Source organism: Scomber japonicus, chromosome 22 (assembly GCF_027409825.1).
Source record: "Scomber japonicus isolate fScoJap1 chromosome 22, fScoJap1.pri, whole genome shotgun sequence".
Classification (NCBI taxonomy): Eukaryota; Metazoa; Chordata; class Actinopteri; order Scombriformes; family Scombridae; genus Scomber; species Scomber japonicus.
This window is the reverse complement of record NC_070599.1, coordinates 22,303,906-22,448,084: the sequence shown is the minus strand read 5'-3', so window position 1 is coordinate 22,448,084 and position 144,179 is coordinate 22,303,906. Positions and strand designations below refer to the sequence as shown.

Sequence of the window (144,179 nt, the reverse complement as noted above, 5' to 3'; positions counted from 1 at the left end):
GAGCTGTTCACTGATCACAGTGACCCAGTCCTGTATCATGTACATGAGGGTGTTGAGGCCCCAGAGTCTCAGGATGAACAGTTTGCAGGACGAGTTCAGAGTGACAAAGACGCCCTCAGAGAAGGACGAATCAGACTTCATGTGTCCAGACTCAGGAATGAAGACTCAGGTCTGTACGACTGTGAAGTGAAAACAGATGATGGTGTGAGCTCTGACAGATGCCACCTCAATGTCACTGGTAAGATGATTCAGTAAAACTCAGAAAGCCTTTTTAATGCATGTTATCAGTGATGTACAGACTGGACTGATAGACTTTATGAGTGTGGTTGCACTCAGCAGAAAAAATATGCTGTATGTGGACACAAACATCACCAAGATCAACAGTGTGAAGTGTCACAAGTAGAAGGGTTGAATGTTGGGATAATAATTTGTTAAATACAAGTACAATTATTATTATTTTCTGTCCTTTACAGCAGCTGTTGATCAGCCAGAACCTCCGAAACCTACTTTGAGACCACAACCAGAGAGTTGGGGAAGGATGGGCCTCTACGTTGGACTGACAGCAGCTGGACTCGCTGTCTGTGTTGGACTCTGCTTTGCCTTCAAACTTTATTTGATCAAATCTCCTAATAAGACAGACATAGGTCATTTTCCTGTTCAAGTAATTCAATTAAAAGGGAGCAGACCCCAGTGCATATAGATGTTTGAATGTTATGTTTCTCATGCCTGCTTTTCTCTGCACATCCAATCTGACCTCTGACCTTTTCAGCTAAGATCAATATCTGATCAGACCCATCAGAACTAAAAGGACTCTGAAGTACCCCTCTTTTCTACCAGAGTGGGTTAGAGTTTGAAATGAATGACTCTGCTCTCCTTTGTGTAGAGCGAAACATGCACATTGATGCCAACAGCTTTAATTATTGACCACTGAGCTGCTTTTTACTGTTGAGCACTAACATGTTTGAACCTGGGTATTCCTGCACTACAGTTTAATGTTTACACCTTTTTACTGTTACTGTTCATTTAATTTCATTCTCTGAAGTTTACAACTTAAAGTTATGGCAGCTCTTCTTTTTTTTTTTTACAAAATTAAAAAAAAAATTGGTTTAGTTAGTTTGTTTTTATTATTTTATTACGTTTGTCTAAATTCCTCTTCGGGGTTAATAATTAGTATTAAAAAAGACTTTTGGATGGATTTATTGTCATATACAGGATGTAATGATGTCATGAAATAGTCCTCTGGGAACATTGTTTGGTCGGCATGTAACTGATTTTCTTCTGAAGACCAGAATAAAGTCCAGCAGAAAACTAGACAGCAGCTGTTCTTTGTGTCCTTCACACTTCAGACAAACTCAACACAGATTGTAAAGACTAAATCCTACACTTTACCCGCTACTGGCTAAAAATGGGTTTAATTGAATGATATTCGTTCATTTCCAATACTTCAGATCCAATACTTTATCAGCCATTCTTCATTTTGACATTATTTTGTAATGTTGGATGAGACGTTTGGCATTTTTAATAGTCAGTTATTATGGAGGCCTATTCCCTACAGGAGGCTGAGCAGGGCTTCCTCTCTGGGCCAGTCTATCATCAGAGGTAAGAGTAGAGAATTTATTTTTATTTTTTACACAATGCCATAAAATCTTTATCATTATTTACTAATCTTAGTTAATACCTTAATTAAGAAGGGGTACTTTTATTTAATGTAAACTTTTTTAAATGTTACCAATATTTCTGTTAAGACAGTATTGATTATGTTTTCCGTTTACTATTTCAGTGAAGTGGAGACGTTAGATAGACAAGCGACTGAGGAAAGAAGGGAGAGTAATGTAGTGCTGTCCTCTACTTCACAATCTGAGGTTTGAACATTTAAGAGCCAGAAAACGTAAAATGTCAATAACGTGTTATTTCTATTTAGTTTTTTTATTTCAAATGTTTTCCTTAGTGTGTGTGTGTGTGTGTGTGTGTGTGTGTGTGTGTGTGTGTGTGTTTGTGTGTGTGAAAACAATGGTGTGAAAAGTTTATGTTTAATAACATTTCTAATTGTTATATAAGAGACATATATCTCTTGTCTTCTTTCTCTCTGTTCAAATATCTGGTTCAGATCTTGTGACTGCAAAGGGCATGGCATATGATTCCATCTTTATTTTACTTGATAATTAGTTAATTATGCTAATAACACAAACATGTTTGTTGTTTATAGTGTTGTCTCAATTATTTGTGTGTTTTGATACCAATTATGTAAGCTGGTTTTAATGGAATTGTACAAAGTTTGAAGTCACTGTTTTAAAGGGGGTGGGGGCGGGGGGTCACTCTTTTTAGGTATGCATTGATGTTATATTGTAATTGTAATGTAATTGGTTGTATTTATTTTAATATGGACCCCAGGAAGAGTAGCTGTTGCCTGAGTAACAGCTAATGGGGATCCAAATAAACTAAACTAAACTAAACTAAACATGTGGCCTACATCTTAGCAAACAAGTTGAATTGCAAGACTGAAAGTAGTTTTTGGGTGGAGTAAACCTTTAAAACTATAAGTAGTTAGACAGAAAGTTATATTTGGGTGGAATTAACCTTTAAAATGGAGTCCTAGAGAGGCTTTGCCATTATAGAAGAAAGCATGTTGCACATTGACTGGAGGAATGTGCACTAGTCCGCATCTCCTCTATTGGCTGCTAACACTTTCAGAACCTCCCACGGGTTGTTTCAATGTTACAGAGTGAAGATAGTGACTGCAGACTGTAGACTGTTCATATTCGGGACACATGCTGAATGAAAACCTTAGCAGAAGTTCTGTTGTTAACGAGTCACAGACCTGTCAAAACAGATTTTAACCGCATATTAATGAAAGCTCTTCAGGATTAAAAGAAGGACGAGAGGACTTCGGGTTCTGGACTTTCTTCAGTCTCATCAGGGAATGAAACAAACAGCAAAGGTAAGACTTCATATAGATGGTTTAGCTATATAACCCATCATCAGTGGTGGAAGAACTATTCACATCCATCAATGTAAAATATACTCAGTTATAAGTAAAAGTCCTGCATGAAAATCTCATGTTAATGTACTTTACTTTCCTCCACTGTGCATCATCATAGCCTGAAGTCAGAAAGGGTTAGGGTTAGAATCTCATCAAATGTTGGGTGAAATCTCATTTTGTTATGTATTGTACACTAACCTGAGATCGCAAACTGGATTTAAGACTCACTTTGTGAACGTGTCTAGGATTAAAATGAAAGCAAACAGATGTGTGAGTAACTCTGAGTCATCATGTATTTGTTCAAGAGACTTTCTGATGATGCGAATTCAAGAAGACACATCATAAAATGAGCTGTGAACGTTTATACTTACTGCAACATAATTATTTTGTATTACTGGTTAACATTACAGCATGATACACAACGCGGATATGGAGACATAAAGCTCAAGTAAAGGCGTGTTTTTTTTTAATTTCGCCGCGTCTAGTTTCGAATAGTTATTGGATATACGAGCTAAACCCGCCCACACCATCTAATTAAAACTTTGTATGTGAACAATAGTTTACTTCCTACCTCAACCTACGTGCGTTGAAAACAGCGCGTGCACTGAAAGACTAGCCCATATAACTGCAAACTGTAAACTACTAGAGATATTGTAGAGTTAGTAAAGAACAGCAGTACTAAACCTGCTAACAAAGAATAAGAACATTACACTAATCACTGTTCATCAGAAAACATCTGTGGTGATTTACAACATATTCATTTTTAACTTATAATATCTGTAAACACATTGTCTCAAAACATGCTGGGAACTCAGCACAATTATACCCAACGCACTACAATATGTATTCAGAACGTTTTGTGATAATTAAATCAGTTTCTTTTGTTTTACATCATAATTCCTTTCTTTGTGTTTTTATTATTTTCTCATTGTATGATTTCCTGTTCTTGTGTGTTGCTGTCAGCTTCACCTGCAAATGTTTCATTAACAACTTAAGTAGAAACTGCATTGCAAGTTGATTTTATTTGATATATATTAACAGTCCCCATTAAAACATTTCATGTATTAGTATGTTAAATGACTCTGCTCTGCTTTGTGAAGAGTGAAACATGCACATTGCTGCCAACAGCTTTAATTATAGACCACTGAGCTGTTATTCCTGCACTGCACTTTAATGTTTACACCTTTTTACTGTTTTTTCTTCATTTAATTTCATTCTCTTCGGTTTACAACTTAAAGTTATGGCAGTTCTTCTTCTAAAATTTAGTTGAGTTTGTTTTTATTATTTTATTATGTTTTACAGATGTGTAACAGATGTTTTTAGTTTGTCTAAATTCCTCTTCTGGGTTAATAATTAGTATTAAAAAAACTTTTGATAGCTTCAGTGTAGCAGATTCAAATGGATTTGTTTTCATATGCAGGATGTAATAATGTAATGAATCAGTCTTGGTCGACATGTAGAAGACCTGATTTTCTTCTGAAGACCAGAATAAAGTCCAGCAATACAGTAACTAGACATCAGCTGTTCTATGTGTCCTTCACACTTCAGACAAACTCAACACAGATTGTAAAGACTAAATCCTACACTTTACTTATTATTTGAACTTACTTACTTATTTGAACGTGTACTCAGAAATGATATTCAGTCCTTTCCAATACTTCAGATATACTGCACTTATTTTTTCACCAATGTTCATTTTCTATGTCATCCGTCACTTTTCAGTTAAGCCTTTACACATAAAGTTAAAACAAATACAGCCAAACGAACATCTGAGCACATAGACAGTTTGCTTCTCTCCATCAGCAACATTTGTGATTCAAGGCATTAAATAACGTGTACCCAGCCTGACCTTTACCACACTCCCCCTAGTGTTTGAGAGGAGCATTACATGGGACCTTGATGACTCCTTCCAAATCTTTTTTTGTCTTTACATTTTTAAGACGGACAATTGCGTTGCTATTCTCTCAGTCTAAAATACATTAGAAACTGTGGATGAGGAAAGACAAGCCACTCTTTCAGTTTGACATTATTTTGTAATGTTGGATGAAACATATCTCATCTTAAATAATTCTCTCTGGGCCAGTCTATCATCAGAGGAAAGAGTAGAGAATGTGTGTGTGTGTGTGTGTGTGTGTGTGTGTGTGTGTGTGAGTGTGTGTGTGAACAATGAATGGAAAGTTTATGTTTAATAAAATTTCTAATTGTTATATATCTTGTGTCTTCTCTCTCTCTCTCTCCATTCAAATATTTGGTTCAGATCTTGTGACTGCAAATAGCATAGCAGACAATTCCATCTTTATTTTACCTGATAATTAGTTAATTATGATCATTACACAAACATTCACATCTTAGCAAACAAGTTGAATTGCAAGACTGAATATAGTTTTAGTTTGGGTGGAGTAAATCTTTAAAACTGTAAGTAGTTAGACAGAAAGTTATATTTAGGTGGAATGAACCTTAGAAACTAGGGTCCTAGAAATGCTTTACCATTATAGGAGAAGGCATTGACTGAAGGTTTGTGCACTGCACAGTAGTAAAACAAAATCAACTTCATGTGCTGCCAAACTCTCTTCTCTACATTCAACCGGAAGTATGGACGCTCCGACGTGACATACGAAATACTATGACGAGAATACGCCTCTGATTGGCTAGCAGTTGTTTCCTTGTTTTGGGATCGAGGATTCCGATTGGTTAGGGTAAGCCAATCACAGGCAGAGTAGGGCGTGTCTTGTCCCCACATGGTGTCAATATTATAAAGGCGGGCTGGTTTAAGAGATAGACTTAAAGGATCAACAAGAGAACTTTGACTTTGGGACTTTCTTTACTCTCATCAGGGAATGAAACAAACAGCAAAGGTAAGACTTCATATAGACGGTTTATATCACTCATTATCAGTGGTGGAAGAACTATTCACATCCATCAATGTAAAAATACTCAGTTATAAGTAAAAGTCCTGCATGAAAATCTCATGTTAATGTACTTTACTTTCCACCACTGTGCATCATTATAGCTTGAGGTCAGAAACTCACATTTTTAACTTCACTGCTGACTTCAAGTACAACTCTGAGTCATGCCACATGCAGAAGTTTTCTGATACTGCATTAGTGGGATATATTAGAGACGGAAAGGAGGGTGAGTACAGGAGCCTGGTAGAGGACATTGTGAAGTGGTGCAGGACAAACCACCTGCAGCTGAATGCCCCCAGACCAAAGAGATGGTTGTGGACCTCGGGAGGTGGGGTTAATGTGGAGGTAGTCAGGACTTACAAATACCTGGGGCTGCATCTGGATAATAAACTGGACAGGTCAGCAAACACTGATGCACTCTACAGGAGGGGGCAGAGCTGGTCCTATGTCTTTAAGAGGCTGGGGTCCTTCAATATCTGCAGCAAACTCCTGCTGATGTTCTACCTGTCTGTCCTGGCCAGTGTCCTCTTCAATGCTGTGGTGTGCTGGGGAGGCAGCATGAGGAAGGGATGCTGTGCAACTGGGCTCTGTTGTTGGTGTTGTGTCAGTGGTGGAAAAGAGGACCCTGCGCAAGTTGCTGTCAATAATGGACCATGACATTAATCAGAGAGGAGTACGTTCAGCGACAGAAGTCATGCTCAATAGACAGGTTGAGGAGGTCCTCTGTCTCCAGGGCACGTCCAGCTTTTTAACTCCACACTGTAGGAGAAGGCTGACTGACTTTTTTTTATTTTTAGACTGACTGACTGACTGACTGATTTATTTTATCTTAAAAATTAAATCTAATGAAACTTTGGGTGAAATAATATGTATAGCCTGCTCTTTTGTTAATAATTGTACAGCCTGAGATCGTAAACTGGATTGAAGACTCTTTTTTCTTTTTGAACTGCTTGTGAACCGGCAGATAAGTCCACATAACTTCAGCCACAGTGCAACATGCCCTTTTTCTATTATTGCAAACTACTAGAAACATTGTAGAGTTAGTACTAGATAACATCTGTGGTGATTTACAACATGTTTACTTTAACTTATGTCTGTAAACATTGTCTCAAGACATTCTGAGAACTCAGCACAACTATCCCCAACACACTACAATATGTATTCAGAAAGGTTTGTGATAATTAAATCAGTTTCTTTTGGTTTTACATGATTATTCATTTCTTACCATTGTGTGCTTGTTATTTTCTCCTTGTATGATTGACTTTTCTTGTGTTTCTGTCAGTGTCACCTGTAAATCTTTTGTTAACAATAGAAGCAGAAAACTGCATTGTATGCTGTTTTTATTCAATATATATCTACTCATTAAAAGGTTTCATATATTAGTATGTTATGTTTTCATTTTATTCTAACATCCAGATGCAGTAAATATATTTTCATGAGACAGAAATATTTGACTGCATTTGAAACTGAAGATTTTAAAATGTTAAATGTATTCAGAGATAAAATAATTTACAATAGAGATGATTAATGTGTTTGTGGTTGTAGACCACAATGTTTCATGAGAATCGAGGTTTGATGTTGTAGATTTTCCTTCTCACACCTGTGATGACTGAACTTTGACCTCATGTGTTCATGACTCCTCTCCTCTGTCTCCTCTCACAGGGAGAAGATGATCTGCAGGATCCTTCTGCTCATCAGCCTGATCCCCTGTGTCTCTGGTTAGTTTACATCCTCACTTCATCATCCAAAAAGAGAAAAGTCAAAAGATTTGATGACTTTAGTTGTAAAATATATCAGTGAAAACATCAACAGAACTATTAAAGCCAGTAGAAACTCTTCATTACAGTTGGGAAGATGATCTATATTCAATTATTGCTTAGATTGTATTTATTATTGGTATCAAGCATGACCTTTTTAATTGTGTATTTAAACAGTTTCCCTCTCTGTCTCCTCAACAGAAACATTTATAGTGAAAGTGACTCAGACCTCCTATCAGGCAGAGGAGAACCACAACATCACACTGGAATGGACGTTTACAACCAAACCTGACAGTTCCTCCACCTCACTGAACATCTACTGTGAGCTGTTCACTGATCACAATGACCCAGTCCTGTATCATGTACATGAGGGTGTTGAGGTCCCAGAGTCTCAAGATGAACAGTTTGCAGGACGAGTTCAGAGTGACAAAGACGCCCTCAGAGAAGGACGAATCAGACTTCATGTGTCCAGACTCAGGACTGAAGACTCGGGTCTGTACAAGTGTGAAGTTAAAACAGATGATGGTATGAGCTCTGACAGATGCAACCTCAATGTCACTGGTAAGATGATTCAGTAAAAATCAGAAAGCCTTTTTAATGCATGTTATCAGTGATGTACAGACTGGACTGCTAAACTTTATGAGTGTGGTTGCACTCAGCAGACACTGCGTTGTTAAAATATGCTGTATGTGGACACAAACATCACCAAGTTCAAACCCAAACAGTCCAGATTTGAATTTTGGACATGAACAGTGTGAAGTGTCACAAGTAGGACAGTTGAATGTTGGGATAACAGAATTTGTTAAATACAAATACAATTATTATTATTTTCTGTCCTTTACAGCAGCTGTTGATCAGCCAGAACCTCAGAAACCTACTGAGAGACCACAACCAGAGAATCAGGGAAGGATCGGCCTCTACGTTGGACTGTTAGTAGCTGGACTCATTGTCTGTGCTGGACTCTGCTTTGCCTTCAGACTAAATGTCCTGTTAAGACAGTACATCGTTTTAAACCACTTTTCTTCTCATGTAAATCAAGGAAAAGTGAACAGACCCCAATGAATATGGTGGTGTGACAGTTACCTTTCTCATCACTGATTTTCTTTGAACTTCCAACCTGACCTCTGATGTTTTGAGCCTGAGAGAATCAATCAATCAATCAATCAATCAATCAATCAATCAATCAATCAATCTTTATTTGTATAGCGCCAAATCACAACAAAGTTATCTCAAGGCACTTTACACATAGAGCAAGTTCTAAACCGAACTCTTCAGGTTTTAACTTTAAAGAGACCCAACATTCCCACATGAGCAACAGTGGCGAGAAAAAACTCCCTTTTAACAGGAAGAGACCTCAGAACCAGACTCAGAGTGGGAGAACATCTGCCTCGACCGGTTGGGTTGAGAGGAGAGAAAGGAAGGATAGAGGAGAGAAGCACAATGAAAATCAACAATGAAGCTAGAAGGTCCGGGACTGGAATCTGTCATCTGGACGTCTCCAGGCCCAGATTATCTGTGAGACGAGAAAGCACAGAGAACTCCGGGGAAGAAGTTTAGGTTATTGAATGCATTAATAGAACATGAATGTTAATGGATATAGATAGATGGATAGAGAGAGAGAGAGAGGAGGAGAACCAAACACGATGAGAGTGTGAGAAAAGAGATCAACATCCATTTACACCCATCAGGACTAACAGGACTAGTATGACCCTTTTCTATCAAAGTGGATGTAAATAATAAGAGTAAATAATGCTTCAGTGTCAATGACAGTTCTTTGGCACAAAATAGTAACAATCTATTTAATTTGTGAAACATCAAATCGAATTTAATAATGAATTGTCTTTCCTTATGGACAGTTTATAATGTTGACATATTGTAAATGAATTATTGTTTCTATGAGAGATGTTTTTATGACTCGTTTGTGTCTGTTTTTCCATCTTGTTGGTAAGGTTATGATTTCCTTTGAATTGTAAACACGTTATTAACCTGTAAGTGTAATTGTTGTTCAAACAGAACTGTTTTACCTTTAATAGAAAGTGAGAAACAAACACTTCAGTCCATTAAACCACTGTGTTCAGACATATTAATAAGTATAAAATAAAATACTTGTATGTTTCTGTTTTTAAGTCTTACCAGCAGTTTGCATCTTGTGCTGAATCTTCTGAAGTTCTGGTCATGAAGTCTTCTTTTGGTCATTGATGAGAAAACTTGTACGTCTTTATTCTTGACACTACATGGTTATCAAGGTTCCTCTGTCCATCAGCTTGTTTGTCATTTTCTAGTTTTACAGAAAGGACCTGGTTTTTTGTTGTTGTTTTTTTTTAATTTCGAGAATGAGCCCAAACCCGCTACCTTCTTTTTAAAATTGTATGTTTATATACTTCCAATTCTTACTGTTCAATCATCTATTTTGTTTTGTATATGTATATTTGTATATTTGATATGTTTATATTTTTTTTACATTTTATGTAAAGCATATTGAGTTGCCCCTGTGTATGAAGTGCACTATAAATAAAGCTGCTTTGCCCTTTTTATGCTTCATAGTGACAGACATCTTCCCCTGTGAGCTCTTATGTGCTGATCTAATATTGAAATGACACCCAAGAAAGTGTCCATTTACTTTTTAACCCTTAAACTTTAGTGAAAACGGCAAAATCTATCACAGCACTTTCAGTATTGATGTATACCTTCTCAAATTGAAGCTCAGACTGTTCAACTATACATCCCATCTGTGCAGCTGTAGAATCAAACTGTATTTCAACAAGTTCAGGACCCAAAAGCTAAAAACTTTATATTTAATTAAGACTTAATGAGGGAGTTAGTCTTCCAGGATTATTGCACTGTGTCACAGTCAGTTTATAAGTGTGACGGTGAAGGAGGAGAAACTGCTCTTGTGTCTGCTGGTTTTAGTGAACAGGGCTCTGAAGCACCACCTAGTGGGGAGAAGTTGGAACAGGTTGAGTTGAGAGTGTGAAAGGTCCGCTGTGGTTTTCTCTGCCTGTTTTCTGACTCTGGAGATGTACACGTGATAAATATCACCAGTGAATGTTAGACTGTGAGATGTTGATATAAAAATGAAACTTTATCACACATCTCCAAAATGAAAACGAAATATTTAAAAGCAGCTTTGAGTGTTTGTGTGTGTGTTTGTGTGTGTGTTTCAGCAAAAGTGAAATCTGCAGTTAATCATTTAACAAGCTTCAGTGTCAAATGACAGATTCCCACTGAAATGTTTAATGTGAAGACAGACTCACAGATGTTAGTGTACTGTTCTTGCTGCGTGTTATGTGCTTCGTGTACGTTATCACAGTTTAACAGTCAGCCAAACTCAGGTATAACACTTGAGCCAGGATCAGAGTGTCTTGCTCCCTTTATTTCCTTATTTTTTGTTGACATACCACGAGTGAAACTGCAAACAAAAGACAATACAGAACCTTAGCAACACGCTGTGAAGAAAATAATAAACATTAATGATATTTAAAGAATAGCTAAAAAACTACATTGCACAAATTAGCCGTTTACCTTAACAGAAGGCTGATACACATCGTTGCTAAGTAACGCTCACTTTACATCGGCTCTCAAATTACTTTTAACACATCACACGTTACAATACTAAACTTAACATTACATATTATATTATATATTACATCAAATATCAAATTAACAAACTTACAGCATTTGCTTTCGTGAGTATGAGAAAAGATTCACTGACTGAGTGACCAGCCGTCTTTCTTACTGCTGGTTGATGTAAAGCACATTGAGTTGCCATTGTGTATGAAATGCGCTATATAAATAAAACTGCCTTGCCTTGCCTTGGCTTGCTACGTTACTGCAAGTATAAACCGTTATGTAGCCTTCAAAATAAAATTCCAGATCGCTGTACAACTATAACTCAGTGTGTGTGTGTGTGTGTGTGTGTGTGTGTGTGTGTGTGTGTGTGTGTGTGTGTGTGTTTCTTATGCAGAAGTTTAATCTAATACATTCATTAAATCATGTCAAGTACCTTAAATCATAAAAAATATTCGGAGAGCAGAACAATTAGTTACTGTCAGTTATCCTCTTCTCTGCTCAGGTGTGGTTGATTTCATCCTCACAGTCACAGCTTTGATCAGAGAAGTGTCTGTTTGGTGTGTCAGGAGAAAACAAATGATTATAGTATGAGTTCTCATCAGTGTGTTCTCCTAACTCTCACTGATTTCAATAATTTAATGACTTTTTTATTCTTCACGATTTAAAAACTCATACAAGTAAAATACTTGAACACACCTCTTGTCCAGATGTTTTTATATTCCTGTCATTGATGCAGCTTGTAAAGCAGTGACTGTTTTGAGTATCTATAGTTCCTTTCTTGTTGTGTCTGAACATTGTTCTTGTGAAATTTGGTGATTCTGATATCAAAAGACGCACAAAAGAGTCACAACAACTCCTCACATACTTGGAAACCATGTTCAGAGTGATATCTTATTAAGATAGCATGTGTGGTTGTTTACATGTTGGGAGAGAACATAGTCTACATTTGTGTTATAAGAAGTGCAGCTTGGTCATATATGGGACACAGTGAGCAGAAACATCATGTGATTGTGTTATGCTTTTGAAATACCTCAATGTTATGTATGCTGGGTGAAATGAAACTACAGTTGAGGTAAAATTTTAGTATCTGACCATTTCTGTATGAGTGATTTCTTGTGATATTGAAAATACAGGGTATCTAAATGACTGTGCACATAACTTCAGTCATGGTGCAACTTGCCTTCTTCTATAATGGCAATATATAAACTAGTAGAAACATTGTAGAGTTGGGAAGAAACAGAAGCACTGATAACTGTGTATCTGATAACATCTGTGGTGATTTACAACATATTTATTTTAACTTATGTCTGTAAACATATTGTCTCAAGGCATGCTGCTGTTTTTATTATTTTCTTCTTGTATGATTGCCTTTTCTTTGATTCTTCTCAAAACATGTTTAATTAAAGCACTGTAAGCTTGATGCATCTCTGTTTCTCTGTTCAGGATCCTGCTGACCATTATTCTGACTTTCTCTGTCTGTGGTTAGTTTCCACCTTCATTTCCTTAATCATAAAGAGAGGTTTTTTATTTTATCTGACTCCATATTGTTCACTAACTGGATGTAGTTGATCAAACTCCACCAGCAAAGATGTAAAAAACCAAAAGAAGGAACATCACAGAATATTTATTTTGATTTATGATTACTGTCCTTGTTAAGCAATTTAGTGTATCACTATATTATATATTTTGTCTTGTGCTTTATTCTAACATTCAGATTAAATTATTTCCCGTCATTCATGTATACAAATCACACCACGACACACCTGTTTGTTAGATTTCAACTAAACATGTTTTAAGAAGAGAAGTAGCTGTTTATATGCATAAAACAATCTGTCTGTAAAACACAGCTGTTTGGTGAAAGGAGTTACTCCAGAGTTGAGCTTTCAAGATATGAACAAGACTCAGAAAAGATCTTAGGAGTTTGATGTGATTCTAGCTCTCTATTTAGACGTTGATCTTATGACTCATGTATTGCTCTCTCTGATACACACAAACTTGAGGATAACCTCCTCGGTTGGCCCACATAAAAGTTATTTTATCATTGTTGGCGTAGAGACATGAAACATTATTAAAATGCTCAAAGTTCTATTTTATTGTATCAAATATTTGAAGTAAACTTTTTATATTCCTTGTGCTGGAAGTGTGAGACCTCGTGTCATATAAGGTGTAATCTGCATATTTGTAGATATGTTAGTGCTTAGTTATTAATTATGCTTAGTTTCACTTTAATGTTTAGCTTCTGTGACAAACTTTCATTTTGAAAAAAAGAGAGATTTTTGGTGCCATCTTAAGACAAAAATACATGACTGCAATAGAAACTATTTCAAATATTCAATGTATTCAGAGGAAAACTGTACATTTCTGTATTTTATAATAGAAATGACTAATGTGTCTGTGGTTGTAGTCTATATTGTGTCTGACATGAGAATCGATGTTTGATGTTGTAGATTTTCCTTCTCACACCTGTGATGACTGAACTTTGACCTCATGTGTTCATGACTCCTCTCCTCTGTCTCCTCTCACAGGGAGAAGATGATCTGCAGGATCCTTCTGCTCATCAGCCTGACCTCCTGTGTCTCTGGTTAGTTTACATCCTCACTTCATCATCCAAAAAGAGAAAAGTAAAAGATTTGATGACTTTAGTTGTAAAATATATCAGTGAAAACATCAATAGATCTATTGAAGCCAGTAGAAACTCTTCATTACAGTTGGGAAGATGATCTATATTCAGTTGTAAAATGTAAATTTACTTTATTTATACAGCCCTTTACAACAGTCCTTTCGGGGTACCAAAGTGCTTTACAGCAGGTAATAAATAAAGAGAGTAATGAGTAAAAACAATTAAAAACAATAAAATAACAGTGAAAGCAATAAAATACAACAAAATCGAGATAAAATAAGATAAAAGTGTCATACTACTGAGTATTAAAAGCCATCCTATTACATTTACATTTACATTCCTCTTCCTCCTCTTCTTCCTCCTTCTCCTCCTCCTTATTGTTATTGTTAGTTATTGTTTAGATTGTATTTATTATTGGTATCAAACATGACCTTTTTACTGGTGTATTTAAAACAGTTTCCCTCTCTGTCTCCTCAACAGGAACATTTGTAGTGAAAGTGACACAGACCTCCTATCAGGCAGAGGAGAACCACAACATCACACTGGGATGGATGTTTACAACCAAACCTGACAGTTCCTCCTCCTCACTGAAGATCTACTGTGAGCTGTTCACTGATCACAGTGACCCAGTCCTGTATCATGTACATGAGGGTGTTGAGGCCCCAGAGTCTCAGGATGAACAGTTTGCAGGACGAGTTCAGAGTGACAAAGACGCCCTCAGAGAAGGACGAATCAGACTTCATGTGTCCAGACTCAGGAATGAAGACTCAGGTCTGTACGACTGTGAAGTGAAAACAGATGATGGTGTGAGCTCTGACAGATGCCACCTCAATGTCACTGGTAAGATGATTCAGTAAAACTCAGAAAGCCTTTTTAATGCATGTTATCAGTGATGTACAGACTGGACTGATAGACTTTATGAGTGTGGTTGCACTCAGCAGAAAAAATATGCTGTATGTGGACACAAACATCACCAAGATCAACAGTGTGAAGTGTCACAAGTAGAAGGGTTGAATGTTGGGATAATAATTTGTTAAATACAAGTACAATTATTATTATTTTCTGTCCTTTACAGCAGCTGTTGATCAGCCAGAACCTCCGAAACCTACTTTGAGACCACAACCAGAGAGTTGGGGAAGGATGGGCCTCTACGTTGGACTGACAGCAGCTGGACTCGCTGTCTGTGTTGGACTCTGCTTTGCCTTCAAACTTTATTTGATCAAATCTCCTAATAAGACAGACATAGGTCATTTTCCTGTTCAAGTAATTCAATTAAAAGGGAGCAGACCCCAGTGCATATAGATGTTTGAATGTTATGTTTCTCATGCCTGCTTTTCTCTGCACATCCAATCTGACCTCTGACCTTTTCAGCTAAGATCAATATCTGATCAGACCCATCAGAACTAAAAGGACTCTGAAGTACCCCTCTTTTCTACCAGAGTGGGTTAGAGTTTGAAATGAATGACTCTGCTCTCCTTTGTGTAGAGCGAAACATGCACATTGATGCCAACAGCTTTAATTATTGACCACTGAGCTGCTTTTTACTGTTGAGCACTAACATGTTTGAACCTGGGTATTCCTGCACTACAGTTTAATGTTTACACCTTTTTACTGTTACTGTTCATTTAATTTCATTCTCTGAAGTTTACAACTTAAAGTTATGGCAGCTCTTCTTTTTTTTTTTTACAAAATTAAAAAAAAAATTGGTTTAGTTAGTTTGTTTTTATTATTTTATTACGTTTGTCTAAATTCCTCTTCGGGGTTAATAATTAGTATTAAAAAAGACTTTTGGATGGATTTATTGTCATATACAGGATGTAATGATGTCATGAAATAGTCCTCTGGGAACATTGTTTGGTCGGCATGTAACTGATTTTCTTCTGAAGACCAGAATAAAGTCCAGCAGAAAACTAGACAGCAGCTGTTCTTTGTGTCCTTCACACTTCAGACAAACTCAACACAGATTGTAAAGACTAAATCCTACACTTTACCCGCTACTGGCTAAAAATGGGTTTAATTGAATGATATTCGTTCATTTCCAATACTTCAGATCCAATACTTTATCAGCCATTCTTCATTTTGACATTATTTTGTAATGTTGGATGAGACGTTTGGCATTTTTAATAGTCAGTTATTATGGAGGCCTATTCCCTACAGGAGGCTGAGCAGGGCTTCCTCTCTGGGCCAGTCTATCATCAGAGGTAAGAGTAGAGAATTTATTTTTATTTTTTACACAATGCCATAAAATCTTTATCATTATTTACTAATCTTAGTTAATACCTTAATTAAGAAGGGGTACTTTTATTTAATGTAAACTTTTTTAAATGTTACCAATATTTCTGTTAAGACAGTATTGATTATGTTTTCCGTTTACTATTTCAGTGAAGTGGAGACGTTAGATAGACAAGCAACTGAGGAAAGAAGGGAGAGTAATGTAGTGCTGTCCTCTACTTCACAATCTGAGGTTTGAACATTTAAGAGCCAGAAAACGTAAAATGTCAATAACGTGTTATTTCTATTTAGTTTTTTTATTTCAAATGTTTTCCTTAGTGTGTGTGTGTGTGTGTGTGTGTGTGTGTGTGTGTGTGTGTTTGTGTGTGTGAAAACAATGGTGTGAAAAGTTTATGTTTAATAACATTTCTAATTGTTATATAAGAGACATATATCTCTTGTCTTCTTTCTCTCTGTTCAAATATCTGGTTCAGATCTTGTGACTGCAAAGGGCATGGCATATGATTCCATCTTTATTTTACTTGATAATTAGTTAATTATGCTAATAACACAAACATGTTTGTTGTTTATAGTGTTGTCTCAATTATTTGTGTGTTTTGATACCAATTATGTAAGCTGGTTTTAATGGAATTGTACAAAGTTTGAAGTCACTGTTTTAAAGGGGGTGGGGGCGGGGGGTCACTCTTTTTAGGTATGCATTGATGTTATATTGTAATTGTAATGTAATTGGTTGTATTTATTTTAATATGGACCCCAGGAAGAGTAGCTGTTGCCTGAGTAACAGCTAATGGGGATCCAAATAAACTAAACTAAACTAAACTAAACATGTGGCCTACATCTTAGCAAACAAGTTGAATTGCAAGACTGAAAGTAGTTTTTGGGTGGAGTAAACCTTTAAAACTATAAGTAGTTAGACAGAAAGTTATATTTGGGTGGAATTAACCTTTAAAATGGAGTCCTAGAGAGGCTTTGCCATTATAGAAGAAAGCATGTTGCACATTGACTGGAGGAATGTGCACTAGTCCGCATCTCCTCTATTGGCTGCTAACACTTTCAGAACCTCCCACGGGTTGTTTCAATGTTACAGAGTGAAGATAGTGACTGCAGACTGTAGACTGTTCATATTCGGGACACATGCTGAATGAAAACCTTAGCAGAAGTTCTGTTGTTAACGAGTCACAGACCTGTCAAAACAGATTTTAACCGCATATTAATGAAAGCTCTTCAGGATTAAAAGAAGGACGAGAGGACTTCGGGTTCTGGACTTTCTTCAGTCTCATCAGGGAATGAAACAAACAGCAAAGGTAAGACTTCATATAGATGGTTTAGCTATATAACCCATCATCAGTGGTGGAAGAACTATTCACATCCATCAATGTAAAATATACTCAGTTATAAGTAAAAGTCCTGCATGAAAATCTCATGTTAATGTACTTTACTTTCCTCCACTGTGCATCATCATAGCCTGAAGTCAGAAAGGGTTAGGGTTAGAATCTCATCAAATGTTGGGTGAAATCTCATTTTGTTATGTATTGTACACTAACCTGAGATCGCAAACTGGATTTAAGACTCACTTTGTGAACGTGTCTAGGATTAAAATGAAAGCAAACAGATGTGTGAGTAACTCTGAGTCATCATGTATTTGTTCAAGAGACTTTCTGATGATGCGAATTCAAGAAGACACATCATAAAATGAGCTGTGAACGTTTATACTTACTGCAACATAATTATTTTGTATTACTGGTTAACATTACAGCATGATACACAACGCGGATATGGAGACATAAAGCTCAAGTAAAGGCGTGTTTTTTTTTAATTTCGCCGCGTCTAGTTTCGAATAGTTATTGGATATACGAGCTAAACCCGCCCACACCATCTAATTAAAACTTTGTATGTGAACAATAGTTTACTTCCTACCTCAACCTACGTGCGTTGAAAACAGCGCGTGCACTGAAAGACTAGCCCATATAACTGCAAACTGTAAACTACTAGAGATATTGTAGAGTTAGTAAAGAACAGCAGTACTAAACCTGCTAACAAAGAATAAGAACATTACACTAATCACTGTTCATCAGAAAACATCTGTGGTGATTTACAACATATTCATTTTTAACTTATAATATCTGTAAACACATTGTCTCAAAACATGCTGGGAACTCAGCACAATTATACCCAACGCACTACAATATGTATTCAGAACGTTTTGTGATAATTAAATCAGTTTCTTTTGTTTTACATCATAATTCCTTTCTTTGTGTTTTTATTATTTTCTCATTGTATGATTTCCTGTTCTTGTGTGTTGCTGTCAGCTTCACCTGCAAATGTTTCATTAACAACTTAAGTAGAAACTGCATTGTAAGTTGATTTTATTTGATATATATTAACAGTCCCCATTAAAACATTTCATGTATTAGTATGTTAAATGACTCTGCTCTGCTTTGTGAAGAGTGAAACATGCACATTGCTGCCAACAGCTTTAATTATAGACCACTGAGCTGTTATTCCTGCACTGCACTTTAATGTTTACACCTTTTTACTGTTTTTTCTTCATTTAATTTCATTCTCTTCGGTTTACAACTTAAAGTTATGGCAGTTCTTCTTCTAAAATTTAGTTGAGTTTGTTTTTATTATTTTATTATGTTTTACAGATGTGTAACAGATGTTTTTAGTTTGTCTAAATTCCTCTTCTGGGTTAATAATTAGTATTAAAAAAACTTTTGATAGCTTCAGTGTAGCAGATTCAAATGGATTTGTTTTCATATGCAGGATGTAATAATGTAATGAATCAGTCTTGGTCGACATGTAGAAGACCTGATTTTCTTCTGAAGACCAGAATAAAGTCCAGCAATACAGTAACTAGACATCAGCTGTTCTATGTGTCCTTCACACTTCAGACAAACTCAACACAGATTGTAAAGACTAAATCCTACATTTTACTTATTATTTGAACTTACTTACTTATTTGAACGTGTACTCAGAAATGATATTCAGTCCTTTCCAATACTTCAGATATACTGCACTTATTTTTTCACCAATGTTCATTTTCTATGTCATCCGTCACTTTTCAGTTAAGCCTTTACACATAAAGTTAAAACAAATACAGCCAAACGAACATCTGAGCACATAGACAGTTTGCTTCTCTCCATCAGCAACATTTGTGATTCAAGGCATTAAATAACGTGTACCCAGCCTGACCTTTACCACACTCCCCCTAGTGTTTGAGAGGAGCATTACATGGGACCTTGATGACTCCTTCCAAATCTTTTTTTGTCTTTACATTTTTAAGACGGACAATTGCGTTGCTATTCTCTCAGTCTAAAATACATTAGAAACTGTGGATGAGGAAAGACAAGCCACTCTTTCAGTTTGACATTATTTTGTAATGTTGGATGAAACATATCTCATCTTAAATAATTCTCTCTGGGCCAGTCTATCATCAGAGGAAAGAGTAGAGAATGTGTGTGTGTGTGTGTGTGTGTGTGTGTGTGTGTGTGTGAGTGTGTGTGTGAACAATGAATGGAAAGTTTATGTTTAATAAAATTTCTAATTGTTATATATCTTGTGTCTTCTCTCTCTCTCTCTCCATTCAAATATTTGGTTCAGATCTTGTGACTGCAAATAGCATAGCAGACAATTCCATCTTTATTTTACCTGATAATTAGTTAATTATGATCATTACACAAACATTCACATCTTAGCAAACAAGTTGAATTGCAAGACTGAATATAGTTTTAGTTTGGGTGGAGTAAATCTTTAAAACTGTAAGTAGTTAGACAGAAAGTTATATTTAGGTGGAATGAACCTTAGAAACTAGGGTCCTAGAAATGCTTTACCATTATAGGAGAAGGCATTGACTGAAGGTTTGTGCACTGCACAGTAGTAAAACAAAATCAACTTCATGTGCTGCCAAACTCTCTTCTCTACATTCAACCGGAAGTATGGACGCTCCGACGTGACATACGAAATACTATGACGAGAATACGCCTCTGATTGGCTAGCAGTTGTTTCCTTGTTTTGGGATCGAGGATTCCGATTGGTTAGGGTAAGCCAATCACAGGCAGAGTAGGGCGTGTCTTGTCCCCACATGGTGTCAATATTATAAAGGCGGGCTGGTTTAAGAGATAGACTTAAAGGATCAACAAGAGAACTTTGACTTTGGGACTTTCTTTACTCTCATCAGGGAATGAAACAAACAGCAAAGGTAAGACTTCATATAGACGGTTTATATCACTCATTATCAGTGGTGGAAGAACTATTCACATCCATCAATGTAAAAATACTCAGTTATAAGTAAAAGTCCTGCATGAAAATCTCATGTTAATGTACTTTACTTTCCACCACTGTGCATCATTATAGCTTGAGGTCAGAAACTCACATTTTTAACTTCACTGCTGACTTCAAGTACAACTCTGAGTCATGCCACATGCAGAAGTTTTCTGATACTGCATTAGTGGGATATATTAGAGACGGAAAGGAGGGTGAGTACAGGAGCCTGGTAGAGGACATTGTGAAGTGGTGCAGGACAAACCACCTGCAGCTGAATGCCCCCAGACCAAAGAGATGGTTGTGGACCTCGGGAGGTGGGGTTAATGTGGAGGTAGTCAGGACTTACAAATACCTGGGGCTGCATCTGGATAATAAACTGGACAGGTCAGCAAACACTGATGCACTCTACAGGAGGGGGCAGAGCTGGTCCTATGTCTTTAAGAGGCTGGGGTCCTTCAATATCTGCAGCAAACTCCTGCTGATGTTCTACCTGTCTGTCCTGGCCAGTGTCCTCTTCAATGCTGTGGTGTGCTGGGGAGGCAGCATGAGGAAGGGATGCTGTGCAACTGGGCTCTGTTGTTGGTGTTGTGTCAGTGGTGGAAAAGAGGACCCTGCGCAAGTTGCTGTCAATAATGGACCATGACATTAATCAGAGAGGAGTACGTTCAGCGACAGAAGTCATGCTCAATAGACAGGTTGAGGAGGTCCTCTGTCTCCAGGGCACGTCCAGCTTTTTAACTCCACACTGTAGGAGAAGGCTGACTGACTTTTTTTTATTTTTAGACTGACTGACTGACTGACTGATTTATTTTATCTTAAAAATTAAATCTAATGAAACTTTGGGTGAAATAATATGTATAGCCTGCTCTTTTGTTAATAATTGTACAGCCTGAGATCGTAAACTGGATTGAAGACTCTTTTTTCTTTTTGAACTGCTTGTGAACCGGCAGATAAGTCCACATAAGTTCAGTCACAGTGCAACATGCCCTTTTTCTATTATTGCAAACTACTAGAAACATTGTAGAGTTAGTACTAGATAACATCTGTGGTGATTTACAACATGTTTACTTTAACTTATGTCTGTAAACATTGTCTCAAGACATTCTGAGAACTCAGCACAACTATCCCCAACACACTACAATATGTATTCAGAAAGGTTTGTGATAATTAAATCAGTTTCTTTTGGTTTTACATGATTATTCATTTCTTACCATTGTGTGCTTGTTATTTTCTCCTTGTATGATTGACTTTTCTTGTGTTTCTGTCAGTGTCACCTGTAAATCTTTTGTTAACAATAGAAGCAGAAAACTGCATTGTATGCTGTTTTTATTCAATATATATCTACTCATTAAAAGGTTTCATATATTAGTATGTTATGTTTTCATTTTATTCTAACATCCAGATGCAGTAAATATATTTTCATGAGACAGAAATATTTGACTGCATTTGAAACTGAAGATTTTAAAATGTTAAATGTATTCAGAGATAAAATAATTTACAATAGAGATGATTAATGTGTTTGTGGTTGTAGTCCACATTGTTTCATGAGAATCGAGGTTTGATGTTGTAGATTTTCCTTCTCACACCTGTGATGACTGAACTTTGACCTCATGTGTTCATGACTCCTCTCCTCTGTCTCCTCTCACAGGGAGAAGATGATCTGCAGGATCCTTCTGCTCATCAGCCTGATCCCCTGTGTCTCTGGTTAGTTTACATCCTCACTTCATCATCCAAAAAGAGAAAAGTCAAAAGATTTGATGACTTTAGTTGTAAAATATATCAGTGAAAACATCAACAGAACTATTAAAGCCAGTAGAAACTCTTCATTACAGTTGGGAAGATGATCTATATTCAATTATTGCTTAGATTGTATTTATTATTGGTATCAAGCATGACCTTTTTAATTGTGTATTTAAACAGTTTCCCTCTCTGTCTCCTCAACAGAAACATTTATAGTGAAAGTGACTCAGACCTCCTATCAGGCAGAGGAGAACCACAACATCACACTGGAATGGACGTTTACAACCAAACCTGACAGTTCCTCCACCTCACTGAACATCTACTGTGAGCTGTTCACTGATCACAATGACCCAGTCCTGTATCATGTACATGAGGGTGTTGAGGTCCCAGAGTCTCAAGATGAACAGTTTGCAGGACGAGTTCAGAGTGACAAAGACGCCCTCAGAGAAGGACGAATCAGACTTCATGTGTCCAGACTCAGGACTGAAGACTCGGGTCTGTACAAGTGTGAAGTTAAAACAGATGATGGTATGAGCTCTGACAGATGCAACCTCAATGTCACTGGTAAGATGATTCAGTAAAAATCAGAAAGCCTTTTTAATGCATGTTATCAGTGATGTACAGACTGGACTGCTAAACTTTATGAGTGTGGTTGCACTCAGCAGACACTGCGTTGTTAAAAATATGCTGTATGTGGACACAAACATCACCAAGTTCAAACCCAAACAGTCCAGATTTGAATTTTGGACATGAACAGTGTGAAGTGTCACAAGTAGGACAGTTGAATGTTGGGATAACAGAATTTGTTAAATACAAATACAATTATTATTATTTTCTGTCCTTTACAGCAGCTGTTGATCAGCCAGAACCTCAGAAACCTACTGAGAGACCACAACCAGAGAATCAGGGAAGGATCGGCCTCTACGTTGGACTGTTAGTAGCTGGACTCATTGTCTGTGCTGGACTCTGCTTTGCCTTCAGACTAAATGTCCTGTTAAGACAGTACATCGTTTTAAACCACTTTTCTTCTCATGTAAATCAAGGAAAAGTGAACAGACCCCAATGAATATGGTGGTGTGACAGTTACCTTTCTCATCACTGATTTTCTTTGAACTTCCAACCTGACCTCTGATGTTTTGAGCCTGAGAGAATCAATCAATCAATCAATCAATCAATCAATCAATCAATCAATCAATCTTTATTTGTATAGCGCCAAATCACAACAAAGTTATCTCAAGGCACTTTACACATAGAGCAAGTTCTAAACCGAACTCTTCAGGTTTTAACTTTAAAGAGACCCAACATTCCCACATGAGCAACAGTGGCGAGAAAAAACTCCCTTTTAACAGGAAGAGACCTCAGAACCAGACTCAGAGTGGGAGAACATCTGCCTCGACCGGTTGGGTTGAGAGGAGAGAAAGGAAGGATAGAGGAGAGAAGCACAATGAAAATCAACAATGAAGCTAGAAGGTCCGGGACTGGAATCTGTCATCTGGACGTCTCCAGGCCCAGATTATCTGTGAGACGAGAAAGCACAGAGAACTCCGGGGAAGAAGTTTAGGTTATTGAATGCATTAATAGAACATGAATGTTAATGGATATAGATAGATGGATAGAGAGAGAGAGAGAGGAGGAGAACCAAACACGATGAGAGTGTGAGAAAAGAGATCAACATCCATTTACACCCATCAGGACTAACAGGACTAGTATGACCCTTTTCTATCAAAGTGGATGTAAATAATAAGAGTAAATAATGCTTCAGTGTCAATGACAGTTCTTTGGCACAAAATAGTAACAATCTATTTAATTTGTGAAACATCAAATCGAATTTAATAATGAATTGTCTTTCCTTATGGACAGTTTATAATGTTGACATATTGTAAATGAATTATTGTTTCTATGAGAGATGTTTTTATGACTCGTTTGTGTCTGTTTTTCCATCTTGTTGGTAAGGTTATGATTTCCTTTGAATTGTAAACACGTTATTAACCTGTAAGTGTAATTGTTGTTCAAACAGAACTGTTTTACCTTTAATAGAAAGTGAGAAACAAACACTTCAGTCCATTAAACCACTGTGTTCAGACATATTAATAAGTATAAAATAAAATACTTGTATGTTTCTGTTTTTAAGTCTTACCAGCAGTTTGCATCTTGTGCTGAATCTTCTGAAGTTCTGGTCATGAAGTCTTCTCTCCGTCAGCTCTTTTGTCATTTTCTAGTTTTACAGGAAGGACCTGGTTTTTTGTTGTTGTTTCATTTGTTGCCCAAATGTTGATTTAGCCAAACCCGCTTCCTTCTTTTTTAAATTGTATTTTTTTATGTTTCCAATTTTTACTGTTCAATTGTACTTTTTTCTTTTTTATTATAATTGGGTTTTATTTTTATTTGTTAGAATTGTATGTTTTTATACTTCCAATTATTACTGTTAAATCATCTATTTTGTTTTGTATATGTATATTTGTATATTTTATATGTTTATATTTTTAAAATTTTATGTAAAGCATATTGAGTTGCCCCTGTGTATGAAGTGCACTATATAAATAAAGCTGCTTTGCCCTGTTTACGCTTCATATTGACAGACAACTTCCCCTGTGAGCTCTTATGTGCTGATCTTATATTGAAATGACACCCAAGAAAGTGTTCATTTACTTTTTAACCCTTAAGCTTTTGTGAAAAGGGCTAAATCTATCACAGCACTTTCAATATTGATGTATACCTACTCAAATTGAAGCTCAGACCGTTCAACTATACATCCCATCTGTGCAGCTGTAGAATCAAACGGTATTTGAACAAGTTCAGGACCCAAAAGCTAAAAACTTTATATTTAATTAAGACTTAATGAGGGAGTTAGTCTTCCAGGATTGTTGCACTGTGTCACAGTCAGTTTATAAGTGTGACGGTGAAGGAGGAGAAACTGCTCCTGTGTCTACTGGTTTTGGTGAACAGGGCTCTGTGGCACCACCTAGTGGGGAGAAGTTGGAACAGGTTGAGTTGAGATTGTGAAAGGTCCGCTGTGGTTTTCTCTGCCTGTTTTCTGACTCTGGAGATGTACAGGTGATAAATATAACCAATGAATGTTAGACTGTGAGTGATGTTGCTATAAAAGTGAAACTTCATTACACATCTCCAAAATGAAAACGAAATATTTAAAAACAGCTTTGAGTGTTTAAACATGTTTCAGCAAAAGTGAAATCTGCAGTTAATCATTTAACAAGCTTCAGTGTCAAATAACAGATTCCCACTGAAATGTCTTAATGTCACATGTTCTGCCTCCGCTGGTCTTTTAACACAAATCTGTTAGTTGTCTTATTACTCAAAGTATCCAAAACTAAAATTTGTATTGATTTATTTTTCATCTACAAACTTTAATTTAGTTGCAGCCAATATGGATTTATTTACTAAGTGAGCTGATTTAAGTTACACCCCCATCCAAACTGATCCAGTTGTGAATGGACTTTGGCAGCAGAGACAGATTTTCAGGTCTTGGCTCACTTTTTACAATCTGTTGATTTCATCCTCACAGTCACAGCTTTGATCAGAGAAGTGTCTGTTTGATGTGTCAGGAGACAACAAATGGTTATAGTTTGAGTTCGCATCAGTGTGTTCTCCTATCTCTCACTGATTTTACAGCTTGAAGACACTTGAAAGTTGTCATAGATGAATAACCAAAAAGAGAGATCCACAAGATACTGTAAATTTATAGTCTAAACAAACATCTGCAGTATGTGTGTGTAGTTTTTGCCTCCTGAGTTTGATGTTTGTGCTGTTGAGCAGCCGACTCTCAAGTCCAGAGTGTTGAAGCCTCAAAACTGCAAACAGCCGACCTCGAAGACAAGGAAGTGATGTCAGAACATCTCATCACTAAATATGCAATAATACAATTATAATACAATCAAACATTAAACAAACTATTCAACTAGTTTCCTGTAATACACACCACAAATAAGTTACATGTTGATTTCAGTTTTAATCACAAACTTGAGCTCTAACTCTTCTGTAATGTTTTAGAGAAATCATATTACTCCCATCTTGGCTTCACTGCATTGGCTTCCCGTAAAATTCAGAATAGAATTTAAAATCCTTCTCTTCACATTCAAAGCTCTTAATGATCAGTACATGATAGTACCTTATGTACCTACTAGAACATGGCACTCCCAGCATGCAGGCCTACTTGTGGTTCCTAGTGTCTCTAAAAGTAGAATGGGAGGCAGAGCCTTCAGCTATCAGGGTAAATTTGTTTTATTTGTTTGTTTGTTATTAGTTAGTTTTCTTGCATTTGTACTTTTGATTTGTTCTTGTTAACTTATTGTGCGCTAGTATACCGTGTATATAAAGTATATACATGAATAAAAAAGACGGGTGCAAAAAAAATAATTTAATGCGCTAGCACGCCTACTTGGGGTTGATGAAAAGTCACTGTTTTAATAACTTTTCATCTCAAAGGTCTGTAGATGATACTCACTGAATTTGGAGTCAGTGGGGTTAAATCTCTAGATGATGATGATGTTTGTTAAAGGATGAGGCCTGAAAATGGCCAAAATGACATCAAAATCACAAAATGGATGACTTCCTGTATGGCTCAAAGACACTTGTATGTGCGTCTGGTCATGATACATATTCATACCAAATTTCATTTTTCTATATCTATTGCTATGGAGAGGCTCAATTTTAAAAAAATTGCTTAGGAGTCCTGTAGAGCCATTTTGTGACCCATAAAACATCAACTTTTTCACCACTTCTGTGTGTGTGTCAAAGCTTTAATGAGTTATTGGGCATGTTTGTTTGTTAACACACCAAAAATGCGATTTTGCAGAGAAAATGAAAGAGAAAAAACTACTAGAGGGACTTTGCACTTTTGTTGGCCTCAGTACTACCACAGTAGAAAATGTGAGACAATGTCACTAAAAGAGGAAGTGAGAAAAGCACACTAGTTCCACACACTGACTCCAGTTTCTGGAGGGCCCTGGCTGTGGATCCTCCTATTCCTTCCATGCACCTGGCCCTGGACTTGTAGGACCAGGCTGGCTACAGATGGTCCTCTGGGCAAATACTCCCACAAGATTTCCCCATTTTTTGATGTCCGTGGAGAGGTGTCGTCCTCGATTGCCTCTTCCTCCTCTTCCTCCTCCGAGCTAAAGGGCCCCTCTGTACCTGGCAGGAATTCCTCCCCTGATCCCTCCTGGCTCTCAGAATCCTCACTACTGGTAATATCCTCCTCGGTAGCCCCGTTTCCACTGAGAAAATGAGTGATAATAAGTATTTTTGTTGTTGTTGGTTAGTAAATAACAGGATTAAACTAGCAAAGTATGGGTGTGTTCAGGACGGGACTCCTATCAACCCTGAGACATTTGGTGTAGATTGGAATGTGTCTGTTATTGTTACAGCAGCTTCCTGTTTCATTGCAAAACATCAGAGTTTGGCGTGCTGTTCAGGTAAAGGCATTTGATGCAGACTTTTGATAACTTTTCATCACAAAGGTTCACAAAGAGTGAGTTTGGAGATGGTCTGATTTTTCATTGAAATAAAAGGCCTGAAAATGCTGTTCTCTGCTTGCTCATTGAGTAAGGTACTGCTAGTTTTGAAATGTAAGATCCACTAACAACCTCAATCACAATAAAAAGAAAATGTCGGGATTTTTATGATATACTTTCCAAAGGAGGTCATTCATCTTTCTCAAACCTGTTAAAGATCTGGGGAAAAGACTTAGGCATGAAGATAGATGAAACTATCTGACTAAACATTTGTGACAGAATACATTTTCCATTTACAAGAAACAAAATCAAAGAAGTAAATTTTAAATTAATTTATAAATAATATCTTACTCCAATTAATACAATTTTAAAATTCACCACTCTGCTCCGGATGTAAAACAGAAGACGGAACATTTATGCACTTTTGGTTATGTGAATTACAGTTCATCTCTTTACCAAATCATTTTTAGAAGTAGAGTTGGATTTAAATCCCTGTTTTTATTTACTGAACAACATGACTGGTTTTCATATAGACAATAAAAAATGCATACTTTTATTAACTGTATCATATTTTTTAAAAAAGAAAGAAAAGAAAGTATACTTAGTCTCTGAAAAAGTGAATCACTTCCTACTTTTAAGATGTTATAGACCACTTTTTTAAAAATTCCTTTGGAGAGACAGACGTGAGAAATATGGTCATGGAAAGATTTTTATTGGATTGTAGAGGCCTTAGATTATGATTATATTATTATACTTTAATGTACACATTTTGAACTATTGTCAGTATTTGTCACAATAATATATCGAGTTCTTCCGATGATGCAAATTCAAAAAAGGTGTATGCAAGTCTGGCATTAAATGAGATACGGATATAAGGATTCACAGTTGTACGTTTACATTTAAGTCTTTTACCAAAAGTGTTTCACCGGCAGACACAACCCTTTATTTATTGATTGGCTGCAGTTTGACTCTGAAGTGGAGACAGATTACAGAATAAACTCAAGTGTTTCACTCCAAAGTGTTAGCATATATTTTGTTTTCAGATTCACCATCTAGTTAAAAATCTGTTAATTGTTCATCTGATCAACAAAAGAACCATGAACAACTTTCTTCATTTATTTGAAAGATTTTTCTTTTCATCATCTGTTATTTCCTCGCTAATTATTATTATGGATCAAATCGACATAAAGAAGAGTTTGTCTGTCAGCAAGAGACAAATTTTAAACACATTTATATTTTCATGAAACGTAAATACATGACTGCATTTGAGAAACAGATGATTTTAAATGTTAATAATGAGTCATTAGTCACATTAGTTTAATAATTTACAATAGAAATGATTAATATATCTGTGGTTGTAGTCCACATTGTCTCTGACATGAGAATCGAGGTTTGATGTTGTAGATTTTCCTTCTCACACCTGTGATGACTGAACTTTGACCTCATGTGTTCATGACTCCTCTCCTCTGTCTCCTCTCACAGGGAGAAGATGATCTGCAGGATCCTTCTGCTCATCAGCCTGACCTCCTGTGTCTCTGGTTAGTTTACATCCTCACTTCATCATCCAAAAAGAGAAAAGTCAAAAGATTAGATGACTTTAGTTGTAAAATATATCAATGAAAACATCAACAGAACTATTAAAGCTAGTAGAAACTCTTCATTACAGTTGGGAAGATGATCTATATTAAATGATTACTTAGATTGTATTTATTATTGGTATCAATCATGATGTTTTTACTGGTGTATTTTAAACACTTTCCCTCTCTGTCTCCTCAACAGGAACATTTGTAGTGAAAGTGACACAGAGCTCCTATCAGGCAGAGGAGAACCACAACATCACACTGGAATGGACGTTTACAACCAAACCTGACAGTTCCTCCTCCTCGCTGAACATCTACTGTTACATGGTGACTGATAATAACAAGCCCTCAGTCCTGTATGATGTACATAAGGGTGTTGAGGCCCCAGAGTCTCAGAATGAACAGTTTGCAGGACGAGTTCAGAGTGACAAAGACGCCCTCAGAGAAGGACGAATCAGACTTCATGTGTCCAGACTCAGGACTGAAGACTCGGGGTGGTACACATGTGAGGTGCCAACAAATGACGTTGTGAGCTCTGACAGATGCCACCTCAATGTCACTGGTAAGATGATTCAGTAAAACTCAGAAAGTCTTTTTAATGCATGTTATCAGTGATGTACAGACTGGACTGCTAAACATTATGAGTGTTATTGCACTCAGCAGACACTGTGTTGTTAAAAATATGCTGTATGTGGACACAAACATCACCAAGTTCAAACCCAAACAGTCTAGATATGAATTTTGGATATTAACAGTGTGAAGTGTCACAAATAGGAGAGTTGAATGTTGGGATAACAGAATTAGTGGAATACAAATACAATTATTATCATTATTTCTCTCTCCTTTACAGCAGCTGTTGATCATTCCAAAACTCAGAGTCGGGGAAGTCGGGGTCCTCAAAGCAGCTGTATTCTCTGTCTGTGCTGGACTCTGCTTTGTCTTCAGCCTTTGTTCTAATTTTGATGGAAGAGATCAGGAAGTGGAACATGAGACAGAAAACATGGATGCAGCAGTTTTTATATATCTTTTTATTGTATGTTTTTATGCTTCCAATTCTTACTTAAATCATTTGATATTTTGCTTTTATGTAAAGCACATTTAATTGCTCCTGTGTATGAAATACAGTATATAAATAAAGCTGCTTTGTCCTGATTGCCTTCATAGTGACAGACAACTTCACCTGTGAGCTCTTGCTGCTGATCTAACATTGAAACCAAGAAAGTTACTTTTACTTTTGAACCCCTGAACCTTCACCCCGTCACCATGTGTGTAAAGACCGAAATCTCCAACACAGCCTTTTCAATATTGATGTAAACCTCCTCAAATTAAAGCTGTGACTCAGCACCATGCAGCTGTAGAGTCAAAGTGTATTTCAACAAGTTCAGGTCTCAAAAGCTAAAAACTTTTACATGTTGTATTTTGTTTTACTAAGAGAATATTTAATTAAGACTTAACGAGAGAGTTAGTCTTCCAGGATTGTTGCACTGTGCTATAGGCTAGTCAGTTTATAAGTGTGACGGTGAAAGAGAAGAAACTGCTTCTGTGTCTGCTGGTTTTGGTGAACAGGGCTCTGAAGCACCACCTAGTGGGGAGAAGTTGAAAGGGGTGAAAAGGTCCACAGTGAATTTTTCTCTGGCTGTTTTGTGGCTCTGGAGATGAACAGTTACTAAAAGGCGGGCAGATCAGCACCGATGACCTTTGATCACTGATGAACGTCTAAAAATCATGTCATTACACTGTGAGTGATGTTGCTATAAAAAAATGAAACGTTATCACACATCTCCAAAATGAAAACAAAATAATTAAAAGCAGCTTTGAGTGTTTAAACATGTTCTGCCTCCACTGGTCTTAACAATCACAATCTGTCAGTTGCCTTATTGCTCCAAAAAATTGAATTGGTTTTCATGTACAAACCTTAATTTAGCTGCAGCAAATATGTTGTCATTTATAAGTCAATGTGACTTTGAATTATAATGGTATAATTGAGATACTAATTAAACCAACAGTTAATAACGATTTATCAATAACCAGCAAATATTTCATGTCTGAATTCGTCTGAATTATATCAGCAATCCTCATTTTCTTATTTGTCATTTTATCTCAGTTAAAACATGTACTTTAGCCTTTGAAGAAATAACCACACTTTTACACAAATAAGACCCAAATAAAATAAATAAACTAATGTTAAACTGATAGGCCTAGAATACTACTAAAAGAACAAACTTTGGATATAAAAGAGACATAAACGTGTTAAATATGGGGATGAGCATATAAAAATAATAAACAAATAAATCAATGTAATTACAAGAAGCGTAAGTAAACCATTACAACAACATAAACTATAAATTAAATAACATAAAAAATATATAAATAAATAATGACTAAAACATTAAGTAAAACACAATACATACACCATAACTTAAACAATATAGAATAATATAAATACATAATGACAACAAAATTAAGTAAAACACGATACATAAGCCATAAAATAACAATATAAAAAAGGGAATAACGAAAGAAAAGCTCATTGAACTACAAAAAAACCCGAAAAGGACTACAAGAAATCCCAGACTGCTCTCTGCTTCGAACGCGTCCCCCTTTTAAAAAGGTCCGCGCGAGAAACGTTGAGTGACCGTTGGATAGCTGCCTTCTATTTTAACTGTTGCCAAGGAAACGTCGAAACGTTCTTTTTTAAAAGCAGATAAAACACAAGAAAACGTGAGTTTTTATAAATTTTTTATCACGTTTTTATCGTAACTAAATTATAAAAAAAATAGCTGGAATAAAAAACACTCATTGTTCACCTTTTACCGGCGGAGTGTTGACTGTGTGACACCACAGAGAAGCAGTAGCAGGAGCTAGCTTTTTCAATATTGATTTAAACCTCCTCAAATTAAAGCTGAGACTCGGCACTTTAATTTACACTTTCATGTTGCATTTAGTTTCACTAAGAATATTTAATTAAGACTTAACGAGAGAGTTAGTCTTCCAGGATTATTGCACTGTGCTATAGTCAGTTTATAAGTGTGAGGGAGAAGAAACTGCTTCTGTGTCTGCTGGTTTTAGTGAACAGGGCTCTGAAGCACCACCTAGTGGGGAGAAGTTGAAACAGGTTGAGTTCAAGGCAGGAAGGATCTGCAGTGATGTTTCCCTGCCTGTTTTCTGACTCTGAAGGTGTACAGGTGATAAAAGACGGACAGCTCAGCACAGATGACCTTTGATCACAAAATGAATCTATCACACATCTCAAAAACAAAAGCAAAATATTTAAAAGCAGCTTTGAGTGTTTAAACATGTTTCAGCAAAGGTGAAATCTGCAGTTAATCATTTAACAAGCTTCAGTGTCAAATAACAGATTCCCACTGAAATGTCTTAATGTCACATGTTCTGCCTCCGCTGGTCTTTTAACACAAATCTGTTAGTTGTCTTATTGCTCAAAGTATCCAAAACTAAAATTTGTATTGATTTATTTTTTATGTACAAACTTTAATTTATTTGCAGCCAATATGGATTTATTTACTAAGTGAGCTGATTTAAGTTACACCCCATCCAAACTGCTCCAGATGTGAATGGACTTTAGCAGCAGAGACAGATTTTCAGATCCTGACTCACTTCTTACAATCTGGGTCCAAACTGCTGAAAGGAAACAAGATAATTCATGTGAAGACAGACTCACAGATGTTAGCTACTGTCAGTTATCCTCTTCTCTGCTCAGGTGTGGTTGATTTCATCCTCACAGTCACAGCTTTGATCAGAGAAGTATCTGTTTGGTTTTTGTCGTTATACTGTGACTTCTCCTCATCAGTGTGTTCTCCTATCTCTCACTGATTTCAATATTTGAATGACATTTGTATTCTTCACGATTTAAAAACTGATACAAGTAAAATACATGAACACACCTCTTGTCCAGATGTTTTTATATTCCTGTCATTGATGCAGCTTGTAAAGCAGTAACTGTTTTGAGAATCAATAAAGTTTATTATCATTATTTTGTTGTTTCTGAACGTTGTTCTTGAGAACTTTGGTGATTCTGATATCAAAATCGCAAAGAAGAGTCACAACAACTTCTCTCATTCAAATAGATTTATTTACAATACGTACACACAATAATAACAATGATACAGTTTTCTTATAATTCTGATGGATTCTCTGTCAGACTGATGATTGATAACAGCTGAACCAACACAGCAAAGTGTTTGTCATGTCAGGTCATACTTTTGTCAATAATTAATGCTGCAATAGCTTATTTCACTATTTCGATATCAAACAACAACTCTAATGATCCTCTTAGATAAATGAGATTCTCCAGATGGACCTTGTTAATCTTGATGAGTCTGATTAGATGTTGATCTCCTCTCTCACACTCTCATCCTGCTGGTTTCTCTCAGGTGAAAAGGTCAGAGGTCATGTTGGATGTGCAGAAAAAAATCAGCTTCATGGACACAGAAAGTAAAAAGATGCAGTGACAGAAGTCTACTGTCTGCAGTTTGGAAAAGGCCATGCATGATACAAAAAATAGCAAGAATTAAATATAAAATCTACAACTTCAAACCTTAAACCTTAATTCTGATGTCAGAAACAATGTGGACTACAACTACAGACACATTGGTAATTTCTATTGTATATATTTAACATGTTGTTTATTTCCGTCACAAGATGGCGCCAAATATCTCTTTTCAACGGTGAAATTGAAACTAACAAATCCATAGCCTACAAATAAACCCCTTATCATTTTTTGTCAGAGCAGAAGTCCCCCTGTACACCGAATGTCAAATGTTTGTGGTGAGTCAGTTCTAGTTTCTGTGCTTTTTTGATCTGCTGTCAATCAGGTCATCCTTCACCATTTTCCCATTTCAGTCTTTTAAATAATCTAAGAAGAATGCATATGCTCACATGTAAAACCAGGTTTCTAAAATCTACTACATTGATTAGAGAGAATCAGATGTTACAGAGTGATAATAAGTCTCAAAGTTGTTGTGTCTGCAGAATGAGTCGTTTCAGAGTGAATTTTAATACAGGTCGAAGTGATGATCAAGAACAGGCTGTTGTTTAGTATAGTCCACCTTGTTGGTTAATAAATAACATGATTGAATTATAAATATAAAACACACACTCATTACCTTTAATGTCTTCATTCTGAATCAATAGCAGATTCAGAAGACAGCAGCTCTGAGTTGATGAGCTGCAGATAAAGAAGAGAGGTAAGGTAAGTGTCTCAATGCACAAGAGGACAGAAGTCAGCTGTCATAACAAAAGTGTCAGAGCTGCTGAAGCGGAACATGTGAGACGTGTTAAGAATAAACAATGAAGCGGTTGAACATCACGTTGCAGAAAATGTGCAGCTAACGTTGTGGTTTTTTGCAGAGACATGAAACCTACATCAGTTCCCTTCTGTTATATCAGATTAAATGAGCAGCTGCATCCGCCCAGTCTCCTTCCATGCTGTAGCTGTTTCAGAGTCAGTTTATCTCACAGACATCATTATTATTATTATTATTATTACTATTAGGAGTCTCAGCAGCTTTCCAGCTTCAACTGCTACAGACCTCAGTACAGTGAGTTTCTAACTTTGAAGGGCGCAAATGAGAAAGTTGACATGCAGCTCCAGAAAAACCCCACTACCCTTCCACTAACCTGTTACATTTAAACATTAAGCAGAAGAAGACGGAGAGAAATATAGCCAAACAGTGAAAAACGGACCAGTAAAGTTATTCCAACACGAAAGTCACATTAAATCCTTCCACAGCATTGTCACAGTCTTCTTGAAACATATGCAGACATTGATAGGTTTAGATGTTTATATACCGATGTGTCTGTAGTCGGCACCGCCCCCAATTGCGCTCTTTGCCAATCAGAGCAGCGCTGGAGAGTTCCCGCTCACCCTTTAGCCAATTGGAAACACTTGCAGAAACAAAATAAAGAAGTTATAACCCTGTTGCTGTGTGCACTGCTGGCAATAAGGCTATAATTGTTTGTTGTGAACGACTCAAATAAATCCTTCAATGCACAGGCTATTTTGTTGCATATTAATGAGAGCTCTTCATGATTTAAAGATGGATAAGATAACTTTGAGTTCTGGACTTTCTTCAGTCTCATCAGGGAATTAAACAAACAGCAAAGGTAAGACTTCATATAGAGAATTTATATAACCCATCATCAGAGGTGGAAGAAATGTTTATCTTCATGTACATATTTATTTTCTACCACTGCCCATCATCATAGTCTCTTTCTGTCAGAAATAATATGAAATGAAACCATGTTCAGAGTGCTATCTTGTGCTTATTGAAATATCACGTCTGGTTGTTTACATGTTGGGAGAGCACGCAGTCTTACACTTGTGTTATGGGAAGTGCAGCTCGGTCACATCAGGGTCACAGTGGCCGGAAATGTGAGAGAAACATCATGTGACTGTGTTATACTTCAGCAACACTTCTATGTTATGTGTGCTGGGTGAAATGAAGCTACAGTTAAGGAGGTCTATCTTTTGTATCTGACTTTCTGCATGAGTGGTTTTGTGTGATATTTGAAAAATACAGGGTGTCTAAATGACTGTGCACCTTTTTTAGTCATGGTACAACATGCCTTCTTCTATAATGGCAATATGTAAACTAGTAGAAACATTGTAGAGTTAGTAAAGAAACAGAAGCACTAATCACTGTGTATCAGATAACATCTGTGGTGATTTACAACATATTTATTTTAACTTATGTCTGTAAACACATTGTCTCAAGGCATGCTGGGAACTCAGCCCAACATTGATTTATTCTTATCCTTGTTAAGCAATTTAGTGTATCATTATATTTTGTCTTGTGCTTTATTCTAACATTCAGATTAAATTATTTCCCGTCATTCAAGTATACAAATCACACCACGACACACCTGTTTGTTAGATTTCAACTGAACATGTTTTAAGAAGAGAAGTAGCTTTTTATATGCATAAAACAATCTGTCTGTAAAACACAGCTGTTTAGTGAAAGGAGTTACTTCAGAGTTGAGCTTTCAAGATATGAACAAGACTCAGAAAAGATCTTAAGAGTTTGATGTGATTCTAGCTCTCTATTTAGACGTTGATCTTATGACTCATGTATTGCTCTCTCTCATACACACAAACTTGAGGATAACCTACTCTGCTGACCCACATAAAGGTTATTTCATCATTGTTGGCGTAGAGACATGAAATGCATTAAAATGCTCAAAGTTCTATTTTATTGTATCAAATATTTGAAGTATTTTTTTATATTCCTTGTGCTGGAAGTGTGAGACCTCATGGCATATAAGGTGTAATCTGCATTTGTAGACATGTGTTAGTTTCACTTTAATGTTTAGCTGCTGTGACAAACTTTCATTTTGAAAAAAAGAGAGATTTTTGGTGCCATCTTAAGACAAAAATACATGACTGCAATAGAAACTATTTTCAATGTATTCAGAGGAAAACTGTACATTTCTGTAATTTATAATAGAAATGATGAATGTTTCTGTGGTTATAGTCCACATTGTGTCTGATATGAGAATCGAGGTTTGGTGTTTTAGATTTTTCTTTGAATTTTGACCTCATGTGTTCATGACTCCTCTCCTCTCACAGGGAGAAGATGATCTGCAGGATCCTTCTGCTCATCAGCCTGACCTCCTGTGTCTCTGGTTAGTTTACAACTTTACTTTAATATCTGTGAATATAAATAATAAAATACATTTTCAGCCTCACAAACAGATTTTATGAACTTCATCTTGTTGCAATTGGGGTAAGTGTTCTTTATTCAACTACAGCTCATATTTCATTCACTATTGTATCATGCATCAACTTTTCCATACAGCAGCATCTCTGAACTCTTTAGTTTTGCAGCTTCATTTCTCAGTTTGTCTGGTCCTCACTTTCCCTCTCCGTCTCCTCAACAGGAACATTTGAAGTGAAAGTGACACAGAGCTCCTATCAGGCAGAGGAGAACCACAACATCACACTGGAATGGATGTTTACAACCAAACCTGACAGTTCCTCCTCCTCACTGAACATCTACTGTGAGTTGTTCACTGATCACAATGACCCAGTCCTGTATCATGTATATGAGGGTGTTGAGGTCCCAGAGTCTCAGGATGAACAGTTTGCAGGACGAGTTCAGTGTGACAAAGACGCCCTCAGAGAAGGACGAATCAGACTTCATGTGTCCAGACTCAGGACTGATGACTCTGGTCTGTACAGGTGTGAAGTGAAAACAAATGATGGTGTGAGCTCTGACAGATGCAACCTCAATGTCACTGGTAAGATGATTCAGTAAAACTCAGAAAGCCTTTTTAATGCATGTTATCAGTGATGTACAGACTGGACTGCTAAACTTTATGAGTGTGGTTGCACTCAGCAGACACTGTGTTGTTAAAAATATGCTGTATGTGGACACAAACATCACCAAGTTCAAACCCAAACAGTCCAGATAGGAATTTTGGACATCAACAGTGTGAAATGTCACAAGTAGAAGGGTTGAATGTTGGGATAACAGAATTTGTGGAATACAAGTACAATTATTCTTCTTTTTCTGTCCTTTACAGGAGCTGTTGATCAGCCCAAACCTCAGAAACCTACTGAGAGACCACAACCAGAGAATTGGGGAAGTCGGGGTCCTCATAGCAGCTGTATTCTCTGTCTGAGCTGGATTCTGTTTTGCCTTCAGACTTTGTTTTAATCTAATGATCAGACAGAAAACATGCAGCAGTATAGAAGTTGAGTTTCTCAGAGAGCAGGCTTCTGTCATTTCTTCTTTTTTACTTTCTGGGTCCATGAAGCTATTTTTTCTCTGCACATCCAACATGACCTCTGACCTTTTCACCTGAGCAAACCCAGCAGGTTGAGAGTGTGAGAGAGGAGATCAACATCTGATCAGACACATAAAGACTAACAAGATCTGTCTGGAAGATCCCCTTTATCTAAGAGGAGCATTAGAGTTTTTTATTGTTTAATATTAAGAAGATTCAGATTGGCTTCTGCAAATAGCCTCAAATCATTAAAATACTGAACACATTGCGAATAACAAAGTCGCCATAAACACATTCAGTTTTACAATGTTAAATTGCAATACAATGAAACATTAATCAAACCATGTTTTAAAAAATACCACCACAAATAAGCTACAAATCTGCACACTGATTTCCATATTAATTTAACCTGTGCTCCAACACTTTTATATGTTTATCCTTGTAAATAACAGTGTATATCAATGCACATGATTTAGTTTATTAATATAACACGATTTTCTTATTTTTGCATATAAAGCACAGAAGGTATTTTATTTTGTAATTGAGACTTTTATTTTGAAACTACCGGCGGAAGTAAACAATGCATTTTTTGCGCCAATACAGTCTACCTGACCCACCAGAAACGAGTGAGAAACTTATGATAACTGTCATCAAATAAGCTAAAAATGTCGCTGCAATTACTATAGAGATGTCCACACACAAATAAGGATTTAGCACCTCAGTTGGAGAGAGAACAAGGTACATTTTTTATGACTTTCTTTGAAGTTTAAATGTTAAACGGCCGCTAGCATGAATACTACTAATTGTAACAAGGATTCAAGGCCAGTTTGTTTTGTTAACATGTATTATGCACTTTTAGTTCCTACATATGTAAATGTGCTGTCATTGTGATTGTGTATATTAGTGCATAAGAAAGCATTTAAAGGACATTCAAGCTGTTTTCTTTAACAGAATTATCGTTGTAAATGCGTAGTGAATTCATGTTTATTTTTGTTTCACTCAGCTCTTACGGTGTGGAATGGATTTGAATAAATTCACAAAACATCAGTCAAAGAGTCCGACCATCTTCTTTCTGGGGATGCTACAGTAAGAGCTTGGCCCTCATCGTTCCTGCCACCCTGCTGCATCCTGCTGTTCGTGATTTTCTACGGTGCCAGACTGCTCGCCTCTCAACATAGGAGTCGCCAGGCTTGTCTGCATTCTCTACACGGTTCGTGAACAACAGGTCATCAACGGTCTACAGACAGTGGTTGGATGGATTCGATGTGATGGTCAAAGGTCAGAGTTGAATGGACATTGCACATGGAGCTGTGAGCACTGCGCATAAGGTGTAACTGCCATAAGGATTCTCACTATAAATATTCAACTGCCAAGGAACATTTTGGATCAAAGGTCAGAGTTGAATGGACATTGCACATGGAGCTGTGAGCACTGCGCATAAGGTGTAACTGCCATAAGGATTCTCACTACTTACCTAAAAAAGGTGAATTCATCCACATTGAAGGCCACCAAGGTAGAAAGGACATTTTACAGTGGTTGAATACATCTCTAATTCACTGTGTCGAAACTGTGATCTGCTAATGCTGCATTATTTTGAATCACTTTAAAGGTATAGTTCAACATTATTTACAAGGTCAAATTCATTGTTGGTTGTTTAAGTTACTTAAGTTTGGTTTTCAAGTATTTGAATCAGTGATAAGGTAATGCTATTATGCTGCCTCTCTTTGACTAATACCTACTATTGGTTTCCTTTGAGAGATTTAAGCTAACTACTGTCATATGCATTAGCTTGTATGTTACTCACTTGATCATTAACCTAAAATGGAAGAGCCAGCAAGGTTAGCTCTTAATATTGATGAGTCAGATCAACAAACTGAGAGCCCCCATGATGCAACCACATCTCAGAAACAAGTTCCAGAGTATGAAGAGGAGCTTAGACGTTCAGGTCGCCAGCGTAATCCAACAGAAAAAATGATTGCATTCCAAAAGGATGAAGCTGAAAAAAGAGAAAAAAGACTGGCATGTTTGTATGACCAATGGAAGATGCAAGCCCGCAAGGTTCGAAATCAGCTGAAATCAGACATTTCAGTAAGTCAAATAGCATCTCTAGTTGATGCAATACAGAAGGCAAAAGAGAATGTTTTGAAGGTGTATGATGAGATCAGAGGTTGTATCACACCATCACCTGATTTAAGGCGACGGGTTGATGCATGTGAAGCTGTAACAACAGATATTACAAAAATTGCCTATGAAAGAATATCAGGCATTAATGAAGATGTAGATTTTGAAGAAGAGAAACAGCGCCTTCATGAGCTACTTCGGCATGATTACGCTAAATCCATATATGGAGCCTCTGCCTCATACACAAGTATCCACACCAGTCATAGCAAAGACTCACTGGTTACAGCCAAACGTGCGGATGCAGCAGCCGATCTTGCAGCTAAGGAAGCTGAGTATGAAATGCTGCTTGAAGAGGAAAAACAAAAGGAAAAACTGGAAGCTCAAAGGCGTGAGTTAGAGCGTATTCAGGCAGAGAAAGACTTAAGGGCAGCTCGGGCCAGGCTGAAGGTCTATGAACAGGAAGCAGCACGAGAGTCTTACATCCAGCCCATAGGACAACATTTCACCTCTTCGCATGCCACGCCTCCTCCTCCTCCTCTCAGTGTCACAGTGCCCTCTTCACATGCCACACCTCCTCCGCCCCTCAATGTCATGGCACCACATACAGATGTAGCTCTCCTTGCTCAAGCTGTTCAAGACAGTATTGCTGTTAACAGACTACCAACTCCAGAGCCATTTGTATTTAGTGGTAACCCCATTCATTTTATTGAGTGGAAGGCATCGTTCCTATCACTAATTGATAAGAGAAATATTTCCGCTGCTGATAAGCTTTTCTACCTCAAAAAATATGTTGGAGGTATGGCTCGCAGGACTTTAGATGGAGTGTTTTACAGGAACGATGACGAGGCATATCAAGATGCCTGGAACAAACTGAACCACAGGTATGGACAGCCATTTCTCATCCAAAGGGCATATAGAGATAAACTTGCTGGGTGGCCAAAACTTCAGCCAAAGGATGCAGAGGCACTCAGGAATTTCTCAGACTTCTTGAACGCTTGCCAAGAGGCCATACCTCACGTGTCAGGTCTTCAAATTCTCAACGATTGTGAGGAGAATCAAAAATTAGTTCAAAAATTGCCTGATTGGTTAGCTTCTCGCTGGAACCGCCAGGTTACACAAACATTAAATGACAGGAATGAATTCCCTAGTTTTCATGATTTTGCCAACTTTATATCAGTTGAAGCAGATATCGCATGCAACCCTATCACATCCTTCCACGCACTGCACTTGTCTGACACATCCACAGAAAAACGAAATCAAAGAGACATGAAAAGGAACAAGGCCAGTGTTCTCAACACTCAAATAGCCACACACAGTGAGAGTCAAAAATTCACAAAAGGAAATGTAAAGCTTCAATGTGTGCTTTGTCAGAGTAAAAGCCATCAGCTCCACTGCTGTTCTGAGTTCATAGGAAAGCCTCTGGAGGAGCGTCGTCAACTTGTAAAAGAAAAGGGACTGTGCTATGGTTGCATGAAGGTTGGGCACAACGCAAGAGACTGCCGCCATCGCCATTCCTGCAACACTTGCCAAGGGAGACACCCTACATGTCTTCACGATGATAACTATGCAAAAAGGGAAAAACATGTCTCTCAGTTAATGTCACCCCCCGCTAACACAAATGAGTCAACTGCACTTTCACTGAATGTAGCGAGAGATGGACCAGCTGTGAACACATCCATGATCGTGCCAGTATGGGTATCCTCAATTAACAATCCAAGGGCTGAAAAGCTGGTTTATGCGCTGCTGGATAGTCAGAGCGATACTGCTTTCATAGACCAAGAACTGAGCCACTTCCTTCATGCTGACACAGTCCCAGTAAAGCTTAAGCTGACAACTATGATGGCAAAGGACACAGTTGTGCAGAGTCAAAGGGCTTCAGGGATCCGTGTGAGAGGCCATAACTCCGCAGTCTTCATCGACCTCCCTTATGCATACACTAAAGACTGTATCCCTGTGAATCGTGCACATATTCCCACATGTGAAACAGCAAAGCAATGGGCTCACCTCGAGATGATAGCAGATGAAATTCCTCCTCTACAGGACTGTGAGGCTGGCCTTCTGATAGGATACAGCTGTCCAAGGGCCTTGGCACCAAGGCAGGTCATTGCAGGTGGTGACGAAGAGCCTTATGCTATTCGCACTGATCTGGGATGGAGCATAGTAGGGCCCTCCTCATCATGTCTCGATGTTCCCGTCACCACTAGCGTGTGTCACAGAATTGCTGTGAAGGAGCTGCCACCATTAACACCTGCAGATGCTATTCGGGTCCTTGAGTCAGATTTCAAGGATACCAGTGAAGAAGGCAAGAGAGTATCACAGGACGACATCCTCTTCTTAGACAAACTTAAACAAGGTATCAGAACCACATCTAATGGCCACTATGAAATGCCTCTTCCGTTCAAAGAAAGACCCCACCTGCCAGACAACAAACACTGCGCTGTTGTTCGACTCAACCATCTCAAAAGAAAGCTGTTGAGGGATAAAAGGTACAAGGAACAATATACTGAGTTTATGGATGAGGTCATTGGAAAAGGAGATGCAGAAGAGGTTAAGGATGACGGAGGTGAAGGAGAAAAATGGTACATACCTCATCACGGCGTCTTCCATCCACGGAAACCAAATAAACTGCGGGTAGTGTTTGACTGCTCAGCGAGGTATAAAGGAACCAGCCTTAACGATCACCTTCTTTCAGGGCCTGACTTGACCAACAACCTGACAGGTGTCCTGTTAAGATTTCGCCAGCACCCTGTTGCACTGATGTGCGACATCGAAAAGATGTTTCATCAGTTTCAGGTGTGTGAAGGAGACAGGGACTACCTGCGTTTTTTGTGGTGGAAGGATGGGGACCTCAGTGCGCAGCCGCAGGAGTACCATATGAACGTGCATCTCTTTGGGGCTGCATCCTCTCCTGGATGTGCCAACTATGGGTTGCAGCATTTGGCCAAGGAGCACCAGGACACCTACCCACTGGGGTCAAAATTCATAATGAGAGATTTCTATGTTGATGATGGGATCACAAGTGTTGAAGGGGCAGAAAGTGCCATTCAGGTAGCCAAGGAAGCACGCAAACTTTGTGCCAAAGGCGGGCTCCGTCTGCACAAATTCATATCTAACAACAAGGCTGTAATGGAGAGCATACCATCATCAGAGCGTGCAGCTGATGTTAAGGACTACAACCTCACACTTGACGATTCACCATCAGAACGAACACTTGGAATTAAATGGCACATCGAATCTGACTGCTTCAGTTTCAGTATCAATTTGAAAGACAAACCAGTCACACGTCGTACTGTTCTGTCCTCAGTAGCATCATTGTATGATCCACTGGGTCTTGTTGCTCCATTCCTGCTGGTTGGAAAGGGAGTGCTACAAGAAATGTGCAGAAATGGAACTGGCTGGGATGACCCATTACCTGACAGACTAAGGCCACGGTGGGAGCAATGGAAAGAGGATCTCGTCCACTTGGAGAAAGTTAGCATAAAACGCTGTTATGCACCTCCAAGATTTGGAAATATTGTCAAAACGGAATTGCATCACTTCTCTGATGCTAGCATCAATGGATATGGTCAATGTACATACATGAGACTCATAAATGAAAACGGAGACATTCACTGCGCACTAGTCATGGGAAAATCACGTGTCTCTCCCACCAAGGTGACAACAATTCCCAGATTAGAACTAACAGCGGCTGTTGTCTCAGTTTCAGTTAGCAGGATGCTGAGAGCAGAGCTAGGATGTGCCGAGGTTGAAGAATTCTTCTGGACTGACTCCATGGTGGTTCTGGGGTACATTAACAATCAAGCACGACGATTCCACACATTTGTGGCTAATAGGATCCAGAAAATCCATCTCAACACAAATCCCAAACAGTGGAGATACGTCTCAACTGATGAAAACCCAGCAGACCACGCATCAAGGGGCCTGAGGGCAAGTGAGCTGCTGTCATCAAATTGGTTCACAGGACCCAAATTCTTGTGGGCGAAAGACATTGCACCCCCAGCAGAGAATATCCCTCAGTTGTCCATTGGGGACCCAGAAGTAAAAAGGGCCCAAGCACTAAACACTGGAACCTCAAAAAGGTTCAGCCTAGCAGAACGGTTGTCTGCCTTTTCTTCCTGGTCTCTCGCAGTTCGAGCTGTGGCACGCATTCAACGGAGAATTAACAACGACAAGTCAAGTGGCCATACAACAGTAATAGAACGAGAGGAAGCAGAGCGCTTCATAATAAAGGATTTGCAAAGGCACTTTTACAGTGATGATTTGACGGCACTGAGCAGGGGAACCAAACCACAAATCCACAGAGAATTGTGCAAACTTGACGCCTTCATGGATAAGGATGGTGTGCTGAAGGTGGGAGGAAGGCTGTGTGAGTCGTCCTTTCCTTATGCATTCAAGCATCCCACAATAATTCCAAAAAATCAACACATCACTAAATTAATCATTGCACACTTTCATGAGAAGGTTAAGCACCAAGGAAAGGGACTTACCATCAATGAAATACGGTCAAATGGTTACTGGATTCCTGGGATGAACAGAGCAGTGGCATCCTATATTTGGCATTGTGTCACATGTCGAAAGTTGAGGAGACCTACAGAGATGCAAAGAATGTCTGATCTACCACCGGCGCGCGTTGAGCCATCACCACCCTTTGCATACTCTGGAATGGACTGTTTTGGCCCATTTTTCAGTAAACAAGGAAGGAAGGAGCAGAAACGATATGGGCTGCTCTTCACCTGTTTCTGCTCAAGGGCAATCCATATTGAAATGTTGAATGATCTTTCTACAGATTCCTTCATAAATGGTCTAAGGTGTTTCATCGCCATACGTGGTGTAGTCAGACAAATCAAATCAGATCAAGGAACTAATTTTGTCGGAGCAAAAAATGCATTCAACGAAGCTCTAAAAGAAATGGACACAGACCGACTGACTGCCTTTCTTGCTGAGAAACAATGTGACTTCATTATGAATGCCCCACATTCGAGTCATGTTGGTGGAGTATGGGAGAGACAAATAAGAACAGTCAGAAATATTCTCAGCTCCACCCTCTCCCTCTCTTCCAGCAGGTTAGATGATGCTTCTCTGAGAACCTTCTTTTATGAAGCAATGGCAATAGTAAACAGCCGCCCACTGTCTGTGGATAACCTAAATGATCCCAAAAGCCTTCTGCCTCTCACTCCAAACCATTTGCTTACTATGAAGCCTGTCACTGCCCTCCCACCACCTGGCAAGTTCATAAGAGAGGATATGTATGCCCGAAAAAGGTGGCGCCACGTTCAATACCTTGCAGAGCAGTTTTGGAGTCGTTGGCACAAGGAATACCTCTCAAACATAGCCATCAGACAGCGTTGGCATGAAACGAGGAGAAACCTCAAGATTGGTGATATAGTGTTGGAAAGGAGTGATGATCTGCCCAGGAACGAGTGGAAATTAGGAAGAGTCACTGAGACCACTGTTGGCAGAGACGGACTTGTTAGGAAGGTTAAACTGTGTATTGGGGATCGCAACCTTAACGAGAAGGGTAAACGTTGCAACAAGGTTACTGTAATAGAGCGCCCAGTTCAGAAATTGATATTGTTGTTGGAGGCCTGTTAAAGTGATTTGGTCTGTATACAAATACTAATGGTGTACAGTATTAATTCATGCATTTCATAGATTGATTCATGTATACTTGTTATTTCATTGAGTCCAACTCTTAAGTTTTATTCAAGGTGTAGAAATCATTCGTAACTAATAGTATTTTGTTGATAACTCATGATTTGGTGGGAGTGTAAATAACAGTGTATATCAATGCACATGATTTAGTTTATTAATATAACACGATTTTCTTATTTTTGCATATAAAGCACAGAAGGTATTTTATTTTGTAATTGAGACTTTTATTTTGAAACTACCGGCGGAAGTAAACAATGCATTTTTTGCGCCAATACAGTCTACCTGACCCACCAGAAACGAGTGAGAAACTTATGATAACTGTCATCAAATAAGCTAAAAATGTCGCTGCAATTACTATAGAGATGTCCACACACAAATAAGGATTTAGCACCTCAGTTGGAGAGAGAACAAGGTACATTTTTTATGACTTTCTTTGAAGTTTAAATGTTAAACGGCCGCTAGCATGAATACTACTAATTGTAACAAGGATTCAAGGCCAGTTTGTTTTGTTAACATGTATTATGCACTTTTAGTTCCTACATATGTAAATGTGCTGTCATTGTGATTGTGTATATTAGTGCATAAGAAAGCATTTAAAGGACATTCAAGCTGTTTTCTTTAACAGAATTATCGTTGTAAATGCGTAGTGAATTCATGTTTATTTTTGTTTCACTCAGCTCTTACGGTGTGGAATGGATTTGAATAAATTCACAAAACATCAGTCAAAGAGTCCGACCATCTTCTTTCTGGGGATGCTACAATCCTAATCACACATACTTTACTGCTTATTAGTACTTTCAGCATGCTGTCATAGCACACCATTTTGTATGTACATACTTATTTAATATATTATATACAGTATATTTTTATAAAGGTGGTAAAAATTATCCACTGCATTAAGACTAAAAAAGAAACAGAACAAGACAACAATAGACATGAAGCTGTCCATGTTAAGAATACAGACTTAGTGTCAGATTTTAGGAGTTTAGTGGAGCATTAAGCATTAAATGTTCTAGCGTTCATAGACAGAAGCAGTCTGCAGTGGAGATCTAAAGAGTGAAACATGACTTTAACAAGCAATAATGTCCTTCTAAATCCTCAGTAAACTGCATCACTTCATTGGATTTTCATTGTGAAGTAAATGAAACTGGCAGCAGTCTGGGGGTTAAAACAAACATGTTCAACAGTTAAAGTTTAAATTTACTGCTGTTTTAACCTGACGTTCATTTTTTTGTAAAAATATCATTTGTGCAATAATTTGTTAAAAGGTACTTTCTTTTTAGTAATCTCTGCTTTTCAAATGGTTTCTTTGCACTTTTTCATTATTCCATGCACTTTATAGTTAAATGAAAATGTATCTTCCTGGGTTTTTTGTTTAGATGTAATAGATGTTTAATGCTTGGCTCTCTGTTTTGTTCATTTGTTTTTTACCTTTATCTTAATGACCTCTAAATGTTTCTATGATGTAATGAGTCAGTCCTCTGGGAACCTTGTTTAGTAAACATGTAGAAGACCTGATTTTCTTATGAAGACCAGAATAAAGTCCAGCAGATGTCTATACAGCAACTGTTCTTTGTGTTCTTCACACTTTAGACACACTCAGACTGTAGAGACTAAATCCTACACTTTAGCTGCTACTGGCTGATTATGGGTTTAAGATCTTTAAGATATAACACTTTTATTTTCTGACCAATGTCCTTTTTTCTGTCACTTTTCATGAAGTTTTTACAAAGTTAAAACAAATACAGCTAAACATACATCAGAGTACAGTCAGTTTCCTTCTCTCCATCAGCAACACCTACACACCCCCTAGTGTTTGAGAGGAGCATTACATTTAAAACAAATCAAATACATGGCTCCTGGATGGATTCTTAATCTTCTGATCTTCAGCACTAATAGAAACACAGCAACAGATGTGATAAGAAAAGATGAACAGAGACATTATAAGAAAGGACAATGAAAAGTAAAAAATAAAAGAATAAAAGCCTGTTCAGTCATGGCGAAAATGAAACACAATTCACACATATAATGAAATTCGTTTAGAGTTTAATGGACTGTACTTATATAGTGCCTTTCTAGTCTTTACATTATGTCTCATTCACACACTGATGGCAGGAGCTACCACGCAGGGTGCCAACCTGCTCATCAGGTGAAATTTAATCATCATTTATACACCGTTGACGCAACGGGAGCAATTTGAGGTTAAGTGTCTTGCCACACACATCGACATGTGTGTGGACTGGAGGAGCCGGGAATCAAACCACCAATCTTCCAATTGGAGGACGACCGCTCTACCTCTTGAGCCACAGCGAAAGCACATTCAGTTTGTTTAGAAAAACTTATATATCTATATGTAATATATTCCAATATATAAATAAACACAAATCACACTTTAATATATGATGAATGAATAACACACAGTTTGACAGTTTTCATGATGTTAGATGATCAACAATCATCTGCTGCCTGGAGAAGATGATTGTGGATCCACTAACACATGAAGAACGCTGGAAAGATTGTTGTGGTCATTGTATACAGACGTATCACTTCCTGTGTGCCACTACAGTTTGATGAAAGTGAACATAACACATGAGAACCAGCAGCTCTGATGGCTCTTAACACCAGTACTTAATACCTAAAGCTTCTCAGCATTATTTCGATAAAGTGAAAACAGTGCACATCTCAGATCTAACTAAGCTCAACCAGGAGTCCTGATATCAAAATGATGAACGAGGTAAAGATGAAGAACATTGTTTCCTCCATTGAGTCCATTATTGTTGTTTATCAGTTGTTCGTTATGGCCCTGACACCATAGCCACTAACTGGAGAAAATAAAAGCAGGATGTGTTTTAATCATTATTAGAGTTTGTAATTTAAGTGTGTGAAGCATCAAGGTTGTTGATATGGTTACCTGCCAGCCAATGGGAAACTAGTATGTTCTGTGTCTTTGGGATGAACCTAAATTATTACAGTCTTGTTTTGTTTGCGTTGCATATCAAATTGTTTCCTCTGACATTTCTGACGAGTTGTCCGTTTTTTTAAATCCACCACAGGACTGAATAGAAACCTTTTTTAAAGTAAGAAAGCAGAGTCCAGCACAGACAGCAAGTCCAGCTGCTGTCAGTCCAACATAGAGGCCGATCCTTGCCCGACTCTCATGTTGTTGTCTCTCAGTAGGTTTCTGAGGTTTGGGCTGATCAACAGCTGCTGCAAAGGACATAAAAATAATAATAATTGTTCTTTTATTTAAAATTTATAAATTTTGTAATCCCAACATTCAACTCTCCCTACTACTGTGTGACACTTCACACTGTTCATGTCCACAATTCATATATGGACTGTTTGGGTTTGAACTTGGTGATGTTTGTGTCCACATACAGCATATTTTTAACAACACAGTGTCTGCTGAGTGCAACCACACTCATAAAGTTTAGCAGTCCAGTCTGTACATCACTGATAACATGCATTAAAAAGACTTTCTGAGTTTTACTGAATCATCTTACCAGTGACATTGAGGTGGCTTCTGTCAAGGCCCCAAACATCATTTGACATTTGATTTGAGTCTTCAGTCCTGAGTCTGGACACATGAAGTCTGATTCGTCCTTCTCTGAGGGCGTCGTTGTCACTCTGAACTCGTCCTGCAAACTGTTCATCTTGAGACTCTGGGACCTCAACACCCTCATGTACATGATACAGGACTGGGTCACTGTGATCAGTCAACATGTAACAGTAGATGTTCAGTGAGGCGGAGGAACTGTCAGGTTTGGTTGTAAATGTCCATTCCAGTGTGATGTTGTGGTTCTCCTCTGCCTGATAGGAGGTCTGAGTCACTTTCACTACAAATGTTCCTGTTGAGGAGACAGAGAGAGAAAGTGTTTAAAAATACACCAGTAAAAAGGTCATGATTGATACCAATAATAAATGCAATCTAAGCAATAATTGAATATAGATCATCTTCCCAACTGTAATGAAGAGTTTCTACTGGCTTTAATAGTTCTGTCGATGTTTTCACTGATATATTTTACAACTAAAGTCATCAAATCTTTTGACTTTTCTCTTTTTGGATGATGAAGTGAGGATGTAAACTAACCAGAGACACAGGAGGTCAGGCTGATGAGCAGAAGGATCCTGCAGATCATCTTCTCCCTGTGAGAGGAGAGAGAGGAGAGGAGTCATGAACACATGAGGTCAAAGTTCAGTCATCACAGGTGTGAGAAGGAAAATCTACAACATCAAACCTTGATTCTCCTGTCAGACACAATGTGGACTACAATCACAGATATATTAGTAATTTCAACAATAAATGACAACAACATACAATTTTTATCTGAATACATTTAACGTTTAAAAACCTTCAGTGCAGTGATGTATTTCTGTCACAAGATGGCGCCATTATTCGTTTTTTGAACAGTGAAAGTTTGTCATAGCAGCTGCACATCAAAGTGAAACTAACAAATCTATACAAATATGTAGATTCAGTGTATATAGTTTTAAATTTAAGTGTCAAATGTAGAAACTACTCATGATGCAGAATGACTCGTCTGATTTTTAATAAACTGATCGAGGTCAATAACTCTAAATAGAGCGTTTAGTTTACTTTGTTGGTTTCTCTATAACAAGATTAAACGAATCAAAAACAACTTTCTATAAGATCGATCACACACATTAACCTTCATGTCGGTTATCAATAGACTAAATGACGGAGCCAAAGAAGCAGATCAGATCAGCGTGTTGGACGAGCTCCGAGTTCAGGGAAAAAAAACCTAATTCAGACATGTTTCACATTAACAACCGGTCACAGTGAGTTTCATTTCGCACTGACAGAACTGTTGATTGCGTTGAGAGCGTAACGGTGCGCCTTTGAGGTACTCCTTATCCTCAGCAGCACGAACGTTTCCGCATGATGTGCCTCGATGGCCAGTCTTTAGTAGACTATCTGCTGTTACTGTTTTTACATTTATATCATCAGCAGGAGTCTCAGTAGCTTTCCAGCTTCGGCTGCTGCAGACTGCACTTGTGTTTTGAGAATCTGTTGTAACTTCAGCCTACAAACTGTCCATGCTGAGACTGACACCTCATGTGTATGATATAGGACTGCAACATCAACTTTCACTCAAGATAAAAAAGTGTAACTTGTTTGGCATGGAACTTCTCTTACCATATGCATTTAAACTGTCTGTATATGTTTTATGTCTTTTTTTTATATTCCTCTGTTAAACTAAGACGATACAGCACTGGCTTTGCATGTGGAGATAATATACATTAACAGGTTAGTAAAAGGATTAGATATCGAATTTTGGATATTAGAAACATCCTTGAGTTACGAATTGTCATTTCTCTCCAGACCTTCCAAATGAAAGCAATGATAGGTATTTTAATCACTTTACTAAAATAAGCTGTATCACTCCTTCAGGTCAGTTTTTAATTATTCTACCAAACGGTTGATATATTTGTCTTACCCTCTCTCCAAAACTCCTTACTGTCTCCATTGCTATTATAGAAGAAGACATGTTGCATATTGACTCAAGTTGAGTGCACTGTAGTTAAACAAAATCAAGTTCATGTGCAGCATTACGCTCTTCCTCAGAGCCAATAGCCCATACTTCCGCCTCTCCTCTATTGGCTGCACACAGATAAGAGTTTAAAATCCGGAGACACCTCTGATTTGTTAGTACTCGTGTCGTTCAAAAATCAGGATTCCGATTGGTTAGGATTAGGACAACGATAGGATAAGCCAATCACAGGCAGAGTAGGGCGGGTTTTGTCAATATTTTGAATGAAGGCGGGTGTAAGACGGTTATTTGGGAGAAATGCAGAATCAACACTGAAGCAGTAAGTTCTGTTGTGAACATGTTTAACAGATCTGTCAAAACAGATTTTATCCGCATATCAATGAAAACTCTTCAGGATTTAAAGATGGACAAGAGAGCTTTGACTTTGGGACTTGTTTCACTCTCATCAGGAAATTAAACAAACAGCAAAGGTAAGACTTCATATCATGGACGGTTTATATATAACTCATCATCAGTAGTGGAAGAACTATATATATATCTTTACATTTCTTTAATTAAAAGTATCAATGTAAAATATACTCAGTTATAAGTAAAAGTCTTGCATGAAAAATCTCATGTACTACTACTTTATGTTCCACCACTGTGCATCCTTATAGCCTGAGGTCAGAAACTTTCTAGGGGTGTAACGATATACCGATCTACATCGATACGTCGCTTTAATGACCAATTGCATCGATGTAAAATGAAAACATCCATCAGACATCGATCATTTAAGACCCGCTTTTATTTTGAAATTTCCCTGGCAACTCTGTCTCCGCATGAGCGCGCACACCTCCAAACAACAGAAAATCACCAGAAAAAACGTCTTAAGTTATCCTGAGCAGCTTTTTTCCCACAAAAATCGAAGCTTTATAAGCGCAGTTTCAGGAGCAGGAACACACACCAATTAGCCTACACCCTTTCCGGCTCCTATATAAACAGACCTAACAGCTTCCCCTCGTTCACTCCAGGCAGGGAGTTCCTGTCCTCTGAAAAGAAGCCAATGCGGAAGTAACTTAGAGCTGCATTCTATCAAAAGGCCACCAGGGGGGCGATCGTTTTGTGTTCAAAAGACTTCCGGCTCTATACAAGTCAATGGAGAATTCACCAACTTCTCACTTGATTTCTAACCTCAGTAAACGTTTTCAAAATGTGTTTATGGTCTCAATCGCTAGTTTAAAGCCTTCTTCAATGCAGTATGATGTTCATTTGTGAAATTTTGGCCTCTCTGATTTTATATGTGACGATAAAGCAGGGTATGCATTAGGGCGTGGCTACGTCCTGATTGACAGGTTGATTGACCAATGTCCTCGAGATCCAGCCCTCGCAACCAATCACAGCCTCCCCGCTCCGCCGTTGGTCCCGCCCATACGTCCGTCCATGACTCCGCCTCATGCCCATATAAGTAGAATCCGTGTTCATTTTTTCCCAGCATGCACCTGAAAATTTCAAGATGGCGCTGCCTAGATTCGATACTATTGGCTTCCGAGCAGCAGTCCACAAACCAATGTGTGACGTCACGGATGTTACGTCCATTTCTTATATACAGTCTATGGTTCACTCTCGCTTCCGAGTTTCCCTGCCCCCTGCCCCCTAGGCTGTTCTTCTGTTCTTCTCTCCTCTCTTATAGGTTCCTGTGGGTTCGTCACTGCCCGGGTGCAGCGGCGGATCCTTCGTCCGACCTCCCCACACCGCATCAAGAATCACCGTATCAAAAATCACTGTATCAAAAATCGTTCCACATCAAGAATACACAATTCATTCAAATTCTGGAACCTATAAGAGAGGAGAGAAGAACAGAAGAGAGGGCGGGGGGGAGGGAAACTCGACAGCGAGAGTGAAGGAGGGGGACGCTGTTGGGTCTGTTTATATAGGAGCCGGAAGGGGTGTAATTGGTGTGTGTTCCCACTCCTGAAACTGCGCTTATCAAGCTTCGATAAATTGATTAGATCGGAAGTTTATCTGCAGCTTGCGGAAACCAGATCTGACTGATTCTCCATCAAACCCCCGCTAGTCTGCGCTGGTGCCTCTCACAGAGCCCAGCAGACCCTCAGAGCATCAGAGTTTCTGGGGGAATTGGGATTGTTTCTGACATGTGAATGGAGGTTTGATGTTTCAGTTTTTCCTTCTCACACCTGTGATGACTGAACTTTGACCTCATGTGTTCATGACTCCTCTCCTCTGTCTCCTCTCACAGGGAGAAGATGATCTGCAGGATCCTTCTGCTCATCAGCCTGACCTCCTGTGTCTCTGGTTAGTTTACATCCTCACTTCATCATCCAAAAAGAGAAAAGTCAAAAGATTTGATGACTTTAGTTGTAAAATATATCAGTGAAAACATCAACAGAACTATTAAAGCTAGTAGAAACTCTTCATTACAGTTGGGAAGATGATCTATATTCAATTATTGCTTAGATTGTATTTATTATTGGTATCAATCATGACCTTTTTACTGGTGTATTTTAAACACTTTCCCTCTCTGTCTCCTCAACAGGAACATTTGTAGTGAAAGTGACTCAGAGCTCCTATCAGGCAGAGGAGAACCACAACATCACACTGGAATGGATGTTTACAACCAAACCTGACAGTTCCTCCACCTCACTGAACATCTACTGTGAACTGTTCACTGATCACAATGACCCAGTCCTGTATCATGTACATGAGGGTGTTGAGGCCCCAGAGTCTCAGGATGAACAGTTTGCAGGACGAGTTCAGAGTGACAAAGACGCCCTCAGAGAAGGACGAATCAGACTTCATGTGTCCAGACTCAGGACTGATGACTCGGGTCTGTATGTATGTGAAGTGAAAACAGATGATGGTGTGAGTTCTGACAGATGCAACCTCAGTGTCACTGGTAAGATGATTCAGTATGACTCAGAAAGTCTTTTTAATGCATGTTATCAGTGATGTACAGACTGGACTGCTAAACTTTATGAGTGTGGTTGCACTCAGCAGACACTGTGTTGTTAAAAATATGCTGTATGTGGACACAAACATCACCAAGATCAACAGTGTGAAGTGTCACAAGTAGAAGGGTTGAATGTTGGGATAATAATTTGTTAAATAAAAGAACAATTATTATTATTTTTCTGTCCTTTACAGCAGCTGTTGATCAGCCAGAACCTCAGAAACCTACTGAGAGACCACAACCAGAGAGTTGGGGAAGGATCGGCCTCTACGTTGGACTGCCAGCAGCTGGACTCATTGTCTGTGCTGGACTCTGCTTTGCCTTCAGACTTTGTTTAACTAAATATCCTGATAAGACAGGACATTGTTTTAAACCACTTTTATTCTCAAGTAAATCAAGTAAAAGTGAACAGACCACAGTAAACACGATGAGAGTGTGAGAGAAGAGATCAACATCCATTTACACCCATCAGGACTAACAGGACTAGTATGACCCTTTTCTATCAAAGTGGATGTAAATAATAAGAGTAAATAATGCTTCAGTGTCAATGACAGTTCTTTATGTTTGGCACAAAATAGTAACACAATCTATTTAATTTGTAAAATATCAAATCAAATTTAATAATGAATTGTATTTCCTTTTGTACAGTTTATAATGTTTACATATTGTAAATGAATTATTCTGTATGCTGATGTGGCATCTCTGGCAATGTTTTTTTTATCACCTAACTTCATCAGTGTATCAAGTGTTACCTTTCAAGAAAATAAAGTTAATAAATCTGTTCTCTCTCTTTATCCTCTCTGCTTGTCCCCAGGCCAGCTTTGTGTCTTGGGATAAAGTTAGACTCTGATGACAAAGATGTAATATAAAGCAGTATAGATAAGATTAAGACAAGATAAGATGTTAAACGTGTTTCATGTTACTGGAATTTGTGTTCACACAGAACAAGTTGATATGGGGGAAGAAGCCAGTTTCTCTTTTCTTATCTTATCTAACTGTTCTAACTGTTAAAGGGTGTTTCAAAGGTTATATCCGGTTTAATGATAGTTTCAGATTGACACTGTTACAGTAAACAGAAATTAAAAGTGAAATATGTGCATGTGTTTTAGTGTGTGCTAATCAGTCACCCAGAATCACATATATCCCCTGCCTCAACGAGAATAAATGTGAGGAAAACCGGACAAGCCCTCAACCCATGTTCTGACCCTTCATTTCTTTCTTAATTGTCTGAGTTTTGTCCTCCTTGATTAATTGCAGCAAGGACATACTGAGGAACATGGTTATATATGTACAATAATAATCAGCTACACACTCATAAAAACAAACACTCAAAAAAATCATTCATTTCAACTGCCATCATCATCAATAAGTCATGATATTTTCTAACAATGTTTTTAATCTTCCTATGTGCTGTCTCATATTGTGTGTGGTTTTATGTCTTCTTTTACTTGTGTGTTTTTGTACTATGTCAATTGAGTGCAAAGTCAAAGATTAAACATAATTAATTATAATTTAAAAGCAGTAGACACAGGACATATAAACACTGGAAACATCTTAATGGAGGTTTGAAATATCATGTTTTATTTTCTGATGAAAATTGACTTATTTATTTAAAAGAGACATTGCACATTAATGGACACAGGTATCAATAAATGCACATGTAAATGCGCCAGAGTTAGCACAACTGCTAATTTGCTTCTGTTGTCCCTGGCAGGTCACGCACACACACACACACACACACACAGACACACACACACACACACACACACAAAACAAGGCAGGAACACATAACACAATCGTAAGACAAGTATAAAGAGTTTCCTTTATGGAGGAGACTCATTTCAGCCACTTGTATCCACAATCTCATTCTGTCAGTCACTACCCAAAGCTTTTGACCATAGGCAGAGACATTATAATAAGAGCCTTAGAAGGACTTTGCCATAGGTGAGTGTTGGAACAGATTGAATGGAACATTGAGAGCTTTGTCCTCTGGTTCAGCTCTTTCTCTGGCTTCTCTGGCACTGTCTCTTTTTGTATCTTTATTTTTGTGTTAGTAATAGAATAGTTCATACATCTTTTCAAGGCCGTAGCCTAGCCAAGGCTGTGCATGGTCATTTTTGTACTCCAGTTCTTTCTTATCACTTCCAATTTTGCAACTTAAATCAACTCCTATTTCAGTATTCTACAACTTCCATGTTTATATATTTAAAAATTATAACTGCAATATATTGTTTTCTTCGTTTGTTCTTAAAATGTGGACTGGAGCAAGGCATGCTGGGAAAGGGAGAAAAGGGCTCATCCAATGAATGAACAGTTTGCAAAATTGGGTCAAGTCTAATTCACAAATGTAGACAGACTTAACATATTTCTGGCGATTTTCAAGTCGCAGTTCAACATCTACTGCAGCGAATATGTTTACTGGAAGTGAGCACTCCAGTAAACCTCCAGTAATATGCTGTTATGTATATTTGTGAATCTGACGAATCTGCTGATGGAAGCGCAACACAGCTGGAGCTGTTCGGTAAGGAAACCAGTTAAATTGGAAACCAGTTGGGACAAAACACCGGGGCCGGTAAAAAGATTCCCGGTGGATTTCAAGGCCTCACTCCGCCGCTTGCTATAGCCGACTACTTTAGTTTTCACATAGCAGCCTATATCTGCAAGTATGTGTCGAAACTTCAAGAAACACATACAGAGAACATGAACTCAGTGTCCTCAATCGTAGCTACGGCCATGCATCTTTTATCTCTGATTGGCTGTCCTCACTGCTTATCACCAGGTCAGCTGTATGTCTCGAAATGAAGTGACTCTACAAGCAAAAGCAGTAGCCTATAGATAAGATACAAAAGAACTGTGGCTTATTAAACTGTAAAAATGGTATTTCAAAGGTCATATCTGTTATCTCTTTCAGATTGACACTCAGTGTGAAAGTGAAAGTAAATGTGTGTGTGATGCAACTGCTAATCGTTTAACTATTCATGCCCCTATATTATACAGTTGGTTTCATACTGTCAATTACTTTTTGGACTGGAGAGGTGTCACTCAGGTCAAACTTTAACTAGTTAGTGTCATACTTTCAGTTTTTATTTGACGCACACACCCACACACCCGCACACACATTTATAGAGCCCCAGTAGATGAACTCCAGCAATTGCATCAACTTCATACCTCATCTGATACCAACCAAGCAACTTCATTCAGGTAAGTCCTCAATCCAGTGTTTTTCATTCAAACAGAACTTTAGACAGGGCTTAAAGTATTAAATGCTGCAGAATTTATCAGTAGAGGCTCAACAGTCAACTGTCAGCTCTAAGTTTAAAGGATCACTACTGTTTTTATTACATCTCAGTATCATGACAGAAAAGTAAAATATTTATGGAATCTTGTGTTTTGTTTCAATGTTGCAAATCAATCAATGATTGAGGATTTTAATTCATCAACATAATTATGCATTTATGTAATATACATTGATTTTTTCTTTCAGACTGAACTATCGGGATTGAAGATGTCAGGTAGGCAAACTCCATGTAGAAGAATAAAGTCCTGCTGCATATTTTCCTCAAATATAGTATATTATATATATATATATAGTCCTAGAAAACAGTTAAACTTTTAGTAAATTGCTCACTTCATTGACTAAATGTGAAACCAAGAGCCTCCAGATCTGATTGAGGAAAATGAAACAAGAATGTCAAGAAAATATTGTAATGGGTGGAGGTGGTAGGACCCAGTTGCAGCACAGAACACCAGTGAGCAGTTTTAAATGATCTTTATTATATGTCCAAACATAATACAGTTTAAAAAGAGGTATAAAGACATTTTTATGGAGGTGTTTAACTGACTCAGGTGCCGGTTGTTTGTATGTGTGGATATATGTATAGCTATTTTGATGGAAAAATGTAGCGTATGACAACATTGTGCACTCTTTTTTTTTTTATATGTTATGTTTTTTCTTCTTTCACACATTCGAAATAAAATAATCTGCACGGTAACAGAACAGGTATAGACAGAATGTGTAGAGCAACAGGCAGGGCTCAGGGTCACCAAAGACAGAGTTGGCAGCAGGTAAGATAATGCCAGTTGCGCTTACAGACATGAGGTTGACCAAGCTGGAAGTTCTGGGCTCTCCTGACAGGATCGAAGTCAGAGGATGCCACACAGCCACAGGCAAACGGGAACAGGCGATACTCGAGGTCAGGGACAGAAGGCTGGAGGTCAAAAGCAAGCAGAGTTGAAACCAGGGCATCAGTCCATGAATAATTGCTGGAAGGTCTGGCATGTAGAAATTGCAAATGACGAACTGGCAAAGAGTGAGTGGACAACAGGAGTATATATATACAGGCTTGATTACAGATGGGGTGCAGCTGAGAGTCCAGGTGATTGCTGTTGAAGCCCAGGTGAACAGAGTTAACTGATGAGGTGGGTGTGGCTGATTAGCAGGAGTAGAGCAGGCCTGAGGCCTGTACTACGAAGCTGGATTTTCTCTTATCGAGGTAACTTCAGGGTTAACCCTGGGTTTTCCGTACTACGACGCTGGTTCACTTCTTACCAGGGTAAATCACCATGGTAACTTATGCTGAACGGCTAACCTGCTCCGGAGCAGGTTATGTTCTGGATAAGAGATCAATGAGTACAAAGGCACCACCTCCTGACCAATCAGCTCTCTTAGAAAATGACCTGCCCATTCTTAAAAGATCCTGGCTGTCGACATTGGTGCGGATCGTGAGAGGAGCGCTTAGGAGAGAATGAGTTTTTAGTGATCGATGCAATTTTTTAATTGACCAAAATATATATTTAAAAAATAATCCTTGAGGCACATGAGGGATATTAGTCTGTATGTTATACAGTTGGTTTGACATCCTGAGATCAAAGTGTCAGGGAGCATAATAACTGTATTTATTTATTGTAATTGTAAAAAATTGACGAAGAGATATATTTGTAAAATAATCCTTGAGGCACATGAGGGATATTATTCTGTATGTTATACAGTTGGTTTGACATCATTCACTCAAATGGTTGAAGTGCATAGGTTTGTATTTTGAATGTTGAATATTAAATTAACTTAATGTCTCTTATGAGAGGAAGGGCACTGAGGAAGCACTCTGCCCGAAACGTCTGTGCCGTAATAAAGTGACATTGTGTGATCAGAGTGCTGTCCGTTTATATTGTCCAATTAATTAATATTGTATGATCTCATGAATTTACACATTAACAGAGTCGGCAATTTTCTGCCAGCATTCCGTCCTGGCTTTTGCTGCAGCAACAGTGTTGCTTTTGGCCTGGATGATGTGTTTGAATTCTTCATATTGTTGAAGAATAATTGTCTGCTCCTCCATGGTAAAGTAGTCTGCTCTGCAGGGTTTCTGCATGTTTGTGATTGGTCAGACGCTGCAAACACATCCCCTTTATGTGAACGTGCAGAGGTCCAGATTGGAAAACCCTGGGTTCAATTACTGAGTTGATAACCAGCTTCGTAGTACCGCTTATCCAGATTGCGAATGTAAGTCAACCCAGGTAACGTAGAGATATCCTGGGTTTGTTAATCCAGCTTCGTAGTACAGGCCTCAGGTGTGGTGAATGGAAAGTTACTAGCAGCAGGAGAAGAGCAGAACAGCTTTTGCACCAAAAGATAAATCAATATAAACACATTGTCTCAAGGCATGCTGGGAACTCAGTCCAACTATACCCAACACACTACAATATGTATTCAAAAAGTTTTGTGATGATTAAATCAGTTTCTTTTGGTTTTACATTTTCATTCCTTTATTATCATTGTTTTTTTTGTTTTTTTTATTTTCTCATTGTATTATTGAATTTTCTTGCTGTTTCTTTCAGCTTCACCTGCAAAGGTTTCATTAATAATAGAAGTAGAAAACGGCATTATATGTAGATTTTGATATTTACAGTCCCCATTAAAATGTTTCATGTATTAGTATGTTATGTTTTGCATTATACTCTAACATCCGGATACAGTATATTTTCATGAGACAATAATACTAGATTTTTAAATGTTAAATGTATTCGGGGATAAAATAATTAACAATAGAGATGACTAATGTGTCCATATTGTTTCTGACAAGAGAATTGAGGTTTGATGTTGTAGATTTTCCTTCTCACACCTGTGATGACTGAACTTTGACCTCATGTGTTCATGACTCCTCTCCTCTGTCTCCTCTCACAGGGAGAAGATGATCTGCAGGATCCTTCTGCTCATCAGCCTGACCTCCTGTGTCTCTGGTTAGTTTACATCCTCACTTCATCATCCAAAAAGAGAAAAGTCAAAAGATTTGATGACTTTAGTTGTAAAATATATCAATGAAAACATCAACAGAACTATTAAAGCCAGTAGAAACTCTTCATTACAGTTGGGAAGATGATCTATATTCAATTAATATTTAGATTGTATTTATTGTTGGTATCAAGCATGATGTTTTTTACTGGTGTATTTTTAAACACTTTCCCTCTCTGTCTCCTCAACAGGAACATTTGAAGTGAAAGTGACACAGAGCTCCTATCAGGCAGAGGAGAACCACGACATCACACTGGAATGGATGTTTACAACCAAACCTGACAGTTCCTCCTCCTCACTGAACATCTACTGTGAGCTGTTCACTGATCACAGTGACCCAGTCCTGTATCATGTACATGAGGGTGTTGAGGCCCCAGAGTCTCAAGATGAACAGTTTGCAGGACGAGTTCAGAGTGACAAAGACGCCCTCAGAGAAGGACGAATCAGACTTCATGTGTCCAGACTCAGGACTGAAGACTCGGGTCTGTACATATGTGAAGTTAAAACAGATGATGGTGTGAGCTCTGACAGATGCAACCTCAATGTCACTGGTAAGATGATTCAGTAAAACTCAGAAAGTCTTTTTAATGCATGTTATCAGTGATGTACAGACTGGACTGATAAACTTTATGAGTGTGGTTGCACTCAGCAGACACTGTGTTGTTTAAAATATGCTGTATGTGGACACAAACATCACCAAGTTCAAACCTAAACACGCCAGATTTGAATTTTGGACATGAACAGTGTGAAGTGTCACAAGTAGGAGAGTTGAATGTTGGGATAACAGAAATTGTGGAATAAAAGTACAATTATTATTATGTTTTTGTCTTTTACAGCAGCTGTTGATCAGCCAGAACCTCAGAAATCTACTGAGAGACCACAACATGAGAGTCGGGGAAGGATCGGCCTCTATGTTGGACTGACAGCAGCTGGACTCGCTGTCTGTGTTGGACTCTGCTTTGCCTTCAGACTTTATTCTAATTCTGATGAAATAATGACAGTTATAGTCGGGGGTCATAAACCTATAGGACTTTGTTTTACTAAATGCTCTGACAAGGTAACATTTTATTCTGGATGCTCCATGTTTGGCACAAAAGAGTAACAAACAATGATAATTTTAGAAACATTACTTAATAAGACATCTCGACAGTCACCTTCTGAGTGGTGTGTCTGCCTTGATTTCTTGTCATGTGACTCGTCCTGTTGCTTCGTTAAAAGCTACATTAACCAGTTTTATCTGAGTGAGGTCCTAACCTGTCTGATAGTCTCAGTTTCAGCTGTTTGTGTCTTATTGAAAGCTTTGAGAGACCACTGAGCTTCATGCTGCTAACCCGAATGATGAAGTTCAGACTGAGCTGTTGAAGACTGTTTCCAAACAACACAACCGTCTGACAGTCAGAACTCATGAGGACTGTCCCTGCTGCTATGTGTTAATGATCAGCTCCAACTCCTGTTAGAAATAACATGTCTCATGTGTTTAAGGTGAACATTTTTTTTAAATAATCATTTTGTATGACAGAAGTTGTTTTGAATATTTTATGTCTTTTTGTCCATCTTGTTGGCAAGGTTACACTAAAACACACTAACATTTATAAGCATGTTATTAACCTGTAAGTGTAGCTGTTATTCAAACTGAACTGTTTTACCTTTCAACAAGTTTTTAATACTTACCAGCAGCTTGTATCTTGAGCCGAATCCTATGAAGTTCTGGTCATGAAGTCTTCTCTTGATCACTGATGAGGAAATTTGCACACCTTTATTCTTGACTCACTACATGGTCATAAAGACTCCTCAGTCCATCAGCTTGTTTGTCATTTTCAAGTATTACAATTACCTGATTTATTTTTTTTTAAATAGCCAAAATGTTGATTTAGCCAAACCAGCTATCTCTGATATGCAATGGATGTTTGCTGTTTTGGCCTCATTATTATCTTTTTCACATGTACATGTACAGTCCCCTGTTCACTCTTCTCTTGGGTTCTTTTTTAATTGTATGTTTTCATGTTTCAGATTCTTACTGTTAAATCATGTGATATTTTGTTTTTATGTAAAGCATATTGACTTGCCCCTGTGTATGAAGTGCACTATGTAAATAAAGCTGTCCATTTACTTTTGAACCCCTGAACCTTCGTCACCATGTTTGTAAAGACCGAAATCTCCCACATAGCTTTTTCAACGGTGAAAGTGAAACTAACAAATCCATACAAATAACCCCCTTTTTTGTCAGAGCAGAAGTCCCCCTGTACATTGAATGTCAAATGTCTGTGGTGTGTCAGTTCTAGTTTATTTGCTTTTTTGATCTGCTGTCAATCAGGTCATCCTTCACCATTTTCCCATTTCAGTCTTTTAAATAATCTAAGAAGACTGCATATGCTCACATGTAAAACCAGGTTAGAGAGACTCAGATGTTACAGAGTGATAATAAGTCTCAAAGTTGTTGAATCTGTATAAACTAGCCATGATGCAGAATGACTCGTTTCAGAGTGAATTTTAATAAACAGGTCGAAGTGATGATCAAGAACAGGCTGTTTAGTATAGTCCACCTTGTTGTTTAATAAATAACATGATTGAATTATAAATATAAAACACACACTCATTACCTTTAATGTCTTCATTCTGAATCAAAAGCAGATTCAGAAGACAGCAGCTCTGAGTTGATGAGCTGCAGATAAAGAAGAGAGGTAAGTGTCTCAATGCACAAGAGGACAGAAGTCAGCTGTCATAACAAAAAGTGTCAGAGCTGCTGAAGCGGAACATGTGAGACGTGTTAAGAATAAACAGAGTGGTTGAACATAACGTTGCAGTAAAGATGCAGCTAACATGGTGGTTTTTGCGGGAAACCTCCACTAGTTCCGTTCTCTTGTGGCTGTGAGAATAGCTTCATCGCAGGCTTTCTTCTTCTGCTGATTGGTGAGAGCGATAGCTACAACATGCTTTCTATATCATCAGATTTTAGCAGCTGCATCCACCCAGTCTTCTTCCGTGTTGTAGCTGTTTCAGAGTCAGTTTATATCACAGACATACACTCAACTGTTATTTACAGTTTTATGTCATCAGCAGGAGTCTCTGCAGCTTTCCAGCTGCAACTGCTGCAGATCTCAGTACAGTGAGTTTCTAACTTTGAAAGTTTCAAATGAGAAAGTTGACATGCAGCTCCAGAAAACACCCACTCCCTTCCACTAACCTTTTACATTTAAACATTAAGCAGAAGAAGTGAAACAGTGAAAAACGGACCAGTAAAGTTATTCCAACACGAAAGTAACATTAAGTCCTTCCAAGGCGAAGTCGTAGTCTTCTTGAAACATACGCGGACATTGATAGGTTTATAGGTTTATATACCAATGTGTCTGTGGTCGGCACCGCCCCTAATTGCGCTCTTTGCCAATCAGAGCAGCGCTGGAGAGTTCCCTCTCACCCTTTAGCCAATTGGAAACACTTACAGAAACAAAATAAACAAGTTATAACCCTGTTGCTGTGTGCACTGCTGGCAATAAGGCTATAATTGTTTGTTGTGTTGTGAACGACTCAAATAAATCCTTCAATGCAAAGACTATTTTGTTGCATATTAATGAAAGCTCTTCAGTATTTAAGCATGGACAAGAGAACTTTGAGTTCTGGACTTTCTTCAGTCTCATCAGGGAATTAAACAAACAGCAAAGGTAAGACTTCATATAGAGGATTTATATAATCCATCAGAGGTAGAAGAAATGTTTATCTTAATGTATATATTTACTTTCTACCACTGTCCATCATTATAGTCAGAAGTCACTGACAGATTTGCTAGACTCTTTCCTTCAAAATAATATGAAATGATACATGTTCAGAGTGCTATGCTTATTAAGACAGCATGTGTGGTTGTTTACATGTTGAGAGAACACGTAGTCTTACACTTGTGTTATAGGAAGTGCAGCTGTCAGGAACACAGTGGCCAGAAATGTGAGAGTAAACATCACGTGACTGTGGTTATACGTCAGTAACACCTCAATGTTGTGTGTGCTGGGTGAAATAGAGCTATAGTTAAGGGGGTATAATTTTTTGTATCTGGCTTTTACTGTGTGGTTTCATGTGATATAGAAAAATACAGGGTGTCTAAATGACTGTGCACCTTTTTTAGTCATGGTGCAACTTGCCTTTTTCTATAATGGCAATATGTAAACTACTAGAAACATTGTAGAGTTAGTGAAGAACAGCAGCACTAATCACTGTGTATCAGATAACATCTGTGGTGATTTACAACATATTTATTTTAACTTATGTCTGTAAACACATTGTCTCAAGGCATGCTGGGAACTCAGCACAACATTGATTTATTCTTATCCTTGTTAAGCAATTTAGTGTATCATTATATTTTGTCTTGTGCTTTATTCTAACATTCAGATTCAATTATTTCCTGTCATTCAAGTATACAAATCACACCACGACACACCTGTTTGTTAGATTTCAACTGAACATGTTTTAAGAAGATAAGTAGCTGTTTATATGCATAAAACACAGCTGTTTGGTGAAAGGAGTTACTTCAGAGTTGAGCTTTCAAGATATGAACAAGACTCAGAAAAGATCTTAGGAGTTTGATGTGATTCTAGCTCTCTATTTAGACGTTGATCATATGACTCATGTATTGCTCTCTCTGATACACACAAACTTGAGGATAACCTACTCTGCTGACCCACATAAAGGTTATTTCATCATTGTTGGCGTAGAGACATGAAACATTATTAAAATGCTCAAAGTTCTATTTTATTGTATCAAATATTTGAAGTATTTTTTTATATTCCTTGTGCTGGTAGTGTGAGACCTCATGTCATATAAGGTGTAATCTGCATATTTGTAGACATGTGTTAGTTTCACTTTAATGTTTAGCTTCTGTGACAAACTTTCATTTTGAAAAAAAGAGAGATTTTTGGCGCCATCTTAAGACAAAAATACATGACTGCAATAGAAACTATTTTCAATGTATTCAGAGGAAAACTGTACATTTCTGTAATTTATAATAGAGATAACTAATGTGTCTGTGGTTGTAGTCCACATTGTTTCTGACATGAGAATCGAGGTTTGATGTTGTAGTTTTTCCTTCTCACACCTGTGATGACTGAACTTTGACCTCATGTGTTCATGACTCCTCTCCTCTGTCTCCTCTCACAGGGAGAAGATGATCTGCAGGATCCTTCTGCTCATCAGCCTGACCTCCTGTGTCTCTGGTTAGTTTACATCCTCACTTCATCATCCAAAAAGAGAAAAGTCAAAAGATTTGATGACTTTAGTTGTAAAATATATCAGTGAAAACATCAACAGAACTATTAAAGCCAGTAGAAACTCTTCATTACAGCTGAGAAGATGATCTATATTCAGTTATTGCTTAGATTGTATTTATTATTGGTATCAATCATGACCTTTTTACTGGTGTATTTTTAAACACTTTCCCTCTCTGTCTCCTCAACAGGAACATTTGTAGTGAAAGTGACTCAGAGCTCCTATCAGGCAGAGGAGAACCACAACATCACACTGGAATGGATGTTTACAACCAAACCTGACAGTTCCTCCACCTCACTGAACATCTTCTGTCAACTGTTGACTGATCACAAAGACCCAGTCCTGTATCATGTACATGAGGGTGTTGAGGTCCCAGAGTCTCAGGATGAACAATTTGCAGGACGAGTTCAGAGTGACAAAGACGCCCTCAGAGAAGGACGAATCACACTTCATGTGTCCAGACTCAGGACTAATGACTCGGGTCTGTACAAGTGTGAAGTGTTCACAGATTATGGTGTGAGCTCTGACAGATGCCACCTCAATGTCACTGGTAAGATGATTCAGTAAAACTCAGAAAGCTTTTTAATGCATGTTATCAGTGATGTACAGACTGGACTGATAAACTTTATGAGTGTGGTTGCACTCAGCAGACATTGTGTTGTTAAAATATGCTGTATGTGGACACAAACATCACCAAGATCAAACCCAAACAGTCCAGATTTGAATGTTGGACATGAACAGTGTGAAGTGTCACAAGTAGGAGAGTTGAATGTTGAGATAACAGAATTTGTGGAATACAAGTACAATTATTGTTATTATTTCTCTCTCCTTTGCAGCAGCTGTTGATCAGCCCAAAACTCAGAGTCGGGGAAGTTGGGGTCCTCAAAGCAGCTGTATCCTCTGTCTGTGCTGGACTCTGCCTTGTCTTCAGACTTTGTTCTAATCATGATGGAAGAGATCAGGAAGTGGAACATGAGACAGAAAACATGGATGCAGCAGTATATGTTTTATTGTTGCTTCGTTAAAAGCTACATTAACCAGTTTTATCAGAGTGAGGTCCTAACCTGTCTGATAGTCACAGATTCTGCTGTTTGTGTCTTATTGAGAGTTTTGAGAGACCACTGAGCTTCATGCTGCCAGCTGACCTGCATGATGAAGTTCAGTCTGAGCTGTTGAAGACTGTTTCCAGACGACACAGCCATCTGACGGTCAGCACTCATGAGGACTGTCCCTGCTGCTTATTGTGTTAGTGAACAGCTCCAACTCCTGTTAGAAAAGAGTATTTCACATCCATTTAAGGTGAACATTTTTTAAATAATCATTATGTATATACAGAAGTTATTGTCTTTTTGTCCATCTTGTTGGCAAGGTTTTTTTAAATTATTAATTGTCCCTGCAGCTTATTGTGCTGGTGACCAGGTACAAGGTCCTGTTGGAAATAATATGTCTCATCTGTTTAGTTTTTAAAGTATCAAATCTGAATTAATAATATACTTAAAAATACTCGTTTGTCATTTTCTAGTTTTACAGTTAGCACCTGCTTTTTTATTGTTGTTTTTTGTTTGTTTTTTTAGAATGAGCCCAAATGTTGATTTAACTAAACCAGCTATCTCCAATATCTAATAGATGTTGCTTTTTTCCAGCTCATTATCTTTTTCACATGTACAGTCTCCTGTTTACTCTTCTTTTGGTTTCTTTTTTATATTGTATGTTTTCATGTTTCCAATTCTTACTGTTAAATCATGTGATATTTTGTTTTTATGTAAAGCACATTGAGTTGCCCCTGTGTATGGAATGCAATATATAAATAAAGCTGCTTTGCCCTGATTGCCTTCATATTGACAGACAACTTAACTTGTGAGCTCTTTTGTGATGATCTAATATTGAAACAACACTCAAGAAAGTGTCCACTTACATTTGAACCCCTGAACTTTTGTCAGCATGTGTGAAAAGACCGAAATCTCAGACACAGCTCTTTCACTATTGATGTAAACCTTCTCAAATTAAAGCTGAGACTCTGCACTTTAATGTAGTGTACGTGTAACAGTCCAAATACTTCCTGTTTGAACAAAACATCCCAGCTGTGCAGCTGTAGAGTCAAAGTGTATTTCAACAAGTTCAGGTCTCAAAAGCTAAAACCTTTCATTTTATTTCACTCACTTATTTCAAGAGAATATTTAATGCAGACGTAGTGAGATGTGACGGTGAGGAAAGAGAAACTGCTCCTATGTCTGCTGTTTTTGGTGAACAGGGCTCTGAAGCACTACCTAGTGGGGAAAAGTTGGAACAAGTTATGTTCAAGGCATGAAGGGTCCACAGTGATTTTTCTCTGCCTGTTTTCTGACTGTAGAGATGAACAGGTGCTGAAAGATGAGCAGGTCAACAACGATAATCCTTCACTGATGAACGTCTAGATATCACCAGTGAATGTGATTAGACTGTGAGTGATGTTGCTAAAATGAAACTTTATCACACATCTCAAAAACGAAAACAAAATATTTAAAATCAGTTTTGAGTGTTTAAACATGTTTCAGCAAAAGTTAAATCTGCAGTTAATCATTTAACAAGCGTCAAATGACAGATTCCCACTGACATGTCTTATTGTCACGTACATGTTCTGCCTCCAATGCTTTTTAAAGTCTGTGTAAAGTCAATTCATTGATTTACTTCTAAACATATTATACATGTTGGAAAATGGTTACAGAAAACATGTGAAAAACTTTAATTCAGTTGTAGCCAGTATGGTATCATTTATAGGTCTAGGTAACTTTTAATTATAAATATATAATTGAGATTGAATTAAACCAATAGTTAATAACGATTTATCAATAACCAGCACATTTTCATCTAAAGTCTGAATAATATCAGCAAACCTCATTTTCTTATTTGTCACATTATCTCAGTTAAAAATAACCACACTTTTACACAAATAAGACCCAAAAAAAATTAATAAACTAATGTTAAACCCATGGAATACTATAGTAAAAGAACAAACTTTGGATATAAAAGAGATATAAAAGTGTTAAATATGTAGCCTAGATGAGCATATAAAAATAAATAAGTGAATAAACAAATAAATGATGACAATGACAACAAAATTAAGTAAAACACCATAGATACACCATAAAATAACAATATAAAATAAATATCTATTGCTGTTGCTTTCTGTTTGTGGTGAAGATCACAATAAAACAAATTGTGAATCCTTTTTGTGTTAATAAAGATTGAGACTGTCCAGAATCTGTCCAGGAGCCATGAGTTTGATTGTGTGTGGTAAAGGTCAGGATGGGTATTAGGATATTTAAGTTAAAGCCTTTAACCACAGGTGTTGCTGATGGAGAGAAGCAAACAGTTTTTGACTGTATTTGTTTCAACTTAATGTGAAAAAGCTCAATGAAAATTATTTTTTGGTGAGAAAATAAGTGCAGTATATCTGAAGTATTGGAAAGGATTGAATATCATTTCTGAGTACAGGTTCAAACAGTTAAACCCATTATCAGCCAGTAAGCGGGTAAAGTGTAGGATTTAGTCTCTACAGTCTGTGTTGAGTTAGTTTGAAGTGTGAAGGAAACAAAGAACAGCTGCTGTCTGGTTATCTGCTGGACTTTATTCTCGTCTTCATAAGAAACTCAAGTCTTCTACATTTTATTTTTATTTTTATTTATTTTTTACATCAGGGACCATGTACAGAAAAAAACATTCTCAAGAAAAAAGAGAAAAAGAAGCTCTGCATCAGATTTAGCCAACAGCTATCATGTTGATCAAACAAGGTTCCCAGAGGACTGATTCATTGCACCATTGAAATATTTAGAGGTCATGTATATAAAAATAAATCCCTTTAAATCTGCAGCCCCGCTGAACATTTAGAGGTATATGAAAATAAAAGTTTAAAATAAATACAAAATATAACCAAATAATACCTGTTAAGACACCTGTTACACATCAAAACACAAAAAGTAGTAAAAACAGGATGTTATATTTACATTTTGTAGAAATTAATAAGTTAGATTTTATGTTTTAATTAAAAAGTGCTTTGAAGAACAATTCGACAATTTGAAAAACAGAAATAACAAAAAAAAAAACAACCAATTATTGCACAAATTATATTTTTCTTCAACAAATCAACAGTCAGCAGTAAATTTATGCTTTAACTGATGAACGTGTTTGTTTTAATCCTGGTTTCATTGACTTCGCAATGAAAATCCACTCACATTGACTTGAAACACTGATTTTCTATCACAGAAAACTTTTCTTAAAGTTGGTACTGGTCTGAAGTGATGCAGTGTAATGAAGATTTAGAAAGTCTTTACTGCTTCTTAAAGTCATGTTTCACTCTTTAGATCTCCACCACAGACTGTTTGTGTCTATGAGTGTTGGAAAAAAGTTTGTTCCAACACTCATAGACAATGTTCAACAAACACTAAAAGGTAAAGTGCTTAATGCCCCATTTAACTCTCCTTAAATCTGACACAGAGTCTGTATTCTTAAGACATTGACAGCTTCATGTCTATTGTTGTCTTGTTTTGTTTTTATATTTAGTCTTAATGCAGTAGATCATTTTTAATTGAATCTACACTCTGAACTCTGAGTCAAATTTCAAGGGATTGCAGGAAATAAGAAACTATTTACCATGACAGCATGTGCAGACTTGTAGCTTATTTGTGGTGGTATTTTTTAAAAATAGTTTGGTTAATGTTTCATTGTATTACAGTTTTACATGATAAAACCTGACTACATCTATGACCACTTTATTATTTGAAATGTGTTCGGTATTTTAGTGACTTATGGCTATTTGCAGAAACTGATAATCAGAATCTTCTTAATATTAAAAAATAAACAAAACTCTAATGCTCCTCTTAGATAAAGGGGATCTTCCAGGTAGACCTTGTTGGTCCTGATGGGTCTGATCAGATGTTGATCTCTTCTCTCACACTCTCATCCTGCTGGGTTCGCTCAGGTGAAAATGTCGGAGGTCAGATTGGATGTGCAGAGAAAAAAAAAGATGCCGTGACAAGTGCTGCTCTCTGAGAAACACAACTCATACACTGCTGCATCCACGTTTTCTGTCTGATCAGGAGATCAAGGGAGAGGAGCAAAGTGTAGTATAGATGAATACAGTTGCTATCAGTGCCATTACCAAGTAGATAATGTAGAGACCGATCCTTCCCCGACTCTTTGGTTGTGGTCTCACAGTAGGTTTCTGAGGTTCTGGCTGATCAACAGCTGCTGTAAAGGACAGAAAATAATAATAATAATAATAATAATTGTACTTGTATTCCACAAATTCAACATTCCACAGTCTTCAACAGCTCAGACTGAACTTCATCAAGCAGGTCAGCTGGCAGCATGAAGCTCAGTGGTCTCTGAAAGCTCTCAATAAGACACAAACAGCAGAATCTGTGACTATCAGACAGGTTAGGACCTCACTCAGATAAAACTGGTTAATGTAGCTTTTAACGAAGCAACAATAATATATATATATATAATGCATCCATGTTTTCTGTCTCATGTTCCACTTTCTGATCTCTTCCATCATGATTAGAACAAATTCTGAAGACAAAGCAGAGTCCAGCACAGACAGAGAATACAGCTGCTTCGAGGACCCCAACTTCCCCGACTCTGAAGTTCTGGTTGATCAACAGCTGCTGCAAAGGAGAGAGAAATAATAACAATAATTGTACTTGTATTCCACAAATTCTGTTATCCCAACATTAAACTCTCCTACTTGTGACACTTCACACTGTTCATGTCCAAAATTCAAATCTGGACTGTTTGGGTTTGATCTTGGTGATGTTTGTGTCTACATACAGCATATTTTAACAACACAATGTCTGCTGAGTGCAACCACACTCATAAAGTTTAGCAGTCCAGTCTGTACATCACTGATAACATGCATTAAAAAGGCTTTCTGAGTTTTACTGAATCATCTTACCATTGACATTGAGGTGGCATCTGTCAGAACTCACACCATAATCTGTGAACACGTCACATATGTACAGACCCGAGTCTTCAGTCGTGAGTCTGGACACATGAAGTCTGATTCGTCCTTCTCTGAGGGCGTCTTTGTCACTCACAACTCGTCCTGCAAACTCCTCATCCTGAGACTCTGGGGCCTCAACACCCTCATATACAAGATACAGGACTGAGAGCTTGTGATCCCTGAACATTTGACAAATGATGCTCAGTGAGGTGGAGGAACTGTCAGGTTTGGTTGTAAACATCCATTCCAGTGTGATGTTGTGGTTCTCCTCTGCCTGATAGGAGGTCTGAGTCACTTTCACTACAAATGTTTCTGTTGAGGAGACAGAGAGGGAAAGTGAAGACTAGACAAACTGAGAAGTAAGACTGCAAAACTGAAGAGTTCAGAGATACTACAGTACAGAAAAGGTGATGCACGATAATATAATGAATAAAAAGGGAGAAACTGTTGAACAGAACACTTTCTCAAATTGCAACAAGGCATTTTTACCACCTTTAATCAATTCTGCCAATGTTGTCACTCACAGATTTTGGATGAAGGTCATAAAATCTTTTACTGAGGCTGAAAATGTATTTTGTTATTCATATTATGGATATTGTAGTAAAGATGTAAACTAACCAAGATACAAAAGTCAAACTGTAAACTAACCAGAGACACAGGAGGTCAGGCTGATGAGCAGAAGGATCCTGTAGATCATCTTCTCCTTGTGAGAGGAGACAGAGGAGAGGAGTCATGAACACATGAGGTCAAAGTTCAGTCATCACAGGTGTGAGAAGATAAGTCAGATTTCATTCACGTGTAGCTCAGTCAAAAATGTTTCACTATAGACAAATATATACAAAAATAACTGCATATGAATAAATTATCTTAAATGTCTTTAAAAAGTATTCTAGTAAAACAGTTAAGTGGAAATTGTATTACCATTCATGGAGAGTTAAAAGCACTACAGGTAGGCAACTAGTGCAACTTTGCTATTGTGATGTTGAAGTTCATGGAAATTCAAGTAGTTTGCTGTACACATTAGAGTAGCGTTTTTAGCACACAACCTAGTCTCAGAGGGCATAAGATTGTCTGTCTTAATGTAACCAGTAGTGTCTGACGTTATGTGGGTTGCATTGACTAGGGACTCAGACCAGAATACCTTTGGAGGCGATCTCTGTTTATTCTGACAACAGAAGTAAATATGAAAATCCTCCAGTCAATTTACATATCCTCTACACAAATGTAATGACACAAAATCATGTTAGCATACTGCTCAAGAAGTTTACAAACAAACAGAAAAGACAACGAAGTTGCTTACCTCTACTGTGGATTACAGTGACAAAAGGGGAGAGCTTGAGGCAGGAGATATCACTTAGAACAGGAACCCACGGAGAGTGGCAGATTTGGATATGGGTAGCATGGAAGGCCAAGTCAGAGATATAAGTCAGAGATATAATGTCACCATGTGGGTCACTAACCTTGTTGCAGCGGGTGCCCTTGTTGTATTTTGTGGACTAACAGTTTCTACCTGCTGAGAACAGTCAGAGGTGGGAAAGGGGCAGGGTTAGATTGACCTCATGTCTCTCCACTGAAACCCTGAGTTAGAAGCAGCGGGGGAATCTAGAGTGTCTAATAAGTTTATGGTAGCCTACTGATGCAAAAAGTAAAATCAGTCACACTACCAAACAATAATTCACACTGTGAATCTGTAGTGTCACAGATACATAATTGTATTTTTTCTGGGTTGTGAGTGAAATCATTAAGAATAATATAAAACCAATTTTCACACCACCAAGGTTAACTGGTTTAGTCCTGACTCTTGGTTTACGCCGCTTGTATGTGTTGCTCTAGTTAATAATATCTCACTATTCTGTACACAAAATGGGGCTTACAAGTGTTGCTCATCAATGCCAGAGATTATGTTCTGTCTCTGCTGCATGAATGACTCTGAATAGGTAAAGTTTTATACTGCCGTACAGATGCATCCAGTTTATAGGAATGTTCACATCATGAAAGAAAGAACTGAGACACAATGAGATGCATGATATACTGTATAGTGAACTTAAATGAAAGAAAAAATCAATATGTCTCACCTGAAGTGTTTTCCTCACGTTTCTGTGCAAATAATCCATCACTTCATTAAAATCAAGAAATTGATTCAATCATGTATTATAATCAATATATAATAAATGATTGGTTGATATTTCCTTTTTCATTCCCTTTGCCCTTCACAGCTGAACCTGCTCCTCTCCTCACTGGTCTGTCACTGATGAAGTATCCCTGTGTTTTTTCACTTTTGTTTTGACACCTGTTTGGATCAATGCCACCTTCAGCGTTGTCCTTTTGTCCTGAATTATTCTCAGCATGTTGTTTTCATAATAAACTGTAATAAAATGAAACCAGCATCAGCCTGGAGGACATTTAAAGTTCAAACCTTAAATAATGTTCTGCCATTTTAACCTGTCAGAGTATTATTTTTATTATTTTTAAAACCTTTACATTCTCCACTTTAAGAAATAATCCAAGTTTTTATTGGCTTAATGTATTTTTGTTGTTTTAATTTCTGCTTTTTAAATTTGTTTACTATTTTTATCCTTCTCCAGAGAACTTTTTAAAAATCTTTTTCAACAACTTTTTAACTCTAAATATTTGACTCTATTATTTTCTACAAAGTGAAAACTAATTCAGTTTCTTTTGTTTGTGTTTTATAGATGTTTAACTAATGTTTGGTGTTCCTCTTTTCTTTCTGCAGATTTAAAGGGGATTTATTTTCTTATATACATTGCCTCTAAATATTTCAATGATGTAATGAATCGGTCCTGTGGTAACCTTGTTTGGTCCACATGTAGAAGACCTGAGTTTCTTATAAAGCTCAGAACCGATAGCAGCTGTTCTTTGTGTTCTTCACATTCAAAACTAAAGGGCATAAACTTAAATAACCTGTACCCAGTCTGACCCCCCCCCCCCCCCCCCGCACAAATCACGTCCACCCGATGTTACCCACCCTGGCCATTAAAATCAAGTCATTATTTTGCAGTAAAATTGACATGTCAAATCGCACACCTGTTGGTCAATAGATGAATAAGTTGTTGGGCTAGGAGCAGGTCTGCCTGTACAGCTCAGTACTGTGATTTCATTCACAAATCAGTGTATGGCTCAAGATGACGGTGTTCTCTGAAAACCACCCAACCAGATTGCCCGTATTTATCTTCTGTTGAAACAACAGTGTCTTGGTTATTGTAATATTCAACAACTCATTATTCAATGACTCTATTCAACTGCATATACAGTGCAGTGTGCACGCCCCTTCACTTCCCTCACATTTGGTTATGTTGCAGCCTTATTCCAAAATGGATTAAATTCCCTTTTTTCCCTCATCAATCTTCACACAATACCCGATAATGACAAAGCAAAAAAGGTTGTTTCTGACTACTTCATACGAGACGTGTTGTCGTGTTGGGAACATTTTCAAGAAGGAGATGCCGTTAAACAACATAAAAGGTAATGTGTGTGACCGATCTTATGAGAAGTTGTTTTCGCTTCCTTTAATTCTGTTATGGAGAAACCAACAAAGTAAACTTTAAAGTTATTATCAGTTTACTAAAAATCTTAAATCGGTCGATCGATCGAGTCATTCTGCGTCATGAGTATGCAAATTTATAAAGTATTCAATATATTTGAAACTTCAGTACAATTTCATTTAATATAATATAATGTGCATATATACATATATATATATATATATATATATATATATATATATATATGAGGTTACAGTCTATTAATCTGGAAACATTTATAATTAATGTCAAAACCTCTAAATGCGTTATTTCTGTTAGTGTAGGATTAAACTTAATGTAAAGTGCAATGTTCATATTTATAGAGATGTATTAGTTTTACTTTAATGTTTAGCTGTTGTGAGAAACTTCAACTGTTGAAAAGGTTTTTGGCGCCATCTTGTGAAAGAAATACATGACTGCATTTGAGAAACATGATTTTTAAAAGTTAAATATACTCAGAGAAAAACTGTATTTCTGGTTGTAGTTCACATTGTTTCTGACATGTGAATCAAGGTTTGATGTTGTAGATTTTCCTTCTCACACCTGTGATGACTGAACTTTGACCTCATGTGTTCATGACTCCTCTCCTCTGTCTCCTCTCACAGGGAGAAGATGATCTGCAGGATCCTTCTGCTCATCAGCCTGACCTCCTGTGTCTCTGGTTAGTTTACAGTTTGACTTTTGTATCTTTAATATAAATAGCCTCAGTAACTGATAACATTGGCAGAAACTATTATTGGTGTCCAAAATACAGTGTTGCAATTGTGTTCTTTATTCAGTCATTGCTCATTTTTATTTATTGTTGTATCATGCATCAACATTTTTATAATGTAGCATCTTTGGACTATTAAGTTTCACAGCCTTCAGTTCTCACTTTGTCTGGTCCTCACTTTCCCTCTCTGTCTCCTCAACAGGAACATTTGAACTGAAAGTGACTCAGACCTCCTATCAGGCAGAGGAGAACCACAACATCACACTGGGATGGACGTTTCCAACCAAACCTGACAGTTCCTCCTCCTCTCTGAGCATCTACTGTTACATGGTGACTGATAATAACAGGGTCTCAGTCCTGTATCTTGTAGATGGGGGTGTTGAGGTCCCAGAGTCTCAAGATGAAGAGTTTGCAGGACGAGTTCAGTGTGACAAAGACGCCCTCAGAGAAGGACGAATCAGACTCCATGTGTCCAGACTCAGGACTAATGACTCGGGTTGGTACATGTGTTCAGTGAAAACAAATGATGGTTTGGGCTCTGACAGATGCCTCCTCAATGTCACTGGTAAGATGATTCAGTAAAACTCAGAAAGTCTTTTTAATGCATGTTATCAGTGATGTACAGACTGGACTGATAAACTTTATGAGTGTGGTTGCACTCAGCAGACACTGTATTGTTAAAAATATGCTGTATGTGGACACAAACATCACCAAGTTCAAACCCAAACAGTCTAGATTTGAATTTTGGACATGAACAGTGTGAAGTGTCACAAGTAGTTAGGATAACATAATTTATGGAATATTTTTTCTGTCCTTTACAGCAGCTGTTGATCAGCCAGAACCTCAGAAACCTACTGTGAGACCACAAACAGAGAATCGGGACAGGATCGGCCTCTATGTTGGACTGACAGTAGCTGTACTCATTGTCTGTGCTGGACTCTACTTTGCCTTCAAACTTTGTTCTAATGGAAGAGATCCAGCAGAGGAACATGAGTTAGAAAACATGAATGTAGCAGAATAGAAGTTACTGTATCTTTTTGCCTGACCTGATTGTGCTTAAATTATGTTATACATGTTCATATTACTGTGGATTTGTGTTCAATCACTACAGTAGTAAGTAATCACTATAATAACTAGTCAGTGTGAATAATACTATCACTGTCTCAGATATGCCTCATATAATGTAAAAAATAGCATAAATAATCAGGTTTTTGGGAAAACAAACTTTTAAATTACTTTGAGTTTTTATACAAAGACATCAAGCAGTCACCTTCTGAGCGGTGTGTCTGCCTTGATTTCTTGTCATGTGACTCGTCCTGCTGCTTCGTTAAAAGCTACACTAACCAGTTTTATCTGAGTGAAGACCTCACCTGTTTGATAGTCTCAGTTTCAGCTGTTTGTGTCTTATTGAGAGCTCTCAGAGACCACTGAGCTTCATGCTGCTAGCTGACCTGCATGATGAAGTTCAGTCTGAGCTGTTGAAGACTGTTTCCAGACAACACAATCGTCTGACAGACAGCCCTAATGAGGACTGTACCTGCTGCTATGTGTTAGTGAACAGCCCCAACTCCTGTTAGGAATAATATGTCTCATCTATTTAAGGTGAAATGTTATCAAAATCTAATTTATGCTTTGAATGGTCTTTCCTCATATACAGTTTGTAAATGCTATGTTTATATATTGTAAATAAATTGTTATTTATATGAGAGAAGTTCTTATGACTCTTTTGTGTCTTTTTGTCCATCTTGGAAGGAGTTGAAAAGGTTACAATTTCTTTTTGATTATAAACACAAATATATATTATAAACATGTAAGTGTAGCTGTTGAATTGTTTTACCTTTCAGCAGAAAGTGAGCAACAAACACTCCAGTTCATTAAACGACTGTGTTCACACATATTAATAAATATATTGTTTATACTGTTTTTAACCCTTACCAGCAGTTTGAATCTTGAGTCGAATCCTCTGAAGTTCTGGTCATGAAGTCTTCTGTTGATCATTGAAGAGGAAAGTTGCACACCTTTATTCTTGACTCACTACATGATCATAAAGACTCCTCAGTCCACAAACTCATTTACCAATTTCTAGTTTTATAGTTAGCGCCTGCTTGTTTTTAGAATGAGCCCAAATGTTGATTTTGCATTGTTGTTGAATTACACAAACATGCACATCTTAGCAAACAAGTTGAATTGCAAGACTGAAAATAGTTTTAGTTTGGGTGGAGTAAATCTTTAAAACTGTAAGTAGTTAGACAGAAAGTTATATTTGGGTGGAATGAACCTTTGAAACTAGGGTCCTAGAAAGGCTTTGCCATTATAGAAGAAGGCATTGACTGAAGTTTGTCTACAGTAGTAAAACAAAACCAACTTCATGTGCTGCCAAACTCTCTTCTCTACATTCAACCGGAAGTATGGACGCGCCGACGTGACATACGAAATACTATGACGAGAATACGCCTCTGATTGGCTAGACTGTTGCAGTTGTTGTCTTGTTGTGGGATAGAGGATTCTGATTGGTTAGGGTAAGCCAATCACAGGCAGAGTAGGGCGGGTCTTATCACCACATGGTGTCAATATTATAAAGGCGGGCTGGTTTAAAAGATAGACTTAAAGGATCAACAAGAGAACTTTGACTTTGGGACTTTCTTCACTCTCATCAGGGAATTAAACAAACAGCAAAGGTAAGACTTCATATAGACGGTTTATACCACTCATCATCAGTGGTGGAAGAACTATTCACATCCATCAATGTAAAATATACTCAGTTATAAGTGAAAGTCCTGCATGAAAATCTCATGTTAATGTACTGTAGCGACCAGAAGGGGGAGTAGTCACTCTGATTGGGACAATTTGAGCTGGTTCTCTGGTTTGAGCTCAAAGGCTCATGGGACTGTTAATGTTTGAAATGAAAGCCATGTTTTGGTGATGTAGTGTGCATGTTTAATTGTGTTATGTGAGTTTCCAGGTTATATGGCCATACATAGTGTTAAGTTTGATGTTAACTGTGATTAGCAGTGTAGCCACCGCGACTGAGTCTCCTGGTGTGTTTAATTACGTCTGGCCAATATTCCTGTATTCAGTCTGTTAATTCTGATGTTAAATAAATAGCACTTTCTGTGGTCGTGCGGTGTAAGGGTTGCAGGAGTTGTAAAAAGCAGAAATCTGTCTCAGTTCACCTTCTTCCACGTGAGTTCGCCACGGTACTTTAGTATCCAGTGGATATGTAAGTACTGTGCAACATTATAGCCTGAGGTCAGAAATGTGTTTAAAAACTCACATTTTGAACTTCACTGCTGACTTCAAGTACAACTCTGATTCAAGGCACATGCAGAAGTTTTCTGACGATACTGCATTAGTGGGATATATTAGAGACGGATAGGAGGGTGAGTACAGGAACCTGGTAGAGGACATTGTGAAGTGGTGCAGGGCAAACCATCTGCAGCTGAATGCCCCCCAGACCAAAGAGATGGTTGTGGACCTCGGGAGGTGGGGTTAATGTGGAGGTAGTCAGGACTTACAAATACCTGGGGCTGCATCTGGATAATAAACTGGACAGGTCAGCAAACACTGATGCACTCTACAGGAGGGGGCAGAGCTGGTCCTATGTCTTTAAGAGGCTGAGGTCTTTCAATATCTGCAGTTAACTCCTGCTCTGCTCTACCTGTCTGTCCTGGCCAGTGTCCTCTTCCATACTGTGGTGTGCTGGGGAGGCAGCACGAGGAAGAGGGACGCTGTGCAACTGGACAGGCTGGTGAGGAAAGCTGGCTCTGTTGTTGGTGTTGAGCTAGAGTCCCAGACATCAGTGGTGGAAAAGAGGACCCTGCGCAAGTTGCTGTCAATAATGGACTATGACCACCACCACCTGCACCGCACATTAACCAGACAGAGGAGTACGTTCAGCGACAGAAGTCATGCTCAATAGACAGGTTGAGGAGGTCCTCTGTCTCCAGGGCACGTCCAGCTTTTTAACTCCACACTGTAGGAGAAGGCTAAATCTAATGAAACTTTGGTTGAAACAATATGTATAGCCTGCTCTTTTGTTAATAATTGTACAGCCTGAGATCGTAAACTGGATTGAAGACTCTTTTTTCTTTTTGAACTGGTCCAGGATTAAAAATGAAAATGAAAGCATAAAGATGTGTGAGTGCAAGAAGGTTGTGTACACGACACTATCACAAAATGAGCTATGGAAATGAGGATTCACGGCTGAAAGTTTGCGACAACGTAATTATTTAGTACTGATTCACTTCACAGCTTGTGAGCCGTTACTGGCACGCAGGCGCAATGCTCACGTGGACGCAATGTTTGTTTGTTTTCAAAAGTAGTTGGAGGAAGTCGTGTGACACCTCCCACATTTTAAAGCCACGGTGTAGCATGTGATCAAGTTTAATGGTTTTGAAAGTTTGTGTGTTGACAACAGCTTGTGAACCGGCAGATTAGTCCACATAACTTCAGCCACAGTGCAACATGCCCTTTTTCTATTATGGCAAAATACTAGAAACATTGTAGAGTTAGCATCAGGTAACATCTGTGGTGATTTACAACATGTTTACTTTAACTTATGTCTGTAAACATTGTCTCAAGGCATGCTGAGAACTCAGCACAACTATCCCCAACACACTACAATATGTATTCAGAAAGGTTTGTGATAATTAAATCAGTTTCTTTTGGTTTTACATGATTATTCCTTTCTTACCATTGTGTGCTTGTTATTTTCTCCTTGTATGATTGACTTTTCTTGTGTTTCTGTCAGCTTCACCTGCAAATCTTTTGTTAACAATAGAAGCAGAAAATTGCATTGTATGCTGTTTTTATTTAATATATATCTACCCATTAAAACGTTTCATATAATATTTTTTGAAATATTTGACTGCATTTGAAACTGAAGATTTTAAAATGTTAAATGTATTCAGAGATAAAATAATTTACAACCTTTCATTGAAGACAGAAATTCGTGTAAAACAGGTTATAAATAATGTTAAAAATAGCATACGTATCGGTGACCCCCCTGAAAATATCTGTTGTACCCCCTGTGTCCCCCCACCTTAAATTAATCTGGATCCATCCCTGATTCAGGGATAAAATAATTTACAGTAGAGATGACTAATGTGTGTGTGGTTGTAGTCCACATTGTTTCTGACATGAGAATCGAGGTTTGATGTTGTAGATTTTCCTTCTCACACCTGTGATGACTGAACTTTGACCTCATGTGTTCATGACTCCTCTCCTCTTTCTCCTCACACAGGGAGAAGATGATCTGCAGGATCCTTCTGCTCATCAGCCTGACCTCCTGTGTCTCTGGTTAGTTTACATCCTCACTTCATCATCCAAAAAGAGAAAAGTCAAAAGATTTGATGACTTTAGTTGTAAAATATATCAGTGAAAACATCAACAGAACTATTAATGCCAGTAGAAACTCTTCATTACAGTTGGGAAGATGATCGATATTCAGTTATTGCTTAGATTGTATTTATTATTGGTATCAAGCATAATGTTTTTACTGGTGTATTTTAAACACTTTCCCTCTCTGTCTCCTCAACAGGAACATTTGTAGTGAAAGTTACTCAGAGCTCCTATCAGGCAGAGGAGAACCACAACATCACACTGGAGTGGATGTTTACAACCAAACCTGACAGTTCCTCCTCCTCACTGAACATCTACTGTGAACTGTTCACTGATCACAGTGACCCAGTCCTGTATCATGTACATGAGGGTGTTGAGGTCTCAGAGTCTCAGGATGAAGAGTTTGCAGGACGAGTTCAGAGTGACAAAGACGCCCTCAGAGAAGGACGAATCAGACTTCATGTGTCCAGACTCAGGACTGAAGACTCGGGTCTTTACATATGTGAAGTGAAAACAGATGATGGTGTGAGCTCTGATAGATGCAACCTCAATGTCACTGGTAAGATGATTCAGTAAAACTCAGAAAGCCTTTTTAATGTTATCAGTGATGTACAGACTGGACTGCTAAACTTTATGAGTGTGGTTGCACTCAGCAGACACTGTGTTGTTGTATGTGGACACAAACATCACCAAGATCAACAGTGTGAAGTGTCACAAGTAGAAGAGTTGAATGTTGGGATAATAATTTGTTAAATACAAGTACAATTATTATTATTTTTCTGTCCTTTACAGCAGCTGTTGGTCAGCCAGATCCTCAGAAATCTATTGAGAGACCACAACCAGAGAGTCAGTTAAGGACCGGCCTCCATGTTGGACTGACAGCAGCTGTACTCATTGTCTGTGCTGGACTCTGCTTTGTCTTCATACTTTGTTTAACTAAATGTCCTGATAAGGCAGGACATCGTTTTAAACCACTTTTCTCCTCAAGTAAATCAAGTAAAAGTGAACAGGCCCCAGTGAATACGGTGGTGTGACAGTTACCTTTCTCATCACTGATTTTCTCTGCACATCCAACATGACCTCTGATGTTTTGAGCCTGAGAAAACCAAACACGATGAGAGTGTGAGAGAGGAGATCAACATCCATTTACACCCATCAGGACTAACAGGACTCTGTCTGAAGCATCACCCTTTTCTATCAAAGTGGATGTAAATAATAAGAGTAAATAATGCTTCAGTGTCAATGACAGTTCTTAATGTTTGGCACAGAATAGTAACAATCTATTTATTTGTATATATAATTATTATAAGATTATAATGTTTACATATTGTAAATGAATTATTGTTTCTATTAGAGATGTTTTTATGACTCTTTTGTGTCTTTTAGTCCATCTTGTTGCCAAGGTTACGATTTCTTTTTAATTGTAACCACGTTATTAACCTGTAAGTGTAGCTGTTGTTTAAACAGAACTGTTTTACCTTTCAACAAGAAGTGAGAAACAAACACTTCAGTCCATTAAACCACTGTGTTCAGACATATTAATAAGTATAAAATAAAATACTTGTATGTTTCTGTTTTTAAGTATTACCAGCCGTTTGCATCTTGAGCTGAATCCTCAGAAGTTCTGGTCATGAAGTCTTCTCTTTGTCATTGATGAGAAAACTTGCACATCTTTATTCTTGACACTACATGGTCATCAAGGTTCCTCAGTCCATCAGCTCTTTTGTCATTTTCTAGTTTTACAGAAAGGACCTGTGTTTTTGTTGTTGTTTTTTTTTTTTAATTTTTCAGAATGAGCCCAAATGTTGATTTAGCCAAACCCGCTACCTTCTTTTTTAAATTGTATTTTTTCATGTTTCCAATTTTTACTGTTCAATTGTACTTTTTTCTTTTTTATTATAATTGGGTTTTATTTTTATTTGTTTGAATTGTATGTTTGTATACTTCCAATTATTACTGTTAAATCATCTATTTTGTTTTGTATATGTATATTTGTATATTTTATATGTTTATATTTTTTTACATTTTATGTAAAGCATATTGAGTTTCCCCCGTGTATGAAGTGCACTATAAATAAAGCTGCTTTGCCCTGTTTACGCTTCATATTGACAGACAACTTCACCTGTGAGCTCTTATGTGCTGATCTTATATTGAAATGACACCCAAGAAAGTGTTCATTTACTTTTTAACCCTTAAACTTTAGTGAAAATGGCAAAATCTATCACAGCACTTTCAATATTGATGTGATGTATTGATATCTACTCAAATTGAAGCTCAGACCGTTCAACTATACATCCCATCTGTGCAGCTGTAGAATCAAACGGTATTTCAACAAGTTCAGGATTCAAAAGCTAAAAACTTTATATTTAATTAAGACTTAATGAGGGAGTTAGTCTTCCAGGATTATTGCACTGTGTCACAGTCAGTTTATAAGTGTGATGGTGAGGGAGAAGAAACTGCTCCTGTGTCTGCTGGTTTTAGTGAACAGGACTCTGAAGCACCACCTAGTGGGGAGAAGTTGGAACAGGTTGAGTTGAGAGTGTGAAAGGTCCGCTGTGGTTTTCTCTGCCTGTTTTCTGACTCTGAAGGTGTACAGGTGATAAAAGATGGGCAGATCAGCACAGATAAAATTGATCACAGATGAACATCTAAATATCACCAGTGAATGTGGTTAGACTGTGAGATGTTGCTATAAAAGTGAAACGTTATCACACATCTCAACAAAATATTTAAAAGCAGCTTTGAGTGTTTAAACATGTCACATTTAGCCACAAATGGCATATCCACAAATGTAGATACACTCTAAAAACACTCCTTTCCATCTTTGAAAATGAGGCCAAACAATATATTAAAACTATTATACATTTAACTAATATGAAAACCATTAAGACTTTCGATTTATGTCCTCTTTTTAATGTATTTGTGTAATTGTAATATGATAATCTGAAATATTGCTTTTGAAGGTTTGTAGCCCTCTTGCGGTTGTCATTACACTGTGTATTGTATTGCACTGTACTGCATTGTATTTCTTAATAAAGATTTGAAAAAAAAAATAAAGACATGCGCCCGGTTGCACCTTGACAGAAGCTGTGTTCACAGTCTGCCTCGCCCCTACTGGCTGCGAGCACTTGCAGTTCCGTGTTGTTTCCAGTCTATGGTTGTTTCAATATGACAGAGTTAAGCTGTGAAACAGATGTTCAAATTCGGGACACATGCCGAACTAAAACCGAAGCAGAAGTTCTGTAATGAACGAGTTTAACAGATCTGTCACAACAGATTTTACCCGCATATTAATGAGAGCTCTTCAGGATGTAAAGATGGACGAGAGGACTTCGGGTTCTGGACTTTCTTCAGTCTCATCAGGAAGTTATAGCAAAGGTAAGACTTCATATAGACGGTTTATATAACCCATCATCAGTGGTGGAAGAACTATTCACATCCATCAGTGTTAAATATACTCAGTTATAAGTTAAAGTCTTGCATGGTAAATCTTGAGTTAATGTACTACTCTACTTTTCACCACTGTCATTATAGCCAGAGGACAGAAACTTGTTTAAAACTCACATTTTAACTTGACTGATATTAAAAAATGAAATCTACTCATTTGTTATTTATTGTACACTAGTCTGAGATCGTAAACTGGATTGAAAATTCACTTTTGATCCACTCCAGGATTAAAAATGAAAGCATACAGGTGTATAAGTGTAACACTATTGTCGCTATTTATCGTAATATTCTTCCGAGGATGCGAAGTCAAGAAGAGTGTGTTTACAACTCTGGCATAAAATGAACTATGGACATAGAGATTTACAGTTCAGTGTTTCCTGTATTGTTACTGTGTATAATGCTTTACCTTCAAACGCTACATGTCGTTTTTAGTTTAGTGATTTGTTGATATTCTGGAAGTGGTGCTGCTGACACTCAGTCATGGTGCAACTTGCCTTTTTCTCTGTTAAGGTGTTTCTAGTAGTTTACAGTGTATTATAACAAACTGTAAACTACGAGAAACATTGTTTGTTAGTGAAGAACAGTAGCACTAATCACTGTGTGTCAGATAACATCTGTGGTGATTTACAACATATTTATTTTAACATAGGCCAACATTGGCCCAAGGCATGCTGGGAACTCAGCCCAACTTTCCCCAACATGATTAATTATGGTCGCTACTCTTAATTGATGTCTCCTCGCTCCTCACCTTAGCTAGAGGTTAATACAAAATACAAACGCTATTGTGAAAGACGTACCAATTCTCTTATTTCGGCTCAGAGGATTAAGGAGGGATCCAGGCCGACACACCCTTTATTTATTTATTGATTGGCTGCTGTAACTGACCAGACTAATCTGATATATCACTGCAGTTTGACTCTGAAGTGGAGACAGATTACAGAATAAACTCAAGTGTTTCACTCCAATGTGTTAGCCTATATTTTGTTTTCAGATTCCCCATCTAGTTAAAAATCTGTTAATTGTTCATCTGATCAGGAAAAGAAACATAAACAACTTTCTTTATTAATCAGAAAGATTTATTCTTTTCATCATCTATTATTTCCCCCATTAACTATTATTATGGTTAAAATTAACATGAGGAAGAGTCTGTCTGTTAGCAAGAGACACATTTTAAACACATTTATATTTTACATAATTTGTCGTCATTTTCATGTGAGGCTGAAAATTCCTGAGCATCGGGTTTGATATGAGTTTACTGAGTTACATTATATCAGTTTTTCCTGAAACATTCAGCCTAATAAATAATGTCAGTGTTTATAAACACACAGATCGTATGCTATTGCATTCTGCCAGCAGGAATGGTTAACAGGTAATACATAATATGTAATCAGTGTTGGGGAAGCTACTTTGCAAGCGTAGCTTGGTGTGTTTGAAACAAAATATAATAGCCTGCAACTACGGATGCAACGGTACTCTGTAAAATATTGAACCGTTTGGTCCGCTCTGCACGGAACAATACGACCTCTTGGACCGCAGATTTTCGGTTTTGCAATTAATTTTGCATTGATGCTTTACAGGCCACTGTGTGTGTGTGTGTGTGTGTGTGTATGTGTGTGTGTGTGTGTCTGTCCAGGCAGGTGAAAAGCCTTCCCCGCAAGTTAATGTCCAATCACTGTTGTGCCTCCATCCACTCACCCCCTCTCGCACTGTTGTAACTGGAGGGTTCAAAGTGCAGCTCACACACAGAAGCGTAAAAAATAAAACAAAGAAGCATGGCCACTCACACCTGTGATGACTGAACTTTGACCTCATGTGTTCATGACTCCTCTCCTCTGTCTCCTCTCACAGGGAGAAGATGATCTGCAGGATCCTTCTGCTCATCAGCCTGACCTCCTGTGTCTCTGGTTAGTTTACATCCTCACTTCATCATCCAAAAAGAGAAAAGTCAAAGATTTGATGACTTTAGTTGTAAAATATATCAATGAAAACATCAACAGAACTATTAAAGCTAGTAGAAACTCTTCATTACAGCTGGGAAGATGATCTATATTCAATTATTGCTTAGATTGTATTTATTATTGGTATCAAGCATGACCTTTTTACTGGTGTATTTTTAAACACTTTCCCTCTCTGTCTCCTCAGCAGGAAAATTTGTAGTGAAAGTGCCTCAGAGCTCCTATCAGGCAGAGGAGAACCACAACATCACACTGGAATGGATGTTTACAACCAAACCTGACAGTTCCTCCACCTCACTGAACATCTACTGTGAACTGTTCACTGATCACAGTGACCCAGTCCTGTATCATGTACATGAGGGTGTTGAGGTCTCAGAGTCTCAGGATGAAGAGTTTGCAGGACGAGTTCAGTGTGACAAAGACGCCCTCAGAGAAGGACGAATCAGACTTCATGTGTCCAGACTCAGGACTGATGACTCGGGTCTATACATATGTGAAGTGAAAACAGATGATGGTGTGAGCTCTGACAGATGCCACCTCAATGTCACTGGTAAGAAACTCAGAAAGCCTTTTTAATGCATGTTATCAGTGATGTACAGACTGGACTGATACACTTTATGAGTGTGGTTGCACTCAGCAGACACTGTGTTGTTAATAATATGCTGTATGTGGACACAAACATCACCAAGTTCAAACCCAAACAGTCCAGATATGAATTTTGGACATGAACAGTGTGAAGTGTCACAGGTAGAAGTGTTGAATGTTGGGATAACAGAATTTGTTAAATACAAGTACAATTATTATTATTTTCTGTCCTTTACAGCAGCTGTTGATCAGCCAGAACCTCAGAAACCTACTGAGAGACCACAACCAGAGAGTTGGAGAAGGATCGGCCTCTATGTTGGACTGACAGCAGCTGTACGAGTTGTCTGTGCTGGACTCTACTTTGCCTTCAGACTGAGTTCTTCTCATGTAAATCAAGTAAAAGTGAACAGATCCCAATGAATATGGTGGTGTGACAGTTACCTTTCTCATCACTGATTTTCTTTGAACTTCCAACCTGACCTCTGATGTTTTGAGCCTGAGAGAATCAATCAATCAATCAATCAATCAATCAATCAATCAATCTTTATTTGTATAGCGCCAAATCACAACAAAGTTATCTCAAGGCACTTTCCACATAGAGCAGGTTCTAAACCAAACTCTTCAGGTTTTAACTTTAAAGAGACCCAACATTCCCACATGAGCAACAGTGGCGAGAAAAAACTCCCTTTTAACAGGAAGTAACCTCAGAACCAGACTCAGAGTGGGAGAACATCTATTAACAGGAAGGACCCTCAGAACCAGACTCAGAGTGGGAGAACATCTGCCTCGACTGGTTGGGGTTGAGAGGAGAGAAAGGAAGGATAGAGGAGAGAGAGGACGGAGAGGAAGGAGAGGAGAGAAAGGAAGGATAGAGGAGAGAGGCACAATGAAAATCACAATGGAGCCAGATGGTCCGGGACTGGAATCTGTCATCCGGACGTCTACAGGCCCAGATTACCTGTGAGACCAGAAAGCACAGACAACTCCGGGGAAGAAGTTTAGCTTATTGAATGCGTTAATAGTACATGAATGTTAATGGATATAGATGGATGGATAGAGAGAGAGAGGGAGGAGGAGAACCAAACACGATGAGAGTGTGAGAGAAGAGATCAACATCCATTTACACCCATCAGGACTAACAGGACTAGTGTGACCCTTTTCTATCAAAGTGGATGTAAATAATAAGAGTAAATAATGCTTCAGTGTCAATGACAGTTCTTTATGTTTGGCACAAAATAGTAACAATCTATTTAATTTGTAAAATATCAAATCTAATTTAATAATGAATTGTCTTTCCTTATGTACAGTTTATAATGTGTACATATTGTAAATGAATTATTGTTTCTATGAGAGATGTTTTTATGACTCTTTTGTGTCTTTTAGTCCATCTTGTTGGTAAGGTTACGATTTCTTTTGAATTGTAACCACGTTATTAACCTGTAAGTGTAGTTGTTGTTTAAACAGAACTGTTTTAGCTTTAATAGAAAGTGAGAAACAAACACTTCAGTCCATTAAACCACTGTGTTCAGACATATTAATAGTATAAAATAAAATACTTGTATGTTTCTGTTTTTCAGTCTTACCAGCAGTTTGCATCTTGAGCTGAATCATCTGAAGTTCTGGTCATGAAGTCTTCTCTTGGTCATTGAAGAGAAAACTTGTACATCTTTATTCTTGACACTACACAGTCCTAAAGGTTCCTCTGTCCATCAGCTTGTTTGTCATTTTCTAGTTTTACAGGAAGGACCAGATTTATTATTATTTTTTAAAATTTTTAAGAATGAGCCCAAATGTTGATTTAGCCAAACCCGCTACCTTTTTTTTTTAAATTGTATGTTTTCATGTTTCCAATTTTTACTGTTCAATTGTACTTTTTTCTTTTTTATTATAATTGTTTTTTATTTTTATTTGTTTAAATTGTATGTTTTTATGCTTCCAATTCTTACTGCTAAATCATCTATTTTGTTTTGTATATGTATATTTGTATATTTTATATGTTTATATTTTTTAAATTTTATGTAAAGCATATTGAGTTGCCCCTGTGTATGAAGTGCACTATAAATAAAGCTACTTTGCCCTGTTCACTCTTCATATTGACAGACAATTTCCCCTGTGAGCTCTTATGTGCTGATAATGTTGAAATTACACCCAAGAGTCCAAGTGTCCATTTATTTTTTAACCCTTAAACTTTAAAAAATCTATCACAGCACTTTCAATATTGATGTATACTTACTCAAATTGAAGCTCAGACCGTTCAACTATACATCCCATCTGTGCAGCTGTAGAATCAAACTGTATTTCAACAAGTTCAGGACCCAAAAGCTAAAAAATGTATATTTAATTAAGACTTATTGAGGGAGTTAGTCTTCCAGGATTATTGCACTGTGCCACAGTCAGTTTATAAGTGTGACGGTGAAGGAGAAGAAACTGCTTCTGTGTCTGCTGGTTTTAGTGAACAGGGCTCTGAAGCACCACCTAGTGGGGAGAAGTTGGAACAGGTTGAGTTGAGAGTGTGAAAGGTCCGCTGTGGTTTTCTCTGCCTGTTTTCTGATTCTGGAGATGTACAGGTGATAAATATCACCAGTGAATGTTGTTAGACTGTGAGATGTTGCTATAAAAATGAAACTTTATCACACATCTCCAAAATGAAAACGAAATATTTAAAAGCAGCTTTGAGTGTTTAAACATGTTTCAGCAAAAGTGAAATCTGCAGTTAATCATTTAACAAGCTTCAGTGTCAAATGACAGATTCCCACTGAAATATCTTAATGTCACATGTTCTGCCTCCGCTGGTCTTTAACAATCACAATATGTTAGTTGTCTTATTGCTCAAAGTAACTAAAACTAAAATTTGTATTGATTTATTTTTTATGTACAAACTTTAATTTAGTTGCAGCCAATATGGATTTATTTACTAAGTGAGCTGATTTAAGTTACACCCCCATCCAAACTGCTCCAGATGTGAATGGATTTTGGCAGCAGAGACAGATTTTCACATCCTGACTCACTTCTTACAATCTGTTGATTTCATCCTCACAGTCACAGCTTCGATCAGAGAAGTGTCTGCTTGGTGTGTCAGGAGACAACAAATGGTTACAGTTTGAGTTCTCCTCATCAATGTGTTCTCCTACCTCTCACTGATTTTACAGCTTGAAGACACTTGAAACTTGTCATAGATGAGTAATCAATAAGAGAGATCAACAAGATACTGTAAAGTTATAGTCTAAACAAACATCTGCAGTATGTGTGTGTAGTTTTTGCCTCTTGAGGTTGATGTTTGTGTTGTTGAGCAGCCGATTCTCAAGTCCAGAGTGTTGAAGCCTTGAATGTCAGAACAGTCTCATCAATAAATATGCAACAATTTAAATAAGCTATTCAAGTAGTTTCATGTGATACACACCACAAATAAGTTACATGTTTCTGCAAGTTGATTTCAGTTTTAACCACAACCTTGAGCTCCAACGCGTCTGTATGTTTTAGCCAAGTTACAACAAATCACACAGACTTTACTGCTTATTATTACTCTCAGTTTGCTGGAGTGGTACATACAGTATTAGATTTACATGTTTTATCATATTTAATACATTAAACACAATATATGTTTATGAAGGGATGGACATGAGGAGAATTTTCTCACAAGGAGTCTCAGTAAAAACAGCAGCTACATGTTTGTGAGCTTTCTTTACTTCATGTAAGATAATGAGCAGCCAACCAGCTAATGTTACCACTGAGTTTAAAGACTTTTCACTATTTTCTTGTTTAACATAACTGTTAATAATTAAAGCAGATAATTACTGATAACAATATGAACACTTATTAAAATGGCTTCTATTTCTGACACATGGTTGAATCTTTGCAGCAGGAAGTAAAAGGACCAATTTAAAAATTTTGAATGGCACCTTCATAAAATTGGGCAGCAGTGATCCACCCAGGCCCAGCCACCTGCACCTCCACTAACACACACCTGTAAGTAAAGGATGTGAATACCTCTGACTACAGCTGAGTTTTGTGCCTCATTGCATGACTCTCTGGTCTCAGTGCTGCTTCTGTCACAAGAAACAAGTTCAATTAACAGCAGTGACTCTAAAGTTTTTGACTCAGTCATTCATGAAAAACTTTCCTAAACTGACATGAGAACCTAAATATCACCAAGTTCTTCTAATGTCAGTTATTAGTTTCTGATTTGTTATTTTCAATGCTTTCAATATTTTAATGACTTTTTTAAATTCTTTGTGATTTAAAAAAAACAAATATACTTGAACACACCTCTTGTCCAGATCTTTCTATATTCCTGTCATTTATGCAGCTTGTAAAGCAGTAACTGCTCGAGTATCAATAAAGTTTCTTATCAATATTTTGTTGTTGCTTAACGTTGTTCTTGAGAACTATGGTGCAAAAAAAGACGCACAGAAGTGTCACAACAACTTCTCTCATATGAATAGATTTATTTACAATATGTACACATAATAATACCAATGATACAGTTTTCTTATAATTCTGACGGATTCTCTGTCAGACTGATGATTGATAACAGTTGAAGTCTTAATGTTTGGTAATACTGATGTAAGTGATTGATGCTTCAGTCACTTATTTCACTATTTCAAAATAAAACACACAAAACTCTGACAACTTCTTTTCTACTGCATCCATGTCTTGTGTCTTATCAGGAGAACAAAGTCTGCAATATAGAAAAGATGACACATGATACAATAATGAATAAAAATGTGCAAGAATTAAATATAAAATTTACAACATCAAACCTTGATTCTCATGTCAGAAACAATGTGGACTACAAGCACAGACGCATGAAACATTTCCATTGTAGCTTAGTTTAAAATGTCTTAGTGCAGTTGTTTATTTCTGTCACAAGATGGCGCCAAACACCTCTCTTCAATAGTGAAACTAACAAATCACCACAGATATGCACATTAAATCCAATATGAAGTTTGATCCCAAGAGCAGGAACTGTTTCTATAACACACACACACACACACACACACACAGTCTTCATTCTCAATCAATAACAGATTCAGAGGACAACAGTTCAGAGGCCTGTACTACGAAGCTGGATTTTCTCTTATCGAGGTAACTTCAGGGTTAACCCTGGGTTTTCCGTACTACGAAGCTGGTTCACTTCTTACCGGGGTAAATCACCATGGTAACTTATGAACTTATTAAGAACCTGTCAACATTGGTGCGCGGATCGCGAGAGGAGCGTGTAACAGTCGAATATATAAAATGTGCCTTTAACGTGTGTCGCTCAACAGTGATGTCATCAAGCAGTGTCTATTGGTTATTGAGCTAGTTGAGAGCGCGCACTACGCTGGTCGGATTGTGTATATGCGAGTTCCTGCTTTCTTCTCTATCTCTCAACTCAAGTGACGATAATAAGTCCGTGTGGTAACTATTTTTGTTCATGTATGAAGATATAGTGGCCGTACAACCGGGCTTGGTAAGGTTGGAGTGTTTTAAGTTTGTGTATGAATAAACGACGAACATTTGTGAAATCCCACACACGTGAGTCCCTCTCACTCCAAGCTACACACAGACCCAAAATCGTCACAAGTGGCGCCCGAACATCTTTTTCCTGGACCTTTCATCGACGACCAGTTAAGTTATACGAAGCAGGTCGAGTTTCATCGAGTTTTTCAAACTTTTTGGACTTAACTACGTTGCCGGCGGCGACATCAAAGGCGTGGACGAGCCAGCGCGGCGCGCTGCAACGCGGACGGAGAGGGAGACGCTGCTCTCATCTGAACTTGGAAGCTGGAAGCGACGGTTCGCGGGGTTTCTTCGGGAGGCTGCTGCGGGTGTTTCGGCCGAGACGACTGCGGCTCCTGGTATGTTCAGCTTCGGCTTGCGGCTCCCATGAACTGTGTGTGACGGCTTCTCCGGTTCTTCATAAGGGACTCTCCTCGTCTCTCCTTCTCCCGTCGCCTGCTGCTCTCTCCGCCCGCGGTTTTCTTCACGTGCCTGGACTGTCTTTGCTGGAGCAATGTCAAGTGCGCAGACCGTGAGATTTGACGAAGTTATTAAAGAAAGGAAAAAAAAAACTGAACTGTACTACTGCTACGGACCCCTCAGGGTTGCAACAAAAAAACAAAAACATGCAGACTGTTAGTGGTATGATGTGTTTGTGATTTGCACCTTTTTGTGGCTTTATTCATCACCTACAATTTGAGTAACAGTATTTGGTTGCAAGGGAAGTTATATTGATGCTAATGTTGTTTTTCATTTTCTTCTTGCATTAACTGTAGTGGGTGTTTTGAATTTCAGGTTTCTCCTTTTGCATAGGATTATTTTTAAAGGAGTAGGCTACTGCTTAGTTGTGCCTCATCACATTATACTACTAGTCTAGGTGGTTATGTAAACCCAAGTTACAGTTATTGATTTACGACAAAAAGTGTTAAATGCCGCCCTTCTGTGGTTAGGGTTTTGCAGTATTCTGCTCAACAAAAGCAGTTGTCTTATTTCATGAGACGTTAATTTTATTACTATGTTCTTTAAAAGAAATTTTAAATAAGGGAATTTCATAAGGTACTTTTCTTTAAAACCTGAGTTTAGTTTTTGACTAACTGTGGCCTTTCATTTTACTTGGTACTGACATGTATGCCAGTTATCTAAATGATTCACTGTATCTCACTCTGGTCCCGACAACTTAGTTGCATTGTCATGTATGACAAGTATACTTAGTCCAGACTGTATCTCAGTACGTACGGCTGGGGACAGCCTTTGTCTTACCAGGGGGGAATATGTAACAGTCGAATATATGAAATGTGCCTTTAACGTGTGTCGCTCAACAGTGATGTCATCAAGCAGTGTCTATTGGTTATTGAGCTAGTTGAGAGCGCGCACTACGCTGGTCGGATTGTGTATATGCGAGTTCCTGCTTTCTTCTCTGTCTCTCAACTCAAGTGACGATAATAAGTCTGTGAGGTAACTATTTTTGTTCATGTATGAAGATATAGTAGCCGTACAACCGGGCTTGGTAAGGTTGGAGTGTTTTAAGTTTGTGTATGAATAAACGACGAACATTTGTGAAATCCCACACACGTGAGTCCCTCTCACTCCAAGCTACACACAGACCCAAAATCGTCACAAGCGCTTAGGAGAGAATGAGCTTTTAGGGATAGATGCAATTTTTTAATTGGCCAAAATATATATTTAAAAAATAATCATTGAGGCACATGAGGGATATTATTCTGTAGGTTTGACATCCTGAGATCAAAGTGTCAGGGAGCATAATAACTGTATTTATTTATTGTAACTGTAAAAAAATTGACGAAAATATATATTTGTAAAATAAGCCTTGAGGCACATGAGGGATATTATTCTGTATGTTATACAGTTGGTTTGAAATCATTCACTCAAATGGTTGAAGTGCATAGGTTTGTATTTTGAATGTTGAATATTAAACTAACTTAATGAAAGGAAGGGCACTGAGGAAGCGCTCTGTCCCAAACGTCTGTGCCGAAGTGGCATTGTGTGATCAGAGTGCTGTCCGTTTATATTGTCTGATAAATTAATATTGTATGATCTCGTGAATTTACGCATTAACAGAGTCGGCAATTTTCTGCCAGCATTCCTTCCTGGCTTTTGCTGCTGCATCATCAGTGTTGCTTTTGGACTGGATGATGTGATTGAATTCTTCATATTTATGAAGAATAATTGTCTGCTCCTCCATGGTAAAGTAGCTCTGCAGGGTTTCTGCATGTTTGTGATTGGTCAGACGCTGCAAACACCTCCCCTTTATGTGAGCGCGCAGAGATCCAGATTGGAAAACCCTGGGTTGATTTACCGAGTTGATAACCAGCTTCGTAGTACCGCTTATCCTAGACTGCGAAGATCTGGTTAAGTCAACCCAGGTAATCCAGCTTCGTAGTACAGGCCTCTGATCTCTGAGTTGATACCTGCAGATAAAGAACAGAGGTAAGATAAGTGACAGAGCTCAAGAGGATACAACTATACTAAAAAAATAAACAAAATTAAAGCTACAAGCTTTGTGCATCTGGACAAACATACTAGGAGTAGTTAGAAAAAGAATGACATTACTTCCTGTTGCCAGTAGGTGGCGCTATGACTGTCACTAAATATGGACCTGTATACATGTCTTCAGACCGGGACTCTAAACAAGCATATTACGTTTTGAAATGATATAACTTTTCATCTCAATGGTCTTTAGATGATGCTGACTGAATTTGGAGACAGTGGGGTTAAATCTCTAGGAGGTGGAGGAAATGGCCAAAACTGCGTCAAAATCTGAAATTAAAATCAAAATGTCCGACTTCCTGTTGGGTTTACGTTAAGGCTGATTAATGCTTTTAACCCTAACCCTCAAAGAGATTTTTTCATGCGTCTGGTCATGATACCTATGCATACCGAATTGCATTCGGTTGGTATGGAGGGGCTCAACGTTTGACATTTTTTTGGGGGGCTGGCGATCCATATAATATCAAAATTTTGACCACTTCCGTAGTGGGTGTAAAATTTCATGAGTTTTCGGTCATGTTTGACACGCTTAAGTTTCTGTTTTGTGGAGAGAAGACGAAGCACAAGAAAAAGAAAAAAAAACAACTCCTTTGGATACAAGAGGGCCTTCACACTGCTGTCAGTGCGTGGGCCCTAAAAACAAAAACATGTCAAAACTGCCACAGAAAATGTGAAATACTAAAAGAAATTCAACACAATGTTACATCTGTGGTTTTGTGCAGGAAACATCGCTTCCTGCTCTGATGCAGCGTCTCACAGTCGCTTTAACTGAAGAGAACTTGACTTCAGTGAAGTCAGTTAATTCATTATTTACCAGTCGTATTTTTTAATGCGTGAAAAAGTGTGGACTCTTACTTTTACATATGTATAGGCTACAATACGTTTTAAATATTTATTCAACTTTAATTTTCTGGGGACAAAATACAGAAATGAAGATAAAAATACCTATAGCTAGTCGAAAATGAAGAGCTTATAGAGAAATAAAACAGATGTTACATAGAGACGTGAAGCTCTTTTTCAAGAACTGAACTCGACTCAGCCCGATTAAACAGACTCACAGTTCTCACTAAACACACTTTCTGAAGTTAAACTCCAGTCAACTGTTCGGCAGTGAAGATTTCTACAGAATGCTTTGTCTTGATTTTAGTTTTCAGTGAGTTTCTAACTGAGAAGGTTGACATGCAGCTCCAGAAAAAAAACCCACTCCCCTCTTCTTACCGTTTATATTTAAACTGCAGCGGAAGACGGACAAGAAGACAATGTGTGTTGCCTTCTGCAACAGGGCTTGAGGTTTCAGGTTCACAATGTTGACGCTGTCTTTTTATAAGACACCGCATGATGGGCGGTACCGCTCATCATGTCCATGCATGGGCGGTACCGCTCATCATGTCCATGCATGGGCGGTACCGCTCATCATGCCCATGCATGGGCGGTACCGCTCATCATGCCCATGCATGGGCGGTACCGCCCATCATGCCCATGCATGGGCGGTACCGCCCATCATGCCCGTCATGCGGTACCGCCCATCATGCGGTGTCTTATAAAAGGACAGCGTCAACATTGTGAACTTGAAACCTCAAGCCCTGTTGCAGAAGGCAACACACTTCATTTGAACGACAGATTTTAGCCGCATATTAATGGGAGCTCTTCAGGATTAAAAGCTGGACAAGAGAACTTCACGCTCTGGACTTTCTTCAGTCTCGTCAGGGAATGAAACAAACAGCAAAGGTAAGACTTCATATAGACGGTTTACAGAGGTGGAAAGTAACGAATTACATTTACTCGCGTTACTGTAATTGAGTAGGTGACATCAGCTAAATTGGGCCACTTTTTGGTTAATGGCATGGGAAACTAACAAAAGAACAATGTATGACATTTATTTGTATTCTTATGATTAAAAGGGTTTGTTATCAATATTTTTGTGTGGAATATATGTAAGAAAATATAATTGTTTAATATTATATTGTTATAGTGCATAGATGTGTTTTGAAATTAAAGCTTATTAGATTGTTTTATTAGAAATTACTCTGTTTTCCTTTGCAATTTTAGTGGTCCATTTTTACTGATCAGCCGGCCCATTTTACCTTAACACTGCCGATCCAAAAAATGTGGGGTAACCCATCTTTCAACAGCTGTAGAGCTTAAAGTTAAATTGCATCAAAACAACTATTTCATAAGAAATATTCCATGCTCTTGCAAGAGAGTGTGTGATCACTTTTTTGACTTTTCTGGATTGTCATCCTATAATAACCTCATGCTCCCCTCTTCCTCTCCTTTACCAACTGATTGTATTTACAGATTCTTCCCTCATTGACATCCTTTATTTTCCTTTCTGTTTCTTTCTTAACCTCATCTCTACTCCCTGTTTTTTTGTTTTATTTGACATATTGTCTGTAATCATAAGTTTAATGTTACTTTCCTTAAACATCTGTTACTTCTTTATTTACATGCCTCTTTCACTTTTTCCCTTTTAAGTTTGTGTGGTTTATGTGCACAAATCATGCTGGCACACACAGTGAGTGAGTGTGTATGTGTGCATGCACGTCAAGAATGCACACACACACACACACACACTCATATGCACAGACGAACATAGTTGTGTACACACAAACACACACCTAGAGGGGAAAATGGGAAACAGGCATATCATACATGCATAATATAATAATATATTAACAATATAAATATTTCTTAATAAGAGAAACCATTAAAATATCTGCTAAAACTCAATTCAGAGGGCGGCCCGTTTTACCTTAAAAGAGTGGCCCATTTTACCTAACACGTTAAGGTAAATTGGGCCACTAACTAAAAATGCTTTTTCATAAAAAATTAGTATATTTTGCAAAAGATCAGCATTTTATCTGATAGAGGTCATCAAAATATTGATAATGAATCACTACTTCTAGATGTTTGTTTCTTAATTATTGAGTTATCAACCTTATCATTGACAAGTAAGATTTGGTTTGCCAGGCACCTAAACACGCTGTTTTCTTCAACAGTCTTGACATGAGGCATTGTCCTGCCCACCATAGCAACCTCAGACCAGTCAAATCAATTGTTACATATCAAGTACAGTTGTGGCAAGAATTTGAAAACATTTGTAGTCATTGGCTGTCAATGTTTAAAGAGCTAAGATGCTCAGACCTTAAATGGCCCATTTTACCTGATGGCCCAATTTTGCTGATGTCACCCTAGCTTTTTTGTGTACTTGTACTTTTTAAAGTAGTTTTAAAAATCTGTACTTTTACTTTTACTTAAGTATGTTTTGTGTGAAGTATTGTACTTCGCTACATTTTAAATCACACCCGTTACTGAGTAAAAAATGTTGGCCGAATGTTTTTTTAAAGCAAAGAGTATCGTACAGAATCATTAACCAGCATGATACAATAACTTAACACTCATGCAGCCTGTTACACCTGGCAGCTAGCTCTCATAGCGACATATAAACTCTAACACAACACAACAAACTATAAAAGAAATGTCCATTAGACGTTGTGCTGTCATCTGTCTCACTCTTCGAATAGGACGAGGCATTGAGCATGATGTGTTCACGTTAAAAAAAGGACAGCGTCGGAAATGAATATTAAGCGAAAGCTGCACAGGGGCACAGCCTTTTACACATGGATACTTAAAAGTTTGGTCTTCTTTGGGTAATTTAAAGAAAAGTTATTGCTCTTGTGACTTTGACCCGTAGTGATTCATAGATTTGCAGTATGACTGTTGGTTTACAACAGGGTGATTGTAGGACTAGGATCAGAACTTTAGAGGGGCTCAGCTCCTAATGAGGATTTGACATTCAATGCCCTGCAAGTGTTTTAAAAAACCCTAATAATCATTCATTGTTTCCCACACAATATTTAGAGACTATGGAGGGTTTATCATTTATTTTTAGGGGTGCTAAGATCAAATTTAGGGTTGTTAGAAAATCCACAAAAAAAAGTCTAAAATCGCTCCGGGTTTACAGAATCCACAATTATGCCACCTTCAATTTAATGGTTGTGTTATTTGAAAATGTTTTATGGGATGGTCTTCACTAAATGACACATATCTCCATAAATGTTTTAAATGTTATGTGTCGACGTATTTTGTCATTGAAGCTGAATTTGTAAATGTATACCTTTTATCTTTAATTAAAACAACTAGTTAGAGATTTATGAGCCATCACTTTGTCCTACAGCCGCCGCCACCCCACCCACCCATAAAAGTAACTAAGTAACTTTTGCTCAAAGTATTTTTTTAACAAGTTACTTTTACTTGAGTATATTTTTAGACCAGTACTTTTACTTGTACTCAAGTAAAATTTCATCAAAGTAGTGGTATTTTTACTTGAGTCAAATATTTCAGTACTCTTTCCACCTCTGACGGTTTATATAACCCATCATCAGTGGTGGAAGAACTATTCACATCCATCAATGTAAAATATACTCAGTTATACTTAAAAGTGTTGCATGAAAAATCTACTTTGTACTACTTGACTTATGGGGTGCTGATTGTCAAATTTTGGTTTCAGTATTATAGCTGATATATTTTGAATATGTAGCTCTGGTATATTTCATTGAAGACAGAAATGTGTGTAAAACAGGTTATAAATAATGTTAAAAATAGCATACGTATCAGTGATACCCCCCCGTGGTTGTAGTCCATATTGTTTCTGACATGAGAATCGAGGTTTGATGTTGTAGATTTTCCTTCTCACGCCTGTGATGACTGAACTTTGACCTCATGTGTTCATGACTCCTCTCCTCTGTCTCCTCTCACAGTGAGAAGATGATCTGCAGGATCCTTCTGCTCATCAGCCTGACCTCCTGTGTCTCTGGTTAGTTTAAATCCTCACTTCATCATCCAAAAAGAGAAAAGTCAAAAGATTTGATGACTTTAGTTGTAAAATATATCAATGAAAACATCAACAGAACTATTAAAGCCAGTAGAAACTCTTCATTACAATTGGGAAGATGATCTTTATTCAATTATTGCTTAGATTGTATTTATTATTGGTATCAAGCATGATGTTTTTACTGGTGTATTTTAAACACTTTCCCTTTCTGTCTCCTCAACAGGAACATTTGTAGTGAACGTGACACAGAGCTCCTATCAGGCAGAGGAGAACCACGACATCACACTGGAATGGACATTTACAACCAAACCTGACAGCTCCTCCACCTCACTGAAAATCTACTGTCAACTGCTCACTGATCACAGTGACCGATACCTGTATCATGTATATGAGGGTGTTGAGGTCCCAGAGTCTCAGGATGAACAGTTTGCAGGACGAGTTCAGAGTGACAAAGACGCACTCAGAGAAGGACTAATCAGACTCCATGTGTCCAGACTCAGGACTGAAGACTTGGGTTGGTACATATGTGAGGTGTTCACAGATGATGATGTGAGCTCTGACAGATGCCACCTCAATGTCACTGGTAAGATGATTCAGTAAAACTCAGAAAGCCTTTTTAAAGATGCAGTTGGTAACTTTGAGGAGAGAGAGGACTTAGCATCAAATTTGAAGAAGTACAACTTTCAGATCCCTCCCCCTCCCTCTCCGCTGCACTCCTGCCCTGCCTCCAAAGTCCCTCCCCCAGAGGAGGCTGATGTGTGCGTGACGGCATGCGACCATGGATGTGCATGCGACCACGTGCACGTGATCGCTAACACATGAGCTACACTCCACACAGCTCGATATAAAACGCTTTACAATTACTTTCACATGGCTATACCTTACCTAGAAACTCAGAGATATGAGCTTGACCGAGCTGAGGAGGAAGGGAGGGGCTGTGACGAGGAAGGGGGAGGAGTCTGTGAGGAGGAAGGGGAGGAGTCTGAGGAGGAAGGAGGAGGGGCCTGTGTGCGTGAGCAGTGATCGACAGCTGTCAGACACTCGATCAGACACAATCCTGGCTCTGATTGGGTCTTCTTGTCCGGTCATGGTGGATTCTGGCAATTTGCAGTAGGAGCAGTAGGCGGGGCTAAATGAGCATGTTTTTTTACAGATTAATAGTTTCATGTAATGCTGTCTTTACATAGTGACAGTCTGAGCAAATATGACAAAAAGTTACTTTTGTAAGACTTACCAACTGCAGCTTTAATTCATGTTATCAGTGATGTACAGACTGAACTGCTAAACTTTATGAGTGTGGTTGCACTCAGCAGACACTGTGTTGTTAAAATATGATGTATGTGGACGCAAACATCACCAAGATCAAACCCAAACAGTCCAGATGTGAATTTTGGACATAAACAATGTGAAGTGTCACAAGTAGGAGAGTTGAATGTTGGGATAACAGAATTTGTGGAATACAAGTACAATTATTATTATGTTTCTGTCCTTTACAGCAGCCGTTGATCAGCCAGAACCTCAGAAACCTACTGAGAGACCACAACCAGAGAGTCGGGGAAGGATCGGCCTCTATGTTGGACTGACAGCAGCTGGACTCATTGTCTGTGCTGGACTCTGCTTTGCCTTCAGACTTTGTTTAACTAAATGTCCTGATAAGACAGGACATCATTTTAAACCACTTCTCTCCTCATGTAAATCAAGTAAAAGTGAACAGACCGCAGTGAATATGGTGGTGTGACAGTTACCTTTCTCATCACTGATTTTCTCTGCACATCCAACCTGACCTCTGATGTTTTGAGCCTGAGAAAACCAAACACGATGAGAGTGTGAGAGAAGAGATCAACATCCATTTACACCCATCAGGACTAACAGGACTCTGTCTGAAGCATCACCCTTTTCTATCAAAGTGGATGTAAATAATAAGAGTAAATAATGCACCAGTGTCAATGATTGTTCTTTATGTTTGGCACAAAATAGTAACATAAACAATTTAATTTGTAAAATATCAAATTGAATTTAATAATGAATTGTCTTTCCTTATGTACAGTTTCCATGTACAGTTTATAATGTGTACATATTGTAAATGAATTATTGTTTCTATGAGAGATGTTTTTATGACTCTTTTGTGTCTTTTAGTCCATCTTGTTGCCAAGGTTACGATTTCTTTTTAATTGTAACCACGTTATTAACCTGTAAGTGTAGCTGTTGTTCAAACAGAACTGTTTTACCTTTCAACAAGAAGTGAGAAACAAACACTTCAGTCCATTAAACCACTGTGTTCAGACATATTAATAAGTATAAAATAAAATACTTGTATGTTTCTGTTTTTAAGTATTACCAGCCGTTTGCATCTTGAGCTGAATCCTCAGAAGTTCTGGTCATGAAGTCTTCTCTTTGTCATTGATGAGAAAACTTGCACATCTTTATTCTTGACACTGCACGGTCATAAAGGCTCCTCTGTCCATCAGCTTGTTTGTCATTTTCTAGTTTTACAGGAAGGACCTGGTTTTTTGTTGTTTTTTTAAAAAAATTTCAGAATGAGCCCAAATGTTGATTTAGCCAAACCTGCTACCTTCTTTTTAAATTGTATGTTTTCATGTTTCCAATTTTTACTGTTCAATTTTACTTTTTTTCTTTTAATTAGAATTGGGTTTTATATTTATTTGTTTGAATTGTATGTTTTTATGCTTCCAATTCTTACTGTTAAAAAATGTGTTATAAAGGGTGTCTATTTTATATATTTTTTTAATTTTATGTAAAGCACATTGAGTTGCCCCTGTGTATGAAGTGCACTATATAAATAAAGCTGCTTTGCCATATTTACGCTTCATATTGACAGACAACTTCACCTGTGAGCTCTTATGTGCTGATCTAATATTGAAATGACACCCAAGAAAGTGTTCATTTACTTTTTAACCCTTACGCTTTTGTGAAAAGGGAAAAATCTATCACAGCACTTTCAGTATTGATGTATACCTACTCAAATTGAAGCTCAGACCGTTCAACTATACATCCCATCTGTGCAGCTGTAGAATCAAACTGTATTTGAACAAGTTCAGGACCCAAAAGCTAAAAACTTTATATTTAATTAAGACTTAATGAGGGAGTTAGTCTTCCAGGATTATTGCACTGTGCCACAGTCAGTTTATAAGTGTGATGGTGAGGGAGAAGAAACTGCTCCTGTGTCTGCTGGTTTTAGTGAACAGGGCTCTGAAGCACCACCTAGTGGGGAGAAGTTGGAACAGGTTGAGTTGAGAGTGTGAAAGGTCCGCTGTGGTTTTCTCTGCCTGTTTTCTGACTCTGGAGATGTACACGTGATAAATATCACCAGTGAATGTTAGACTGTGAGATGTTGATATAAAAATGAAACTTTATCACACATCTCCAAAATGAAAACGAAATATTTAAAAGCAGCTTTGAGTGTTTGTGTGTGTGTTTGTGTGTGTGTTTCAGCAAAAGTGAAATCTGCAGTTAATCATTTAACAAGCTTCAGTGTCAAATGACAGATTCCCACTGAAATGTTTAATGTGAAGACAGACTCACAGATGTTAGTGTACTGTTCTTGCTGCGTGTTATGTGCTTCGTGTACGTTATCACAGTTTAACAGTCAGTCAAACTCAGGTATCACACTTGAGCCAGGATCAGAGTGTCTTGCTCCCTTTATTTCCTTATTTTTTGTTGGCATACCACGAGTGAAACTGCAAACAAAAGACAATACAGAACCTTAGCAACACGCTGTAAAGAAAACTAATAAACAGTAATGATATTTAAAGAATAGCTAAAAAACTACATGGCACAAATTAGCCGTTTACCTTAACAGAAGCATAGACATATATACGTAGACGCCGCATTGACTGCTGCTGACGATTGGAGTGACGTGCCTACACGGCGGCCATCTTGGTACGGGGCCACTCGCTCCTGCAGCGCATTATGTCTATAGAGGAATGACTGTTTGCACCATGGTTTGCACTATTAAAAAGTGCTCATACATCGCTGAATGGTAATAAAAATAAATAAATAAAATTGCTGAATTGTCAAGACAGACAGACAGACAGATAAAGACATAAGTAGAACAAAAGGAACCCAGAAAACGTTTAGATGTGTTCAAGTCTTTATTTAGGAAATACTTGTAGGGTTACATTTCATTTGATTATTATTTTTATTATTATGTTGCTATTATCATTATATTATTATTATTACTATTATTATAATTTTGTTGCTATTATCATTATATTATTATTATCATCACTATTATAATTATATTGCTATTATCATATTTTCATTATCATTATAATTATATTACTATCATCATTGAATTAGTCCCAGATAGCAGAGTCATTGAAACAATGTTAAATCAACATTGTTTTGTCAATGTTAAGTCATTGAAACAACGTTGAACTCTGATGTTGATTCATCATTTTTGCACCCACAATTAATATTGAAACAATATTGATTTTCTAACTGAAGATCAACAGAATTTCAATGGTATTTCAACTAACACAAATGTTGAAACGTTGAAATTTCAACCTAACCATAGATCAACGTGCTTTCAATGATATTTCAATATTAAATATAATAATATTAAACTATAATAATTACTAAATATGCCTTTATAAAAATAGGCCAATAATACAAATCCTGCTTTATCTACAGTCAGGGTGTTATAGACATAGGCCTAAATATGATGGGCCTTATTAAACAGGTTTTTATCTAATAGCAAATGACAAATCCACACATTTTATTTTAAACAGTCATTTATTTAATCAATAAATTTCACAGCTTCTAAGGGCATCCAATCCCTCCTGACTGGTCTGGGGTGTAATGCAGCCTCTTCTGATCTGCCTGAGAAAAGGTTAATTCGTTTGCAGTCCCCATTTGTAGTGTCAGGGCATCTAAAACAGAAAACACAAGCAAAACACAAACTGTCAGTTAAATAGCTGTTACTGTATATGTCATTGTGCAAGTGGTGTGCAGATTCAGATATTAAAAAGAATCAAAAATAAGGCATAAAGTACTTTAAAGACTTGCTTACTTGATAAATGATGTGGATCAATGATCTGTAAAAAGGACAAAAAAGGTTAAGTAAACAGCAATTTAACATTAACAACCAACCACAGTCCTGATAACTCTACAGCAAGTGTTTTTGTGACCATGGAAACACACAGTGTATATGCTAACTTCAGACAGAAGAAAAGTGAACGTATCTTTTCAAATATCTCTTTAATTAATAAAATGGCTGCAAATTGGTCATATTGCTTTTAAATTGAGCGATAATATGGACTGTGTGTATCCTCGATCGCTGATCCTAGATAACATTGTCCTCATACAGTTAAAAAGATAAGCTATCTTAGCGAGCTACGCTAATGCTAACGCTAATCCTAACGCTAATGCTAACGCTATGTATACACTTCATCGATAATTTCACATCCTGTTTATTTAAAGCCAGCATTTCCACGAAATAAACCGGTAGGCCTACATAAATGCTTGCTTTATAACTTCTGAGTGTTTATGAAGCGCTTGAATGAACTTGCTGTGGTGCTGCATGAATGTGTGTATTAGTATATTATACTTATAAATTATAACTTATAAATTAATGGTAATGGTAAATTCTGACAGCATACGAATGACTGCATATAATGCTGCACTACCGTTTGGAGATTGGTCGACATTTCAGTGAATAATTCTACTTTTAGACTGTGGAGCACCTCTTACCTCCGTAGACATACATGTAGTACTGTCTCTGCTAACCCCGTACCAAGATGGCGGCGCTGTAGGCACGCCTCTCAACAGTCAATGCGGCGTCTACGTATATATGTCTATGAACAGAAGGCTGATACACATCGTTGCTAAGTAACGCTCACTTTACATCGGCTCTCAAATTACTTTTAACACATCACACGTTACAATACTAAACTTAACATTACATATTATATTATATATTACATCAAATATCAAATTAACAAACTTACAGCCATTGCTTTCGTGAGTATGAGAAAAGAAGATTCACTGACTGAGTGACCAGCCGTCTTTCTTACTGCTGGTTGATGTAAAGCACATTGAGTTGCCATTGTGTATGAAATGCGCTATATAAATAAAACTGCCTTGCCTTGCCTTGGCTTGCTACGTTTCTGCAAGTATAAACCGTTATGTAGCCTTCAAAATAAAATTCCAGATCGCTGTACTATAACTGAGCGTGTGTGTGTGTGTGTGTTTCTTATGCAGAATTTCTTACCATAAGTTTAATCTAATACATTCATTAAATCATGTCAAGTACCTTAAATCTTAAAATTTATTCTGAGAGCAGAACCATTAGTTACTGTCAGTTATCCTCCTCTCTGCTCAGGTGTGGTTGATTTCATCCTCACAGTCACAGCTCTGATCAGAGAAGTGTCTGTTTGATGTGTCAGGAGACACCAAATGGTTATAGTACGAGTTCTCCTCATCAATGTGTTCTCCTATCTCTCACTGATTTCAATATTTGAATGACTTTTTTATTCTTCACGATTAAAAAACTGATACAAGTAAAATACATGAACACACCTCTTGTCCAGATGTTTTTATATTCTTGTCATTGATGCAGCTTGTAAAGCAGTAACTGTTTTAAGTATCAATAAAGTTTGTTGTCATTATTTTGTTGTTTCTGAATGTTGTTCTTGAGAACTTTTGTGATTCTGATATCAAAAGATGCACAAAAGAGTCATAACAACTCCTCTCATATAAATAGATTTATTTACAATACGTACACATAATAATAAAAATGATATAGTTTTCTTATAATTCTGATGGATTCTCTGTCAGACTGATGATTGATAACAGTTGAACCAACTCAGCAAAGTCTTCATCCAGTGATGATGTTTGATACAGTGATACCTGACTAATATAATAGATCTTATTTCTGACAGCTATAATCAGTCCTGTGAGGACCCCGTTAGCACCACATGATGATGTGAGGACAGGTGTGTCTGTAGGTCCTCAGTCAGACAGTTGGTGGAGGAAGGTTTAAATGGACAGAATGAGACACATCACACAGATATGAAGGAGACTAAACCTGTTAGATGGAGACTGTTTAGACATCTTGACACAGAATGTAAGATGATTATAAAACCTTAAACATCATAATTGATGCTCCTGTTTGACATTAAACATAGTTTGTTTAGGACGATGGAAGCAGAAATAATAATGATGTGAACAATTAGTGCTGCAATAGCTTATTTCACTATTTCAATATATATATATAATATAAATAAAACTCTAATGACCCTCTTAGAAGGGGATCCTCCAGACAGACCTTGTTAGTCTGATTAGATGTTGATCTCCTCTCTCACACTCTCATCCTGCTGGGTTCTCTCAGGTGAAAAGGTCAGAGGTCATGTTGGATGTGCAGGAAAAAATCAGCTTCATGGACACAGAAAGTAAAAAGATGCAGTGACAGAAGTCTGCTCTCTGAGAAACACAACTTCTATACTGCTGCATGCATGTTTTCTGTCTCATGTTCTACTATCAGAATTAGAACAAAGTCTGAAGGCAAAGAAGATTCCAGCACAGACAATGAGTCCAGCTGCTGGCAGTCCAACGTAGAGGCCGATCCTTCCCTGACTCTCTGGTTGTGGTCTCTCAGTAGGTTTCTGAGGTTCTGGTTGATCAACAGCTGCTGTAAAGGACAGAAAAATAAGAATAATTGTACTTGTATTTAACAAATTATTATCCCAACATTCAACTCTCCTACTTGTGACACTTCACACTGTTGAACTTGGTGATGTTTGTGTCCACATACAGCAGATTTTTAACAACACAGTGTCTGCTGAGTGCAACCACACTCATAAAGTTTAGCAGTCCAGTCTGTACATCACTGATAACATGCATTAAAAAGGCTTTCTGAGTTTTAATTAATCATCTTACCAGTGACATTGAGGAGGCATCTGTCAGAACTCGTACCATCATTTGTGAACATGTCACACAGGTACAGACCCGAGTCATCAGTCCTGAGTCTGGACACATGAAGTCTGATTCGTCCTTCTCTGAGGGCGTCTTTGTCACTCTGAACTCGTCCTGCAAACTGTTCATCCTGAGACTCTGGGACCTCAACACCCTCATGTACATGATACAGGGCTGGGTCATTGTGATCAGTGATCAGTTGACAGTAGATACTCAGTGAGGTGGAGGAACTGTCAGGTTTGGTTGTAAACGTCCATTCCAGTGTGATGTTGTGGTTCTCCTCTGCCTGATAGAAGGTCTGAGGCACTTTCACTTCAAATGTTCCTGTTGAGGAGACAGAGAGGGAAACTGTTTAAATACACCAGTAAAAAGGTCATGCTTGATACCAATAATAAATACAATCTAAGCAATAATTGAATATAGATCATCTTCTCAACTGTAATGAAGAGTTTCTACTGGCTTTAATAGTTCTGTTGATGTTTTCACTGATATATTTTACAACTAAAGTCATCAAATCTTTTGACTTTTCTCTTTTTGGATGATGAAGTGAGGATGTAAACTAACCAGAGACACAGGAGGTCAGGCTGATGAGCAGAAGGATCCTGCAGATCATCTTCTCCCTGTGAGAGGAGACAGAGGAGAGGAGTCATGAACACATGAGGTCAAAGTTCAGTCATCACAGGTGTGAGAAGGAAAATCTAAAATATCAAACCTCCATTCTCATGTCAGAAACAATGTGGACTACAACCATAGACACATTAGTCATCTCTATTGTAGATTATTTTATCTTTGAATACATTTAACATTTTAAAATCTTCAGTTTCAAATGCAGTCAAATATTTCTGCCTCATGAAATTATATTTACTGCATCTGGATGTTAGAATAAAATGCAAACATAACATACTAATACATAATATGTTATAATGAGGACTGTAAATATATGTTCAATTAAATAAACATACAAAGCAGTTTTCTATTTCTATTGTTATCGAAAGATTTGAAGTTGACGAAGAAAAGGAAAAGGAAATCATACAATGAGAAAATAATAAAAACAAAGAATGGTAAAAAAAAGAATAAAAATGTAAAACTAAAAGAAACGGATTATCACAAAACTCTCTGAACACTCTTCTCAGTGATGCAATTAAAGATAATTGCATCCACGTTTCCCTCACTTGCGTCTTTTCCTCGAGGAGAGAGGAGACAAGGAGAGATGATTTTAGAGAAATGAGACGTCATTTCTTCCAAAGTGTCACTTGAAGCAACGTCTGTTTTTAATGACGGATCAGCTGTCAGTTGGCTTCAGTAGCTTTAACAACCTTTGACGGAGTTCGTTTCTACACACATGAACTGTGCCATGACTAATAAAAGTATGCAGTTATCACTGACAGGGCAGCAGTGTTTTCTCTTTGAAGGATGTTATATTATATATCTGACAGAATCTGAATGCATTGTTTAAAAACCCAGCATACTGACTGTGTTTTTCAACACTGACAGTATTTATCAGGCTAAATGTTTCAGGAAAAACTGATGATGTAACTCAATAAACTCATATCAAAGCCGACGCTCAGGAATGTTCAGCCTCGCATGAAAATGACGACAAATCATGAAAAATATAAATGTTGTTAAAAATGTGTCTCTTGCTGACAGACAGACTCTTCCTCATGTTAATTTTAACCATAACAATAGTTAACAGGGGAAATAACTATTTCTAATAAATGCGTTGTTCATGGTTATTTTGTTGATCAGATGAACAATTAACAGATTTTACCTAGATGGTGACTCAGAAAACAAAATATACTTTGTGAGTGACACACTTGAGTTTAATCTGTAATCTGTCTCCACTTCAGAATCAAACTGCACTGATGTATCTGATTAGTCTGATCAGCTGCAGCAGCCAATCAATAAATAAAGGAGTGTGCCGGTGTCGTGCCAAAAAGTGATCGGCCGGCTAAAGACTTCCGTGTTGACTGTTCTTATGTTTCCTCGCTCATAGCTCCTTAAACATCCTCCTCGATCCTCGGAGCCGAAATAAGAGAATTGGGACGTCCGTCCTTATGGCGTTTCGGATCAACCTCTGGTTCAAACGAGTATTGAGGAGCGAGGAGACATCAATTAAGAGAATTGAAAAGCACCCATCGTACAACGTGTTGGGGATAATTGTTCTGAGTTCCCAGCATGCCATGAGACAATGTGTTTACAGACATAAGTTAAAATAAATATGTTGTAAATCACCACAGATGTTATCTGATACTCAGTGATTAGTGCTACTGTTCTTTACTTACTCCACAAATATTTCTAGTAGTTTACAGTTTGTTACAATAGAAGAAGACATGTTGCACCGTCACTTAAGTTATGGCGTCTTATCATCCTGTGCACGAATTGTTATACCGCTACAGCGCGCAGGTGACAATGCAGAACAATCACGTACGCCTCTTTTCCTGCACGTGTATAAATAACTGCGCTGCAGTACACCTCAAACGTCCTGTCGGACGTGGCGCTGACAAAAAGACAAATTGTACCAAATAACATTGCTGCAGATGTTAAAATGAAAATATCACATACACAGCTCATCTAATGCCAGAGTTGTGTTCACACTGACATCATCGGAAGAACTCGATCAATTATAACAACAAATACGCACAATAATGTCTCATTCACATCTGTATGCTTTCATTTTGTAATTATGGACATGTTCAAAAAGTGAGTCTTCAGTACAGTTTACGATCTCAGACTAGTGTTCAATAACTAACAAAAGTTAGTCCCAGTGAAGTTAAATATGTGAGTTTTTAAACAAGTTTCTGACCTCAGGATATGATGATGTGCAGTGGAGGAAAGTAAACAAGTAGGCTACATTAACATGAGATTTTTCATGCAAGACTTTCACTTATAACTGAGCTGTTGTTGTTTTTTTTTTTTTTTTTTACATTGATGGATGTGAATAGTTCTTCCACCACTGTGGGTTATAAACCGTCCATATGAAGTCTTACCTTTGCTGTTTGTTTAATTCTTGATGAGAGTGAAAAAAGTGCAGAACTCAAAGTTCCCTTGTCCAGCTTTAAATCCTGAAGAGCTTTCATTAATATGCAGCTAAAATCTATGTTGATAGATCTGTTAAACTCGTTCACAACAGAATTGATTCTTGCTTCTGCGCTGGTTCTGCGCCGGTCCCAAACCCCCAACACTCTCTATACAAACCAGCTGGCACGAGATCCGCCCTACTTTGTCTGTGATTGGCTTACCCTGATATATTTACACCAATCGGAGCAAAGCACTCTACTATACGTACCATGCTACGTACTCTACCAAACCACGCAATCAAACTTAGAGATAGCCAATCAGAGGGAAGGGAAGGAAAAGGGTCACCACAAGTCACAACGCAACCTGTAAACGAGAAGGAAGGATAGAATAGAAAATACTTGATGGGCTGTTGGTTTTAAAGAAGAGCGTCTAGCAGCACATGAAGTTGATTTTGTTTCACTACTGTGCACACAACTTCAGTCAAGGCACAACATGCTTTCTTCTATAATGTCAAAGCCTTTCTAGGACTCCAGTTGTAAAGGTTTATTCCACCCAAATATTACTTTTGTCTAACTACTTACAGTTTTAAAGATTTACTCCACCCAAATACTCCTTTCAGTCTTGCAATTCAACTTTGTGGCTAAGATATGCATGTTTGTAGTTTGCATAATTAACATATTATCAGGTCAAATAAAGATGAAATAGCTCTTTTCAGTCACAAAATCTCAACCAGATATTTGAAAGGAGAGAGAGAGAAGACATAAGATATAGTCTATAGAAAATTGTTGGGGAGTGATGGTGCGCTCCGAGCAGTGCACAGGAAGTGAAGTGGCACCTCTCTCCCCTCTACAGTTTCCTATTCTGAGACTAAAAAACTAAATAGATATAACATGACTTTTCATGTTCAAACCCCAGATTGTGAAGTAGACAATAGCACTACCTACCCTTCTTTACTCAGTTGCTTGTCTATCCCTCTGCAAAATTTCTCCATTTCACTGAAATAGTGCCATGAATAGTGGCAGAATAATGCCATGAACAACTTCAGTCCACTGAGTTCACAGTGTTTATGTTTGTGTTGAAAATTACAATAAAGAATATGTTTTCTTTTTTATCAATAAAGATTGAGTCTGTTTGAGAGCAGCCTCACATGAACTCTGACTGCATAATCCGTCCAGGAGAGGTCATGTATATGAAAATTAATCGGATATCAAAAGTAAAAAAAAAAAAATAATACAAATTGTTAACACAGATGAGGAATTTAGACAAACACTAAAAATCTGCTACACAGCTGTGAAACACGATAAAATAGTAAAAACAAACAAAACAAGTTTTTCATTTTGTAAAAAAAACCAAAAATTCTAAGTAAGAAGAGCTTCCATAACTATCAATTGTAGACCGAAGAGAATGAAATTAGATGGACAACAGTTTAATCTGGAATGTGCAAATGTGTAAACATTACATTCAGTGTAGGAATACCCAATTTTGGTGAAATTCTGTCCACCAAGCAGAGTCCAGCACAGACAGAGAATACAGCTGCTGTCAGTCAGTCTGGTTGTGGTCCCTCAGTAGGTTTCTGAGGTTCTGGCTGATCAACAGCTGCTGTAAAGGACAGAAAAATAATAATAATTGTACTTGTATTCCAACATTCAACTTTCCTATTGTGACACTTCACACTGTTCATGTCCAAAATTCAAATGTGGACTGTTTGGGTTTGAACTTGGTGATGTTTGTGTCCACATACAGCATATTTTTAACAACACAGTGTCTGCTGAGTGCAAACCAAGTCATTAGTCCTGAGTCTGGACACATGAAGTCTGATTCGTCCTTCTTTGATGGCGTCTTTGTCACTCTGAACTCGTCCTGCAAACTCCTCATCCTGAGACTCTGGGACCTCAACACTCTTTTCTACATGATACAAGACTGAGACCCTGTTATTAACAGTCACCATGTAACAGTAGATGTTCAGTGAGGCGGAGGAACTGTCAGGTTTGCTTGTAAACGTCCATTCCAGTGTGATGTTGTGGTTCTCCTCTGCCTGATAGGAGCTCTGAGTCACTTTCACTTCAAATGTTCCTGTTGAGGAGACAGAGAGGGAAAGTGTTTAAAATACACCAGTAAAAAGGTCATGATTGATACCAATAATAAATACAATCTAAGCAATAAATGAATATAGATCATCTTCCCAACTGTAATGAAGAGTTTCTACTGACTTTAATAGTTCTGTTGATGTTTTCACTGATATATTTTACAACTAAAGTCATCAAATCTTTTGACTTTTCTCTTTTTGGATGATGAAGTGAGGATGTAAACTAACCAGAGGCACAGGAGGTCAGGCTGATGAGCAGAAGGATCCTGCAGATCATCTTCTCCCTGTGAGAGGAGACAGAGGAGAGGAGTCATGAACACATGAGGTCAAAGTTCAGTCATCACAGGTGTGAGAAGGAAAATCTACAACATCAAACCTTGATTCTCATGAAACAATATGGACTACAACCACAGATATATTAGTAATTTCAACAATAAATGACAACAACATACAATTTTTCTATGAACACATTTAACGTTTAAAAACCTTCAGTGCAGTGATGTATTTCTGTCACAAGATGGCGCCATTATTCTTTTTTGAACAGTGAAAGTTTGTCATAGCAGCTGCACATCAAAGTGAAACTAACTAATCTATACAAATATGTAGATACACTGTATATAGTTTTAAATTTAAGTGTCAAATGTAGAAACTACTCATGATGCAGAATGACTCGTCTGATTTTTAATAAACTGATCGAGGTCAATAACTCTAAATACGGCGTTTAGTTTACTTTGTTGGTTTCTCTCTAACAGGATTAAATGAATCAAAAACAACTTTCTGTAAGATCGATCACACACATTAACCTTCATGTCGGTTATCAATAGACTAAATGACGGAGCCAAAGGAGCAGATCAGATCAGCATGTTGGACGAGCTGAAAAAATAATTCAGACATGTTTCACATTAACAACCGGTCACAGTGAGTTTCATTATGCACTGACAAAACCTTTGATTGAGTTGAGAGCGTAACGGTGAGTCTCTGAGGTACTCCTCATCCTCAGCAGCACGAACGTTTCCGCATGATATGCCTCGATGACCAGTCTTTAGTAGACTATCTGCTATTCCTGTTTTTACATTTATATCATCAGCAGGAGTCTCGGTAGCTTTCCAGCTTCGGCTGCTGCAGACTGCACTTGTGTTTTGAGAATCTGTTGTAACTTCAACCTGCAAACTGTCCATGCTAAGACTGAGACCTCAACACCCTCATGTATATTGTGGTGAGACTTGGTGGGAGGCGGAGCAAGGACTCCTTAATTACTGATCTCATGCAGGTGTGGCAGGGAGGGGACAGAGAGAGGAGCAGTGAAGAGACTCACAGATGCGGCAGGTGGGGGTTGGAGCAACAGTCACGGCAGCACGGCACTCTGTCAGGAGGGTCTGGGCCGGGAGGGTGTCGTTCGCAGTGATTTAGAGCTGCCGGCGATGAAGACAGGTAGCCAGGGGAGTTAACCCTATAGACTAGGAGGGGAGGCTGAGTGCCTCCTGTAGCCAGACTTAGGGTCCACATTAGAGAGTGCTGGGCTGCCACAGCTCCCTGTGTAACACTGATTCTGCTGCTTACTGCTGCTTGCTGCTTCTGCTGTAACACTGACTCTGCTGCTTACTGCTGCTTGCTGCTTCTGCTGCAGCACTGACTCTGCTGCTTGCTGCTGCTTCTGCTGCAGCATTGACTCTGCTGCTCGCTGTGCTTGCTGCAACACTGCATCCAGTGCCTGCCTTCGCCGTCCAGCGAAGCCGTTGCCCCGGGGAGTTGGACGGCGACATAAACTCAGACCCCGGGGGAGGGTCTCGCCTAGAGGGCGAGTTAAGTGACATCACACTTACACCACACATGTTCATTTTATATTGTGTAATGTGTTGTCTTATCATTGTATGATTTTAATAGTGTGAGGGAGAAGTTATTGGGGGGTAGTGGCAAGCTGTGGGCGGGACATTTTATGGTTCTCCTTGGTGTGTGTTTGCAGTGCCTTAAGAGGGTGTAGCATGCCTTTTGCCTTATGCTAAAAGTTTAGCCGTGTGTAGTGATTCTTCAACTTAGCGTGCCGTGTTCCCCGGTGGGCCTTAAAGTAGTGACTAGCCTTGTGTGTAGTGGTTCTTCAATTGTGTGCTGAGATCCAACTTAAAGGGAGCCTATGTGTTTCCCCTTGACTGTCATCCTGACCTTGCCGTAACTCTCCACTCCTTTTTATGAATTATTCTTGCTGTTAATAAAGATTGTCCTTTTTGTACGCCACTCTCTCCACGGTGTGTTTGTTCAAGGTTCTGACATTCCTGGCATTCGTTGCCAAAGGTAACACCCATTTATATTACACTGGTGGCAGCGGTGGGATCTAAAAATGTCAGAACCTGAGAACGACGCAGCCCACCCTGAACTAGTCAGGAATCAAAATGCCCCCACACCATCAGCTACTAATAGGGCAATGTCTCGCCCAATCTTTATGCCTGAGACGTTTACTGGCATTGGGCGGGATTGGGAAGATTGGGCTGAGCAATTTGAAATGGCTGCTGATGTAAATAACTGGGATGAACCATTGAGACTAAAATTCATGGGTCTTTTACTATCAGGTCGAGCCCGTGAGGTTTACAGTGGGTTATCAGCAGCAGATAAAACTAGTTACACTTCACTGAAAAATGCTATGGGGAGGTGTCTGGACCCCAGTGATAGTGACGATTGGAACCGAGTTAACTTTTCCTCACGAAAGAGGCTTCACAATGAAAGTGTTCGTGATTTTGGTATCGCCCTGCGCCGATTGGTTGCTAGGGCTTACCCATTTGCAGACCCTAACACACAGGATTTACTGGCAAAAGACCATTTTATCAGTCACGTGGGCAGTGGCGATCTGCGCATTAGCCTTCGCAGTGCTAAACCTGCAACCTTAGAGGCTGCAATTAATTTGGCTTCAGAACTTGAGCTCATTAGGGGGCTGGAAAATAGCCACTTAGCCCAAGATGCTAAAGTCCGGGGGGTCTCAGAACAAAAAACTAAAGACAATGAACAGGTAGAAACTTTGCTTGGGGTGGTGGAAGGGCTGAGACAGGAGGTTAAATCCCTGCAGGCTGCTGTACAGGTGCTCAAAATAAATCCAACACACCCTGCTTCTACCCCGCTGGCTGCGTCAGCTCCTTTCCCCCAGCCAGCTAATGCACACAGCAGTGCAGTAGCTAAACAGGAGGTTATGCAGCGGGGGGGAGGATGTTGGGAGTGTGGCTGTAACCGGCACATACGACGCAACTGCCCATACCTACAGGGAAACTAGAGGGGGCGCGCACAGAGGGCCCAATGCCCGCCCCCCTTTCGTCAATGTCCACCTGGGCCCCTGAGAAGGCTAAGACCGGCTCTGGCTACCTTGCAGCCAAGATAGGTGGGTCAAGTTGCCATGTGTTGGTTGACACCGGAGCCACACGCTCTATTATACCTAAACAAACATGGCTGTCTTTCACAAAGGGAGGGTCTGATTTACAGGAGTATGCTGGGGATGCAAGAGCAGCAAATGGGGGGGCAATGCAGATCCTTGGGAGTTGGCAGGCAGTGTGTCAGTTCGATTCTTTGGCCTTGGTTACTGAATTTTTGGTGTCAGACATACCATCAGAAGAAATTCTGCTAGGTTTTGATTTCTTGTCCAGGTATGGCGCGGTGGTTGATCTTGGTAATAAGACTTGCCGGATAATGGGAAAAACATTTTCCCTTGTAGATCCCAATCCAACATCAGAACCCCAGACTGTTGTTGTCCATTCAGATACAGTCGTACCACCACGCAGTGAAGCTATAATTTCAGGTATGGTTCGAAGTGCTTGGGGGGATTACGCAGAGGGGATGTTGGAGCCCTTGCCAGCTCTGTCGAAACACTGTGATTTACTTGTAGCCCGGGTGGTCTGTAAAGTAGAGAAGGGAACATTACCGATCCGGGTTATTAATGTGACTAATGATGCTTTGACATTAAAAAAGGGCATGAAAGTGGGTACGCTTTTCACTGACATAGAAATAGATGGTGTGGGAGGGTGTATGGGGGAGGGGGAAGACATTGTGCAGCCATGGACAGTGGATAGTCTCATGAGTCAGTTTGGGGTGGAAAGTAAGGGTCTCTCACCCGAACAAACCCAGGCAGCAAAACAGTTGTTGCACAGGCATCTTCCTGTCTTTAGCCAGGGTGAGACCGACCTGGGCAGGACCCATTTGACAATGCATGAAATTGAGACAGGTGATGCTAGGCCCCTTAAATTACCCCCACGAAGAATCCCTCTCCATTTGCAACAGGAGGTAACTGATAACCTGAAACAAATGCTTGACAGTGGCATCATTAGACCTTCATGCAGCCCTTGGGCAGCACCTGTAGTCTTGGTGCGAAAGAAGGGGGGTGGGCTCCGATTTTGTGTCGACTATAGGAAGCTTAATGATGTTACTTGTAAGGATGCATATCCCCTCCCAAGAATAGATGATGCCCTAGACAGTTTAAGCCATGCCTGCTGGTTCTCCACTCTCGATTTAGCTAGTGGATACTGGCAGGTAGAGGTTGACCCCAAGGATCGTCACAAAACTGCCTTTATAACACGGCAGGGGCTGTTTGAGTTTAATGTTTTGAGTTTCGGCCTCTGCAATGCACCCAGCACATTTCAAAGGCTTATGGATTTAATCTTAGCAGACCTACAGTGGACGACATGTTTGGTGTATTTGGACGACATTATTGTGTTTGGGCGCACATTTCAGGAACATCTAGCTCGTTTGGATGAGGTGCTTGTGAAACTTAAACAGGCTAATCTGAAAATTAAACCTTCTAAATGCAATCTGTTTTCCACTCAGGTTCACTACTTGGGACATGTCATTTCTGCTGAGGGGGTGATGGCAGATCCTGCCAAGGTTGCTGCAGTAAGGGAGTGGCCTGTCCCAAGGAACCAAACTGAAGTTCAGAGTTTTGTAGGGTTGGCCTCCTATTACAGGCGTTTTGTGAAGGGTTTTGCAGATATTGCTCGACCTTTACACCAGCTTGGGGAAAAGGGGAAGCGCTTTCAGTGGACTGAAGATTGTCAGTGGGCATTTGAACAACTTAAAACCAGCCTTATTACTGCCCCTGTGTTGTCATATCCAGACCCCAGCAAAACATTCATTTTAGATACTGACGCCAGTGACGTGGGGATTGGGGCGGTCCTGTCGCAGGAAGAGGGGGGTTACGAACGAGTGGTTGCATATGCCAGCAGGGCACTTACCAAACAGGAGCGTAAATATGCTACCACAAAGAAGGAACTTTTGAGCATGGTCGCATTCACTAAACATTTCAAACATTATCTGCTAGGTAAGGAATTTGTTCTACGCACCGACCACAACTCCTTACGGTGGCTCCACAATTTTCAGGGGCTTGAAGGGCAGTTGGCTCGCTGGATTGAACAGCTCGCTAATTTTCAATACAAAATTGTGCATCGGCCAGGAAAGCTTCATAAAAATGCTGATGCTCTTTCGAGGTTGCCAATCTTAAGTAATGGGGAGGGGCTGGGTCCCGAGACCCTAGATAACGCAGTGTTAAAGGGTATTTCAAGAGTGTGTGCTGTGCAGGAAATCCCCCATGTTCCCCCTGGTGAAAGCATTGAAATAGATGAGCTAGCCCAAGCACAAATGGATGACAGTGATTTGCGACAAATAATTGACTGTAAAACACAGGGAGAGCACTGTCACGTACCAGATGACCCCAACTTACAGAAGTACGCCCCTGTTTGGGATCAGCTACATGTGAGGGGCTCTAGGTTAGTGAGGGTTCCCCCAGCACATTCTGACGCTGCGTCTCAGGTACAGGTAGTTCTCCCTTACTCCCTGGTATCAAAAGTTTTGACACAGCTACACGGTGACACTACAGGAGGTCATTTAGGAGTGCAGAAGTTACAGGGGAAAATTAAAGACCGTTTTTACTGGCCAGGGTGGTTTGGAGATGTGAAGCAGTGGGTGAAAGACTGTGTAGATTGCTCCTCTCGTAAGACCCATGGTAAACCCCCCTGTGCCCCTTTGCAACCTTCTGTTACATCCAGACCCTTTGAACGGGTGGCATTGGATATATTGGGCCCCCTCCCAGAAACCCCCAGTAAGCATAAGTATATTCTGGTGGTAGGAGACTATTTCTCAAAATGGACTGAAGCCTTTCCCCTCCCTAACCAGGAAGCTAGCAGCATTGCTAAAGTGCTAACAGAGGAGTGGGTGTGCCGTTTTGGAGTTCCCCGCAGCATTCATTCAGATCAAGGTCGTAATTTTGAATCCACCTTATTTAGGGAATTGTGCAGGCTTTTGAAAATTCACAAGACGCGTACATCCCCTTATCATGCCCAGTCTGATGGTCTCATAGAGCGCTTTAACCGCACACTGTTGTCCATGCTTTCATTATTTGTAGAGGATAATCAGTTAAACTGGGACACCTTGCTACCTTATGTGATGCTGGCATACCGGAGTAGTGTTCATGCTAGCACTGAGTTTACCCCTTACAAAGTTTTGTTTGGGCGGGAGATTGTGCTTCCTATTGACATCATGCTGAACCTGGAGTCTGAGGAACCATTTTCTTCTGTTCATGATTATGTTACCAGGCTCAGTGAGACATTATCTACGGTTGTAGCTGCAGTTAAAAGACATCAGGCCAGGGCCTCAGAGAGACAGAAAAAGTCTTATGACTTCAGGGTCAGTTTTCAGTACTACTCTGAGGGAGAGTTAGTCTGGGTACATAACAAGGCTAGAAAGCGAGGACTTTGCCCCAAATTACAGAGGAGGTATAAAGGCCCTTTTAGGGTGATAGAGAGAGTGACAGATGTGCTCTATAGGCTAATGCTGGTGGAGGGAGGCTCAGAGTGTGTGGTGCATTTCAACAGACTTAAGCCCTATACTTCTCCTTTAGTAACAGGTGATCCAGTGTCCCAGAGGGCTGACCGATCCATCCCCCCGCCAGCCAGACTCCAGAGGCAACGGCGCCCAGAGGTGCAGCTTGGTGCCAGTTGGGTCCACCATCGCCATCCAAGCCAGGACGGCCGGACAGCAGTGGGACCGTCAGGAGGACAGGCGGGTGGGAGCCGCGCTTTGAGGGATGCTGGAGGCACACAGGAGGGGCCATCAGGGGACTCATCGGCCTCTGGACCAGCGCCATCCTCCAGCGTGACTGCACCCTGTCCGGGTCAACAGGAGCGAGGACCTCCGGGAGGCTCATCATTAACTGAGGAGGGACGTCCAGCACGCCAGCGGAGACCACCAGTTTGGTCTCGAGATTATCGGATGTCATCATAGGGACTCGAGGACGAGTCTTTTACGTCAAGGGGGGGGGGAGTGTGGTGAGACTTGGTGGGAGGCGGAGCAAGGACTCCTTAATTACTGATCTCATGCAGGTGTGGCAGGGAGGGGACAGAGAGAGGAGCAGTGAAGAGACTCACAGATGCGGCAGGTGGGGGTTGGAGCAACAGTCACGGCAGCACGGCACTCTGTCAGGAGGGTCTGGGCCGGGAGGGTGTCGTTCGCAGTGATTTAGAGCTGCCGGCGATGAAGACAGGTAGCCAGGGGAGTTAACCCTATAGACTAGGAGGGGAGGCTGAGTGCCTCCTGTAGCCAGACTTAGGGTCCACATTAGAGAGTGCTGGGCTGCCACAGCTCCCTGTGTAACACTGATTCTGCTGCTTACTGCTGCTTGCTGCTTCTGCTGTAACACTGACTCTGCTGCTTACTGCTGCTTGCTGCTTCTGCTGCAGCACTGACTCTGCTGCTTGCTGCTGCTTCTGCTGCAGCATTGACTCTGCTGCTCGCTGTGCTTGCTGCAACACTGCATCCAGTGCCTGCCTTCGCCGTCCAGCGAAGCCGTTGCCCCGGGGAGTTGGACGGCGACATAAACTCAGACCCCGGGGGAGGGTCTCGCCTAGAGGGCGAGTTAAGTGACATCACACTTACACCACACATGTTCATTTTATATTGTGTAATGTGTTGTCTTATCATTGTATGATTTTAATAGTGTGAGGGAGAAGTTATTGGGGGGTAGTGGCAAGCTGTGGGCGGGACATTTTATGGTTCTCCTTGGTGTGTGTTTGCAGTGCCTTAAGAGGGTGTAGCATGCCTTTTGCCTTATGCTAAAAGTTTAGCCGTGTGTAGTGATTCTTCAACTTAGCGTGCCGTGTTCCCCGGTGGGCCTTAAAGTAGTGACTAGCCTTGTGTGTAGTGGTTCTTCAATTGTGTGCTGAGATCCAACTTAAAGGGAGCCTATGTGTTTCCCCTTGACTGTCATCCTGACCTTGCCGTAACTCTCCACTCCTTTTTATGAATTATTCTTGCTGTTAATAAAGATTGTCCTTTTTGTACGCCACTCTCTCCACGGTGTGTTTGTTCAAGGTTCTGACATTCCTGGCATTCGTTGCCAAAGGTAACACCCATTTATATTACAATATGATAGAGGACTGAGACATCAACTTTCACTCAAGATAAAAAGTGTAACTTGTTTGGCATGGAACTTCTCTTACTATATGCATTTAAACTGTCTGTATGTTTTATGTCTTTCTTTATATTCCTCTGTTAAACTAAGACGATACAGCACTGGCTTTGCATATGGAGATAATATACATTAAAAGGTTAGTAAAAGGATTAGATATAGAATTTTGGATATTAGAAACATGCTTGAGTTACGAATTGTCATTTCTCTCCGGACCTTCCAAATGAAAACAATGTTAGGTATTTTAATCACTTTACTAAAATAAGCTGTATCACTCCTTCAGGTCAGTTTTTAACTATTCTACCAAACGGTTGATATATTTGTCTTACCCTCTCTCCAAAACTCCTTACTGTCTCCATTGCTATTATAGAAGAAGACATGTTGCACATTGACTCAAGTTGAGTGCACTGTAGTTAAACAAAATCAAGTTCATGTGAAGCAAGACGCTCCAAGAGCCAATAGACCATACCTCCGCCTCTCCTCTATTGGCTGCGAACGCACATATGAGATTCAAATCCTATTATGGAGACGCCTCTGATGTGTTAGAGGCGTCTCCATTGGTTAGGATTAGAACAACAATAGGATAAGCCAATCACAGGCAGAGTAGGGCGGGTTTTGTCAATATTTTGAATGAGGGCAGGTGTGAGAGACGGTTATTTAGGAGAAATGCAGAATCAACACTGAAGCAGTAAGTTCTGTTTTGAACGAGTTTAACAGATCTGTCAAAACAGATTTTATCCGCATATCAATGAAAGCTCTTCAGGATTTAAAGATGGACAAGAGAACTTTGACTTTGGGACTTGTTTCACTCTCATCAGGAAATTAAACAAACAGCAAAGGTAAGACTTCATATCATGGATGGCTTATATATAACTAATCATCAGTAGTGGAAGAACTATACTATATCTTTACATTTATTTAATTAAAAGTATCAATGTAAAATATACTCAGTTATAAGTAAAAGTCGTGCATGAAAAATCTCATGTACTACTTTACGTTCCACCACTGTGCATCCTTATAGCCTGAGGTCAGAAACTTTCTAGGGGTGTAACGATATACCGATCTACAGCGATACGTCGCTTTAATGACCAATTGCATCGATGTAAAATGAAAACATCCATCAGACATCGATCATTTAAGACCCGCTTTTATTTTGAAATTTCCCTGGCAACTCTGTCTCCGCATGAGCGCGCACACCTCCAAACAACAGAAAATCACCAGAAAAAACGTCTTAAGTTATCCTGAGCAGCTTTTTTCCCACAAAAATCGAAGCTTGATAAGCGCAGTTTCAGGAGCAGGAACACACACCAATTAGCCTACACCCTTTCCGGCTCCTATATAAACAGACCTAACAGCTTCCCCTCGTTCACTCCAGGCAGGGAGTTCCTGTCCTCTGAAAAGAAGCCAATGCGGAAGTAACTTAGAGCTGCATTCTATCAAAAGGCCACCAGGGGGCGATCGTTTTGTGTTCAAAAGACTTCCGGCTCTATACAAGTCAATGGAGAATTCACCAACTTCTCACTTGATTTCTAACCTCAGTAAACGTTTTCAAAATGTGTTTATGGTCTCAATCGCTAGTTTAAAGCCTTCTTCAATGCAGTATGATGTTCATTTGTGAAATTTTGGCCTCTCTGATTTTATATTTGACGATAAAGCAGGGTATGCATTAGGGCGTGGCTACGTCCTGATTGACAGGTTGATTGACCAATGTCCTCGAGATCCAGCCCTCGCAACCAATCACAGCCTCCCCGCTCCGCCGTTGGTCCCGCCCATACGTCCGTCCATGACTCCGCCTCATGCCCATATAAGTAGAATCCGTGTTCATTTTTTCCCAGCATGCACCTGAAAATTTCAAGATGGCGCTGCCTAGATTCGATACTATTGGCTTCCGAGCAGCAGTCCACAAACCAATGTGTGACGTCACGGATGTTACGTCCATTTCTTATATACAGTCTATGGTTCACTCTCGCTTCCGAGTTTCCCTGCCCCCTGCCCCCTAGGCTGTTCTTCTGTTCTTCTCTCCTCTCTTATAGGTTCCTGTGGGTTCGTCACTGCCCGGGTGCAGCGGCGGATCCTTCGTCCGACCTCCCCACACCGCATCAAGAATCACCGTATCAAAAATCACTGTATCAAAAATCGTTCCACATCAAGAATACACAATTCATTCAAATTCTGGAACCTATAAGAGAGGAGAGAAGAACAGAAGAGAGGGCGGGGGGGAGGGAAACTCGACAGCGAGAGTGAAGGAGGGGGACGCTGTTGGGTCTGTTTATATAGGAGCCGGAAGGGGTGTAATTGGTGTGTGTTCCCACTCCTGAAACTGCGCTTATCAAGCTTCGATAAATTGATTAGATCGGAAGTTTATCTGCAGCTTGCGGAAACCAGATCTGACTGATTCTCCATCAAACCCCCGCTAGTCTGCGCTGGTGCCTCTCACAGAGCCCAGCAGACCCTCAGAGCATCAGAGTTTCTGGGGGAATTGGGATTGTTTCTGACATGTGAATGGAGGTTTGATGTTTCAGTTTTTCCTTCTCACACCTGTGATGACTGAACTTTGACCTCATGTGTTCATGACTCCTCTCCTCTGTCTCCTCTCACAGGGAGAAGATGATCTGCAGGATCCTTCTGCTCATCAGCCTGACCTCCTGTGTCTCTGGTTAGTTTACATCCTCACTTCATCATCCAAAAAGAGAAGAGTCAAAAGATTAGATGACTTTAGTTGTAAAATATATCAGTGAAAACATCAACAGAACTATTAAAGCTAGTAGAAACTCTTCATTACAGTTGGGAAGATGATCTATATTCAATTATTGCTTAGATTGTATTTATTATTGGTATCAATCATGACCTTTTTACTGGTGTATTTTAAACACTTTCCCTCTCTGTCTCCTCAAAAGGAGCATTTGTAGTGAAAGTGACACAGAGCTCCTATCAGGCAGAGGAGAACCACAACATCACACTGGAATGGACGTTTACAACCAAACCTGACAGTTCCTCCTCCTCACTGAACATCTTCTGTGACATGTTGACTGATCACAATGACCCAGTCCTGTATCATGTACATGAGGGTGTTGAGGTCCCAGAGTCTCAGGATGAACAGTTTGCAGGACGAGTTCAGAATGACAAAGACGCCCTCAGAGAAGGACGAATCAGACTTCAGGTGTCCAGACTCAGGACTGATGACTCTGGTCTGTACATATGTGAAGTGAAAACAGATGACGGTGTGAGCTCTGACAGATGCAACCTCAATGTCACTGGTAAGATGATTCAGTAAAACTCAGAAAGCTTTTTAATGCATGTTATCAGTGATGTACAGACTGGACTGATACACTTTATAAGTGTGGTTGGACTCAGCAGACACTGTATTGTTAAAAATATGCTGTATGTGGACACAAACATCACCAAGATCAACAGTGTGAAGTGTCACAAGTAGAAGGGTTGAATGTTGGGATAATAATTTGTTAAATAAAAGAACAATTATTATTATTTTGTGTCCTTTACAGAAGCTGTTGGTCAGCCAGATCTTCAGAAATCTATTGAGAGACCACAACCAGAGAGTCAGTTAAGGACCGGCCTCCATGTTGGACTGACAGCAGCTGTACTCGTTGTCTGTGCTGGACTCTGCTTTGCCTTCATACTTTGTTTAACTAAATGTCCTGATAAGACAGGACATCGTTTTAAACCACTTCTCTCCTCAAGTAAATCAAGTAAACGTGAACAGACCGCAGTGAATATGGCGGTGTGACAGTTACCTTTCTCATCACTGATTTTCTCTGCACATCCAACCTGACCTCTGATGTTTTGAGCCTGAGAGAACACAGACGATGAGAGTGTGAGAGAGGAGATCAACATCCATTTACACCCATCAGGACTAACAGGACTACTATGACCCTTTTCTATCAAAGTGGATGTAAATAATAAGAGTAAATAATGCACCAGTGTCAATGACAGTTCTTTATGTTTGGCACAAATTGTAACATAATCTATTTAATTTGTAAAATATCAAATCGAATTTAATAATGAATTCTTTCCTTGTACAGTTTATAATGCTTACATATTGTAAATGAATTATTGTTTCTATGAGAGATGTTGTTATGACTCTTTTGTGTCTTTTAGTCCATCTTGTTGCCAAGGTTACGATTTCCTTTTTAATTGTAACCACGTTATTAACCTTAAGTGTAGTTGTTTTTCAAACAGAACTGTTTTAGCTTTAATAGAAAGTGAGAAACAAACACTTCAGTCCATTAAACCACTGTGTTCAGACATTAATAAATATAAAACAAAATACTTGCATGTTTCTGTTTTTAAGTATTACCAGCAGCATATATCTTGTACTGAATCCTCTGAAGTTCTGGTCATGAAGTCTTCTTTTGGTCATTGATGAGAAAACTTGTACGTCTTTATTCTTGACACTGCACGGTCATAAAGGTTCCTCTGTCCATCAGCTTGTTTGTCATTTTCTAGTTTTACAGGAAGGACCTGGTTTTTTGTTGTTTTTTTTGAAATTTTTCAGAATGAGCCCAAATGTTGATTTAGCCAAACCCGCTACCTTCTTTTTTAAATTGTATGTTTTTATGTTTCCAATTTTTACTGTGCAATTGTACTTTTTTCTTTTTTATTATAATTGGGTTTTACATTTATTTGTTTGAATTGTATTTTTTATGCTTCCAATTCTTACTGTTAAATAATCTATTTTGTTTTGTATATGTATATTTGTATATTTTATATGTATATATTTTTTAAATTTTATGTAAAGCATATTGAGTTGCCCCTGTGTATGAAGTGCACTATATAAATAAAGCTGCTTTGCCCTGTTTACGCTTCATATTGACAGACAACTGAGCTGTTATGTGCTGATCTAATATTGAAATGACACCCAAGAAAGTGTCCATTTACTTTTTAACCCTTAAGCTTTAGTGAAAAGGGCAAAATCTATCACAGCACTTTCAATATTGATGTATACCTACTCAAATTGAAGCTCAGACCGTTCAACTATACATCCCATCTGTGCAGCTGTAGAATCAAACTGTATTTCAACAAGTTCAGGACCCAAAAGCTAAAAACTTTATATTTAATTAAGACTTAATGAGGGAGTTAGTCTTCCAGGATTATTGCACTGTATCACAGTCAGTTTATAAGTGTGATGGTGAAGGAGAAGAAACTGCTCCTGTGTCTGCTGGTTTTAGTGAACAGGGCTCTGAAGCACCACCTAGTGGGGAGAAGTTGGAATAGGTTGAGTTGAGGGTGTGAAGCATACATAGACGCCGCATTGACTGTGGAGAGGCGTGCCTAAAGCGCCACCATTTTGGTACAGGGCTAGCAGAGGCAGTAGTGCATGTATATCTACGGAGGTTAGAGGTGCTCCACAGTTTCAACGTAGAATTATTCACTGAAATCTCGACCGACTTCCAAACTGTCTGTCTACGTCTACCTGTCTGACATTTGTACCAAACAACCCGTGCTGACAATTGAGCAATTTTATGTATTTATTTTTATTACAATTGAGCGATGTATGATCACTTTTTAATAGTGCAAACACGTCATTCCTCTATAGACATAATGCGCTGCAGGAGAGAGTGGCCCTGTACCAAGATGGCCGCCGTGTAGACACTACGCTCCAATCTTTTTATTTTTTTTATTTTTTTATTTTTTATTAAGACAATAAGACAAACAACACATACAACACAACAGACAAAAACAAAAAAACAAAACACAAACATAAAACAGTCAGAGGTTTTTACAAATCATTGGCACAAAATTTCTCCATAATAAAGTATGTTTTGGCAGCTACGCTCCAATCGGCAGCAGCAGTCAATGCGGCGTGTACGTATATATGTCTATGGTGTGAAAGGTCCACAGTGATTTTTCTCTGCCTGTTTTCTGACTCTGAATGTGTACAGATGATTAAAGGCGGGCAGGTCAGCACCGAGGACCTTTGATCACTGATGAACATCTAAATATCACCAATGAATGTGGTTAGACTGTGAGTGATGTTGCTATAAAAGTGAAACTTTATCACACATCTCCAAAATGAAAGCAATATATTTAAAAGCAGCTTTGAGTGTTTAAACATGTTTCAGCACAAGTGAAATCTGCAGTTAATCATTTAACAAGCTTCAGTGTCAAATGACAGATTCCCACTGAAATGTCTTAATGTCACATGTTCTGCCTCCGCTGGTCTTTAACACAAATCTGTTAGTTGTCTTATTACTCAAAGTATCTAAAACTAAAAATTGTATTGATTTATTTTTTATGTACAAACTTTAATTTATTTGCAGCCAATATGGATGTATTTACTAAGTGAGCTGATTTAAGTTACACCCCCATCCAAACTGCTCCAGATGTGAATGGACTTTGGCAGCAGAGACAGATTTTCAGGTCTTGGCTCACTTCTTACAATCTGTTGATTTCATCCTCACAGTCACAGCTTCGATCACAGAAGTGTCTGTTTGATGTGTCAGGAGACAACAAATGGTTACAGTTTGAGTTCTTCTCATCAGTGTGTTTTCCTATCTCTCACTGATTTTACAGCTTGAAGACACTTGAAACTTGTCATAGATGAGTAATCAATAAGAGAGATCAGCAAGATACTGTAAAGTTATAGTCTAAACAAACATCTGCAGTATGTGTGTGTAGTTTTTGTCTCCTGAGTTTGATGTTTGTGTTGTTGAGCAGCCGATTCTCAAGTCCAGAGTGTTGAAGCCTTGAATGTCAGAACAGTCTCATCAATAAATATGCAATAATAAAATCATAATACTATAACAAATTAAATAAGCTATTCAAGTAATTTCATGTGATACACACCACAAATAAGTTACATGTTTCTGCAAGTTGATCTCAGTTTTAACCACAACCTTGAGCTCCAACGCGTCTGTATGTTTTAGCCAAGTTACAACAAATCACACAGACTTTACTGCTTATTATTACTCTCAGTTTGCTGGAGTGGTACATACAGTATTAGATTTACATGTTTTATCATATTTATTTAATACATTAAACACAAGATATGTTTATGAAGGGATGGACATGAGGAGAATTTTCTCACAAGGTGTCTCAGTAAAAACAGCAGCTACATGTTTGTGAGCTTTCTTTACTTCATGTAAGATAATGAGCAGCCAACCAGCTAATGTTAGCACTGAGTTTAAAGACTTTTCACTATTTTCTTGTTTAACATTGCTGTTAATAATTAAAGCAGATAATTACTGATAACAATATGAACACTTATGAAAAATGGCTTCTATTTCTGACACATGGTTGAATCTTTGCAGCAGGAAGGAAAAGGACAGATTTAAACATTTTGAATGGCACCTTCATAAAATTGGGCAGCAGTGATCCACCCAGGCCCAGCCACCTGCACCTCCACTAACACACACCTGTAAGTAAAGGATGTGAATACCTCTGACTACAGCTGAGTTTTGTGCCTCATTGCATGACTCTCTGGTCTCAGTGCTGCTTCTGTCACAAGAAACAAGTTCAATTAACAGCAGTGACTCTAAAGTTTTTGACTCAGTCATTCATGAAAAACTTTCCTAAACTGACATGAGAACCTAAATATCACCAAGTTCTTCTAATGTCAGTTATTAGTTTCTGATTTGTTATTTTCAATGCTTTCAATATTTTAATGACTTTTCAAAATTCTTTGTGATTTAAAAAAAACAAATATACTTGAACACACCTCTTGTCCAGATCTTTCTATATTCCTGTCATTTATGCAGCTTGTAAAGCAGTAACTGCTCGAGTATCAATAAAGTTTCTTATCAATATTTTGTTGTTGCTTAACGTTGTTCTTGAGAACTATGGTGCAAAAAAAGACGCACAGAAGTGTCACAACAACTTCTCTCATATGAATAGATTTATTTACAATATGTACACATAATAATACCAATGATACAGTTTTCTTATAATTCTGACGGATTCTCTGTCAGACTGATGATTGATAACAGTTGAAGTCTTAATGTTTGGTAATACTGATGTAAGTGATTGATGCTTCAGTCACTTATTTCACCATTTCAAAATAAAACACACAAAACTCTGACAACTTCTTTTCTACTGCATCCATGTCTTGTGTCTTATCAGGAGAACAAAGTCTGCAATATAGAAAAGATGACACATGATACAATAATGAATAAAAATGTGCAAGAATTAAATATAAAATTTACAACATCAAACCTTGATTCTCATGTCAGAAACAATGTGGACTACAAGCACAGACGCATGAAACATTTCCATTGTAGCTTAGTTTAAAATGTCTTAGTGCAGTTGTTTATTTCTGTCACAAGATGGCGCCAAACACCTCTCTTCAATAGTGAAACTAACAAATCACCACAGATATGCACATTAAATCCAATATGAAGTTTGATCCCAAGAGCAGGAACTGTTTCTATAACACACACACACACACACACACACACACACACACACACACACACACACACAGTCTTCATTCTCAATCAATAACAGATTCAGAGGACAACAGTTCAGAGGCCTGTACTACGAAGCTGGATTTTCTCTTATCGAGGTAACTTCAGGGTTAACCCTGGGTTTTCCGTACTACGAAGCTGGTTCACTTCTTACCGGGGTAAATCACCATGGTAACTTATGAACTTATTAAGAACCTGTCAACATTGGTGCGCGGATCGCGAGAGGAGCGTGTAACAGTCGAATATATGAAATGTGCCTTTAACGTGTGTCGCTCAACAGTGATGTCATCAAGCAGTGTCTATTGGTTATTGAGCTAGTTGAGAGCGCGCACTACGCTGGTCGGATTGTGTATATGCGAGTTCCTGCTTTCTTCTCTATCTCTCAACTCAAGTGACGATAATAAGTCCGTGTGGTAACTATTTTTGTTCATGTATGAAGATATAGTGGCCGTACAACCGGGCTTGGTAAGGTTGGAGTGTTTTAAGTTTGTGTATGAATAAACGACGAACATTTGTGAAATCCCACACACGTGAGTCCCTCTCACTCCAAGCTACACACAGACCCAAAATCGTCACAAGTGGCGCCCGAACATCTTTTTCCTGGACCTTTCATCGACGACCAGTTAAGTTATACGAAGCAGGTCGAGTTTCATCGAGTTTTTCAAACTTTTTGGACTGAACTACGTTGCCGGCGGCGACATCAAAGGCGTGGACGAGCCAGCGCGGCGCGCTGCAACGCGGACGGAGATGGAGACGCTGCTCTCATCTGAACTTGGAAGCTGGAAGCGACGGTTCGCGGGGTTTCTTCGGGAGGCTGCTGCGGGTGTTTCGGCCGAGACGACTGCGGCTCCTGGTATGTTCAGCTTCGGCTTGCGGCTCCCATGAACTGTGTGTGACGGCTTCTCCGGTTCTTCATAAGGGACTCTCCTCGTCTCTCCTTCTCCCGTCGCCTGCTGCTCTCTCCGCCCGCGGTTTTCTTCACGTGCCTGGACTGTCTTTGCTGGAGCAATGTCAAGTGCGCAGACCGTGAGATTTGACGAAGTTATTAAAGAAAGGAAAAAAAAAACTGAACTGTACTACTGCTACGGACCCCTCAGGGTTGCAACAAAAAAACAAAAACATGCAGACTGTTAGTGGTATGATGTGTTTGTGATTTGCACCTTTTTGTGGCTTTATTCATCACCTACAATTTGAGTAACAGTATTTGGTTGCAAGGGAAGTTATATTGATGCTAATGTTGTTTTTCATTTTCTTCTTGCATTAACTGTAGTGGGTGTTTTGAATTTCAGGTTTCTCCTTTTGCATAGGATTATTTTTAAAGGAGTAGGCTACTGCTTAGTTGTGCCTCATCACATTATACTACTAGTCTAGGTGGTTATGTAAACCCAAGTTACAGTTATTGATTTACGACAAAAAGTGTTAAATGCCGCCCTTCTGTGGTTAGGGTTTTGCAGTATTCTGCTCAACAAAAGCAGTTGTCTTATTTCATGAGACGTTAATTTTATTACTATGTTCTTTAAAAGAAATTTTAAATAAGGGAATTTCATAAGGTACTTTTCTTTAAAACCTGAGTTTAGTTTTTGACTAACTGTGGCCTTTCATTTTACTTGGTACTGACATGTATGCCAGTTATCTAAATGATTCACTGTATCTCACTCTGGTCCCGACAACTTAGTTGCATTGTCATGTATGACAAGTATACTTAGTCCAGACTGTATCTCAGTACGTACGGCTGGGGACAGCCTTTGTCTTACCAGGGGGGAATATGTAACAGTCGAATATATGAAATGTGCCTTTAACGTGTGTCGCTCAACAGTGATGTCATCAAGCAGTGTCTATTGGTTATTGAGCTAGTTGAGAGCGCGCACTACGCTGGTCGGATTGTGTATATGCGAGTTCCTGCTTTCTTCTCTGTCTCTCAACTCAAGTGACGATAATAAGTCCGTGTGGTAACTATTTTTGTTCATGTATGAAGATATAGTGGCCGTACAACCGGGCTTGGTAAGGTTGGAGTGTTTTAAGTTTGTATGAATAAACGACGAACATTTGTGAAATCCCACACACGTGAGTCCCTCTCACTCCAAGCTACACACAGACCCAAAATCGTCACAAGCGCTTAGGAGAGAATGAGCTTTTAGGGATAGATGCAATTTTTTAATTGGCCAAAATATATATTTAAAAAATAATCATTGAGGCACATGAGGGATATTATTCTGTAGGTTTGACATCCTGAGATCAAAGTGTCAGGGAGCATAATAACTGTATTTATTTATTGTAACTGTAAAAAAATTGACGAAAATATATATTTGTAAAATAAGCCTTGAGGCACATGAGGGATATTATTCTGTATGTTATACAGTTGGTTTGAAATCATTCACTCAAATGGTTGAAGCGCATAATAGGTTTGTATTTTGAATGTTGAATATTAAACTAACTTAATGTCGCTATGAAAGGAAGGGCACTGAGGAAGCGATCTGCCCCAAACGTCTGTGCCGTAATAAAGTGGCATTGTGTGATCAGAGTGCTGTCCGTTTATATTGTCTGATAAATTAATATTGTATGATCTCATGAATTTACACATTAACAGAGTCGGCAATTTTCTGCCAGCATTCCTTCCTGACTTTTGCTGCATCAACAGTGTTGCTTTTGGCCTGGATGATGTGTTTGAATTCTTCATATTTATAAAGAATAACTGTCTGCTCCTCCATGGTAAAGTAGTCTGCTCTGCAGGGTTTCTGCATGTTTGTGATTGGTCAGACGCTGCAAACACCTCCTCTTTATGTGAACGCGCAGAGATCCAGATTGGAAAACCCTGGGTTGATTTACCGAGTTGATAACCAGCTTCGTAGTACCGCTTATCCTGGACTGCGAAGATCTGGTTAAGTCAACCCAGGTAATCCAGCTTCGTAGTACAGGCCTCTGATCTCTGAGTTGATACCTGCAGATAAAGAACAGAGGTAAGATAAGTGACAGAGCTCAAGAGGATACAACTATACTAAAAAATAAACAAAATTAAAGCTACAAGCTTTGTGCATCTGGACAAACATACTAGGAGTAGTTAGAAAAAGAATGACACATTACTTCCTGTTGCCAGTAGGTGGCGCTATGACTGTCACTAAATATGGACCTGTATACATGTCTTCAGACCGGGACTCTAAACAAGCATATTACGTTTTGAAATGATATAACTTTTCATCTCAATGGTCTTTAGATGATGCTGACTGAATTTGGAGACACTGGGGTTAAATCTCTAGGAGGTGTTTGTTAAAGTACGAGACCTGGAAATGGCCAAAACTGCGTCAAAATCTGAAATTAAAATCAAAATGTCCGACTTCCTGTTGGGTTTACGTTAAGGCTGATTAATGCTTTTAACCCTAACCCTCAAAGAGATTTTTTCATGCGTCTGGTCATGATACCTATGCATACCGAATTGCATTCGGTTGGTATGGAGGGGCTCAACGTTTGACATTTTTTTGGGGGGCTGGCGATCCATATAATATCAAAATTTTGACCACGTCCGTAGTGGGTGTAAAATTTCATGAGTTTTCGGTCATGTTTGACACGCTTAAGTTTCTGTTTTGTGGAGAGAAGACGAAGCACAAGAAAAAGAAAAAAACCCAACTCCTTTGGATACAAGAGGGCCTTCACACTGCTGTCAGTGCGTGGGCCCTAAAAACAAAAACATGTCAAAACTGCCACAGAAAATGTGAAATACTAAAAGAAACTCAACACAATGTTACATCTGTGGTTTTGTGCAGGAAACATCGCTTCCTGCTCTGATGCAGCGTCTCACAGTCGCTTTAACTGAACAGAACTTGACTTCAGTGAAGTCAGTTAATTCATTATTTACCAGTCGTATTTTTTAATGCGTGAAAAAGTGTGGACTCTTACTTTTACATATGTATAGGCTACAATACGTTTTAAATATTTATTCAACTTTAATTTTCTGGGGACAAAATACAGAAATGAAGATAAAAATACCTATAGCTAGTCGAAAATGAAGAGCTTATAGAGAAATAAAGCAGATGTTACATAGAGACGTGAAGCTCTTTTTCAAGAACTGAACTCGACTCAGCCCGATTAAACAGACTCACAGGTCTCACTAAACACACTTCCTGAAGTTAAACTCCAGTCAACTGTTCGGCAGTGAAGATTTCTACAGAATGCTTTGTCTTAATTTTAGTTTTCAGTGAGTTTCTAACTGAGAAGGTTGACATGCAGCTCCAGAAAAAAAACCCACTCCCCTCTTCTTACCGTTTATATTTAAACTGCAGCGGAAGACGGACAAGAAGACAATGTGTGTTGCCTTCTGCAACAGGGCTTGAGGTTTCAGGTTCACAATGTTGACGCTGTCTTTTTATAAGACACCGCATGATGGGCGGTACCGCTCATCATGCCCATGCATGGGCGGTACCGCCCATCATGCCCATGCATGAGCGGTACCGCTCATCATGCCCATGCATGGGCGGTACCGCCCATCATGCCCATGCATGGGCGGTACCGCCCATCATGCCCGTCATGCGGTACCGCCCATCATGCCCATGCATGAGCGGTACCGCCCATCATGCCCATGCATGGGCGGTACCGCCCATCATGCCCATGCATGGGCGGTACCGCCCATCATGCCCGTCATGCGGTACCGCCCATCATGCGGTGTCTTATAAAAGACGGCGTCAACATTGTGAACCTGAAACCTCAAGCCCTGTTGCAGAAGGCAACACACTTCATTTGAACGACAGATTTTAGCCGCATATTAATGGGAGCTCTTCAGGATTAAAAGCTGGACAAGAGAACTTCACGCTCTGGACTTTCTTCAGTCTCGTCAGGGAATGAAACAAACAGCAAAGGTAAGACTTCATATAGACGGTTTACAGAGGTGGAAAGTAACGAATTACATTTACTCGCGTCACTGTAATTGAGTAGGTGACAGCTAAATTGGGCCACTTTTTGGTTAATGGCATGGGAAACTAACAAAAGAACAATGTATGACATTTATTTGTATTCTTATGATTAACAGGGTTTGTTATCAATATTTTTGTGTGGAATATATGTAAGAAAATATAATTGTTTAATATTATATTGTTATAGTGCATAGATGTGTTTTGAAATTAAAGCTTATTAGATTGTTTTATTAGAAATTACTTTGCAATTTTAGTGGTCCATTTTTACTGATCAGCCGGCCCATTTTACCTTAACACTGCCGATCTAAAAAATTTGGGGTAACCCATCTTTCAACAGCTGTAGAGCTTAAAGTTAAATTGCATCAAAACAACTATTTCATAAGAAATATTCCATGCTCTTGCAAGAGAGTGTGTGATCACTTTTTTGGCTTCTCTGGACTGTCTTCCTATAATAACCTCATGCTCCCCTCTTCCTCTCCTTTACCAACTGATTGTATTTACAGATTCTTCCCTCATTGACATCCTTTATTTTCCTTTCTGTTTCTTTCTTAACCTCATCTCTACTCCCTGTTTTTTTGTTTTATTTGACATATTGTCTGTAATCATAAGTTTAATGTTACTTTCCTTAAACATCTGTTACTTCTTTATTTACATGCCTCTTTCACTTTTTCCCTTTTAAGTTTGTGTGGTTTATGTGCACAAATCATGCTGGCACACACAGTGAGTGAGTGTGTATGTGTGCATGCACGTCAAGAATGCACACACACACACACACACACACTCATATGCACAGACGAACATAGTTGTGTACACACAAACACACACCTAGAGGGGAAAATGGGAAACAGGCATATCATACATGCATAATATAATAATATATTAACAATATAAATATTTCTTAATAAGAGAAACCATTAAAATATCTGCTAAAACTCAATTCAGAGGGCGGCCCATTTTACCTAACACGTTAAGGTAAATTGGGCCACTAACTAAAAATGCTTTTTCATAAAAAATTAGTATATTTTGCAAAAGATCAGCATTTTATCTGATAGAGGTCATCAAAATATTGATAATGAATCACTACTTCTAGATGTTTGTTTCTTAATTATTGAGTTATCAACCTTATCATTGACAAGTAAGATTTGGTTTGCCAGGCACCTAAACACGCTGTTTTCTTCAACAGTCTTGACATGAGGCATTGTCCTGCCCACCATAGCAACCTCAGACCAGTCAAATCAATTGTTACATATCAAGTACAGTTGTGGCAAGAATTTGAAAACATTTGTAGTCATTGGCTGTCAATGTTTAAAGAGCTAAGATGCTCAGACCTTAAATGGCCCATTTTACCTGATGGCCCAATTTTGCTGATGTCACCCTAGCTTTTTTGTGTACTTGTACTTTTTAAAGTAGTTTTAAAAATATGTACTTTTACTTTTACTTAAGTATGTTTTGTGTGAAGTATTGTACTTCGCTACATTTTAAATCACACCCGTTACTGAGTAAAAAATGTTGGCCGAATGTTTTTTTAAAGCAAAGAGTATCGTACAGAATCATTAACCAGCATGATACAATAACTTAACACTCATGCAGCCTGTTACACCGGGCAGCTAGCTCTCATAGCGACATATAAACTCTAACACAACACAACAAACTATAAAAGAAATGTCCATTAGACGTTGTGCTGTCATCGGTCTCACTCTTCGAATAGGACGAGGCATTGAGCATGATGTGTTCACGTTAAAAAAAGGACAGCGTCGGAAATGAATATTAAGCGAAAGCTGCACAGGGGCACAGCCTTTTACACATGGGTGCTTAAAAGTTTGGTCTTCTTTGGGTAATTTAAAGAAAAGTTATTGCTCTTGTGACTTTGACCCGTAGTGATTCATAGATTTGCAGTATGACTGTTGGTTTACAACGGGGTGATTGTAGGACTAGGATCAGAACTTTAGAGGGGCTCAGCTCCTAATGAGAATTTGACATTCAATGCCCTGCAAGTGTTTTAAAAATCCCTAATAATCATTCAGTGTTTCCCACACAATATTTAGAGACTATGGAGGGTTTATCATTTATTTTTAGGGGTGCTAAGATCAAATTTAGGGTTGTTAGAAAATCCACAAAAGAAAGTCTAAAATCGCTCCGGGTTTACAGAATCCACAATTATGCCACCTTCAATTTAATGGTTGTGTTATTTGAAAATGTTTTATGGGATGGTCTTCACTAAAATGACACATATCTCCATAAATGTTTTAAATGTTGTGTGTCGACGTATTTTGTCATTGAAGCTGAATTTGTAAATGTATACCTTTATCTTTAATTAAAACAACTAGTTAGAGATTTATGAGCCATCACTTTGTCCTACAGCCGCCGCCACCCCACCCACCCATAAAAGTAACTAAGTAACTTTTGCTCAAAGTATTTTTTTAACAAGCTACTTTTTACTTTTACTTGAGTATATTTTTAGACCAGTACTTTTACTTGTACTCAAGTAAAATTTCATCAAAGTAGTGGTATTTTTACTTGAGTCAAATATTTCAGTACTCTTTCCACCTCTGACGGTTTATATAACCCATCATCAGTGGTGGAAGAACTATTCACATCCATCAATGTAAAATATACACAGTTATACTTAAAAGTGTTGCATGAAAAATCTACTTTGTACTACTTGACTTATGGGGTGCTGATTGTCAAATTTTGGTTTCAGTATTATAGCTGATATATTTTGAATATGTAGCTCTGGTATCTTTCAATGAAGACAGAAATGTGTGTAAAACAGGTTATAAATAATGTTAAAAATAGCATACGTATCAGTGATACCCCCCCGTGGTTGTAGTCCACATTGTGTCTGACATGAGAATCGAGGTTTGATGTTGTAGATTTTCCTTCTCACGCCTGTGATGACTGAACTTTGACCTCATGTGTTCATGACTCCTCTCCTCTGTCTCCTCTCACAGTGAGAAGATGATCTGCAGGATCCTTCTGCTCATCAGCCTGACCTCCTGTGTCTCTGGTTAGTTTACATCCTCACTTCATCATCCAAAAAGAGAAAAGTCAAAAGATTTGATGACTTTAGTTGTAAAATATATCAATGAAAACATCAACAGAACTATTAAAGCCAGTAGAAACTCTTCATTACAGTTGGGAAGATGATCTTTATTCAATTATTGCTTAGATTGTATTTATTGTTGGTATCAATCATGACCTTTTTACTGGTGTATTTTAAACACTTTCCCTCTCTGTCTCCTCAACAGGAACATTTGTAGTGAATGTGACTCAGAGCTCCTATCAGGCAGAGGAGAACCACAACATCACACTGGAATGGACGTTTACAACCAAACCTGACAGTTCCTCCACCTCACTGAAAATCTACTGTCAACTGCTCACTGATCACAGTGGCCGATACCTGTATCATGTATATGAGGGTGTTGAGGTCCCAGAGTCTCAGGATGAACAGTTTGCAGGACGAGTTCAGAGTGACAAAGACGCCCTCAGAGAAGGACGAATCAGACTTCATGTGTCCAGACTCAGGACTGAAGACTTGGGTTGGTACATATGTGAGGTGTTCACAGATGATGATGTGAGCTCTGACAGATGCCACCTCAATGTCACTGGTAAGATGATTCAGTAAAACTCAGAAAGCCTTTTTAAAGCTGCAGTTGGTAACTTTGAGGAGAGAGAGGACTTAGCATCAAATTTGAAGAAGTACAACTTTCAGATCCCTCCCCCTCCCTCTCCGCTGCACTCCTGCCCTGCCTCCAAAGTCCCTCCCCCAGAGGAGGCTGATGTGTGCGTGACGGCATGCGACCATGGATGTGCATGCGACCACGTGCACGTGATCGCTAACACATGAGCTACACTCCACACAGCTCGATATAAAACGCTTTACAATTACTTTCACATGGCTATACCTTACCTAGAAACTCAGAGATATGAGCTTGACCGAGCTGAGGAGGAAGGGAGGGGCTGTGACGCGGAAGGGGGAAGGGCCTGTGAGGAGGAAGGGGAGGAGTCTGAGGAGGAAGGAGGAGGGGCCTGTGTGCGTGAGCAGTGATCGACAGCTGTCAGACACTCGATCAGACACAATCCTGGCTCTGATTGGGTCTTCTTGTCCGGTCATGGTGGATTCTGGCAATTTGCAGTAGGAGCAGTAGGCGGGGCTAAATGAGCCTGTTTTTTTTTCTTTTTTTACAGATTAATAGTTTCATGTAATGCTGTCTTTACATAGTGACAGTCTGAGCAAATATGACAAAAAGTTACTTTTGTAAGACTTACCAACTGCAGCTTTAATTCATGTTATCAGTGATGTACAGACTGAACTGCTAAACTTTATGAGTGTGGTTGCACTCAGCAGACACTGTGTTGTTAAAATATGATGTATGTGGACGCAAACATCACCAAGATCAAACCCAAACAGTCCAGATGTGAATTTTGGACATAAACAATGTGAAGTGTCACAAGTAGGAGAGTTGAATGTTGGGATAACAGAATTTGTGGAATACAAGTACAATTATTATTATGTTTCTGTCCTTTACAGCAGCTGTTGATCAGCCAGAACCTCAGAAACCTACTGAGAGACCACAACCAGAGAGTCGGGGAAGGATCGGCCTCTATGTTGGACTGACAGCAGCTGGACTCATTGTCTGTGCTGGACTCTGCTTTGCCTTCAGACTTTGTTTAACTAAATGTCCTGATAAGACAGGACATCATTTTAAACCACTTCTCTCCTCAAGTAAATCAAGTAAACGTGAACAGACCGCAGTGAATATGGTGGTGTGACAGTTACCTTTCCCATCACTGATTTTCTCTGATCCAACCTGACCTCTGATGTTTTGAGCCTGAGAGAACCAAACACGATGAGAGTGTGAGAGAAGAGATCAACATCCATTTACACCCATCAGGACTAACAGGACTCTGTCTGAAGCATCACCCTTTTCTATCAAAGTGGATGTAAATAATAAGAGTAAATAATGCACCAGTGTCAATGATTGTTCTTTATGTTTGGCACAAAATAGTAACAATCTATTTAATTTGTAAAATATCAAATTGAATTTAATAATGAATTGTCTTTCCTTATGTACAGTTTCCATGTACAGTTTATAATGTGTACATATTGTAAATGAATTATTGTTTCTATGAGAGATGTTTTTATGACTCTTTTGTGTCTTTTAGTCCATCTTGTTGCCAAGGTTACGATTTCTTTTTAATTGTAACCACGTTATTAACCTGTAAGTGTAGCTGTTGTTCAAACAGAACTGTTTTAGCTTTCAACAAGAAGTGAGAAACAAACACTTCAGTCCATTAAACCACTGTGTTCAGACAGTATAAAATAAAATGAATGTATGTTTCTGTTTTTAAGTCTTACCAGCAGCTCATCTTGTATTGAATCCTCTGAAGTTCAGAGGGGTATTGCACAAAAGTAGAATAAAGAAATCCAGGATAACTGAGCAAGCGCAGCTTGATCTAGTCTGACCTGCGCATCTTGGCTTATTCGGTTGCACGTTTGCTGAGCCAGGATGAAAAGGTGCGGCTATGTCAAGCCAGGTGTAGATAGTTGGGATAAGTGCGTGTTCAAGGCATTCTCAAATAGACCCATGGCATCGGTCACAGAATCACAGATTGGAAAATGGAAAGGTGTTGCGCGTCATTCTTCACGGCCGCTGAACAACAGCTCCTGATGGAATTTCATGATGAGGTTAAAGAAATTATAAGAAAAAAAGGCAACTGTAGGAGCCACTACAGCAACACAAGCACAAAGCACTGTAATCAAGGCAGAGGAGAAAGCCTGGCAGACAATCGCGGACCGGCTCAATGCATAAGTAGTGCAGTTAGTATACAATTAATGGGTTAAGCATAGCTCAGTGGGTAGAGCACTCGCCCTATGTGTTGAGGCTACAGTCCTCGCTGCAGGGGACCCCGGTTCAAATCCCGCACCAAGCACTCCTATCCTGCATGTCATTCCCCCCTATCTGTCTCCAGTTTTCCTGTCTCTCTCTACTAACCTGTACATCAAAGGCAAAAAGCCCAAAAATATACTTTAAAAAAAGTACAATTAATACAACAGTGCTCCACTAGAACTGTCAAAATTACAATTAAAGGACTAAAGAAGTTACTGTCCAAGCCCACTAATCAACAGTTTTGATTTAAATTAAATTAAACACTTTGATTTAAATGTGGCAAGTAAAAGTGCATGCTACTCAGGAAATATAATTAAGTGCAAACAATTATTATAATTAGGTGTAGGGCAGGGGGAGGGCACATCTGCAGCTGCAGGATGCACTTCTGCAGATGAGGAGACAGTGTTGCTGGACTCCAGGCTTGAGGTATCATGTCTTGCTCATTTAGCCCATAATGGATATGAAGTCAGTGATTTGGTGCTAATAGAAAATAACATGTGTAACAGGACCCAGACGCTGTTCAGCCTCAGAAGTAGCCAAGTAACATTGTGAGTATCGGCTAGTAAATAGTCCAAAGTAAATCTACTGTACATTATACACAATAATGATACCACATGAATGACTATAAAATGACTGTTGCAATTAAACAGTCAACAGACTTTAATGAAACGACAATATAGTCTATTATATCAACATATTTAGAAAGATCATGGAAATGCTGTAAAACCCATTAAATTGTCACATGATTGACAGAACTGCCAGATAACTCCCTGGGAATAATCTTAGCCTGGTTGTTAGCCTGGTCTGGAGCAGGCTAGCTGCAGAGAATAAATCACCATAGTAACTGGGCCAGGTTAAATTTAACCTGCTTTCATGCAACCGACTTGAGGCTAAATTCAGCCAGGATAACTAACATATCCCGGCTTAATCCCTTATCCTGGTTTCGTGCAATACCCCTCTGGTCATGAAGTAAGAACAATATAGCCTATAATATAAAAATAAAAATCAATGAAAAATGACAACAAAATTAAGTAAACACCATACATACGTCATAAAATAACAATATAAAAAAGGAAGTAACGAAAGAAAAGCTCATTAGACTACGAAAAAAGCTGAAAAGGACTACAAGAAATCCCAGAATGCGTCAAATTTGTTTCTCTTCAACACGCAATAGTAATCGTCATACGCTCATTATTTCAGAAAGATGTGTCAAATGTATTTGTGTAATTGTAATATGATAATCTGAAACTGCCCTTGAAGTATTGTATTGCACTGTACTGCATTGTATTTCTTAATAAAGATTTGAAAAAAATGGAAGAAGGCATGCTGCACCTTGACTGGAGGTGTGTGCACAGTAGCACGCCCCTCCTCTTTTGGCTGCGAGCACTTGCAGACCGGAGCCTACTCTCCGTGTTGTTTCAATATGAAAGTGAAGCTGTGAAACAGACTGTTCATATTCGGGACGCATGTTGAATGAAAACCTTAGCAGAAGTTCTGTCATGAGTTTAACAGATCTGTCAAAACAGATTTTAGCCGCATATTAATGAAAGCTCTTCAGGATTTAAAGAAGGACAAGAGGACTTCAGGTTCTGGACTTACTTCAGTCTCATCAGGGAATTAAACAAACAGCAAAGGTAAGACTTCTTATAGATGGTTTATATAACCCATCATCAGTGGTGGATGAACTACTCACATCCATCAATGTAAATATAATCAGTTATAAGCAGTGGTGGACGAAGTACACAGACCACGTACTTGAGTAGAAGTTGAGATACCTAGTGTAAAATATTACTCCAGTAAAAGTGAAAGTGCTCCCTTTAAATGTCGACTTGAGTAAAAGTATAAAAGTACTTGGCTTCAAATGTACTTAAGTATCAAAAGTAAAAGTAATTTGGTGTAATGTAGTTCCAATGTCTTGGTATGTCCTTTATACACTCATTCATCATCAAGTCATTTAAGGTTAAAAAGCCCACTAACACCACCCTGAAAACAAAATGTTTTCCATTTGTGATATCTGGTATTGATATCTTTTGAAATTATCATAAGCACATCATACTAAATGGAAATCACCTGATTAGGAATTAATAGGGAGGGGGAAAACCACACTAGACACATATTTCTTTAACTTCCATGTGTTGGCAGGGCAGGCTACTGGACAGCGAAACTTTGTCAAATGAATGCTAATAGAGATATGGATGGAGGAGAAGGCAAGTTGGGACAAGTAGCCAGGTAGGGGGCCGGGCCAAAACTGCTCGACACACGATGTGTTCTGATTGGTACACTTGCGGTGCACGTTCATTTGGACCTGTCACAGCAGCTGGTCATGCATGCATGTTGTGGAAAGGAACATTGAAAGGAACGACAGGTTTTTGGAAAGTAGTTGAGTAAAAAGTAAGATTTTCCTCTTCCAAATGTAGTTGAGTCAAAGTATAAAGTCTCACAAAACAATGATACTCAAGTAAAGTACAGATCCGCTCAAAAGTTACTTAAGTACAGTAACGAATTACTTGTACTTCGTTACTGTCCACCACTGGTTATAAGTAAAAGTCCTGCATGAAAAATCTCATGTTAATGTACTTTATTTTCCTCCACTGTGCATCATCATAGCCTGAGGTCAGAAACGTGTTTAAAAACTCACATTTTGAACATCATTAGGATTAAAAAATAAAAATTAAATCTCATCAAATGTTGGGTGAAATCTCATTTTGTGTACACTAACCTGAGATCTTAAACTGGATTGAAGACTCACTTTGTGAACGTGTCAAGAATGAAAATGAAAGCAGACAGATGTGTGAGTGACTCTGAGTGAGTCATGTCGGTATTTGTTAGTCATAGAGATCTTCCGGTGATGCGAATTCAAGAAAATGTACAGAAATCATAAAATGAGCTGTAGAGATGGGTGAAGTTGATCGTTTACACTTACTGCAATTTAATTAATTTATACTACTGGTTAAAAGCAGCATGTGAGACAACGCGATTATGGAGACGTAAAGCTCAAGTAAAGGCGCATTGATGATAAATCCACATAATTTCAGTCACGGTGTAACATGTCTTTTTCTACTAGAAACATTGTAGTTAGTGTAGAACAGCAGCGCGAAACACTCTATATAAGATAACATCTGTGGTGATTTACAACATATTTGTTTTAACTTATGTCCTTAACTACATTGTCTCAAGGCATGCTGGGAACTCAGCCCAACGATCCCCAACGCACTACAATATGTATTCAGAAAGTTTTGTGATAATTAAATCAGTTTCTTTTGTTTTACATTATAATTCCTTTCTTTGTGTTTTTATTATTTTCTCATTGTATGATTTCCTTTTCTTGTGTGTTGCTGTCAGTTACACCTGCAAATGTTTCGATAACAACTTAAGTAGAAAACGGCATTATATGTAGATTTTATTTAATATATATTAACAGTCCCCATTAACGTTTCATGTATTAGTATGTTATGTTTTGCATTATATTCTAATCAC

At 38.5% G+C, this 144,179-nt stretch overlaps 3 protein-coding genes across 3 annotated transcripts; all 3 read left to right on the top strand.

Annotated features, from left to right (window-relative positions):
• Nucleotides 1–35,207: 35,207 nt before the first annotated feature.
• On the top strand, nucleotides 35,208–37,509 carry LOC128384034 (butyrophilin-like protein 8). The gene is made up of 3 exons (XM_053343611.1): nucleotides 35,208–35,245; nucleotides 36,708–36,763; nucleotides 37,019–37,509. Exons 2-3 carry the CDS (start codon nucleotides 36,715–36,717, stop codon nucleotides 37,393–37,395), a joined length of 426 nt encoding a protein of 141 aa, XP_053199586.1. The 5' UTR covers nucleotides 35,208–35,245; nucleotides 36,708–36,714; the 3' UTR covers nucleotides 37,396–37,509.
• Nucleotides 37,510–50,336: 12,827 nt separating this feature from the next.
• On the top strand, nucleotides 50,337–54,950 carry LOC128383557 (butyrophilin-like protein 8). The gene is made up of 6 exons (XM_053343163.1): nucleotides 50,337–50,440; nucleotides 51,516–51,623; nucleotides 53,390–53,445; nucleotides 53,687–54,046; nucleotides 54,295–54,398; nucleotides 54,915–54,950. The coding sequence occupies exons 1-6, from the start codon at nucleotides 50,337–50,339 to the stop codon at nucleotides 54,948–54,950; spliced, it is 768 nt and encodes a 255-aa protein (XP_053199138.1).
• Nucleotides 54,951–58,173: 3,223 nt separating this feature from the next.
• Nucleotides 58,174–139,584, top strand: LOC128383556 (uncharacterized). The gene is made up of 6 exons (XM_053343162.1): nucleotides 58,174–58,321; nucleotides 60,723–60,871; nucleotides 63,981–64,048; nucleotides 65,532–65,587; nucleotides 65,830–66,189; nucleotides 139,343–139,584. The coding sequence occupies exons 1-6, from the start codon at nucleotides 58,174–58,176 to the stop codon at nucleotides 139,582–139,584; spliced, it is 1,023 nt and encodes a 340-aa protein (XP_053199137.1).
• Nucleotides 139,585–144,179: the final 4,595 nt, after the last annotated feature.

What these genes read in the sequence shown, in the direction of transcription:
- LOC128384034 (XM_053343611.1), top strand. Translation starts at nt 36,715, where the DNA reads ATGATCTGCAGGATCCTTCTGCTCATCAGCCTGACCTCCTGTGTCTCT. An exon ending in CCTGACCTCCTGTGTCTCTG is followed by an intron (nt 36,764 to 37,018) that starts GTTAGTTTACAA and finishes TCTCCTCAACAG; the next exon opens with GAACATTTGAAGTGAAAGTG.
- LOC128383556 (XM_053343162.1), top strand. Translation starts at nt 58,174, where the DNA reads ATGCCAGTTGCGCTTACAGACATGAGGTTGACCAAGCTGGAAGTTCTG. An exon ending in GAATTAAACAAACAGCAAAG is followed by an intron (nt 64,049 to 65,531) that starts GTAAGACTTCAT and finishes CTCCTCTCACAG; the next exon opens with GGAGAAGATGATCTGCAGGA. An exon ending in CCTGACCTCCTGTGTCTCTG is followed by an intron (nt 65,588 to 65,829) that starts GTTAGTTTACAT and finishes TCTCCTCAACAG; the next exon opens with GAACATTTGTAGTGAAAGTG.
- LOC128383557 (XM_053343163.1), top strand. Translation starts at nt 50,337, where the DNA reads ATGACGGAGCCAAAGAAGCAGATCAGATCAGCGTGTTGGACGAGCTCC. An exon ending in AAATTAAACAAACAGCAAAG is followed by an intron (nt 51,624 to 53,389) that starts GTAAGACTTCAT and finishes CTCCTCTCACAG; the next exon opens with GGAGAAGATGATCTGCAGGA. An exon ending in TGCCAGCAGCTGGACTCATT is followed by an intron (nt 54,399 to 54,914) that starts GTCTGTGCTGGA and finishes GCTTGTCCCCAG; the next exon opens with GCCAGCTTTGTGTCTTGGGA.